The sequence below is a fragment of the Podarcis tiliguerta genome (assembly GCF_965153285.1).
Source record: "Podarcis tiliguerta genome assembly, chromosome: 2".
Classification (NCBI taxonomy): Eukaryota; Metazoa; Chordata; class Lepidosauria; order Squamata; family Lacertidae; genus Podarcis; species Podarcis tiliguerta.
This window is the reverse complement of record NC_139535.1, coordinates 77,340,088-77,484,266: the sequence shown is the minus strand read 5'-3', so window position 1 is coordinate 77,484,266 and position 144,179 is coordinate 77,340,088. Positions and strand designations below refer to the sequence as shown.

General features: G+C 42.1%; 1 long non-coding RNA gene across 2 annotated transcripts; it reads right to left on the bottom strand.

The window, feature by feature from the left end:
* Positions 1–33,993: 33,993 nt before the first annotated feature.
* On the bottom strand, positions 33,994–65,837 carry LOC310673098. Of its 2 annotated transcripts, none has more exons than XR_014508847.1 (4): positions 65,605–65,837; positions 60,437–60,520; positions 51,846–52,201; positions 33,994–34,376 (listed from the first exon to the last, which is right to left on the bottom strand). It is a non-coding gene; the product is annotated as an uncharacterized lncRNA (long non-coding RNA). The 2 variants fall into 2 exon arrangements; XR_014508848.1 differs by lacking the exon at positions 33,994–34,376 and adding an exon at positions 43,786–47,267.
* Between the last annotated feature and the right edge of the window lie 78,342 nt (positions 65,838–144,179).

Sequence of the window (144,179 nt, the reverse complement as noted above, 5' to 3'; positions counted from 1 at the left end):
TGTTCTGGAAAGGGGAATTTCAAAAATTACCTGTCCTCATTTGGAAGACCCCAATTTTTGTAACTTGAGTTCAACTCTCTCTTTGAAATTTCAGCATAGGCTGTAATAGGTCAGTTTGAGCCCCCTCAGCTTTCAGTTTCCATCCTTTCCTAGAATTCTCCAGACCTGCCACACGTCAGGTGGGAGGGAAGAGAGAAAATGGCTGCGAAGAGGCAAGCAAAAAGCAGTGCTCTTTCTAAATTTCCATTGGTTCTTGATTCTCTGCAATGAAGGTTTCTGGAAAATGTCAGAGCCTCCAGTGACAAGTCTGGAAACTCTCTGTTTCATTTACTGAGAGGATTAAAAAAAAATAATCCATAAAGTTCCAGTCAGTAATGGAAGCTCCAAGTCTACTCAAAAGTGTTTCTTGCAAAGAGTCACTTAAACAGAGCCCTTGACTTTCACAAGCCTCCTTAGCTACCATGCCGTGTACACTCACCATGGAAAGTTTGGAAATGTGTTCAAAAAGAGAATGAAAATTGGTAGATGAGAGTTCTGGCTCTTGAATGAGCCAGTTTAGAAGTGGAAACCTTTCAATAACATAGCCAAATGCTCAGATACACTTTTAGAGCAATGAAGAACTGTTAGGTAAAGCCCAAACTTTTCCTCCCACAAAGGCTTGGAAAGACCTCTCCAAGTCTGAGGTGAGATGAATAGGCTTCACCAATCCTTAGCAATAATCAAGACCCCAATGCGATCATGTGAGTTGGTCGTGATGGTCCATTCATATGACTAGAGGACCATAGAGGGAAGCAGTGCTTTTTTTCTAGAAAAATAGGTGCTGGTACTCACCATGAAGCTGTTACAGTGCCACACTTTTGAGTACCCCCTGGGAAAAAAGCACTGGAGAGAAGAGTTTGTTTATTTAAAGAAACCTAAGCATATATATAATTTAATATATGTTCTTACATTTTGCCAGTCTATGCTCTTTATGATAAATGTATTAAATGTTTTATTTCTCTTTCTGCACATTTTAAAAAAAAAACCTATTCAAGGATTTTTGTGTGCAGGCAGTGGGTACTGTATGTATATGCTCTGATTGTGCATTGATGGTACTCCGGAGCCAGAGGCAGTAATGCTTCTGAATACCAGTTGCTGGAAAACATAGGAGGGGATAGTACTGTTAAGCATAGATCCTAAATGTGGGTTTCCAACAGACATCAGATTGGCCACTGGGAAAACAGGATGCTGGACTAGATAGGCCATTGACTTGATCCAGCAGGCTGTTCTTATGTTCTTGTGTGTGTGTTGTTTCTTTTGTCTGTGCATGCATGGGAGGCTGTGAGGGTGACAATGCCCTTTTCCCACCATTCCTACCACAGCCTGCTGTGACTCCCAGATAGTTTACTGGATGGCGATGTGGCCCTTGGGCAAAATAAATAAATAAATAAATAAAGGTAGTCACTGCTGGTTCAGACTCCCACAGACATTTTCCTTTGCTGTTGGATGATTTCTAGAGGACTTTTAAAAAAAGGAGGGGGCACAAACCTTGCATTTTATCTCGCCTCTAAGTAAGTGGAAAACCCTCCAGGCTGCAATAAAAATGAATTGTTGTCTTCCAAGTGTTAAAAGTTGGTTGGAGATAGAGAGAGAGAGCAAATTGAAACAAGGGTGTTTCTTTTTTATTATAAAGAGTTGTAATGCTGTTTGCCATGATTTGTATATATAAGAATAACGAGGATAGTATGCAATAAAATTGTTAATACTAAAACTTTATGGACCTTTTTTTAAAAAAAAAGGGGGGGGGAGAAATAGAAGGATAAATAAGTAACTGATATTAATGGTCACTGATCTGCAAATGAATCAAGGTGTGATGCAAATTTTGCAGGGATGTTAGCCTACAGGATCTCCCCCTTTGTTGTTTGTGTGTGTGTGTGTGTGTGTGTGTGTGTGTGTGATGTAATAGCATTACTTTTGAAAAAGAACACCTGAAAGGGGCACAGACACCTGATCATGTTCCATAGAATGTATGAAATCATTGTATGTCGAAATGTTTTATTGAGGTGAAAACAAGGTGAAAAGGTGGTGAAGAAATTTTGAACCTTTCTCAAGTGAGGAACAGGGGGCATGGAATCCTGTTGATTCTCCTTGACCTTCCACATCTTTTGACATCGCTGGTCATTGTATCCTCCTAGGCTGTCTGAGTGAGTTGGAGGCATGCCCATAGCTGTCAACCTTCCCTTTTTTTGACGGGAAATTCCCTTATTTCAGTGCCGTTTCCCACTGCTTCCCGCTACTATCCCGGATTTTTAGATATCCCGTAGACCGTCCCTGGGACAAGTGAGGCTGCTGATCACTTATTTTCAAATCTGAAAGTTGACAGCTATGGGCATGGCTTTGAAGATGGTTTCAGAGAACATGTGTTTGTGGACTTTTGCTCAGCCCCATGGGAGTTTTCTTGCAGGATCCTGCTCAATCTTTTCACATATGTTATTTGACATCTATATGAAGCCACTGAGATCAGTCATCAGTAGGATTTGGAGGTGTCACCAGGATGTTGATGCGACACAGCTCTGTCTCTTTGTTCCGTTGGTTTCAAGAGAGGGGCATTCTGAGCCAGTGTCTGGAGGCAGAAATGGGTTGGATGTGGGCAAACAAATTTAATCTGAATCAAGACAAGATGGAAATGCTATGTGTGGATGGTTCCAGGAGCTGACAAAATGATTGGTTCTTGATTGAGATGCACTTATCGTGAAGGAGCAGGTGCATAGTTTAGGGCTGCTCTGTGGATCATCTTTGTCACTAAAGGCCATGTGACCTTTGTGGCTATGAACAGCTATGTCTGACTTCAGCTGGCGCACCAATGAGAGCCATTTCTGGATAGGGTTAGGCTGGTTGTGGGTGTTCATGCTCTGGTAACTTCCAAGACAGATTTCTGTAATGCACTGGGGGGGGGGGGCTTTCCTTGAAGATGGTTCTGCAATTTCAATTAGTGTGAAATGCTGCAGCAAGGATGCAGGTAGGGACAGCAAGTCATAAGCATATCAACCTTATTTCAAAACAGCTGTACTAGTTGCCAGCTGGTTTCTGAGCCCAATTACTTTGACACTGAAATCCCTAAATAGCTTAGAACCCAAATGTATTCAAGAATTCCATACCAATAAGACCAGCAGATAAGGCTGTCCTGGTGGCCTCTCCACAGTAAGAGTTATACAGTGTTGGGACCCAGGAAAAGGCCTTTTCAGTGGTGACTCCTCAGATAAACTCCCTCGCTATGAAAGTACATCTGGTCCCAAATTTCTATACTTTCAAGCAGTTAGTTAAGATGCAACTTCTTTGGTGAGTGTTTGGAGGTGGAGGGACCAGATTGTTACTACTATTAATAATTGTTTTTCACTGATTTGTCACTCTGTTTTTAAAGAATTGTATTATTTTTATGATTTTATGAATTTTCATCTATTTGCTTTGTTGTAAACTGCCCTAGGGCCTGTAAAAAGGGGCTATATAAATCATATGAATAAATATCATTAAGATTAACAAGGTTAACCTAATTATTTTTTCAGTTGAAATTTACCATTACAATCAAGAATTCTTAGAAAATTACAATCAAGCTTTCTTAGTTCATTGTTATCCCATGAAGGGGGGTAGGGCAGGATTTCAACTGCTTAGGGGCCTCCACAGCACTGCACACCTAGCCCAGATGGGCTAAAGAGAGCATCATTGCAGCCCAGTCCTATCCTGTGAATTCAGTTGTGGTTAGTCCGAAGGACGTATGCATTGAGATCAAGTCTGTACTGTACCACACAGTCCAATTAAGCCTGCTAACATCAGTGGGAATATATCAACTTAAATCTCAGTATTTAGGCATAAGTGGGTTTCAGATGTTGCTATAATTTCTCTAGCTTTCATGTAAAAATATAATTTCAGATCACTGCAAGATCTACTGATGTGGACTATGCAGCCGGGGGCAGGGGGACTAGAGGCATAAGCACTCTGGAACATACTCCATAAGCTAGGGTTTTTTATATATTGTTGCTGAATTTCTTTATAGATAAGCTGAACATTTGGATTTCAGCTGTGCATGTTTCTTAAAGAAAAGAAGTCTCTGTTTCATGATAATTAGGTAGTGGTGATTTGCTTACAGAACAGGCATCTATTTTTATTTTTCATCTCCTGCTAAATTTGCATTAAAAAAGAAAAAGATCAGATATGACAATAGCAGCTAAGGACATACACCCTGGTAGTTCAGCTATTTTGAGTAGTCAAAGCAGCAAAAGAAGAAGAAAAGAATGTTCTTTAAAGCCTTTAGAATATGCTTGTCTGTGGGGGTAGAAACCAATACATTTTACATACCATTTTGAAAAATTATATACTGTATATAGAAAACTCCTCTCTTTATGTTTCCAGAAGGGATTTTATTCTCTTTAGTGGCAACAGGGGGATGGTTCCTCTTAGCTTTGAGATGTGACTAAGGACTTGCCAAGAATGCAAAATCAAGGCACAACTGCAGTTGTTAGATAGAACTGTCCTCTCCATCCACTGAGGCTGAGAGCAGTACTCTGTCTCCCATGGAATTTTGCACATAGTTATGGAACTTGATAGGGACATGGGTGGCACTGTGGGTTAAACCACAGAGCCTAGGACTTGCCAATCGGTAGGTCGGTGGTTCGAATCCCCGTGACGGGGTGAGCTCCCGTTGCTCAGTCCCAGCTCCTGCCCACCTAGCAGTTCGAAAGCATGTCAAAGTGCAAGTAGATAAATAGGTACTCCTCTGGTGGCAAGGTAAACAGCATTTCCATGCACTGCTCTGTTCGCCAGAAGCGGCATAGTCATGCTGGCCACATGACCCGGAAGCTGTATGCCAACTCCCTTGGCTAATAAAGCGAGGTGAGCACCGCAACCCCAGAGTGGGTCACGACTGGACCTAATGGTCAGGGGTCCCTTTACCTATGGAACTTGATAGAAGGTTGCTTTTGATATTACTGTTATATCAGAGGGCTTTTTGGGGGGGGGGAGGGGGCAGATTAGGTGGTATGCAGAGACCCTTCTAATCCCTGGATCCAGCAAGTGTTAAAATATAAGCAAGGATTCAAATTCCTGGTAAGGTAATTTACTATTAAGGGAACAAAAGAAGTGGCTGAGCACCAGATGGCAAATGTGTGTATCTCCTCCATCACTTGGCTGGTAGTTAGAAAGATAAAGGGCAGAGTTGAGTGAAAAGTTGAGTGTGTGAGCTAGAGGCTAGAAGCAAACTGAAACAGAGAGAAAGATGCTTCATTTCTGTTTGAATCAAAGGATGTGGCTATGGGAGAAGGAAGGCCCTCTTGGGGTGTCAATGCTGTGAGACCCTCCATTGTAGGCTCAGGTTGTATAATAAGCCGTATATCATACAGACACCACAGTCCAATCTGTACCTCATTCCAAAGGAAACACAAACCCTGGATAATCTCGCATTGCTTGCGGTAGCATGCAACATTATGTTATTCAGATACAGAATTAATTAGTCGGATGAGCTACCCAAGCTCCATGCATGAATGTTTTCTTTGAGGAAGTGTTGTGCATAGCAGGGGTGGACAGTATGTAGACCAAAATCCACTGGTCAATCTCTTCAGGGATTTGCATTAGATTGGCAAATGTTTCCCTTACAAGAACGTGGCTTCCTCCCCCTAAATTAGGCTAAAATGAAATGTGGACTTGTGTTGAAGAGACTGATTAGGTGAATCGGAGGTGAATGACTTCCAAGTCATTGTGAACACTCAAGGAAGAGCTTCTATCACTTCATACTGCATCATAACTAGTGATTTGGGGTACTTCAGTCTCTCCATATCTCTCTTGTTTTCTCTTATCTTTTCATTCTACTTTTGCATGCTCCAATTCTGTATCATTTGCATTTTGAGTTCACCCCATTGCATGTAGGCATCCAATACAGCCTGCTGGATTCTCAGTGCCCTCCCATCTCTTTATATGGCAACAGTAATTATCCTGCCTTATGTTCCTCTCAATCTCTCTCTCTCTCTCTCTCCCTCCCTCCCTCCCTCCCTTTCTCCATAGATCTAGTCAGTCAAGCTGTGGATCCAGGGAGAGCAGTATCTGTATAGTCGTTGCATGAATATTTGTACCTATTAACCACTTTCAAATATAACTTATGGGGTTTGTGTTCTCTTCCTATTTTACCCTGCTATTAGTATGCAAGGAAGCATCCCCATGGTACACAGTGACTCTAGACCCGATATTGGGAAACGTGCCTCCATTGATGCTTTATTCATGCATGCATGAGTGTGTGTGATATGTGATTGGAGATATGTTCTAATAGGAGTGGGAGAATGGAAGCATTTTTACAGAGGCCATTCAGATGCTTGCCAGTATCAGAAGCCTATTTGCTTGATTGAACTTTAGGGAAAGATTTTTTAAAAACAATGTTTCATGTTTTTTCATATTGTTGTATACATTGTTTTATTTTGTTATTTTACTGTTTCACTCATAAACTGAGAGCTTTGTGTATATGTTCTAGTAATAAAGAAATTTAATAATAATAATAATAATAATAATAATACCTTTGTCTCTACCGAACTTGCATCCAAACACTTCAGCTTAATTGAGTTGTGGATTAGGGGGTGGGGGACTCTGCATGACCAATGATGGGTTGTTACACAAAGGAGAAGGAAAAAGATCCCCAAAGAAGAGCTTCCTCAAGCAAGAACTTCAAAGATCTTTTAATAAGACACTAACATACGACATGCCATCCCTTGTGGCTGAAGGAACCAGATTGAAAGTCCCTCTTTCCCTCAGCTGATAAGCAATGGAATTGACTTTCTAACGAACAGTGACATTTCATACAAGAGAAGGAAACATGAATTTAGCTAAGTGATTAGACAGATTTAAATGACAAAAAGCAGAAGAATAACTGTTAGATGGTTTGGATGAATGAAACTGCACATCGTATATGATGGAAATAACTGAGCTTTTTAATTATTACTTAGAATAAAGCAACATGCTACTCATATTTTGTTCTATGCTTGTTGAAATAGCTTGGATTATGCTCTTGATTATGGAGGTAGAAACACAGTGACAGAACTAAAACAAGGAAGACTCTACATTAGAAGTTCCCACTTTTCTTCCCGATTAGCAAACATTACTAGTTTGAAGAATCAGGAAGCTGTGCTGGGAGAAAGGGTGTTTATCCTTTCCTTCTGTGCTGTTTTCCCAATCTATATGCCCAACCAACCCCTCTGAAGTGCTATGTATCCTGCAGGAATAACAAACAGATAGCCTGCAGATACATTTATATTTTTCCCTATGGGCCAAATAGCAGCTTTTGAAGTAGGTGATTTAATTGGGAATATGGCACTGGGGAAAGGATTAAACCGGCATGGGACTAATCCATCTGTACTAACACCATCCTTGCAACATTTGGTGGCATATAAAGTGCCTTATTATCATTTGCAAGTGGTGATATTTTTATTTTTTTAAAAATACATTAATACGTGATGCAGTAGGTTGGTGATAATTATTCCCAAGCAATATATGCCATGGAAATACCTTATATTATTTTTTTCATTTTTTGTGCACTATTTAAAGCTGAAGACTTTCTGCACAACCACCCTCTAAGGTAGGTCATTATGCTGAGGGTTATTGACATGCCCAAGGCATCCCAATTACCCAGTACAGTGGTACCTCAGGTTAAGTACTTAATTTGTTTCATAGGTCCGTACTTAACCTGAAACTGTTCTTAACCTGAAGCACCACTTTAGCTAATGGGGCCTCCCGCTGCTGCCGCACCACCAGAGCACGATTTCTGTTCTCATCCTGAAGCAAAGTTCTTAACCTGAAGCACTATTTATGGGTTAGCGGAGTCTGTAACCTGAAGCATATGTAACCTGAAGCGTATGTAACCTGAAGCGTATGTAACCTGAGGTACCACTGTATTAATGGACGATTACCATGTGGTTAAATTAGATATCTAAGCATAGCTTTCAAAGTTTCTTATTAGGACTGTCACATTGGGAGGGGCGGGGGAGACTATTCCATATCTGAATCCAGAATTCAGATAACCCAGGGCAAAGGGCCACCAAATCAGAAAACTGGACTGGTTATTGCCTTCGAGTTACATTTTAAAAGGGAGGGGAGCAGCAAACTGAAACATGTTGTTAAGCAATGAAAGCAGTTTTTTCTTCTTCTAATTTCCCCTCTAAAATAATGATCAAACATTGCCCAGAAATATGAATGGTTGTTTTGCCAACACTGCACAGAGAAATGATTACCTTCTGTCTGTGTGAAAGATTTGACATGAGAACAAAAGAGGGTTTTATTCTGTTATGAAGCCAGGGAAATGGGATTGTTTCCCTTCCAACAGTTACTGGCTTCTTTTGTTAATGCCATTTCTAGAACTGTTCTTGTTTTCTTTAAAATAAACTGCATATAGTGAAAGCTGAGTAAATAATGGAAGACAAACATTATGTTCCTGTAATTCTACCTTTGCAGCTTTCCACCAACTATATTTTGTAATTCTCAAATGTATTTATCCTTTGGAAGTCTTGGCACAACTCTTTGCCTACTGTCTGCAAGCAAACCTGTTCCACTTCACCCAAAGTACCTAAACAGAGTTATCATATGGAAGTAGTGCAAAAGCTATAGCCCATTTAAGCCAATGTAGCAAAATGTGGCAAAATGTAGCAAAATCTAAATCAGTGATAGATTCATCTGAATGTAATACAGTTTAATCGCGCTGCAAACTATGATTGATCTAATCATAACAGTATGACCCATGAATACTCACAAATATATTTTTATTTAAATTAATATTATACATTTTGACTCATTAGTAGTTAGAGTGACACAACGGTATTTGCCTTTCCTCTTCTTCCCCAATCTGCTCTGGAAGGTCCTTCAACCTTCCAGAGCAGATTTGCGATGTGTGTTGGGAAATGGAGAGGAGGGGAAAGGAAAGTCCTCTTTGCATTAGCGAAAGCCCATTTTGCAAGAAGGGCACTTACTATTGGCTATCAACCTTTTCCGCCTGCAAGGCATAAAAGCTGTGAACAACACCAAGTTCGAATGTCCTTTTTGCCCTTCATCATGTTTTCTGATCTCTTCTCTTTTCAGCCATGCTGGTTTGGGAGCCACAGACCAAACATATGTACACACTGGAATTCTATCAAAATGAATGGCAAATATTTTGACTGCTTTTCTTTAAATGCAATAATACTGTGTTCCTAAGTCAGCAGACAGAATGGGAAGGGGAGAACAAAAGCTGATTTGAATTAAAGATTGTGCCTTGGTGTGGTAGTTAAGAGTGGTAGACTCGTAATCTGGTGAACCGGGTTCGCGTCCTCACTCCTCCACATGCAGCTGCTGGGTGACCTTGGGCTAGTCACACTTCTCTGAAATCTATAAGCCTCACTCACCTCACAGTTGTTGTGGGGGAGGAAGGGAAAGGAGGTTGTTAGCCGCTTTGAGACTCCTTAAAGGTAAAGGTAAAGGGACCCCTGACCATTAGGTCCAGTCGTGGCCAACTCTGGGGTTGCAGCGCTCATCACACTTTATTGGCCAAGGGAGCTGGCGTACAGCTTCCGGGTCATGTGGCCAGCATGACTAAGCCGCTTCTGGCGAACCAGAGCAGTGCACAGAAATGCTGTTTACCTTCCCGCCGGAGTGGTATCTATTTATCTACTTGCACTTTGATGTGCTTTCGAACTGCTAGGTTGGAAGGAGCAGGGACCGAGCAACGGGAGCTCACCCCGTCTACACACAGACACACACACACTCTGCCCCAATAACTTTATATTTCTCATCAATGAAACACAGGTTTTTTAAAAAATGTCATGGGCTAATAAAATAGGTGTGAGACCTACCATGTCCACTTCTACATGCTTTTTGGCTATGCAATCCCAGTCTTCATTTATGTCCATTTGCTGTCAAATAAGAGTGTTAAAGGGACGCGGGTGGCGCTTTTCGTAAAACCTCAGTGCCTAGGACTTGCCGATCGTATGGTCGGCGGTTTGAATTCCCGCAGCGGGGTGAGCTCCCGTCTTTCGGTCCCAGCTCCTGCCCACCTAGCAGTTTGAAAGCACCCCTAAGTTCAAGTAGATAAATAGGTACCGCTTTATAGCGGGTAGGTAAACGGTGTTTCCGTGTGCTGCGCTGGTGCTGGCTCTCCAGAGCAGCTTCGTCACGCTGGCGACGTGACCCGGAAATGTCTCCGGACAGCGCTGGCCCCCGGCCTCTTAAGTGAGATGGGCGCACAACCCTAGAGTCGGACACGACTGGCCCGTACGGGCAGGGGTACCTTTACCTTTACCTTTAAGAGTGTTAAAAGAACAGAAGGCAAGCAGCAACTTAGATAAGGTGGGGTGGGCCAATGTCTCTTTTTCATAGTATCTTCCCTACCTTCAGACTTAGCTTTGATACAGGGAAGGGAAAGTGTGTGCACTTCACTCCCCAGCCTAGAAGCCAACTTTCAGAGGCGGAAAAAGGTTTTGATGGTGGATGCAACGCATTTCCACCACTGCAACCCACCTCTCACAATGCTTCCTAACCATGAAGTCAGGTTTTCCTCCACTGGAACAGAAACCCTTGGTTGTGTAGATGAAAAGCACACTCCTGGTTCACTGTTGCTTTACACAAGGCCACATGTCAACACTATAGGCAGAAAGGCTATCTTGGAGCCATGTCCCCCCCTCCCCAACCAAGTGAGCCAAAATTTCTACATTCTCATTTAAGAATGACTCTTGAGATTGGTTGACAAATCTAACAAAGAGTTTTGAAAATATATGCACAGGGCTATGGGGGGAAGCTCCTCAAATTGGTTCCCCACCCTAAAACCAGCTCTAGGAAGCAACACTTTCAACCCTTTACCAGATAATGATCCATTTGTTACAAGGGTAATGCAGAAATACTATTCACTATCACCAATAACCAGCTCAGAACAACAAAACCTTGTCCTCAACTGTAACAGACAAAGAGGCATATTACACATGAATATGCAAGTTCTCCAAAACACCAAACAGCCACACATTTTTGTTGAGGAACCTCATCTGTAATATCTAAGCCAAAGTAGTTCACACCCAGTGCATGCTAAAAAGCAACTAGTAGTTAGACTGAGGTATTGTTATCATACCTCTTAAAAGGTTGCACATTTTTTTCTGTCAGTGGCTACATTCCTTGAGGGTAATCCATTGCAGGGTTGGCAGCAGATGACTATAGTAGGTGTAGCATAGTCAAACTTGGTCCTCCAGATGTTTTGGGACTACAACTCCCATCATCCCTCACTAACAGGACCAGTGGTCAGGGATGATGGGAGTTGTAGTACCAAAACATCTGGAGGGTCGAATTTGACTATGCCTGGTGTAGCCAGAGGAAAAAGTCTCCTGGCTTCCTCAGTCCTATCGCACTACTGGGTTTAGAGTTACTCTCAAATAAATACACCAATAACTTACTTATCTTTTCGTCCAGCTGACTAACACAGCTACTGTTGTGGAAAGCAAGTGAAACCTTGCTGACTTTAGTGGTCTCTCATACCAAAAGCAGAAGTCTTCAAATTTGTTTTCAGACTTATTTTCCCCAAGCCCTACAACCGGGGCGGAAAGGCACAACTCCCAATAATTCAGAAACTATATGGAAGGGGGGAGGAAAGATTCTTAAAAGCCAGGCAAGAAACAGGAGGGAAAGAACTCTGGTAAGATTAAAAGGGGGCATCAGCTTTAGGAGGCCAGGGGGGGGGGGATCATAAAATGAAGTTGCCCAGCTGCATTTTATATCTTACTGCAGTTTAAACATTGCCAAAAAGTATATAATTTGCAGAGAGAAATCTCCTTCCCAAAGCAAATGGCAAGTAGTAGGAATTCGCTGCACATTCCTTTAACCCCTGGTCACATTAGAGATAACAATTACTTAGTGCTAACAGTTACTTAGCACTCCTGCTCCTGGCCCAGATAAGTAATAATAACTGTCACTTGACTCATTAAGAGCAAGTGAAAGCATTTAGCATTATTACCACAGGACTTGTTAAGCACATTATGCCAGTATGAGATGTTCTGCATCAGCAGAAACAATTGATCAATCTGTAATAATTCTGCATATGTATGAATTGGATAATGATGCCTTGTAACCCCACAACATGACAGACATGCAGACTCGTGCTTTCACTGGATTAGTCCTCATTTTTCAAGAGTATTATCAAGACAAAGAATGTGTTTATCCAATCGGTTTGGGGCGATGTAAATGAATGTGCTGAACATTTCCTTAATAAATGAGCCACCATTCTGATTATTTTCAGTAACATTTGCTGTAGTTAATGGCACCATCCATCTCAGAATCCCCTCTATTTATCCTGTTTATAGGATGGTTGAAACCTTTGTGGAAGAATCATTAATATCTTTGCAAATGTCACTAACTCCAAATGCTTTGATCATGCTAAGATTTGCCCACCCCCTGTCATCACTAGTCTCTGATGAGTTCTGGCTGATTTGCTTTGTACATCAAAGGCATTAAAGGACCTCTCAGACTCTCCGTCTTTTGGGTTGCACTTTTGAAGTCTCTTGAATACACATGAGCCATATTGTTACTGCAAAATGAAAAGTAGAGGCCCAGTGTGCATATGGCGGACAATGTGACTCTGAATTTACACAGCCTTTCATCAAAGGCAAGTGCTGCATCTGCAAGGTCCCCGAAGGCCATGTGACGGGGTCCTAACCATAACAAGCCTTCCTGACTTTAAAATAAGCAACAAGTCCCTTCAAATGTGCACCAGGAGGCAAATAATGAGCTTTTGTAGTCTGGACAGCAAAACTAAGTGTACAAATAGTTGGAGTTTGCAGTACATTCCTTTAACCCTCAATCACATCAGAGATAACATTTACTTAGATTTTGCAAGAATTAGGCAGTCTACGTGGATAGTTTGCCAGAGCAATGGATTAAATTGTGGTTTGATCTCCCAATTTGCAAAGAACACTTAAACTACCATTTGAACATAATGGGAAAATGTGGTTTATACAAGCCAGGACATCAACAGCACCCGGGCTGGATGCTTTCTACAGCTAGAGTATAGCTGAACAGTTTGTGTCTGTAATATCAAGCAAACTGGCTTTTTCTTTCTGAATCATATAATTTCATTTATAATGAAGAAAGAAGTGTGGGAGAGGAGGTAGAATAAACCTATCTTCAGTCCCCACCCCTTGGGGATGTTCTTTGTTTCCTGGGAAACATACAATTAAGTTATGGACTAATGTATCTTCTGTGCTACATAAACTGCCTGAAGTCAACCATTCACACAGGTTTCAACTTCAGTAAAACGCTGTTACCTCAGATTTACTTTCACAGACATTATTGCTTGATAATCTATGTTGAATGCTACACATTTTGGTGTAGCAATGCGATTAAATATATTGGCAAGCTTTCATCATCTGGGATTGGCCCTGGAAAAGAGGGACACTTCTAGGGTCTGCACTTCTACTTCTTCCCTCAGACCTCATCTGACAACATACAACCTTTGTGAACCTTTTTGCTGAAGCAGAAGAATGTAAGGAAAGCCTGCAGGATCAGGCCAATGACCCATTTATCCCAGCATCCTGTTCTCACATTGGCCTATGGGAAGCCAGCAAGCAGGACCTGAGTGCAACAGCTTGTGATTTCCGGTAACTAATGTAGACAGTCATATTGCCTAGAAAGTAAAGACGGGACAAAGCCATTAGGGCTGGCAGCCATTGATAGCCTCATCCTCCATGATTTTGTCTAATCCTCTTTGAAAGCCATTCAAGTTGGTGGTCATTGCTACCTCTTGTGGGAGTGATTTCCATAGTTTAACTAAGCGCTGTGTGAAGATCTTCCACTAATACCCTGAGTTCTGGTATTATGAGAAGGGGGGGGGCAGGGGAGAGAAGCCTCCTCTGAGTCCACTTTCTCCACGCCACGCATAATTTTATACCTCAGCACTTCATCTCAAATTAAATGAAGCCAAAGTAAACGTAACTGCTTTTTCCTTGTGTTTTGTCCTTTTTATACACACCTCTCTGGGCCCTGTCTTTGTTCTTTCCCCTGCCCACTTTAGTACAGGAGATGTACGGTGCTATGTACAAAAACAATCCTATATGAGACATTATCCAACTTTCATTGCTCTTGGATTGAATTTGAAATGCTCTTTGGCTGTACAGTTTTGATGGAAGCTAGTGCATCAAAAAGGCGGGGGAGCAGCCTCCACCTTTTTAGTACATGATGTCTGAGAGTAAGAAAGTGAAGGCTATAGTAGATTTCAGTTTGTTACAGAAAATAGCTTGAAGCTATCTGTGTGCATAGGCACTGGCAGACACCACATCACTGGGAGATGGGTGCTCTTTTCTCAGCAATTCCGAAGTAATGCATTTAGTTCTGGAGACTTTTGGACTGGCAAGACATAGATAAATTAAAGGGAGCCCAGGGAGACCAATACTACTGATTAGGTGGCTGGAGGGATTGATTTAACTGCCTTAAAATAATTGAAGTAAACACCCAGACTGGAGGATTATTTAACATGGTACAAAGAGTGTTAATTAGGGGTAATGGGATAAAACCAAGAATAATAAATGTGAGCTATTAGGTAAAGCATCCTAGCTGCATTACATTGTAGGGTAAGCTCCCAAAGAAAGGAAAGGTCTAGTCACTAGGGCTTTTTCCTTTGAACTATGCTAAATATCAGGGTTTGTTCATTCTGCAGGGATGCTGCAGTCCTCCTGTATGCCCGGGCCAGTGCTCTATACAAACCCATAAGAGACTATAAGAAATTAAATGTGCATGAGCTTCATAAAAAGACTAGGACTACAGTCCTGCTCATGTTTTCATGGAAATAAGGTTAAATCATTTACACATTTTAAGTATGCATCAAGTGTATCTTTTTAGGAGAATTCCAAAAATGATTTTAAAGAAACGGGATATTTCTCCCCCAAAAATGTTTCCATATCACCGTCATCCATACAATGGCAGTTGCAAGACTTGAATGTGTCATATTGCTCAATTCTTCATCGTTACTAAAAAGTAAAACTGCGCAAAGAAGTCTGGGCCAAAGGCCTGTGTGAAAAAAATATTTTTCTTCTCTTCCATTTCTTCAACTAGCTTGTATCCTGCATAAGATATTAAATCCAAAGCAGACAAAGATACATTCATATTCCCAAGTCTATGCAATTTATGATTTATGCATCAGATTTATTTTTTATTTATTAGAGATCTGTGTTCACAGATGCGGAACTCTTGCTGCCACACACTTTAACTTTGAAGTCCAAAAGAACTACAGGTTTCACAGGTTGCTGAGGAAGGAGTGTTAACCCCTTCATAAAGGAGTAAATCCATCTAATGATTGATACCGGTATATCACAGTATTCTAGGCACGAAGGCATACTGGATCAAGGCATGGCTAATCTAATCCATCATCCTGTTTCTGGGAAACCCATAAGCAGAGCTTAAAGTTTAGCAGCCCTCCTGCAAGTTCACTAAAGTTTACAGAAAAGATTAGCAGAAACTGATTTTGAAAAGCACACTGTCTCTTAACCAGGAGGCGTCATCTAGCTATGGTGACTAATAGCCAATGATGAATTTGCCTAATACTTTTTAAAAGGGCAATTACCGTATATCCCTCAAGGACCTCTTGAGTGTTTCTTCCTACTGGACCAACCCTCCTTCCTGGCACCAAAAAGAGGGAGAGATCAGGTTTTAGCTCTTGTATCCAAAGGATCATTACAGTTGCCCCAGTGTTTTGAAAGAGGAAGGAGGGGTTTTATTCAAGGGATGGGAGCAGTTGAATAGTCAGGATTGGGTTTAGGGGGTAAACTGGCAGTTCTCATTTCTTTGGAGTGATACCAAAGCTCATATCCAGACCCAAGCCTGGTGAGTTTCCTGGAAACTCATCTCCTAGAACTCATTAAAAGTTCAAGAGTTTGTATTTTGCACACTATATTAGAAGCTATATGCATCATTTGGTGCTTATTTTAACATCCAGAGTCTGCATGTCATTCTGAGAAAATGACCTTATCTACTTATCTAGGGACCTAGCAGAGGAGAGGCAAGAGCCCCTGATTATCCAGTGGCTTTTTTTTTTAACACTTTGAAAATGGATTATCTCTGATTAACTCTCTGGATCAAATAAATAGATCAGAGACTGGAGTTAAGGGGTAACAAGTGATTGTGTAAACAGACTCCTAAATGAGTTTTTTTTAAAAAATGCCTACAAAGCTCTGCTCTAATTTTACAAAGATGTTCCCTGTGGTGTTCTTTCATGAGACAGTAAGTTGGATCATGTTCTCTGTGGTTTCCATCTTCCCTTCTTTTGTTGGGGCTTAATTTAATTTAAATATTTGGCTGTGTGTAAATGGAAAATTGCCATTCTGAAGTACCATCTATTACTTTTTCTGCAAATTCTGCAGGATGAATACAATCATCGTACATTGTGGAAATTTAGTCTGGCACAGATGAGTTTGGATTAGGGATGTTGCTTTTGGTTCTTTCAAGTTTTAAAAATTGTTTTCATGATTACTGCATGCATCATTAACCCCTTTATTGTTGATATCCTATGGAGACTTGATGTGTAGTCTTAATTATTTTAAAAGACACTTCTTTGTTATTTAGCTGGTGATTAAAAATACATTAAAATGGAAACAGAAGACTGTTTTTGTTCATTAGTTGATCTTAAAAAACACTAATCATCTGGTAAGGGATTAATTTTCATATAATTCTTAAAACAATAAGTACACAACTGTAAAAATTATTTGTGCTGCCTCTCTATCAGTTAATTAACTAAATCACAAGAGCCAGAGAGAGTGATTATTTTCTATTACTCAAACGGAAAAGTCAAGAGGAGAAGCCTCAGTCAGGGCTTTTAATAATAATTCAACAATTTACCAATTACAAGGGCTTGGACTAGAAATGCTGGATTCAGCGGAAGACTGTCAGTGAGCAGAACAAAATGCTGATCTTGGAAGGGCAGAGGCAGCTATGAATTCATGGTCTTTCTTTCTTTATTTCTGTCACAAATTGTCAGGGGCACAGACAGAAACAAGACAAGAGCCTTTGAGAACCTGGCCACTTTATCTCGTGTAGTTCCAGTACATTCCTGTGTATGCTTGCTCAGGAGTAAGTCTTCTTGAGTTCAAGGAGACTTACTCCCAGGCAAGTTGGTATAGGATTGCACCTTCTTTCTTCAGCCAGTAAAAGCCTAAGGGAAAGGGCAATGCTGAAGTGTACAAGAGTGGGAAAAGGCAACTTTCCCCATAGAGATCCCTAGATGCAACACTTCTCTGGAATTAGCTGCTGGAATGGAAAATAATATTGAATCAATTATGTTCCATCAAGGGAGTTTTGCAGTCGCAGTTTCCCTGTCATCATCATGACCACCGTGGCATGAATGGGGCAGGCTTCCCTAAATAACTTGTGTGTGGCCCAGAGGAGGCTCAGTCCTCCTTCTGGTCCACTCATGGGCCCCACCTCCCTGAGAGCCAGCAAGCCCCTTGATTTGCTGTCAAGCAAAGCCAACTGCAAGCCATGTGACCCTGCAGCTGCATGGCATGGCACATTCCGCCTGTCTCTTGAGTTGCAGAAGGAGAACCCCTAGCAAATTGGGGGACTCTGGTATATACAGTGGTAGTCAATAATATCTTTTCCTCCTTCCATAAAAAAATGTAAAAGACTGTAGCTACGCTGGGGAGGGGCAAGCTGTCAGGTAAGGGGGATGGTTTGGGCAAGCTATAATGGTGGGTCTGGCTAAGGAAAGGATTGGGAGGCTATAAAGCAGCCTCCCTCAAACTTGGCTTTCCAGATGTTTTTAGACTACAATTCCCATCACCCCTGACCACTGGTCCTGCTAGCTAGGGACCATGGGAGTTGTAGGCCAAAAACATCTGGAGGGCCAAGGTTAAAGAAAGGGAGGAGCATTTGGTGAGGTGTAAAGACATTGGAGAGGGAGACTGGTGAGGTGCAGAGGGAGACGGGGTTGATCAGGTGTAAAACTGCCCTGTGAACTATGGGTATAGGGTGGAATAAAATAAAATAAAATAAGGAAGATGGCAAAGGGCTAGGGTTGGTGGGGTCAGATGGGCCTGGTGAGTGAAGTTAACATGGCAGGCAGCCCCTGGTTATATTACAAAATCCTCAAGTTCAAATGTAGGATATTTGGCAAGTCAACATAATAGTGAGGAGGGATTGGTGATTGGAGTGATTGTTCTTTGGTATTATGGCAGTGGACAAAGTTGAAGTATAACTTTTGAATTAATATATTCTTAATAAAAGAATTAAAAAAATGCATCTAAACACTTTGATTTTAGCTAATAAGTGTGTTTCACCATCCTTTAGGTAAACTAAAGGTTGGACTCGATGGTAGACTAAAGGTTGGACTCGATGGCCCTTGTGGTCTCTTCCAACTCTATGATTCTATGATTCTATGTCCTATCTAGATCTGTGCATATAATTTGCTGCAAGATTTGCCTAAAACTAGATAAAGATGACATAAGTTGCACCTTCCTGTGGATAGCGTTTTGTGAGTGAGTGGGCAACCACCACTGAAAAGGCCCATTCTCAGGTTGCCAAACTCTGAATATCCTATGGAGCAGACACATGAAGAAGATCCTCAGATGATGATCGTAGGGTCCATATTGGTTCATGTGGGGAGAGGCAGTTCTTGAGGCATATAAGGCTTTATTAGATAAAACTTTAAAGTGAGCCTGGAAACACATTGGTAGCCAGAGCAGTCATGCCAGTATTGGTGTTATATATTCAAACCATCCTGTCAGTCAACAATCTGGCTGCTGAATTCTGCACCAGCTGCAGTTTCTGAACCATAGTCAGTTTCTATTCTATTCAGAGTAATTTCACATAAAAATAAGAGTCTGATCCTGTAATTTTTTTTTAAAAAAATAATTAGTGAGTAGGCAAATAAATAAATAAGACACTTACCAGATGGTAAAGCTAAGCTCCTGATGGAGATAAATGTAGGTTTGAAATGAAGATGGTCCCACCTAACGTGGGTCATTTGAGAGGTAGGCAGGATATACAATTTGTTCTGATAAATACGACTTTTCTGGAAGTACCACAGTAATCATGATGAATAACTTAGCTCTATAAATCACCCAGGGATCCATGTGACACAGGAGACAAGGCCTTTAGACTTCTTAATGATTTTATAATGGGTTGCTGGAAAGGAAAAAATCTTGCTCTTCTCTGATCTTTAAAAGTTGCTTATTATTGTTTAGGGTGAATAAGCCACCAGCCCCAACACTTCCATTCACTTGCTGCATCATTTCTTCCGTCGTTTCCATTTGTGTGAATGCCTCTGAATTGATGAACAAAGGTTTTGAGACCTGGAATTTTCAGCACCAGAAATTACGTGCATAGTTGTGGAACGGCATTGAGTGTACATCTGTATATCATCACAAAAATGTTACAGTAACCCATCTTTCATCAAGGAAGACAGGTGGTTCAGGTAAAAATGTTCAAAACTTTTGCTGATGTCTGTGAGCCCATACTGACTATTCTACCACACATGCTCTTTTTACACCTGAAGTGTGATTAAAAAAACACACATTTCTCTCTTGACAAGGTCATACATAAGAAGACCAAGCTACCTCAAGGTCAGAAAGTGTGATGACGGAAGAGCAATACGGAAACTTCATCCTAACTACTTAGGGCTTATCCACACTTCCTCTTGCCCCTCTGCTTTCGCTGGGGTAAACTGCTCTTTAGGGCTCAATTGGAGCAAACAGCAATTTGAATTCATGCCTAGAAAGTGTGGGTCAAGTGGAAAACAGCTTTCTAGGCACAGCACAAGCAGGTGGATGAGCCCTCACCTGCAAATTCAGCGCTGTACATTCTGTAGCAAAAAGCAGCTGTCTCTTCCTCCTTCAGGCTTCTTCTCCACCTCATGTCTTGCATAACATTGGCTGTAGCTCAGTGGCAGAGCATCTGCTTTGCATGCAGAAAGTCCCAGGTTCAACACCTGACATTTCCAAGTAGAACTGGAAATGTCTCCAGTCTGAAAAACCCCAGAGTGCTGCTTCCAGTCAGCGCAGACAATCGGGAGCTAAATGGACCAATGGACTTAGTATAAGGCAGCTTCCTATATTACAACAACATCAAAAATCCTCAAAGAAAGGAAATAACAAGGGTGTGTGCCTCACATACAGATTAATCTTGAACCAAAGCCAGGTGCCTTGAGGGGATTTTGAGCCTGGCAAAAGTGAAATAGGATCTGTACGAAGCGGGACAAAATGAAGTGGGGACTCCTGAAGCGTCTTGTGCTACCTCAGCACTTCTGATGTCAGGAAAACGTTGCAAACAAGCTACCAGAAGGGAAACTAAATGTCTTTCAGCTTCCCATATAAGGAATAGTGCTATAATGGGCCAATTGGGAAAGCAAATAAAAACAACAACAGCAGAGTGGACAGAGGGAGAGCTCTATTGTGACTGACAGATCAAACTTGTAATCAGTGGAATGATTACCCCAAAACCGAAGCTCCTTTAGTTCTCTCCCCTCAAAAAATCAATTTCAAAGATGCCTAGCACAAAAAAACCTGGACATACTTGTCTGCAATGGGGAATTTTTACCCAGGGGCACCTCTCTTATGTCTGCAGTTTTCAGACCAATTGTTCTCAAAACACTAGAGAAGTTTAAGTGATTCTTTTTTTTACTCACTCCAAAACTTATATATGGCTGCCCTTGAAGCTATTCTGAAATTTGCATTGTATTGCAGTATGTCAGGATTAATACCTCAGAAGGGCTGAACTTGTCTGTGTACATCAGTTTCCAGAAGAAAATAGCCACTTATGTTACTAAAATAATAGTATTAATAGCAACCATATTTTACAGGAGTGCACAGAATAGAAGATTCTGTTTGGATCCTACTTTGGCGCTTCAGAGAGTGGCCCCTTCCTTTCAGATTACTTCAGGCAGTGTTTCTCAAACATGAATCCCCACCTGTTTTGGGACTACAACTCCCATAGTCCCTGACCACTTGTCCTGCTAGCTAGGGATGATGAGAGTTGTAGTCCAGCAACAGCTGGGGACCCAAGTTTGAGAAATACAGTCTTCAGGCAGAACCTACTTTGATTCAGGCCTGAAGTGGAGTGAGACTTCAAGTCTCACCACTGACTACCATGAAGAAAAATGAACAAAAGGCTACTGTCGCAGTTTACTTTCTCTTTATAAGAAGCCCCACAACTTTCAGGAGCCTAAATTCCTTCAGAACACCAAGTGTGTCTAAGAGAAAACTTGTTGAGGCTGTTATATCAACAGGAAGCCTCAGCCTCTTCTCATCATCAGGAACTTGAGTTCTAAATACTGTTGGGCCACCTTGTTTAATTTTTTCTTATACAGATCCCAAGTGCACTTTCTGTATATTCTCCCCTTTTTACAGGGCTGTGGTATTCTGTAACAGTGTCCGCCTGACTTCTTTCCTCCAGCGTCTGGAATACTTGACTCTTTCATTAGCTTCACGTTGCTAGCCTTTGTAGGCTGTGGAGCTTCCCAATTATATGGCTGCTGCTCCCCATCTTGTTCTTCTTCGAAGTCTTTATCTATGGATAAGGGTTGGACTGCTGACCAATCCCCCTTCTGTCACCATACCAGTCAATCTCTGCCCGAACTTTGTTTATACTTGGACATGGTAAGGCCAGAGAGGGGTGACAGACTCCTTACAACTATTTTTTTTTGACAGAAATTGATAAACTTTGCAGACACAGGAACCTCTTCTGAATGGAAGAAGCCTGCCAGATAAATGTATGGGCTTCTGTGCCAAACATTTCTTCAGTTTGATATATATGAAATGGGTATGCCTAAAGCTCTTTTATTTCTTGGCAGCAGTGGGTGAAATATACAGGTGTAGTTGCCCCTTCTGAGGGAATGAATTTAAATAATTGAATTGAAAGAATTCTACCATATTTCAGAGAGCTTGGTGCAGGGGACTTAATTCAAGGGAGAGTCTTTACCTTTGAGGAGGGATTAGCTCCCCAGCCTTATTGTTTGGGCAATTTGGTTGAAAATAGTATACCTTGTAAAGGGTGCCCATGGGCAAATAGCCTGAAGAATTTTGTAAAAATAGGTGCAGAATATATTTATTAATTTACTCAGCTTATGTACTGTTCTTAACACACATCTCAAGAATGTTTTACACAGACTGCCTGCACACACTTCCAGGATATATTTAAGCTGCTGGTATCTTGAATGACTTGGGACCCATGTATCTGAAGGAATATGTCTTCCTATATCAGCTTCCCAGATTCTTAGATCTAAGGGGAAGTACATCATGCAACATTGAGATGAGGGCCTTTTCTGTGGTGGCCCCAAGCATGGAATGCCATCCCTGATGCCACGGGCATTTTGGACACCAGCTAAATGCCTACTTGTTTTGTGAGATGACAGCTGCCACAAAGAGTCATGGGTGACTGAATTTGTTAGTGATAATTACCGTATATATATATTTCTGCTTTTATTTTCCTAAATTATTTGAATGGTTTGTACTGTAGTTGTACAGTATAGTAAACCAGTATCATTTGATGAAGGGCAGGCTAAAACCTAAACTATAATAATTAAATATTATGTCAGAAGTGGTCCTCAGGTGAATAAAGTATTAAAGATATGAATAAAGTATCTACTAGTATATTATTGTATATAGCTTCCATCAGTGCTTTTTTGAGGGGGATGCATACATCTAAACCTTTTGTGAATCTTTGTACTTTTGTCCATTTACTGTATTTATTTTCCCCAATTTGAACTATAAAATGGTGATTTTCTTGAGTCAAAATGAGAGTACCCCTAAACATATATTTTTTTTAGAAAAAAAAACTGGCTTTTGCCAAAAAATAACCAGGGGAAACTTCTTTCCTACGCATCTCTCCCATTTCAGAGTTGTGTTTCCACAAGAATTTGTATGGAATTTTTTTATCACATTTGCTTTGTATGCGGTATCAGTCCCTTGACTAATGTACCATCCTCAGCTTTTATGAAGTGTAAGTGAAAAACACTAGAGTCATCTCAGTATGGTATGTATAGCTTGCTGTCAAAATAGCTTTATCTGTGCAACCTGTGATAGGGCATCTTTCCAAAGGTAGTCTAGAGTCTCTTTCACTTGCATTGTTTAACTGCATTCATTCTTCAAGTGAGTTTCTACAGGCAGCTTGTCAGCAGGTGCCAGCTTCTACTTATCATTCTGTGGGATATAAAATATATTAAGCCTATTTTAAGGAATTTGAATTCTCTCCTTCTCAGCATATGCAGCAAAATACAGTTGTGGCTTAGAATCGAAGAACTGATTCTAAAATAGATGTGTTGGTTCTCATCCTCCAGGCACATCATGTGGAAAGTCCACTTTCCCCCCATCCCTCCTGAGGACAAACAGGGCTTAGGCACAAGTAGTGCAGAGCATTCCAGAGAACAGGAAAACTGTGTACACAACTCCCAAATCCCCATTCAGTCCTGTGGTCCACTTTTCAAGTGATTCAAGCTCCGGTAGTGTGAGAGGATGAGAGATTGGATAGGGAAGCTGGAGGTGCACACAGATTTCCTTTGTTGTGTTGCCTACTATCATGGACCAAAAAGGAAAGGAAATCAGTGGTCTCTGCTGAGCCCATAGAGCACCCTTCAGGCACAGGTGCGACACCTGTGAGAGCAAAGAGATACTATGCATAATTTAGGGATATACAAGTTAAAGTAGATATAACAAACTCTGGGTGTATAAACAGAAACAGAGATAGCAATAGATGGTATATAGCACATAAACACCCATATTCCATTAAAAAAAGGCACCTGTTACCATTCTTAAATTATTAGAGAATTCCTTTCATTGTAATCCAGGAAATGTGTATATAAGTGGATATACAACAACAACAATAATTGTCATACAGCAATTCTCACCACCACAATAATCCCCTGAACTAAGCAAAGCATTTCCAATTTTACAGTGTGAACAGCAAGACCCAAAGGCTTGCTCCTAGATACACTCAATGTTTCAATTGGTGAAATATAGTCCTCTAAAGGTGGAAGGGGAATGGGGGAGAGGAGGCATATTTCACAAAAAGAAAAATGTTCCTAATGTTTTCACTATGTCTGTGTTAGTGGTTGTCAAGATGCAGTCAGTCCAATGGTTCCAGCTTCTGTAATAAAATCAGCCGCTTGAATTATGTCCTGCATCTGCACTTGGCAGTCACTGTTTTAAGTTCTTGTAAGCCCTTTTTGTGCATTGTGAGACAGCTTGGAATCCTCTGTATTTATTACATTCTTTTCTTTTGACATTCCCACCCATGACTAATCTCCTAGCCATTTTGATACATCACTCTGTTGGAATGCTCTAGAGTTTTCAAGCTGTGGGCCATCCTGAACAACACTTAACATGATGTATTTCCAGACCACATGACATCCCAGCACAGCCCACTGGGTACTCCAGTGAAGGGGACTATGATCGCTTTGCTAGAAGCAACTCATTCATCTTTTCAGCTATCAGCAGCAAGCTGAGAAAACCCCCCCCCCGCTAAAGTTAACAAAGATGTTTTGATGTGTGATATTACAAAAGATTGACTTAGAATCATAGAATCATAGAATCATAGAATCATAGAGTTGGAAGAGACCACAAGGGTCATCGAGTCCAACCCCCTGCCAAGCAGGAAACACCATCAGAGCACTCCTGACATATGGTTGTCAAGCCTCTGCTTAAAGACCTCCAAAGAAGGAGACTCCACCACACTCCTTGGCAGCAAATTCCACTGTCGAACAGCTCTTACTGTCAGGAAGTTCTTCCTAATGTTTAGGTGGAATCTTCTTTCTTGTAGTTTGTATCCATTGCTCCGTGTCCGCTTCTCTGGAGCAGCAGAAAACAACCTTTCTCCCTCCTCTATGTGACATCCTTTTATATATTTGAACATGGCTATCATATCACCCCTTAACCTCCTCTTCTCCAGGCTAAACATGCCCAGCTCCCTTAGCCGTTCCTCATAAGGCATCGTTTCCAGGCCTTTGACCATTTTGGTTGCCCTCCTCTGTACACGTTCTAGTTTGTCAGTGTCCTTCTTGAACTGTGGTGCCCAGAACTGGACACAGTACTCCAGGTGAGGTCTGACCAGAGCAGAATACAGTGGCACTATTACTTCCCTTGATCTAGATGCTATACTCCTATTGATGCAGCCCAGAATTGCATTGGCTTTTTTAGCTGCCGCGTCACACTGTTGGCTCATGTTAAGTTTGTGGTCAACCAAGACTCCTAGATCCTTTTCACATGTACTGCTCTCAAGCCAGGTGTCACCCATCTTGTATTTGTGCCTCTCATTTTTTTTGCCCAAGTGCAATACTTTACATTTCTCCCTGTTAAAATTCATCTTGTTTGTTTTGGCCCAGTTCTCTAATCTGTCAAGGTCGTTTTGAAGTGTGATCCTGTCTTCTGGGGTGTTAGCCACCCCTCCCAGTTTGGTGTCATCTGCAAATTTGATCAGGATGCCCTTGAGTCCATCATCCAAGTCGTTGATAAAGATGTTGAATAAGACCGGGCCCAAGACAGAACCCTGTGGCACCCCACTAGTCACTCTTCTCCAGGATGAAGAGGAACCATTGATGAGCACCCTTTGGGTCCGGTCAGTCAGCCAGTTACAAATCCACTGAGTGGTAGCATAGTCAAGACCGCATTTTACCAGCTTCTTTACAAGAATATCATGGGGCACCTTGTCAAATGCCTTGCTGAAATCAAGGTAGACTACATCCACTGCGTTCCCTTCATCTACCAGGCTTGTAATTCTGTCAAAAAATGAGATCAGGTTAGTCTGACATGACTTATTTTTCAGAAATCCATGCTGACTATTGGTGATCACAGCATTCCTTTCTAGGTGCTCACAGATTGTTTGCTTAATGATCTGCTCCAGAATCTTCCCTGGTAGACTTAAAAGGATACCTGGCTTCCCCCATGGTCTTGTGGGCATAATTTAATAGGCGGAATGCTTATGGGATGGAAATCATCGCTAAGAATTTCAATGAGTGACTTAGAGATGTTGGTCAATCCCAATGAAGTCTACAGCAAGAGATATTGGTTATTGTCTAACAAATATCCACCTGAGATATTTCCATTCATGGCAGGCAGAACAGAAGCAAGCATCTTGTGAAAGCTATTGTGTGTTGAGCCCCACAATGCCACCCCCCCCCAAAAAAAATCACACTTCACACATCAAATTTTGTTTAAGGTTTTTGGCATAATTTTTTGGCCACAACTTTATTCAAAATACAAAAAATGTGAGTGGTTGCTTAGGCATTGGTTATGACTATCTGTCCTTGCCCTCAGGGACAGAGCTGGCCTTCTGGACACCAATGGAAGCCAGTGTGGGAAACAAGTATTGGGTGAGAAAATGAAGCTGGGCATCAGTCCTTCACTTCTCACCCTCATGTTCCTGTGGGGCTTGCACGGCCCAAGTCCGATGCTGGGGACAAGGACGAAAAGAATGGCAAGCCCCTGGATTCCTTTAACGGAATTCCCTTTCCGCACCATTTGGAGGGCTAGGCACTTACCCCTCCAAGAACCAATTTTAACCAATGCCTAACCGCCAACTTTACAAGTTGTGACGATTTGCTACGCAGTAGGCAAAAACCAAATGGCACCAGCCAAACAGCCAGATGGCAAAATTCCTACCAGGCCCCCGCTCCAAGGTGGACGACCCCATGACAGGCATAGCAAGGTCAAGCAATCAAGAAATCCCCCATATTAAAGGGAGGGAGAGCGGGTGATCCGATGTAAAATGGCCAAGAGGACGCCCAACGTTGGGTGTCCTGTATTTAAAGACTCTGACCCCTCCTCCAAATTGGCAACAATCAAAACTCCCCAGCAACCCAAGTAACCACTTAAAGGCTTGGGTTCCTGCCAAAATCTGCCCAGTAATAGGCAGGGTGGCTTGTTCCCCCAACCGCAACACGTGCTCTCTGTTATGGAGAACACGCTTTACCTACCTGCTAGATGTGTAATGAGAGTTCAGGTGAAGATTCCTAGAAATTTCAGAGTAACCAAAGGGCTGTCTCACACACTCTTTTTTTTTCTTCAAATGTTTATCTGTGTCAGAAAAACCTGTGTGTCTGCATGGCATCCTGAATGTCCTTTGGCTATGGCTGTATGAACCTTGAAGCTTCCTTAGCTTTTATTTTTGTGTTCACCTGCTTTGGAAACCACATTAAGATTCTGGGTCAACATAAAGTTGTGCCAACTTTACCTTTGATCGGCTGGAAAACAGATAAATTCTTTTCGCACCATTCACACATTTTGAGACATTTTAGCATGAAGTCGCAAGGCTAATATTTCTTAATAAGTACCCCCATCTTGCTGATGTGAACAGACTAGTCACACCATTAATTTTACGGAGTGGGAATAATTGGAACCCGGTAATTATGCATAGAAATATACTATGGCGTAATGATACACTAATTGTCTGTGTGCATTGTATATGAAAACCAATATTAGATTAGCAGGTCTAGCATGAATATCACCACACGTGGTTTTCTGTCTATGCCTGAAAATCTAGCTGTTGCGACTCAGAAGGAAGTGTATTTTTTTATTCCAGTGTCACCAACTGTTATGAGCTTTTTAAAAGGCCTTTTTAAAGAGGCATTGGCTGGGAACGTATTGTAGGTAAAACAAAAATTCTGAATTTCATTGTGTTCAAGGATTGGTTTGGCAGGGTAGAAAGTGGAGGAAATTGGGAGCATGAGGTTTTTTTTTTAAAAAAAATTAAATAAAGGAACAGGCTCTCTAAGAGAGTCGGAACATAAACATCTAAATGCCACAGGTTTTAAACATATGATTCAGAATGCAGAGCACCTAATTATGAGCACCATCCTGCTAAAATCAGTTAGTAAAGGCTGCAGTGCTAAACACACTTACTGAAGAGTAACAGCACACTCCTAGCTATGCCTACTTAGAAGTACTGAATTCAGTGGATCTTGCTGTTAAGTAAATGGGGTTAGGATTGCATCTGAAGTCTCCTTGAACTCAGTGGGACTTCCTTCTGAGTTAACATGCTTACCATTCTGCTGCAAATCCCATTGATTTGAATGAGTTAGATAAGTATATGCTTAAATCTCTCCAGTTCAAATAGAATGGAACTTCAAAGGGACTTTTCCACTAAGTACAATTATTTGGTAAGATAGCATGAACTGAATGTGAAATATGTTCCAAAACTGCATTTCTCCGAGATGGGAATAAACTACCAAGTGTAGATGAATGTCCACTTGAAGCATTGCAACTTAGCCTGAATACAGCACTTCACTATGCACATTTCTAATTTGAGATCGTACTCAGAGGACGGTTTCTAGATCTTCCTTTTATAACTCCACGTATTGTCATAGCAATACAATCTTCAAATCGATCTCTGGGTTTTCGCAATTAGCAATGAATGATGAATAATCTATGCTAAGGTCACCGCACACTTTGCAAAAACAAAACAAAACCCAAAAACAGCAACGGGGGGGGGGGGAGATAATGACAAGCTCTGAATATTTCAGATATGGCTATCAATAACTCCCAATTTGCACCTGTAGCTTACTTTGTTTCTTAGGACTCAGCTAGACTGGTAAAGAAAAAGCAATTTATGTGTGTTGTATGTGCGATATAACATTGTACCACCAGATGGCAATGTAGAGTCAGTTTTTTCTCTACCTGTTTTCCCTGTTTAAATTTACAACGCTTTAAACTGAAACACTTCTTTGATGCATCTAGATCCAGCCTAGATCTGATTATTTGTTTCCTTCACAGCCACTGTACTGCTGTCTCCCCTTCCAAATGTTATGATATCACTAGAACTAAGCCACTAGGAGAATCAAGGCAGAGATAGGCGACAGCCTGCCTTTATACCAACATGTATGGTAATAATCTGATATCAATAACAACAGGAGAGTGATATATGTTAAGGGGAATGCAAGTAACTGCATAATAACTGACCATTGTGCACATTCACTAGGCATCATGGAGAACGTGCACATAAGGCTTACATGAAGAAGGAATTATGCACATTTACCATTCAATATACACAGTCCTCAACAGGCCTGGGGTAAATGTGCATATCTCTGCTGAATTTTGTAGAGTCTCCAGTCACTATGCAAAATTCCTAACAGGAATATGCATATAAGTGGCTGAAATTTGTACATTCTCTGTATGTGTGTTTTAACCTGGTTCTGGTTGGCGGGCCTCAGGGTTCAGGAAAGACAAGAAACAAAATAGATTGTAAAAGTTGGAAGTCTCCCTCCTCCCCCCCCCCTTGCTATGGAAAAGGCAGAAATATATCATTGCTTCTGCAACATGTAATTTTCCTTGGGCTTTTAGCATGTTCCTACTAAGTAGCTTCCTGGCCCTGGAAGCTGCTCCTTATCTTTGGCTCTGTATTTTGTTTATACGCCCCCATGTTACTGATTTCTTTATTGGGATGCCTGATTTCTTCCTTTGATGTGATGCTTTGCTTTAGCTTTGTCCTATATGGTCACACGTACTAAGCTTGCTTCCTATTTCTCTCACTCCTGATCCTGCACAGATTGCTCATGCACTTTTCCATGACACAGAATTAATTGGCGCAGCTTCCTTTCACCAGACAATACCTCCAACTGATGACAATCAGCTTTATCTCGTGTCTGTTGCCGCTTGGAATTGAACTGACAAAGATCAGCAGAATCCAAGCTTCATAAAGTTTGATGTGGGAAGCAACGAGAAAGGGCCGCAGGGAAATTGGTCTTAAAAACTCACAGCTGCTTCTGTGGAAAGAGTTGGAGATTTGTCCATGAAGAGACTCACCAGGGTATGTCCCAGTGGGACAAAATGGGAGAGTAGCATAAAGGCAGGAGTGACTAAATTTCTTAAAATGTTGTGGAGCAATTAATGTTAGCTTTGTGGCAAATGGATTTTGAATTTCAGAGTTTTGAATGTCTGACTGGGGAATTAATTGACCTGCTGGGCTTGCAGTAGGAGGCCATCTATCCTGCAGCCCCTTACAGCACGGCTTATTTCATGGCACATATTCTAATTACAATGAATCTGCAGGTTTATGCGCTATTATATTATCCGTGAAAGTAACTATATGCAACAAAGTTTTGATTTTTCACAATAGTCTATAACTGAGAATATCTATTCCATTTTCTTTCCTTCCTTCCTTCCTTCCTTCCTTCCTTCCTTCCTTCCTTCCTTCCCTCCCTCTTTCCTTCCTTCCTTCCTTCCTTCCTTCCTTTCTTTCTTTCTTTCTTTCTTTCTTTCTTTCTTTCTTTCTTTCTTATATTTTGGCCAAGATATACACTTAAGGCTTGAGCTGAAAATGTTTGTCTCCAAAGCTTCTGTTATTCAAGCCTTGGCCACATCTTTTATTTTATTGTCTTTCCAAATCTCATGCATGCAAATGTGTTACTCCCTTCAGAAGTAATTTCATTCATAGCCCCGTATACACTGCTAGCAATTTATTTGCATCCCTGGGGTCTTAGAACTAAAGAGATGTCCCGTCACTAAAGCATGGAGCTTAGCAGGTTACAAAAAATAAAATAAAAAATGTCAGCCTCTAGGACTACTATGAATTTTGCAAGTTCGGGTTTCAAACAGAATGTGTGGTTTCACAGAAACCAATTTGCCTGTGTATTTTTTTTTATTCTACTTTGCTGATTCCACGCTTGATTCATCAAACCTTTATTTCTTGGTCTATTGCTTAAAAAAAAAAAAAGTCCTGAAGCCTCTTCTGCTTCTGAAATGAAAAGAGATGCACCTGCGCCTCTGTTTTCCACTGCAGAGTACTACTTTCTGTTTGAAGATTTCCCTGTAAGATCTTGCAAAAATCCCAGCCCCTGCTAACTTGGCATTGTTCTAATTAGAAGACCAAGTGTGAGATTTTGTTGATCTCTAATAAACAGTGCATCAGAATGCAAACCACCACCAGTTTGTCTCCCACAGGCCAACTCCCATTCTTAGGTGGTAGAAGGCCTTCTTTCTCCAATTTCATGATTCTTCTCCTCAATAGCTAATCAAAGATGATATTCTTTGAAACAGACAAAAATGCAGGGAGCCATGTTGGCCCATGAGAAAAAGGGAATCTGAACATTCTGCCACTTAAGGGTGGGAGTTAGCCTGTGTGAGAACTCTAGAGCCAATAAGTAATACTGTGGTACTTTGGGTTACAGGCGCTTCAGGTTACAGAGTCCACTAACCCAGAAATAGTACCTTGAGTTACTTTGCTTCAGAATGAGAACAGAAATCATGCTCCGGCGGCGCGGTGGCAGCGGGAGGTCCCATTAGCTAAAATGGTGCTTCAGGTTGAGAACAGCTTCAGGTTAAGAACGGACCTCCAGGACGAATTAAGTTCTTAAACCGAGGTACCACTGTACTCCTCAATAGTATCTGAAGTATCTGAAGAAGTGTGCATGCACACGAAAGCTCATACCAATAACTAACTTAGTCGGTCTCTAAGGTGCTATTAGAAGGAATTTTTTTTACTTTGTTTCGACTTTTCAATAAGGCATTCATCGTTTCTTTACTGGGTTCACCATCTAAAATTTATTTGGTGCTGTGTTGATATGACTTGCACATTTTTGTTTACTTCTGGTCTCTGCCTTACAGGGAACCCAGAGGTGGGGAACCTGTAGCCCTGCTGATGTTGCTGGATTATAATTCCCATCCTCACTGCCTGGGGCTAATGGGAAATGGAGACCAACAGCATTGGCAGAGGTTCTTGATAGAGAGGCAATAGTGTTGGGGTGCAAGGGTTGCTGTGGCCCCAGGAGCAATTTTGAGAGGGGGTGAAAGCGTTCCACACCAGAAAGCGTTGTGCCAGAAGGATCTGACCCAGGGTAGCAGAGCAGGCGAGTGGGTGGCAGCTCTGCCACCCACCTTCTTTGGCCATGGCACACCTCGCACCCAGTGCCAGCAGCTTTTCTGACCCAGCAGCAAAGAGCATCCCACCTTGCCCACAGCAAGGCACATCTCCACCAGCTCAAGCTCCACTGCAGAGAGCAGAGAGCAGAGGGGAGTCAATAGCTAAGCAGCTGCACACTCTCCTAGGCCTGGCCGTAGCAGCTCCCCTGCTGGGTCAGGCCTGACCGGCGGTGGAGAGCAGGAGGAGAGTGGGCATCAGCTTCCCCATCCCTCTACTACCTTGAACTGTGGTGCATGGGAGGGCACCCTCTGGCAGCGTGGGCATACGTTCCGCCGGTGCCTGATACAAACTTTTCAAAAGGAGGTAGCCCTTTCTTCCTTATCACAGCCCACCTTGATGCAAACTGACTTATTCATATTTTTGTTCCAAGTCTAAGTGGACTAAATCTGCCTAACATTGCCTTCACTATTGCAAGCTGCAGACTCGAACTTTTCATCACATCCAACAACATTTACTCACCTACTACCCCTCCCTTCAATTCAGGCATACAGAAAAGTTAAGGTAAATTCCAAACCTTGCTTGCTTGTTTGTGTCCTTAAAATGCATATTTTTATTTTTAGTTTGGAGTTTGTCTAATGAGCCTGCAATTATTTTCAGTCTAGGAGAAAGGTTTCAAAATTCAAGACATAGTAGGCTAGGGTCACAACGAGGAAATAAGTGTGATAGCTATCACTGCATCTTTGTTGTCAGCTGAATAAGTACCTACACATATTTTTTTCTGATGAGTAAAGCTTTGCCTTCCTCCAAAACCTGCTGTTTAAAAATGATCACCTACATCACACTAAGAACAGGGCATTTCCTGATTGATGTTTAAGAGTCTCATTTGTAATGAGCTTAGGGATCCCCCCACCATGTCCTCCGCCAGTGACAAAAGAGGTATTTGAAGATGGAATGGCATTTATCAGAATACAAACTACAGAGACAGAAGGATGCCTGTCTGCAAAACCTTTCAAGAGGAGCAGGCCCAGTGCCATCACCCAGAACGCCAGGGCATAACACTAGGGTCCATAGGGGTCCACCAGGGCTGACACCAGGATTATTGTTATTGCTTTTTAATTCAATATATTAAATATCTGGCAATTAAAGGAGAAGTACTAGGCCAGGCAGATGCAACAGCTGAGATCTTTCCTTCCTCACCCCCAAAATGCTTCTGGGCTAGAGGCACTTGGAGAAAATGAGATGGTAATCACATTAGGCAGCTGACCTGGTGCTTTTCCTTTCAATGCTCCTGTGAAAGGAAATTTATGTTCATTGATGAATATTGTCCCCATGCATGCTAAGTTGCCAGAGGGGTCCAAGGGGTACTCCATCTCCAAAATCAGCAACCTGTGTCTCCCCAGCAAACTTGCCAGGGAGAGAGGACAGTTAGGAATCTGTCTAGGGTGATATGATGTTTCTCCCCTGACCTAGATGGAAAAGTACTGGGATGTCTGTTGCCTGCTCCCTGCCACAGAGTAAGCTTTCTGTAGGGGTGCTACCAGGATTGGTGCTTCCAGGAGGCCCCTTCCAGAAAGTTAACCAACCCTACAGAGTAGATACTTAAGGGGCACAGAGGGCTATTGGGGGGAGAGAAAAAACCATCACACCTCCTCTTGTTTTGCTGGTGGGAGCATCCTGTGATTCTCCAAGGCAATGCTTGGCCTCAATATGGAATCATCATGGTTCACAGATAAAGAAACTACTAGGGAGTTGGGAATGTTGCAGCCCTGCATACACAAGCTTGGCTGGTACCTGCAATGTTTTTGTGTCTGTAATGAGCCATCATTCAAATGGATCTTTGATTGTCCCTGTATTTATGTGTGTGTGATGATTTGTGATATCAGGGAGGACCAGAAATCATTTTAAATATTTTTGTTACAGTGCCATTCAAATCAACCGAGGGAGGAAAAACAAGTAACATGCTCTGCTGGCTACTCACTATCCCAATCAGAAGAGAGCACTTTAGGAAGTCCCCTTATATTTGCACCAGCTGTGTGTGCCTTAATTTAAAAGTAATTTCAAATACTTAATTCGGTCACTTCATTTTGAAAAGAGGACTTTTAATAATGAAATACACACACACCTGCTACAATGTAAATACGTCCCCTTGGTCTGAAGATTTTTTTAAATATATATTTAAATAGTCCTTTTTATTAAATCTGAAATGTCCAAATCACCAAATCATAGTCAGTTGCACGGAAAAGTAGTTTTGCAGGATTGCTTTCCTGCAATCTTATCTCACAGCTGCAGAATGTCCGTTGATAATGCTGCCTTCATGTTAGACAAGCAATCAAATAATTTGATTGTTCTGTGCTTCAGAGCTATGCTTTAAAAATTAAGACTGCTTTGTGTCTTGTGGTGTGACAAAGTCCTTCATTTTATTTGTTGGCAAGTTTTGAAAGCTCTGGCTTTCGCAATATTCCCTTCCTCCTCCCGCCCCATCTTCACACAACCAATTGATTCAATGTGTTTCCTATATTGAATTATTCACACCTTTATCCTACTGTGAACTCCTTTCAGTGTTCTTCAAGCAGGCCAGCTGATAGTATCATTTCTGTCTGGAAAGAAAGGGGAAAATATGGGTGAATTCGACCCATCTAGTAGAACAAACATGCAGAATCCTGTTATTCAGAATATGCCTTGAGTGGCTGTGTTTCCACTATGCCACATGCAAGCACATTTAGAAGAACCAGTAACCACAGAATAATTAAAGGGATTTCGCACCTCATGCTGAGATCTTTTAGAAGAGATCTTTAAGAGCTAAAGATTGAAACAGTGTCATGTTGGCTACCTCAACAGTTCTACTGTTCCTTTTAAATGGCTGCTGAGGACATTTAACTGCTCAGTGACCCTTAATAGTGTAATGGTTGTTTATACTGGTTCCCCTTAAATCAGGTTGGAGAATTGTAGGATGTCGTTCTCTAACCTCTCTGTTGGTCCTTTGGGTTCCTTCCCTCCTCATTCCTGACCCACATTCTCTCCAAATGGTTTTCTGATTAGAATGTCCTCTTGAACAGTGATAGTGTTTCTTGTTTGTCTGGATAGAGATGTGTGGGGTACAGGTAAGAGTCACATCATTACTCCAACCTCTGGCATCTGCCCACCATGGACCTGTAGTCTCCAGAAGGTTCACCATCTGGAATGCAGCCGTGGTGTAGTGGTTAAGAGCGGTAGTCTCGTAATCTGGTGAACTGGGTTCGCGTCTCCGCTCCTCCACATGCAGCTGCTGGGTGACCTTGGGCCAGTCACACTTCTCTGAAGTCTCTCAGCCTCACTCACCTCACAGAGTGTTTGTTGTGGGGGAGGAAGGGAAAGGAGAATGTTAGCCGCTTTGAGACTCCTTCGGGTAGTGATAAAGCGGGATATCAAATCCAAACTCTTCTTCTTCTTCAACATGATCCCTACCCTTGCTTTAAAGGATCACTGGTAGGTAAATAAGAATCATAGAGGTTTGTAGAGTTTGAAAGGACCCCAAGGGTCATCTACTCCAGCTCCTTGCAATGCAGGAATCTCAAATAAAGCACCCATGACAGATGGCCATCCAACCTCTGCTTAGAAACTCCAAATGAAGGAGAGCACACCACCTCCTGAGGTATTCTGGACCTAGTAACATACAGTGACATCCTTTACAATCATACCATTTTACAATATTGAGAACTCTAGAACAAAGCACCTGCTCATTTGTAACTAAAGGAAGTTGCCTTGGGTTGGCAACATTCACTACGCTGGGCCAGTAACCAGAACAAAAGTTCCATGGATGGGGCAATAATTATATTAATGTGCAGGTGAGCTCACCAAAGAAAGAAGGGGAGTTGAAATATTTAGGTAGGCTGAAGTTTTGTGAAGAGACTCAGCATGTTCATTTTTAAAAAGGAACACAGTATGATCCTAGGGATGAGTGGAAAACATGTTTGTTCCATGCTGTGTGTTCTGGCATGAAGGAAGCCTTATGGAAAAGAATACAGAAAGCAACAAGGTAGACTGTGAAACTTGCAAGTTACTTTTATGTGTGTCTTCTGATGGCAAGGTAAGAAGAGCCAGGAAACTAGTGTACACGCAATCTTGGCTTGAAAAGGGTTCACAATGTTATTTTCCAAATCTTTTAAAAAGGACACCAGAATTCATCTAAAAAACTAAGGCAGGGGCAAAAAGTCACACACACCAACTCAATTTCCATGCCTTGTACCAAAGACGTAGGATGGGGAAGCTGAGGCCTTGCAATCCTTGTTGGACTACAATTCCCATCATACCTCACCATTCCCCATCCTGGCCGGGGCTGATGGGAGTGAAAGCCACAGGTTCCCTGCCAGCCGCATAGATTGAGCATAGGTGGAAGATGGTAGTAGAAAAGTGGCTCTCAGTCAGAGCAGTAAGTTCTCCTCAGTCTCACATTTCAGTAGTCCTTGAGTTAGGGAACAGGATATTAAATTATTTCTGGTGGGAGCCAAGAACAAATGTACGTTCGAAGAAGCAAATAGTATACTATTATGTCTCATTTTTAAAAAACAATCTGCACACATTTCCAAAGAATGCTAGGAATACTTCTTTTCTTTTATTTTTGCTTTCTGTCAATATTTGTTTCTGATCTCCCAGCATTGTGTGTTGACAAATTAACTGATTGCAGCCATTGTTGTTGGTGTCAAATTAGCCGATTTGCGGATGTTATATAGTAATGCTAGTTTGCAAGCAAACAGGAGTGAGTGATTTTCACCTCACTTTCCAATTTGCACTTTCTGTGGTCGCCTTTACAAACTGCTTTCCCAGCTGTATTCATGTTTGTTTGTTTGTTTGTTTGTTTTAGAAAACAGAAATGGTATTAATTTACAAATCATGAAGGAAAGTTACCAACGACAACTATTAATTAGCAGGCACATCTGCCGTGAAGGTGTTTCCGCAAGCCTTGTCTTAAGTATTCTCCAGCCTCTTCCATTTTGGGGATCAATGCTAATTTCCAGCGCTTACTAGCAATCATAGATGACTAGCAGTTAAAAAACCATCAGCCCTGTCACGTTTTTCAGTGAACAGAATCCCTTTCCAGATGGCCCATCATTTGGATAATGGACAGCCTGAGGGGATAAAAATGTCACCTGTTGAAGTGAGTCGCTAGTATTAATATAAACCACTATTCATGAAGTGGACAGGAACCTGAAAACAGCACTATGGATTTATAGTGCAGTTATTAACCTTTATTTATTTTATTTGTTTATTTATTTATTGGCAGCACTTTGTGCTTCCCAGTTTATATAGAAGGAAATACTATGCTGTATTATTCCCATATCTTTTTGGCAACATATGCTGCTTCTCCATCGATCAGGCTAATGATAGGATATACAGTGTGTATATTATGTAAAATGTGACAGCTAAAATGTTTAGAGATGCCACTATACAAATCAGCAAATGTGTGTGTTACATATAATACGACATTCAGACTAGTTCATGAGCAGAGCTACAAAAAAACACACACAAAACAATCTGCGAACACACTCTGATGTAAAAATGCTTTATGGCCTAATCAAGGCACATAGATGTGGCAGGAATTGGATGAAACCCTTTCCAGATCTCTGGTACTACTACTAAAAATAACTCATGAAAACCACTTCTGTTATTGTATGAAACCAAACATAGGGTGATTCTACACCAGCACTTTTTCTCTGGAATTTCCACTTTCTCATTTCACAGAAATTCCAGATGGCATTGTTTTCCCATTGTTGACTTCCAGGTATACTGAGCCGGGCCATTGGTCCAACTAAATACATGTTGTCCATGCCATCTGGAAGCATCTGAAAACCAGGTTTTCAGACAGGAATGTTTTGGCAAATTTCCTTAAAAATAGCTCAAAACAACTGTCCGGATTTTCACTTTTTGAAATATCACAACCCTACTCTGAAGCACTATTAAGAAATTTCTAGGTGTTTCCTTTTTGAAGGCTCAGTTGAGCAGGTATTTATTACCATTGATACCCGTGAGACTACAATTCCAACTATGATCGGAAGGCTCAATGGCAGTTCATCTGCTTTGAATGCAGAAGGCCCCATGTCAGTCCCTGGCATATCCAGATAGGACTAGAAAAGACTCACTACCTTAGAGAGTCACTACTAGTCAATAGAGGCAGTACTGAGCTAGGTAGGGCCTGACTGATTATGATGATATTCTACCCATCTGACTAGGTTGCCCCAGTCGCTCTGGGTGGCTTCTATGCTTGTTTGATAATTATTGACTTGCTTTAGGATTTACACCATACGTTTCCTAAAGAATAGTTCAGGGCATCACACAACCATGCTATCAAAGCAAGAAACATTACAAATTCCAGCTACCAAGTAGAAGCAGCATAAAACAGAAGGATAAAATGTAATCTATCACAGTATAGATCTGTAAAAGTAGCATCAGAAAACAAAGCAATAAATGTGACCTGTACTTCAGCACAGAAGCATAAAACTATCTCAGCTAGCTATTGAAAATGTTGTTACAGGCCAAAAGGTCTTCTACAAAGAGTGATATTTGCCCTCAGCCAAAATGTCATATTGGAGGGAGTTCTAGGGAACTGGGATGACTATAGAGGAGGACCTTTTCCTGGTCACCTCTACTGCACCTAGAACACTAAAGCAATGGTTCTAAGCAGTTTCCTGGAAGTAAGTGCCACTGACCCCACCTCCAACTGAATGTTGCCATGATTGAGATGTTGGGTGGATCAGGCCAAGCCAAGAAATATTGCTGCCTGAAGTGAAGGGCAAGATGTCATTTCTCCAATTTCCTGTACAGGAGCCAGTTGGGCAGCTAATTGAATCATAGAGCATCCAGCACTGTATCTGAGGGTGCCAGGTTAGCTTAGGGGGCAAAGGAGCAGATTAAGTGTGGCACACACAGCTTTGTCATTCAACACTTCTCCACCACTTTCAGCCCCCACCATCTGCTATCTGAGGCAGCTGAATCATTGTGTCTAATAGCAGGGCTGGCCCTGACAAGATGCTTTAAAAATATAGTATTGTAATATTTGAGTCTTTATGTATGCTATCTGAAGATAAAGATTTCTTTGAAAGGCACTAGATCATATACATCAAGCACATAATACTGTTGAATTTTATGGACAGCCATATCTACAACAAAGGTGCTGAGTGCCCAAAATGATATTCAAGAGATTTACCAGAAAAGACTTTGAACTATTTATAATAGATCCATTTTAATACTATAAATAGTTCAGTGCTTCTCCCAGTTTTGAGCAGATATCCATAAAACAGCACATTTTCTCTCGTCTTTGGAGCTATATTTATTCATCTCTGTGCTCTGGGAACACCACCCTTTTCTTCTTCACTATTTTCAGCTCAGCTTAATGCTTCTGTAGTCTTTCCCATCTCATTTCTCTCTTCCTCTTGGGCTGACCCTCTTGAGAAATGCAGAACCCTTTTTATCCCTACATAATGAGTTACTTAGGTTTCTTTCCATTTCTTTCTATCCTCATGGCCACCTCCATCATCTCTTTTGTGTTTCTCATTATCCATTTGTTTTTGTGGTGAATTTTTTTAATCATTCAGTGATGATGTTGTTTTCATTACCTTGTGTGACACTCACTTTTTCTCCTCGTTTGTCAATGAATCCCCAAGCTTCTGCCCTTGCGTGTAGAAGATATATGTGCTGTATACTCTTCCTTTCAGGTAATGTGTAGAGTGGTCCTCAAAATATTTTCAGGACTGTGAGCATGCTGCCCAAGCCCATTTAGTTTTTGAATCAATCTTTGCACCCAAATTCAGAGACAAAGGAAGTTTCACTTCATCCTTCAATTGCTTGTGATAACGGTGCAAGAGGGGACACTTTGGGGTTAGCCTAATGGGGTGGGGAATACTTTAAGGACAACAAGCCAGGGAAAGTTTGTATCAGCCATGCTCTCCAAGGCCTGCTCCACATACTACAGGTTAAATTTTAGAGCCCTGCCTTTTGTATACCCTAAAACAGTATGGGAATAGAGACACAGATATCACCTCTTAGCCCATGTCCCTATGCACATAAAATAGGGATAAGGATTTGTCAGCAAATCACCTGGAGGTCTGGCCTCTTGACATGTTGGAAATACCTTAATTATTTTTATAGAGGTTGCTCCTGTTATGAATGTGATATTGTACTGGATAATCTGGAATATAGTTAATATGTTTGAAATTTAGTAAATTGTAAGAATTTTATGAAATCAGTAGATTTCGTAAAGCTACACATCTATGACTCCTCAGTAAATAGAAATCTTTCTATGCGGTGACAAATGAAATTATTCAGCATACAAGAAGATGTGTAAGAAAAGCTTCCATGGCATTCTTTTGAGTTCGCTTCAGAACAACATTCCAGGTTTACACACACCTTGTCTAAGGACCCTCATGATCTGAGTCTATATTCCTTTCCTGCAGACACTGATTTTGTACAAAGTTTTGTGCAACTGGAAACTTCAAGGGCCGGCTAACTTGTAACCATGTGTGCATGTTGTTAAGAGAGAGAGAAAGACATATGCATATACTGTATATATATTGTGATAATTAATAGCTTTATTGTGAGATACAGGCAGAACTATGTGTATTTCCTCATTCTATGCAAGGTAGAAAAACAAAACATGTTTCCTAGAACTTTCTCTTTTCATATGGACTTTTTGCTAACCCTTATTATTCCGTGGAGAGGTTTAAAAGAGTGTGTGGACAAGCTCAGATTAAATTAATAAATAAGGCTTCAAATGTTCAAGGGACAAGATTCAGTGTCCTGTGAAGAGCTTTGCTATCCCCATGACTATTAGAAGCAGAATACATTAGGCAAAATAAAAATATGCAAATGTGATTTATTTGCATAATTTATACAAGTCCCAGAATTCTACTTTCCTTAATGCAGAAATTTGTCTCTTGTGGCATTTGTTTTGTTTGGGCATGGAGTACACTGGATACTGGTGTATAAAAATGGTAAAGTTAACAGACGATAGTTGTTTGCGCTATATGGAAGTCTGTTTTACTGCCCAAAGCTTAAACTAGTGGTGTGCCTTTTTGCTTATAGCAAAGTTCTACAAATACTTTGTCAGGGGTGGGGAATTTCCAGTCTAAGGACTAATACTGGCACTCCCAAGAGGTCAAATTTGGCCCACAGAGTTATATAAACAATGACGGCACACACCTGCCAATCAGCTGATATCACTCTGATGCCAGCTGATGGGGCGGCGTTTTATTTTGCATTGATTTAGTGTGCCAGTTCCCTGCCAGGGACAGGTGCAGGCAGACAAAGCACAGTGTGGGCCTGTTTGAAAGTGCTTTTGCAGACAGCCCTGCCCTACTGTTTAAATCTGCAGTCTTTGGGGGTTCAAAGAGTACCACAAGGCTGTTTGAAAAAGGGCTTTCACACAGCTCTGCTCTTTGAACCTCTGGAACTGTTTCAATGTAATTTGCTGAAATCTGATCCAATGTAATTTCCCAGTAGCGGATTGCTCAGTCCATAGAGCACCAGACTCTTAATCTCAGGGTCATGGATCCGAGCTCTACACTGGGCAAAAAGATTCCTGTGTTGCAGGGAGTTGGACTCGATAACCATCAGGATCCTTTCCAATGCTACAATTCTATGAGAAGATTCTGGAATGCAGGGTTGTTAAGAACTCTAGAAGCGCAAGCATTTAGTCTCAAGGCAACTTTTAACATCTTGCTTTCTGTTATGAAACTGCACAAACCCATTTTCATTACCAAACAAGGTAGCTCATACATCATGAAAGATTGTGAGAGATGAAACCAGTTCATGTGACATAAATTAGGAAGAAATGTGTTGCAAATGCCAGATGCTGTAAATAGTAAAATATTCATGTGTTGCACAGGCTTGTAATCAAAGCTATCTAAATTATAGGAAATGGTGTGTGGGTAGCAATCGTCTGTTGCTATTTTTAAGCAGGCAAAATTAGGTGAAACATCTTGAAAGCAGGAGTATAAAGAGAGATTAGTCTGCAGTATTCCTACCTCCTTACAAAGACATACCTATGTTAACTGGATCCGCCAAGACTTGTCAAGAGATAGAGGCATGCATCCCTTAACCGTATGCCAACAGCTATGCTTACAAGCTTTAAATTAAAGCAGAAAAAAATCTGGAGGATGGAAATGTATTGACTTGGTATCACTGAGAAGGCAGATGACACTGGATCAATGCTAAACTCCGACTCTGACAGAGCTGTAATGGAGGGCTTTTCACAGAGCCATCACTTTGTTGCGTCCTAAGCAATGGTGTGGAACAGTTACTGGAAATGGGATGTGTATGTATGAACTCTACGATCTGTGACCTGATAAAATGAGAAAAATAGATGGACATGCCCTTGAGTAAAATAACAAATCTAACTGGACAGAGATTCATGGTGGAAACACCTCTGGAAATAATAGTTGCTATTTCTAAGTGTGTTTTAAAGAGTTGACTCAATTGTAATTCATGACAAAATTAATAGCCATTCAAGGCAATACTTTGGTTTAAGGAAAATACATGTTTGTGAGTGGTACAGTAAACTCCAATGCTGACAAACCTTACTCACCAAACAGTTTACATCCAGTAGGGAAAGCATGTTCTCCTTCATGGAGAGCATGTGTTGCGGTGGGGCTGGCAAGACACCCACTGTTGCTAGGCGGAGAGAGTTTGGCCACCATTAACATTAAGCTTCCTGTTGCTGGGGAGATTTAAATGTTGCTATTTTGTGATTGACAGCCATAGCTCTTAAATACCCTGAGCGCAGCATTGAGCTTCCTCTTTTCACTGCACGCATCGGAACACCCGCCCTCCCTCCCTGTTTTCAGGTTGTTTGCTTGACCTTGCTATGCCTGTCATGGGGTCATCTGCTTTTGGGGCAGGGGCCCGGTAGGAATTTTGTCCATTTGGCTGATTAGTGGGTGCCATTTGATTTTTGCCTACTGCGTAGCAAATCGTCACAACTTGTAAGGTTGTGGTTAGGCATTGGTTTTGGAATTGGTTGGTGGAGGGGTATGGATTGGCTGTGCCTGCCCCTCCAAAGTGCTGCTGCTGCAGGGGTTTTCCGTTAAAGGAACCTGGGGGCTCGCCATACTTTTGTCTGAACTGTGTCAAGGGGTTAGAGCCACGCAAGAGCCCCTAGGAGCATTTGGGGAGAGGTGAGGCATGATTCCCAGTCCCGCCTCTCTCCCCAAAATGTTTTCCCCTTTCTGACTTTGTGGGCGTGCAATGTCAGACTGTCCCCGTGCGGGGTCAGATAGTCGCAACCAATGCCTAAGCAACCACTCACATCGTTTATAATTTTAATAAAGTTGTGGCCAAAATTATGACAAAAATCTTAAACAAAAATTATGTGTCAATTGTCTTTTATTCGGGGTGTCTTGGGGACCTTGACACACAACTTTTAGGCAGCATGAGACAGTTGGCTCAGGTTTGCGGTGCCATGCAAGGGTAATAAATTGTTATTATTAATGTGTTTTTTACCGCCAGGGATAGGGAGAGGTGCTTGTGGGGTTTTCTGCTTTAGGTGCCAAAATATCTTCAATAGTTCAATCCCCAATGGCATGTTCAGGCAGGGCTGGGAGAGCCCCCGTTTGAAACCCTACGGAGCACTGCCGGTCAGCTAGATGAACCACTAGGTTTGACTCAGTATAACAGAGCCCATGTGGTGTGGTAGTCAGAGTGTCAACTAGACCTGAGAGAGCAGGATTCAAATCCCTACTCAGTCATGAAGCTCTCAGTGGGTGACCTTGGGCCAGTCCCTGCCTCTTGGCTTCACCTACCTCACAGGGTTGTTGGGGAATAAATGACAACCATGGATTCCACCATGGAGAAAAAGGTGGGATATAAATGTGATAGGTAGGTAGGTAGGTAGGTAAATCTCATTCGCCAGTACTGAATGGTCTGTGGTATCATTGATGCAATTGCCTCTGCATAATTGTCCCTCTGCCCCCAGACATTATGTTTCTGCAGAAAAAAACACTTGGTATTATACCAATAAAATGGAAGTGCATCTTTGAATAATAGTTCTAATTTATTAATGTAATTGTCCTTAGAAGTATCCCCCTCCAAGCAAAGCAAGAGTTCAGAATGCCATTTATTTTTTAACATACTCTGAATGCAACACAGCAAACTGCTAGCAGAATGAATGCTATAGTTGCCAATTTGAAAAAGAAAAGCCACTGAGCATGTTGCTATGATGCTTTTTATGTGCACAATATCAAATAAAGCCACAATTTTATTTAGGCACTTACAATTATGCACAATGACTATTTTTATCCAAAGTTGTTTTCATAATGAATCCCTATTCCCTTATTTTCAAATTGGCTTTAGCAGAACAGAGTGATTATAAAGCATATTAATCTTCATTTTTCACACTGAGATTCATTTCCTAAGGCTGGAAACAACAACAACTAAAACCATCAGCATCTAGGATACATGAATGTAATGTAGATTGAAAACCAAGCACAAGGAATTAGTTAGCGGCTCTAGTGCCTTGTTGATTTCTCAGTAAATAGACTTAGATTGATGAATGGGATGGGGCGAGGGAACCAAGCAGGTAAGCTAGATAGCCAGAGTGAAGATACTTTGCAAAACAATAAATGAATTCCACTCCCACCCACCCACATTTATTAGGGGAGGAAACCAACATAAACTGTCTACTGTCATTGTCATCCTAGGGTGAAAGTTCATATGGGAAACTTATGCTGGTCATAGGGAATCATTTATATTGCCATTTAGAGACAGACCAGTAGTTGAGACTAATTCCCTCTGCTGCCTACCATCCTGTCTACAAGGGGGAATTCACCTTGCAGGCACTGGAAGCAGACCCCAGCCCAGAGAGACTTACTAAGCCTTTCTTCATTTACCCACTTATTTCAAAGCTGAAGCCAACCTGGTCAATAATAGGAAAAAGGCATTCTATGTGTGTAGGCAGAGCTTCATAATGGTTCAAACATGAAACAACACTGCTGAATTTCCCCGCCACATCGCCCTTCTCCCCTCCAAGTTCTTTCCTTGGAAGACTCAAAGCAGAATCTCTAAGACTACCCTGTGAGGTAGAGCCATTTTCCCTGTAATAACAGTAAAGGTATGTCAGTAATTTTGATCCAGGAAGTATTGTGCCTAGATAACCCTAAGTCACTATGGTATGTTATCGGCTTTTAAGACTATTAAGTTTCCTATCAGGGAATTAGATGTGGAGGGATGGGACTCTCGCTCGGAAGCATCTTGTTCTCCAATTTCGGAAAGATCCCAAAGGATGTTTTTGGGTAATTGCTTATTCACTCTCAGAGCTTTTTGCTTGTTATCAAATAAATAAATGAGCAAAAGTCAGAGAAGAAATTACTGAGACATGGGGAGATGCTAGTTTCTAAGTGGTTAGCACTTAGAAAATGGGTAGTGTGGCTGGCAAGGATTTTGTTTCGTGTACAGTATATAGGAAAATGGGCATAAGTCTTTATATAAACTCAAGGCCAAGGCAGCTGTAAAGTTGGACAGTTCCTCTTTTCAAATATAGCTTAGAAAATATACTGGGTGTTTTCCCCAGTCATTAACACACTCTACACTGCACTTAATAAACAAAACCTGGAAACACAAACCGTGGGGTTGAGCAGAAGGTATGTGTAGCAATTTTACCGCTTGGGAGGAATGTGTGTGAGAGAGTCTGTTTTCTCATTTTCCAAAAAAAATTCACAGGGGTGTTATATTGCCATGGAGTTTTGACTTTATTCATAGAGCGGGGATTTCCCCGCAATACTGAACTAAAGAGGTCTTGGAGAGCATTTTTCTGAGGTAATATCAGAATGTTAGCTACTATATTGAGTAGCCACTCTTTCTGAGAAAGTCATCCGCTAAGGTTGTCCTGCCAACTTTGCAAGTGTACTACATTTGTACAGTCTCCACTGCTTTCTACAGGATGTCATGAGTGCCATGGAATTGTTATGGAGGGAGTTGGAGCAGGACTACCATGAAGAGCATCCTAGCAGGATAGGGGAGGGGATATCAAGACGCCAAATATCTGGTCCCAGCGAGAAGGCCAGTAGTCTAAGGATTGGAGAGCTAGATCCAGGGGGTGGGCCAAATTGACTGGCAGAGGAGGTAACTCCTGGTGTGAAGCTATCCCCTGTCAATGAGGAGCCTCCTCCTTCTGGGAAAGTGACTGAGAGTAAATTGGACTGAGAGTAAAATGGATACTGAGCTAGCATTGACACTGTCTGTGTCTCAGAGGACATGGAGACATCAGCACAGGTGCAGACAAAGCTTGCAGACCAAAGCCACTTGAAGGAATGCCTATTTTTGTTTGTCCAGGTTGACTGGCACTAAATTATATAATACACTATAGTTTTGTGTGAGAGACTGGGGGTTGACATCTTAGATTCACCCCTAGGTATGCACTTAAAAACAATCTCTACCCAGCCTAGTACTTCACCATTATGCAAACATAACCCTGTGTGGAGCTGAGGTTTTTTATGTAGCCACATAACAAGCTCCTTGAAATGAGGACTGCAGCAGTATATCCTATCTTGAAATTCCAAACTGTTATTGCCCACATTAAATCCAATCATGTAACAATCCTAAAACATTATTAGTGCCCAATGATGTGGAGTCAAGTGCTTATAGAAATGGCCTCTTAAGTAGAGTACAAAGAAAACAACACCCTGAGAGAGATTTCTGACAGAGGACAGCGTATTAAAATGCTATGAGATGATATCCCAGCTTAGGTTTAAAGAATTAATGAAGAACAAATGTTCCAACTGACATGTAAGCATGAAATTCTCTCTGTGGGTTGACCTTCATTCTTCTGCAGTTAGCTAATGAGGGTTTTCTTTGTTATCTATCTTGCTGGAGGACCTCTGGGCCTTGTATCATTATTGAATGAGCATAATGTCACCTCAGCTGGCAGAAATGTTTTGTCTTTTGTCAGGGAGCGAAGTTTCCTTATGCCAGCCAGTGAAAAGCATAATACAGCAACAGGCAATTGAGATCAGACATTTCAATTCAGCTAAGTTAGCCCCGTGGAGATGTTTAACCTGCTGCTGTTGTTTAGATCAGAATATTTACGCTTGCTTGTTATATGACTCTTGTAGCTACTTCTGGAGTTTGAAAAGGGCTGTTATAAATTAATGATCAGCCAAAGCAATTTATCTTGAGATCTGCTCACCACATTCCCTTTTAGCAGTTAATTATCATCAGTGGACTGAACTGTATATATTTGGAAAATGAATACTTGCAGAGCAGCTGCTTTTTATCTTATTCATAATGGCAAGTATATTGTATCTATCAGCGATACTTAGAGTTGGGAAAAACACATCTGCTCAGGGAGAAATCTAGAGACCTTGTAAAGTGCATTGTTAAACAGTTTGACATGCGAGGGCACACCCCAACATACTTTGATAGCAGACATGTAAGCTTTGCAGACATGTAAGAGATTTCTATGATTTTGTATTTCGTTTGTTTTCAAAATGGTACAGTGCTTGCCTTCAGCTGTTGTAAAATCTGTTCTGGAAAGATAAATAAAATATTGGGGAAACATATTGGCCCAAAAAACTCTGTTGAATGCTTGCATGTATTAGTACACATATTGCTGGCTTCTCAGTTCTTGATGATCCCTACAATCTCAAGCCCTTTCTCAGGAGGCTGATACAGTCATCCATACCCTCTTGTAGGGAGCAATGTGACACCAGCATGAAGATCCCTCACACATAAGGGTTTCCTCCTTCCCTGAATTGCAAGGGGCAACGTGTCACCTCTTCTTTACCATTTCCAAAGACTTCTCAAGGCTGAATCAGACATGACAGAGGTTAGGCCTCCTACGTGGCTAAAAAGCCTTTATGCTGGAATGCAAAAGACTCCCAATAAAGCAAGAGTTCTGCAGATTTCCCCAAAGCTGTAAAGGTTTCCCCCAGTTGGGATGTCTCTTTGCAGAGAGCACACCTGAAGAAATTTAACAACCAAGTTGATTCTTCCTTACTTTTCACAGTTTAGTTATAAAAAATATATTCTGTCATATGTTAATAAAACAGGATAAGACCAGAGTGGCCAAAAGTAAGTAAAGATGGCTGAAATATAATTCATTCATTCATTCCCCAATCATAGCAATAAAACAAGCAGGCAGAGCGCTTTTGTTGTTGTTTAGTCGTGTCTGACTCTTCGTGACCCCATGGACCAGAGCACGCCTGGCACTCCTGTCTTCCACTGCCTCCCGCAGTTTGGTCAGACTCATGTTTGTAGCTTCGAGAACACTGTCCAACCATCTCGTCCTCTGTCGTCCCCTTCTCCTTGTGCCCTCAATCTTTCCCAACATCAGGGTCTTTTCCAGAGCGCTTAGATTCCTGCATTGCAGGGGGTTGATCTAGAGCTTCATGGTCCCTTCTAATTCTACAATTCTATGTTTCTATCATTGTATTATTAGTCACATATTTTAAAACCCTGCTGTCTCATCCTGTGAAAAGACCTTGGGGTTACTAAGTTTCTGCATCTCACCAGGAACACAAGAATGATAGGAAGGCCTGGCATTGTGTTCCAATATGGACTTCAAGATACGTCTCTCAAAACTTATCCTTGGCAATAGAGCACAGTTCACTGTTCACAAAAATTGCTTCACTTCCGGATTTCGTCTGGATCATTTTGAGAGGCTTAAGTTCTCTGTTAATGACTAAATATGAAGTGCCAAGTGGGCCATCTGTCCCCGATCACCTGAGCTCTGCCATACCCCATCCCTTCACTTTATTTCTCTGTATTTGATTCCCATGTGTATGGTGACTGGAAACTGGTTATCTGAGCTGGCTGCATTGGAGGTGATATGAGCATTTTATCTGTGGTGTCATCTGTGGGGGCATAGTTTGGGGGGCTGCCAGGGTGATGGCTCTGAGTGCTGCTCACACTGCCCTCCCTGAGCTAGCCCTGCACCGCTTTGCGAGGGATCTGGTCAGATTACATGTACAGTGGTACCTTGGGTTACATACACTTCAGGTTACATACGCTTCAGGTTACAGACTCCGCTAACCCAGAAATAGTGCTTCAGGTTAAGAACAGAAATCGTGCTCCGGTGGCGCAGCAGCAGCAGGAGGCCCCATTAGCTAAAGTGGTACTGCAGGTTAAGAACAGTTTCAGGTTAAGTACGGACCTCCGGAACGAATTAAGTACTTAACCCGAGGTACCATTGTAAATGTAAATGAAGACAAGGAGTGTCTGCCCTTTGTGAGCAGGGCAATGTGGTATCACTTTTGTAGCAGCCTCTTGTTAATGATGTTATCTGATGAGTAAGATTCTTTACTTCTGGTTATGATGATACATCTGCTCAGTGTGCATTTATTTCATAGTCCTTTAGCTTTTTAAAAAATATAACAGAACAGCGGATGAAGCATGTGGTTTATAATGCTTCCATTAATTATATGCAGATGCAGTTCAGAAGGGTCAATGGCCTATAATTGGATTCTGTTACTTATCACTACTTAATGGCAAGAAGGCCGGTAGAGATGATGCCGGTATCTGATAAAGTAAACAATGCCTATCTTTATATATTATTATATTTAGGGTAGGGATGGACAGATTTCCATTTTTCCATTAATGTTTTGCTGTTTTCAATTTAAATTCACTTCAGTTTCAATAATGCAGATTGTTTTGAACTCTCCAGGTATAAAGTCACTAAATTATATATGGCAATTCATAGTTATATATATTTGTGCAAACCTTGTACTGTAATTAGCATAGCTCTATACGTGCATATATTTTCACCTTTATATATCCCGACCTCTTGCCAAGTTGGCTTCCACTTGGTTTATCTAACTGACTTCTCCCCTCCTACTTCCCCCTTTTTTGGCATCAACTCCCTTAAATAATTTTCTCCATTTCCCACTTGTTCTTCCTGCCAGCCTGGCTAGCCAGTGTCTCTGTTTTATCTATGGTGTTAACTTGATTGTTGCCAATCTAACTTATGCACTGAAAATATACTTTCTTTGCACAGTCACATACACACATTTATTGGGTAATATACAATTGTGGCGTCCCACTTACACAAGCAGAACTGACCATTCCACACACCTTCCATTCCTCCATGTTTTGATTTCTATAGATCACTACAGTGGTAGCTAGCCATTTGGAGCTTTGGCAAGACCGTTTGCTCCTTCTCGGGTGGGCGGCCTCCTCTGTGAACTGGCCCATCGCAGGCCAGATTGTCTTCCTGCTGCCAAATTGGCCAATGGTGGCAGGAATTAGAGGGTGTTTACCTGGGTGCAGGACCAACTGAACAATTGTGGCACATTGTCCTGTACCCAGTGGAAGGATAAATCTCAGGCCGGGGGGGGGGGGGGGCTTGTCGCACCAGTTCTTCCACCCACCCTCACTCAGATTAGGATTTAGCTCATGGTACAACCTTGCTGTGGACAATGTTACAATGTTGGTTGCCTATTTTTGAGGCTGGGCAGGAATTTTCCCCCTCTGGCAAATTGGTGCCGCCATTTGGGTTTTTGCCTACTTCAAAGCCATTGTCACAACTTTGTAAGGCGGATAAGCATTGGGTAAGCTTAGTCTTGGTTGGAGGGGAGGTTGTAGCCTCCACCTGCCCCTCCACAGTTAAGGGTATCCTGTTAAAAAGATCCAGGAGGAGTGGCTCCTGTTTGATGCCCAGATGGGGGCTAGGGCCATACCACTCCTCCAACAGGACCGCTTGGGGGGATGCCCCGATTTGACGTAGGTCATAGGGCATCCCCACCACCACCACTGGCTTCCTCCTTAGAAACATTCCCAGCGGACGGGCAGGAGTGACATAGGGCATTACCACAATGCCTATGGCCAAAGCTTCACTTCTGTAACCAATAAACTTGTGGCCTTATTTGATCCCAAACCAATATGCTGTGTGTTGTCTAGTTATTTTCATGGGGTCTTGCTACGCTTTCGGATCCGCATGAGTCAGCTGTGTTTTCCCCCACAGAAATTCTGGCCTGGTGACAACAGGTATAGGTATGTCTACATCTATATATTCTAGCCATTTGATCCCTTTCTTTGCAACATCTTAATGCTCTGTCATTTGTCTCCTGACTTAGGTGCAGAGTTCCTTTTTTTTCATGGGGGTGGAGTGTTATTCAATGAATAGTTAGCCTCCAACTTCATCTGCTTTTACCATGGGCATGCTACTAAGAGTACAGATTGATTAGTGCAGTCACACCCCATTGAGCTTTTGGGAGATTTCACATCTATTTGATACAGTTCATCTTGAAGTGCTGGTGTTCCTTATTTAAATAAACTAAAATAGAAGGTTCAAAGATTGCATGAAAGTTTCTCAAAGAGGACTCCAGATACATCCACAATATCCTGGGTATTATTAAATATGTCTGTTTATGAGGCTAACTTTAAAATAAATAAACCTGATAGACTAAATCAGTTAATGTGAGCACAAAGTTCTGTATATCAAAATTAGGCAGAACACAGAAAAATTTACATGATTTTGGAAAATTCCAGGCAACACTAAAACAGATTTTGGACAAAAACCTCTTTCAGCTCTACTTGAAAATGAAACAAGGGAAGTTTTATTCACAACTCTTAAGGTACTAAACACTTTTTCTACCACTATTTTGATGTGCAAAGTTCATGTGCATGTTGTTCCTCCCCTACATAAAGAAGTCTCAAAGTCCTTGACTTACAGTTGCTAATATCGGTACCATTGGTTGTAATCATGACTCAGTTGCAGTACAGAAAAAAGTGACATGTGGTATAAAAGCAATAATTTGATCACTGTCTACCTACAAATAGTAATGTCCGGAAATATCATGTACATTGCAGACATCTTAGTGCGTATTAATTTGCAAGCCCTACAGGGGACAGTCTCTTTATTCATACATAAGAGCAGATGCAGTAGCATATGGCTTATCTGCTCATATCTATGGTAATTCAATGTAGATCAGATTTTAATAAGGTAACATTAGTTTGTGCTTTAAAAAAATATCACAGCCTCTTTTAAAAGCGACAGAGCCTAACTTTCATTCTGGCAAAATAATGAAAGAAAAGGCCACTTCTGCATCTGTTAGCCATTGTTTCCACACAAAATTTATGATCATCTACTGTAGTGACAAGATCCTTACCTGTGTTAAATGTTTTCCACTTCTTGTCTTTATGACAGATGTCATTTTGGTACTCAGTAAATTGCCATATCTATTTTAAACTGCCAGGTTTTATCCAGTTTCTAACGAGTTGCGGGATTATTGTCTTGCTCACATGAACCACTTGGCTTCTCTGTTGGATAAAGTCAGATTTGTCATCTTTTCCCAGCACTCTTATCTGTTGTATTTGTCCAGAATTATCACAGTTGACAACTCCATACTGCACTACACAATACAGTTGATGTTGAAGCAGTATCAGCTTCATATCCTCTTCTAATTAATATCAGCATCTGCTCCTCCCATCTTGGTTCCAAATGGCTCAGATAAAATAAATCATTCTGCATGAGAAAAATAAGTATTATTTCCACATTCATTCTGAAGTTTGGGTCTCATCATGCTCCTGAATAGATCACCAGCAGCACAATTGGACCCTAGCATCCCTTCCCTCCTTGTGAGTTCCCCCTTCCTTCCTTCCTTCCTTCCTTCCTTCCTTCCTTCCTTCCTTCCTTCCCCCAAAATGTACCTGGCAGTGGAAGTGGCAGCAGGAGGGGCAAAACTCATTATGAGGATTGCTGGCACCAGGACCTTCATTATGCTTGGGAATGCTGTCAAAACAGTGTTCCAGGCACCTGGTGCCCTGGGAAATATGCTGCTTCTAGGGAAGAATGGAAAGTTGATGACTGAAACTCCTGTTCTCGGGAGAGGTGGCTGATGAGCCCATCATGAGCTGGAACTGAGCTTCAGAGTGGGTTGGACTCAGCTCATAACAGATTCAGAAATTTTGAATTGGAGGAATTGATTCCCGAACCATTTATTTACTACTAACAATTGTTGGATAAGGGTATGCACCTTGGAAGCTCAGTCAAGTGACTAAGCGCATCACAGAAAACAGCTGTTTAGCAGGGTTGTCTTTACTAGGCCAACACCAATTTACACCACTATACAGAAGTTGCACTGGACATGGATGGCGCTGTGGGTTAAACCACAGAGCCTAGGACTTGCCAATCAGATGGTCGGCGGTTCAAATCCCCGCGACGGGGTGAGCTCCCATTGCTCAGTTCCTGCTCCTGCCCACCTAGCAGTCCGAAAGCACGTCAAAGTGCAAGTAGATAAATAGGTACCGCTCTGGAGGGAAGGTAAACGGTGTTTCCGTGCACTGCTCTGGTTCGTCAGAAGCGGCTTAGTTATGCTGGCCACATGACCTGGAAGCTGTACGCCAGCTCCCTCGGCCAATAAAGTGAGATGAGCGCTGCAACCCCAGAGTCGGTCATGACTGGACCTAATGGTCAGGGGTACCTTTACCTTTACCTTTACCTTTACAGATGTTACAAGTAGTCTTCTCTCTCTGAGACAAGTCCGCCGTCAAGTCCTAAGTTCAGTTTCTTGCAAAGTCCTGCAACTCTTCACAAAGTCTTTTTTTTTTTTTTTTTTTATAAATATTTATTAAGTTTTACATAAACAATAAAGAACAACATAAACAACACATAACACAGAAAAAATACACAAACATAAAACACAAAAACAACAGTAATAAACAATAAAAATAGAGAAAATTAAAAAAAAAATACCCTTTTTATCTTCATAATGACCTTGCATTTACTTGTTTCTGCGACTTCCCCCAACCTCCCTACTCTGTATTCCAAATCAAATGTTCTGTCTGCAAATTCTTTCCCTCTATCATAATTTAAATTTCTCATCATCTTAAATCCATATCCCATAATTATATTTCCTTCAGTCTAGATTTTAGATCTTTTTCTGTTCACCTTTCTTGCTAAAAACCAGTCACCTTCAGTCCGATATCTTCAAATGTTCGTTATCTTGCAGTATTTCTGTAAATAGTCTTTAAATTTCCTCCAATCTTCCCTCACCGTCTCTTCTCCCTGGTCTCTAATCCTGCCGGTCATTTCTGCTGATTCCATGTAGTCGATGACTTTCATCTGCCATTCTTCCAGAGTGGGTAATTCTTCTGTCTTCCAATACTGTGCAATAAGTATTCTTGCTGCTGCTGTAGCATACATAAAGAAAATCCTATCTTTCTTGTGCACCTGTTGGCCAACCATGCCCAGGAGAAAGGCTTCTGGCTTCTTCGAAAATGTGTATTTAAACACTTTTTTCAGCTCATTATAAATCATCTCCCAGAATGCCTTAATCTTAGGGCACGTCCACCAAAGGTGAAAGAATGTGCCTTCAACTTCTTTACATTTCCAACACTTATTATCGGGCAAATGGTAAATTTTCGCAAGCTTGACTGGTGTCATGTACCACCTATATATCATTTTCATTACATTCTCTCTTAGGGCATTAGATGCCGTAAATTTTATACCGGTGGTCCATAACCGTTCCCAGTCAGCAAACATTATATTATGGCCCAAGTCTTGTGCCCATTTAATCATCACTGATTTCACTTCCTCATCCTGTGTATTCCATTTTAGTAGCAAGTTATACATTCTTGACAAAATCTTAGTTTTGGGTTCTAACAATTCTGTCTCCAATTTTGATTTTTCCACCTGGAAGCCAATTTTTCTATCCATTTTAAATGCTTCCATTATTTGATGATAATGGAGCCAATCTCGGACTTTACTTTTTAATTTATCAAAACTCTGTAGTTTCAATTTGTCTCCATCTTGTTCTAAAATCTCCCAATATTTTGGCCAGTTTGCCTCCATATTGAGCTTTTTTAGTGCTTTTGCTTCCATTGGGGACAACCACCTTGGGGTCTTGGTTTCAAGCAAGTCTTTATACCTCATCCAAACTTTAAACAATGCATTCCTAACAATGTGGATTTTAAACATTCTATGCACTTTAACCTTGTCATACCATAGATATGCATGCCAACCAAAAACATTGTTAAATCCTTCTAGATCCAACATGTCAGTGTTTTCAAGAAGTAGCCATTCTTTTAACCAACAAAAGGCTGCCGCCTCATAATAAAGTTTCAGGTCTGGCAGGGCAAAGCCCCCTCTTTCTTTTGCGTCGGTCAATATTTTAAATTTTATCCTTGGCTTTTTGCCCTGCCAGACAAATCTGGATATATCTCTTTGCCACCTCTTGAAACAATCAATCTTATCTATAATTTGCAGTGTCTGAAACAAAAACAACATTCTTGGCAATACATTCATCTTTATCACAGCAATACGACCCATTAAGGAGGGTTTCAAATTAGACCATATATCTAGATCTTTCTTTATCTCCGACCAACTTTTCTCATAATTGTCTTTATATAAATTTCCATTTTTCGCAGTCATAGTAATACCCAAATATTTCACTTTTTTCACTACTGCCAATCCTGTCTCATTCTGAAATCTTTCTTTCTCAATTTCTGTTAGATTCTTTGTCAAAACTTTGGTTTTTGTTTTGTTCAATTTAAACCCTGCCAGTCGACCAAACTCTTGGATCAGTTCTAAGGCTCTTTTCACACTGGATTCTGGCTCCTGTAATGTCAGAACTAGGTCATCTGCAAATGCTCTTAATTTATATTGTTTAGCTCCGACCTGAATCCCTCTGACCAATTGGTCCTTTCTAATCATATTCAGCAACACCTCCAGGACTGATATAAACAGCAAAGGAGAAATTGGGCAACCTTGTCGCGTACCTTTCTCTATTCTGAACTCCTCAGTGATTACACTGTTTACAATTAACTTAGCTTTTTGTTCAGAATAGATTGCACCTATACCATTTTCAAATTCCTGACCTACCCCCATACTTTGGAGATTTTTCTTCATAAAACTCCAAGAAATATTATCGAAGGCCTTCTCCGCATCCACAAATATTAGAACCGCCTTAGTATTTATTTTTTCTTGTAAAAATTCCAGAATGTCTATTATATTCCTTACATTATCTGATAAATGTCTTCCTGGGAGAAAGCCTGCTTGGTCCTTATGAATCTCCTCTATTAAAACCTTCTTGAATCTTCTAGCCAGAATATCTGCAAAAATTTTGTAATCCACATTAAGTAATGATATTGGGCGGTAGTCTTTGAGTTGGTGTTTCTGAGTCTCTACCTTTGGTATAAGTGTAACAAAAGCTTCTTTCCACGTATCTGGTGCCTTCTCCCCCTGAAGTATTTTGTTACAAACTTCTCTCAATGGCTGAATTAGCCAGTCTTTCAGTGCTTTATAATATCTAGCAGTCAGTCCATCGGGTCCTGGAGACTTGCCCAGTTGCATATTCTGAATGGCACTCTCGACCTCTTGGTCTGTTATGCTATAATTCAATTTCAATCTATTCTCTTGAGATATTTTCGGTAGCCCATTCGCTTTCAAGAATTTCTCTATGTCTACTTCCTTCTGGGGTTGTTGAGAATAAAGCTGTTTAAAATATTTTTGAAAAGCGGTCCTTATTTCTGTAGGGTTCTGAATAGTTTTTCCTTCCACTTCTAGATTTGTTATTGTATTCAACTTTTGTCTCTTCTTAATTTGCCAAGCCAATAATTTCCCACACTTGTTTGCAGATTCAAAAGTTCTCTGTCTCATTTGTCTGATCTTCCACTCAATCTCTTGATTTACCATTTGCATATATTCCACTTGATATAATTTAATCTCTCTTAGAGTTTCCTTTGAATTTGGCTTTAATCTCAATCTCTTTTCTCCTTCATTGATCTTTTCCAAGATCTTTTCCCTTCTTTCCTTTTGTAATCTCTTTTTAAGCGTATTTTGTTGTATCAAGAACCCTCTCATAACAGCTTTACTTGCATCCCATACGATTCTTTTCTCCACCGTCGTGTTCAAATTTATCTCGAAATAGTCTTTCAAAGTTTTCTGGGCCTTTTTGTTCACTTCCTCATCCCTGAAGAGAGAGTCGTTCATTCTCCATCTGAAAGAACCAGTTGGTAGTAAGTTCATTCCCATCTTTACTGCATTATGGTCGGAGCAAGTTTTTGGGCAGATTTCCACCTTTTTTATATTTGGTGCCAGTCCTCGGGTGATCCATATTTGGTCGATTCGTGTCCAAGTCATTTTAGCTTCAGAATAGAAGGTTCCCTCTCTTCCTAACGGGTTTTTGGTTCTCCAGATGTCAATCAAGTCCAGGTTATCAGTCAAATCAAAAAAGGTTTTCGGTAGTCTACCATCCTTGGTGACCACCTGTCGTTGCGCCTTGTCCATATTTGTTGAAACAACTCCATTCATATCTCCCATCAAAATCACACTGTATTCCAAATATTCATTCAGTGTCTCATGCAGCTTCTTAAAAAACTCGGATTTTCCCTCGTTTGGTGCATACACTCCTACTATCAGATACTTCTGTCCATGGTACTGTATTTCAATTGCCAAATATCTTCCATGTTCATCCTTAAACATAAATTTTGGTGTAAGGCTCTCTTTGGCATATATTACTACTCCTCTTTTTTTGACTTTGTCAGATGAGATAAATTCTTGACCCAATCTTTTGTTAATTAAAATTTTCCTATGGAGCCTGGTCACATGTGTTTCTTGTAAGCAGATCAAGTCCAATTGTTCTTTCTTTAAAATATGGAATATCGATTTCCTCTTTCGAACTGAGTTGAGGCCATTACAATTCCAGCTTAGAAGTTGCAGAGACATGATGAATTTATTCTGTTATATTCCTCCAGATGCTCCCTCTGTCTTGTCTTTATCTGTCAAGTCCGGCGTTGTCCTCTTCTTTCTGTTTCGTTTCGGCCTTGCTCCTGTCTTGTCTTCCTCTCCCTCCTCTGATGACTCCAAGGAATCTGCTACTTTTAATGTTCCTTTCTGTAGGTCCTCTCCATAAACTTCTAAAAAGGCGTTCTTGTCTTCCACTGATCTTACTTTTGTCTTTCTTCCCTTGATACTGAAGGAGAGTCCTTCCGGAAATTCCCACCTGAAAATGATGTTGTTTTTTCTTAATTGAATAACTAGATCTTTATAATTCGATCTAAGGTCCAGAAGATGCTTTGGAATATCCTTGAAGATCTCGACTTTGGATTGATTAATTATCAATGATTTTTGAAAATGTAGTCCCAAAATCTTGTCTCTTTCTTCTTTGGTTCTAAATGTAACCAAACAGTCTCTAATTTTGATCTTCTTGCTTGTTCTTCCCAGACGAAAAGGCACTCAGGATCTTAAATTCCTCCTTCTCAGGCTCCAAAGTCCAAAATTTCTGAAATTCTTGTGTCAGAAGGTCCCGCAGGCTTCCTTCCTCGATCTCTGGAACGTTTCTAATTCTCAGATTAGTTTGTTTATCTTTTAATTCCAGCATAGAAAATCTTGCTCTATACTCCTCCAATTGCTTGCTCATCGGTGGCAATTTCTCCTCTGTAGCAGCTGCAACCCCCCTTGCCTCCTCAGCAATTTTTCTTGTCTCAACCGACGCCTCAAATAATTCCTTAATTGAGGCTGTATTCTGTTTTATACTGGCAAAGTTCTGTTCTATCTTTTGGAAGGCCTCTGTTACCCCTTTGTTTGTTTCTTCAACTTGACTTTTTACTTCCACAACTTGTTTTTTAGTTTCTGACACTTCTTGTGTCAGTTTGTCTAGGGATCCCTGTACCCTTGCAAATCCTGCAGTAATAAGGTCTTCTGTCCCAGACATTTCTTTTACTTTGGGTATAACAGAGGCACTTCCTGTAGGTTCAGGGAAGGATCCCCTCCTTCCCGTGTGAAAAGATTTACCAGATCTTGTTGTTTTGTCTTGAAATTGCTGTAATTTTCCTTTTCCCTCTGCCATAAGCCACCAGTTTCAAGGTTACTCTGCAGCTGCAACTTATTTACCAGTTCAAGTCTTCAGCCTTGACCACAGTTCCAGTTCTTCTTCTTCAAAACTGATCCACACTGTTTCAGACAAATTCTCCTACTGTTGAACCACCCTGAATGCTGTAACCTGAGCCCCTTAACTACCCAGATTTTCATGCCAGTTCTGCCCGGCAACTCTGATCCGACAGTCACAAGATGCCTGCAGTTGCACTGTGGCAAATTAGTCATCTCTGCTGACTCATGGAGAACCAACTTTTTTTAAAAAACTTAACAATAACCAGGACACTGAATGTGTACAGAAGTATGGTATGCTACAACACACCAGTATTTGCATTCTGATACGCTCAGGTGTAAAGTCCACAAGATGTATGGAGTACAGTTCCTTCCCTTAAATTTATCAGTATAAATGTTGAAGGCTTTAAAGCAATCCACACTTACTTAGGAGTAAATCACATTGATCTTAATGGAAATTAGTCCTGTATAGGAACATAAGGGATTGCACTGTCCAGGGAGCAAGATATTGTGGAGAAATCGTACCTCCTCCAGTTGTAAGTTACCCATCCCTTCTGCTCCCAATGGTTGGCAAAGAAGAAGAATAAAACAACTGGAGGCTTATTGGCAGCAGGATCCCAGCATTCCATTACTCCACTAGTTGTATCCAATGACAGCACTAATGACATATAATCTTTGTTGCCCATTTTAGGATATGGTTGCATAATTTAAAATGTATGTGGTTAATACTTTAGGAAGTGTTTATAAAATAACTGCTGGCATTAGGGGGTCAAGCATCCAGGTTATGGTTTCCAGATCAAGTTTCTCTATGTGAAAGAACCACAAAGAACACATTCTCCTCATTGAGTGGGCAGTGGGCGCCAGACTCAAACCGATTCAATATTCTGGGGTGCAGAGGAGATGCTACTGAAAGCACAGATGTAATAGATTGGCTTTGTAGCATTCTGCTGTTATTGCTTAATAGAAGTGTTTAACTCATTGCTATGTAAAGCACTTTCCAATGTCTTGCCTGTAAAAGAGCATTATACAAAACAAATTTCTATTCTATTGGCTAATCTAGCCCATCATCTCCTGTGCTCTGTAATGATACACATGTTCTGAATAATATTTTCTTAGCAGCACAAGATTCTACCATTAGAATCTCATTGCAAGAGGAGGAAGAGCAATTTCATGGGGGGAAATGTTCAAAATACTAAATATGCATACGGGCAACCGATTACAAAGTGGTGCACCAGAAAGAGGCAGAGAACATTGATGACATTTTGCTATCTAATCCCCTAGGAAGCTAAACCAATATGCCCAAGCTGTTTCATGGTTGCTAAATGCAACAGAATATGAAATAGGCAAGGGGAGGCAAGAGTATTAGAAATCTATAATGAACCAGGTACCTCGAGTGGTCAATAAATTACACTTCCTCCCTTACCCTGAGCTTTATATCTCTGCTTCCTTAAAGAGTGGGACAGGCTAGAAAATTCATAATCTGTCCAAATTGAAGCAACTGTTTGTGTCATCAGCAGCAGAGAGATATCAGGTTGTATATCTTCACTTGACAAGAGGTGGCAATTTAATCTGACAAGTTTCCTGCCAATGAGGACAGCTTTAGGAGTTCAACTGCCGTGGTAAAGATTTGACATGTCATTGAGCGATGTTGTGCAGAAGCTTGACAATAAACTGGAACTTGCTAATGCAGTTTAGGATTGCTGTAAAAATTTATTAGAAACCAGAGACTGTAAAATTACTATACTCCTCAAGAACTGTTTTCTTTGCCTTGCTGAATATTTAACGTACAGCACATGTTTAAAACCTTGTTTTCTCGTGGACTAAAAAGTCTATTATAATGCATGCAAAATTGCAAGAAATTCAATTAAATACCTGAGAGGATAATAGTGCCTTCCCATTCCTGATTTGCGGCCACAAGAATAGGATCAAACCCCCTTGTATTAGGAGGACACAATGCTATATTGACAGGATGGGAGGAAGAGAAAAGAAAAACCATGGCAATAATAATAATAATAATAATAATAATAATACCCCGCCTATCTGGCTAGGTAGCCCCAGCCACTCGGAGTGGCTTCCAACACATATAAAAACATAATAAAGCTTCAAACATTAAAAACAGGGCTGCCTTCAGATTTTCAATACTATTGTAATGGTGGGAAGTTATGACTTGTGCAACTGTTATGTCAAAGGCAACTTTCCTGCTCCTTTTATCACCACAATGGAGGGCGGGATGCTGCTCACTAACTCAGAGACCAATCACAGAATGACACCAGATCCCTCAGAGAGCACAGTGGTTGTTGGTAGTGATTGAAGCAACAGTTCTTTCCATCACAGCCCTGAGAAAAGGGTGCTGCTGGTTTTATATGGGTTACCAGGGACTGATCTGAGAAAGCCCTGAAGATGTGGCTATGGGTGGTTTCTGACCTAAAAGCACAACAGACTTCCCCTAAACGTTTTGGGTACATTGTATATAAGTGTAGATGTGGAGAGCGTAAAGTGTCATCATTGTGGCATTTTCTCAATGCTACATGTTGATTGATCTTTCTATATTAACTTTTATTTCTACAGCTGTTGCTATGGTTTGGTTTTTGTCAGTGTGCAGGATTGTAATTCTGTAATGTTGTTGGTTCTGCTGTAGATAGGCCAAACATGATGGACCCACAGTAATTCCCTGTGTAAGGAGGGGGAAGATGCTGTCAATTATGAGGATGATATAATTAATTATTACAATTTATTACCGTCCCTTCACCCCAAGGTTCCAGGAGCTCTCAGCGGTACAGGCATTTGTGCGAATTACTGGACTTCCTCTGTCTCTGTATAAAAGTGTGATTGGTAGGTGGGACCAATGGTTGAATCAATTTCATGCTCCTGTTGAGTCTCAGATCTCAGCTCCTGATCTTGCAGTCATTACCTCTGGTCTTGTCCCTCAGCCTTGAAGTTCCTCTCCTAACCGGGTTTGGTTTTTTCTGCATCACTGGCACCTAAGGGCATCTGAACTAGTTCCTGCTTTTCTCCTATTGCTTGTACTGACTGTCTACGTACTAGAATAAAGCTGGACTTCTTTACTCCCAAGAAAGGGCCCCTATCATTGATATGGGGTGGGATCCAGTACACTGATTAAGATACTGCAAGTAGTCTATCACCAACATCCCACATTTTCCCAGCATTGTAGTGCAAATAACGTTCATCCACTTGTAAGTCAGTTTGGAAATGTTGCAATCTTTTCATTTTGAACAATTAAAGCTGCAATCCTATGCACATTTGCTTAAGGATAAGGATAAGCATATTAGGCAGTGTGGACTGTGCAAATTGGGAGTTGGGTAGGGATTGGGGGGGTCCTCAATTGGTCTTCTGGTTCACATTGTTATTATTAATTAATTTTCTATACCGTCTTTCATCCAAAGGTCACGGCGTAGTTTACAATACAAAAACACAAAAATACATACCATAATAACACAGAGAGAGAGACACTGAGTAAGAGAGAGAGTTTAAAAGGCCATCGATTTTTAAATTATGCAAAGGCTAATAAATCTACTCCATACTGTCCCTTATGTGATTGGTTTAAAGTGGATTTGGGCCTCATTGTTTGGCTGTTTCATTTTATTCCAATTGGTTTTTGGCGTGAGCAAGTAACTGGATTAAAATGAATACCAATGGCCTGCACCCTGAGGCATTCCTGGATGAAGGGCAGTTCCCTAAGCACATTCCATTCACAGCCATTTGGGAGGCTTTTTGGTTTGCTTTTCTTGGGACCCCTATACATGGACCCCTGTACAGGGCAGTAGAAAACATTGCATCTCATTACAGACATATGGTGATGGGTCTCCACTGAAGTGCTTTTCCCCAGAATGGTGGGCATGAGGTTTCCGCTTCTCCAGTTACACAGGTTTCACATGCCCACACTAAATGGTTTGGTACAGTTTGCCACAGATCCCCACATTATCTTTGAACACATGTAACATTTGAGGTCTCTTGAGTCCTCATTTTTGATGTGCAGGCAATATCACCATGCAGGCAATGTACACCAGTTCAGGACAATCAGAAGTTACATGTCATAGTACTTAGCTCTATGTATACGCCAAAGCCCTACTCTACAGAGGTCTTCATTTCTTATAAGTTTAGTAAAGTTTGGGCCAATAGAATACTATGATTCTAGCAAGCTTCCAAATCTTGCATAGAAACATAACCCCCACTGAGTTCTTTATCAGTAATTTGCCATTCTTGAGATGGCACTCTGTGTCAGTTGTGGACAAAATGAACAGCGCTGCCCTGTTCCCAGGGGCTTCTAAAAAGCAAAGAGCACTGAACAGCAGAGCATGAAATCAACATTTAAATGTTTTCAATACATATTATTCATTTCTATCCGAGAAAGAAACACCTTTTGATTTCCCCCCTCTTCAATCATTAAAGAAAGATGTGCATAAGCTGAATGACTATATTAGAAGGCAAAGGAAAGGGACTGATTTACATAGCATTTGGGAAGCTTTTGATTTGTCTGAAATTATATGATAAACAATAGACCGTGTCTCCAACACAGCAGCGCTTAGTAATGTCAGACTTGAAAGAAACAGCCATGGCACTTTCAAGAAATACAGAACTGCACGGTCTTTTGTTTGCTGTATTTTCTATTGATCCTTTGCATAATTCTCAAAAGCCAGCTCAACTTGTTTTCCCCCGCTCTAAAAATGAAAATAATTCTGAATATCAATAATGGATACACTTCACATCACTGTAGCTGATAGTTTATTGATTCCTAATGAAATTTTAATTCTTTGCAGATTGAGTAAATTATAGAGCTGTTACAAAGATTCCACTGTATTTCATCTAATTTTTCGTTAATGAGTTACAAATTATTGAGCTTGGTGCGCCATCCTCCAAACACCACACTGGAATGAACAAGTTGTATGGAAGCATAAGAGTCTGCTATTGGTACAGCCCTCTCAGAATGAGGGTGTTAGCTGCTTTGTCAGCAGAGGTTAGTTCAAATTAGAGATCCAGAAATGAGCAAACATCAAAATGAATAATTTCTTTTAGACAAATTAATATCTGTGCTTTGCCTGTTATACCACAAAGCCATGAGATCTTAGTTAGCCATGTAAATTTGAGAACTTAAGTGTAAAATTAATTCTTTATCTCTCTATTAATAGAAAAATATCTACCTAGAGATCTGTGAATGTATTATTGCCAAAATAAAAGACACTAATGACTGCATAGTTTTGTTCAGTGAAATTCTAGAGAATTGTGAAGTACAACACAGTTATTGGTAGTCTTTCCTATGCCACAATGAAGTGCCAAAGCAAATTTACAATAGTGGCTCCAAAAGCCACTGTGGAGAAAAATTGTAACTTAATCCTGTTAATGAACTCCTGCTGCCACCATGTACCTTAAAAAAAAAAAAAAAAAAGGAAATCTTGCATCTCTCCTCATCCCAAGCCAGCACTCACAGAACAGCATTAGTTTCAGTTCTGAACTTACTGTAAGTCTTTTCTCAGGTCCAGCCCTCACTCCCCATCTCATTGGCCTAATGCAAACTTTCTCAACCTGTGGGTCCCCAGATGTTGTTGGATCATAGCTCCAATCATCCCTGATCCAGTCCTGCTAGCTAGAGATGATGGGAGCTGTAGTCCAACAACATCTGGGGACCCAAGGCTGAGAAAGGCTGGTCTAATGAACATTCAGTCAGAATGAGGGCTTTCCCCCTGAAGTTAATTTTTCACATGAGCCAGTATAACTTGAGGTTTCCACAAGGAGTGCGGGGGGAGCACACCACCCACAGCAGCACGATCCTGGCAGGGTGCCATTCCGGCTGCTCCCCCGCCTGCACTGGGTGCCATGCCCCCACGGGCAGCACGCCACGCTCACAAGACGTGCGCCAGCCCCACCCCGCCTGCTCTCCACCCCCCGGTGCTGGAGCATGAAGCTCCCCCACTGGGTTTTCAGTTACTTCCTTGCTGAAGACTTGTTAAGTCTACCAGCTTTGGTAGCCTGCTGAACGTCTCCTCAGCCTTGGGGCCATTCTGCACTTACCACTTACAGTGGAATATTTGCTCCCCCACCCATTTTCTTTTTGCTATGGTTGCTATTCACCTGGAATTTCCCGTAGATAGCTGGAATACTGCAGCTGGACGCAGTGGCCAGGTGTAAATCTGTCCACAACTTTGCCAAAAGAAGTTCAACAACTTTTGTGTCTGGATTTTCACTTTTTGAAATATGGCAACCCTATTTTTGTATGTTGTCACATGACATTGGCATCATTCAGCTAGTATTCTGGAAGAATGTTTCTTTTTTCACTGGGGGCGGGTGTTGAATGCAACTTTTGTGAATTCAACTATTGCGATGGATTCTCAATATTTGATTTGTGTGGCATGTATACAAGCATGATCCCAGTTTCTATGGGGAGCGGCTTGGGGTTGGTAGGTGTGGTTTGGGAGGTGTTTGTTTCCTGCCGCTTGCCTCTGAACAGTGTGAGCTGTCGGTTTGTGAGCTCAGTTAAACGAGGAACATGGAAGATAGAGATGGTGGTAACTAATTGAAGTATTTCCCATAATAGCACTCATTAATGGAAGATAAAATTGCATCACATTAACCAGTTCGCCATAAGCTCAGGCAGACACATAGTTCCTCTTCCAATCTCCATTGCCTCCACAAAATCAGTACTGAGGAATACTAGGCATTCAATAACACTTTTTAAAAGCCATGAAAGCACTTTTATATTTGCTGTTAGCAGCCCTGAACCCGGTTTTTAAACTGGGAAGGGTGGGGTATAAATAAAATTTATTATTATTACCCCGGTGTGCATGCTCATAACTGCAATATTTACTGGCTGGAGGAACACAAGGGTTTGTTAAGTGTGTAGCTACAGCCATGGAACTATTTTCAATTCAGGTACAATCCACCATTAGTGTGGAAAGGAAAACCCCACACTCACTTTCTAATAGCAGCAACGTGTGAGCAAAGGTGCAGACAATATGCTACAAAATCAGATCAAACAGAAACTATTCCACTGCAAATGCAAGGTGTGGAAAGGCCCTTAATCTCACCAGTTTTATCTCATTTTTCTTAGCCTTCTGTCTGCCTCTCTCTGGTTGATTCCAGCGCCAACTGACCCCTGACAGGGCTTCACATGGCCTTTTATTCTCTGATGGCCTCAGCCTCTGGCCAACGACATGTGGTCATCTTGCAGGACCTCCTGCTACATAGGAGTTTTAAGAGTGACCCTCAGAACCCCAATCAGATCATTTTCTTCTAATACTCCTGATCAGTATACCCGGGACATTCCCCTTCAATAGTGTTAACCGCCAAAGATGCTGTGTTCCTTAGCAACAGTCACCAAGGCTCCTGTAAGCAGTCATGTTCATAGAGTTCAGAGGCCTAATCAGATACAGTTTTTCTTCGTGATTTATTTCAAGCTATGGTATTTAAGCATAGTACAAAACATTCATAACGCTAAACAATTACCCTTGTACATAGAATAAATGAATACTCTGCCCACCTCCTCACAGCCACCAGTGGTCCTACCTGGGCATCTCATGAAAATATTTGGTGGTTTAGAATCCAATACTGATGTTACATTTACACTATCAATTTGTTTCATTCTGTCCTTACTCTGGAGTACACAGGGTGAGATACGTACTTTGCTTCCTCACGCAGCACTTCTTGTTTCACCTCAAGCAGTGAAACAGGACGTGCTGCCCCTAGCTTCAGCTGCACATCCTTCTGCTAGGGATCTGTGCTAACTATCGGTCTGTGGATTCACTACCTCAGTTAGTGCAAAATTCACCTGTATTCTCTGAATGCCTTCCTATGGTAAATACATTTTTCTGTTAATGAACATGAAGAGGATGTTTAACATTTACAACAAAGAACATTGGCATATTTCCTCACATAAAATATACAGAGAAAGAAAAAGTTGGTGCAATGTGTTCCTGGTGATTTATTTCATCTTTGTTTCTGTCTTGCTTTGGGTATAGGTAATAATCTTCCACAGGCAACAATTGTAAGCAGCCATCCTGTTGGCTAGAAATGAAAGCTAGCAAACATAGTTATAGATAACCCCAAGGCTAAAGCCTGAGGTCTAGGGTCTCTAATTAGCAGCCCTCTTGCTGTGTAGAAGGGAGGGTAGGAAAAAAGTGATTGCTGTCCTTTGATAAACAAATAGGAATTTCTTGCATATAGTTGGCCCAGGCAACCTGAGCAACTCCCCAGTAGTAGTATTTAGGGCTGGTATCAAAACTCGGAAGGTGAACATGCAACCAGCATGTAATAAGTTGCTACCTAATTAACTTTACACATGAAATTCACCACATAGATGTGTTGCTAAGCTGTGCTAGCTGTAAATGCTAAAAATGGCCAAAGTGTTTTGCCAGGACTGATCTGATGAATTTGGGCACATGAGGCAGAAATCCAAACTGCGATTTCCACAGGTTAAAAATAATGATAAATGAAATAGCTGACTATATCCATCACTCTTTAATGAGACTTCGGATTTGCTGCCTGAGGATAATTCTGGTAGAGTGATCTGTGTTTTCAGGACTAGTGCAAAGAATGTTTAAATTTGAGACTGGAAATACTTCATTCATTCATTCATTCATTCAGGACAATATCCAACAAAGTAGTTCATTTAGTACATGCATAGGCAAACTCCGGCCCTCCAGATGTTTGGGACTACAATTCCCATCATCCCTGACCACTGGTCCTGTTAGCTAGGGATGATGGGAATTGTAGTCCCAAACATCTGGAGGGCCGGAGTTTGCCTATGCCTGATTTAGTACAAGAATCTCTGGCTGCCCCATAGAATTTCCCTTCTCTCTTCTCTTCACCCCCTCCAAACCCCCCCCCCCCCACAAATTTGTTCTCGGTTTCCCCCAACCCTCTGGAGCAGTTTGGGGGAGGTATGCAGGGTGAAGGGAAATTCCATTGCCCAGCCAGAAGTCCTTGCACTAACAAATCTGCTTGATTAGATGCCAACCTGACTACCATCCTTCTTCCAAGGAGCACAGCATGGTGTGCAAGCCTAAAACGTAGTTCAGGCTAAGAACAAGAATGACTGGTTCAAGGTCATCAGCATCACAGCTGAGTAGTATTTTGAAAATGGATCTCTCTAGTCTTAGGACTCAGCTGCATAGCCGCAAATACAATGTTTTGAATGTGTTGTAAAGTGCAATATACATTTGTGACACTAGATGGTGACTCTAAGCCAGGCATAGGCAACCTCCAGATGTTTTGGACTACAATTCCCATCATTCCTGAACACTGGTCCTGTTAGCTAGGGATCATGGGAGTTGTAGGCCAAAACATCTGGAGGGCCAAAGGTTGCCTATGCCTGCTCTAAGCTATAGCAAATTCAATGCATTTTTCAAAATGATTTTTTTTTTTTTTAAAAAAAAAGCATTTTCACAATGTTTTAACGTGTGTAGATTGCACCTTAGTCTGCAACTCTAACCATATGGATCAGCCCAATGGAGTTTCTATACCGTAGTTGGCCATTCCTGGATGTGGCCATTGTTCACATGGAAACTCCTCATGCAGTCCAGAGAATTCATGTAGTCAGTCACTCAGCATATCAGTGACATAACCACAGTGTGGTGATAAGAGTTTCTGTATATGGGATCCTAGTTGCTAATAAAGTGCAAGAACCATTCCCATGTCTTATTTGGTGTAGCTGAGAGAAGACATGTGGAGATCAGCACATGTGGAGATCAGCAAATGCTTCACATTGTGGTGAAGCATTTGCAGTGCTGAGTGAATACATCACCCAGTCGAAGCTTTCAGCTTTATCAATCCAAATTTACTACTCTATAGGAAGCTCCCCAAATTTAGATTTCTATATAAAAAACCTAACTGAGTTCCGTGGTGGTGCAAGCAGCCACTCTGCCATTGCACATTATGGGGCTAAACACTGGTAGTAATTAATGTTGTTATTTTTAACAGAGAACTGAATCAACAGCTTGATTCAGAGTGACAATTGATTGTGATATGACACAAAGTTGGTATCAGGCACTGTTATGACCCAGCCAGGAGCCCAACAGACAGGTCTTCATCACTTGGGCAAGCCTTGGACATGTCTGGTGGGAATTCTCATCATGACAAATAGTTTTTATTGAATTAGATTTCTAGTCCCATGCCTACATCTCTGCCCTATATGCTGATCCTGCATACCGTATTTTTCGTCCCATAGGACACACCTAGTTTTTTGGGAGGGAAATAAAGGGGGGGGGGAACCAGGTCGGGGAAACCAAACCAGGTCGGGGAACAGCAGTATGGCGGCGCTCCGCCTCCCCGCTGCCCCCCGAGCTTGTGGGGCTGGCCGATGTCTGCCCGAAGTGCGGGGCGCTCTGCTTCAGCACGCCCCGTGTTCCATGCAGCAGGCTGCTATCCGCAGCCTAGGGAGCCCTGCAGGAACTCCCGCAGGGCTCCCCAGGCTGTGGATGTCTGCCCGGCGCGCGGGGCGCTCTGCTTCAGGGTGCTTGTGCGCCGGGCGGCAGGCTGCTATCTGCAGCGTGGGGAGCCCCGCAGGAACTCCTGCGGGCTCCCCAGGCTTGCTGATAGCTTCCTGAAGCCTGGAGAGTGAGAGGGGTTGGTGCGCACCGACCCTTCTCGCTCTCCAAGCTTCAGCGAAAGCCTGTATTCACCCCATAGGACGCACACAGATTTCCCCTTCATTTTTGGAGGGGGAAAAGTGCGTCCTATAGGGTGAAAAATACGGTATGTTCTACTAGGTTTGAACAGAGGTAACACCTGTTTGTGATTTACAGTGGTATCTCGGGTTAAGAACTTAATTCGTTCTGGAGGTCCGTTCTTAAACTGAAACTGTTCTTAACCTGAGGTACCACTTTAGCTAATGGGGCCTCCCGCTGTCACCGTGCTGCCGCTGTGTGATTTCTGTTCTCATCCTGAAGCAAAGTTATAGTAGAAATAGTACCTGAGGTACTATTTCTGGGTTAGCAAAGGAGTCTGTAACCTGAAGCGTCTGTAACCCGAGGTACCACTGTACAAGGATTATTCCATGAAGTGTCTCAAATGTGAGCACAATTGTAACTTTCAAATAATTACATGTAGGGAGGAATTCAATGCCACACGAAGGTGATCGTTCTGTGAGGGCAAGCATTTTGGCTTGCTAGACGGAACAATCCCCTCTACTCCCCCTTCATGTCAGGGACTTCTTGTCAGCTCCCCTATAATACTTTGTGCTGTTCTAGGGGTTTTCTTGACACACACACCCCAAGTCAATTTTGTGGTACACAGAGCAAGAAGGAAGAAATCCCCTGTGTGCAAGTGGAGGTTCTTTTGTTGATGGCAGGGTGCCATCGCGGTTGCCCGCTGCCCACACTGGGCGCCACGCCCCCACAGGTGGTACCCCCACCCCCAGGACATGCACAAGCCCCGCCTCTGCCTGTTCTTCGCCCCCCCCGGTGCCAGAGCATGAAGCTCCGCCACTGCTTCTCAACATTTACTAAACATTTAAGTTGATCCCAATATACAGAAAGATGGAAAGAGTGTTAAATGAATTCATAACCAATGCAACTCAAGCACTGCTACTTTAATAAAAAAAAAAATCTGAATAAGCATAAATAGTGTACAGGACTAGCTGTAGTGAGAGATGTCTGCCTCAGGCAGCTTATTTTGCATATCATGAAAGGACAACTGGTTGTTTATTGTGTCATTTATTATTATTGTTGTGCTTTTACTTATGGTATTTTATTTATTTATTTAGCCAGCCTTAGGTTCCAGAATAACATGGCCACCCCTGAGTATTATGCAGGTTGCCTTAAGAGGCGAAACACAATTTGTTGTTCTGCCTCAGGTAGCAAAATGTCTTGAAGGCAGCCTTGTATAGGGAAGTTTTTAATGTGTGATGTCTTACTGTAGTTTTATAACTACACTAGAGTGGCTGGGGCAACCCAGTCAGAATGCCAGCATATAAAATATTATTATAATAATAATCTGAAAAATACAAAATACCCATTCATTCAGCTTGAAACTACACGGTCATGAAGAAACAGACGCAAGCCACCCAATGAAGTTGGTGGACGGGGGATGAGAAAAGAGGAGGCATGGAGTTAGGATTCATTCTGAACTTTAAAAACCTGCCCAGGAGAAATTAAGGCTTAAAAATTTATATTATTCTATTAGATAAAGTGGCTAAAATGGTGCTTGTGACAGAAACACTCCTGCATAAACCCTGTGCCAGGCAGCCAATATTCATTAGCAGCATCTGTGGAGTGCCATGTTTGAAAGGCAAACAGAAGATGGCTCTGCCAGTGCTTGCTTCTAGCTTCCTGCCGATCAAACTGTTGCACCTTTATTGTTAATCAGGAGGCTGAAACAGCAGAGCAGCTTTTCATTTCGTAATTTTTTGCTTTTAGTGGCCAAATGATTTGCTTTGGCTTTCAAACAAAATGCCCATCCATATTTTCCTGCTTAAGCTTTGGTTGCTCTTCTAGATAACATTTCATTCTTCTCTTTTTGTGCAACTACATGGCAGACAAAATGTGATGGTGTCGAGACACGAGCTGGACTGCCATCCAAAGGGCTTTCTGCTCTTTTCAGATCATTACAGAGCACCTTGGCAAACATTTTTTTTGTAAATATCTAGGTAGCAGACGTAGTCTGGCATTCATGACACCTCTGCTTTTTCATTTTGTGAATTCAGCATGTGTCTGCCCATTTGATGAGCAGAATACACTCTTGTTTGAAATTGCTGCATTGACATTGATGCCCTTCTTTTTCCCCTCTGTGGGTCAATTAATAGATTGCAATTTCTTATACAGAAGTCCATCTCCGTCAATGAAAAAGTGTGTGCATTGCAGCATCGCTGATTCAGAGGGATTTTTTTCTCCTTCCTTCCATGAATATACCTCCTCAGTGCCAATATGTGCAGCAGTTATCTTTGTAGACATGACACTTGCACTGCACTTCAAATATTGCAGTGTACATAGTTTCTCCTTTGTGGAAATTGATCTCTCTGTAGGAATTGTAATTTACAAAGCAGGCGTGTCTCATCCTATTCCTACACCCATTTATTCCTTCCAGGTTCTCCCTCAGCTTATGTACTTCAACCTTGTTATATCCTGCGACTCATTTTTGTGCTGATCCCTCACCAAAGACTTCACTGTGGGAACAGAGATCGCCTAACCTGAAGTGCATTCTAGTAGGACTTGCCTGTTTCAAATTCCCATTCCCCACGTCATTACTAGGCATGAGAGTTGCAGTTAGCGCATTAAAATCATGGCCATATTCAGTTCATGTTTAAAAGTACAGAAAGAGATTGAGAAGAGCAGCAAAAGGACTTCTGCAAGCTGAGTGAATGGGTAGCAAATGGCAAATGCAATTCAATGTAAACAAGTGCAAAGAGATGCATGTGCTTAATTTCAGGTATACATTCATGAGGTCTGAAATGGTGGTGATTTGACCAGGGAAGAGACCTTGGAGTTGTAGTGGATAGTTCAACAAGGGTGTCAGGCCAGAGTGCTGCAGCTATGAAAAAGAAATATTCCATGCTAGGGATCATTGGGAAAGGAATTGGAAACGAAACCACCAGTATCTTACTGCCATTATACAAATCTATGGTGCAACCATTGGGACGCAAGTGGCGCTGTGGTCTAAACCACTGAGCCTCTTGGACTTACCGATCAAAAGGTCAGCAGTTGGAATCCCCATGACGAAGTGATCTCCCATTGCTCTGTCCCACCTTCTGCTATCCTAGCAATTTGAAAGCACACCAGTGCAAGTAGATAAATAGGTACAGCTGGGACGGGACGGTAATTCCATGCTCTCTGGTTTCCGTCATGGTGTTCCGTTGCGCCAGAAGTGGTTTAGTAATGCTGGTCACATGACCCAGAAAGCTGTCTGTGGACAAATGCTGGCTCCCTCGGTCTGAAAGCAAGATGAGCCCCGCAACCCTACAGTCGCCTTTGACTGGACTTAACCGTCCAGGGCTCCTTTACCTTTTTACCTATGGTGTAACCACTTTTGGAATATTATGTACAGTTCCAGTCAGCTCACATCAGAAAGGATATTGTAGGGTTTGAAAAGGTTCAGAAAGGGGCAACCAGAATGATCAGGAAGAGGAGGAAGAAAAGTTGCAGCATTTGGGAATTTTTAGTTTGTAGAAGAGGAGAGTAAGAGGTTGTCCTGATAGAAGTCTATAAAATTATGCATAACATGGGGAAAGCAGGTAGGGAAAGTTTCTTTTCTCCCTCTCTCGTGATACCAGAACTCACAAACATCTAATGAAGCTGAACGTTGGAAGATTCAGGATGGATAAACGAAAGAACTTATTCATGCAAGACATAGTTAAACTCTGGAACACACTCCCATAGGAGGCAGTGATGGCCACCATGTTGGATGGCTTTAAAAGAACATTCAACAAATTCATGGAGGATAAAGTTATCAGCAGCAAGTGGCCATGATGGCTCTTCTCTGCTTCCAGGGACCTGGGAGGAAGCCCACAGGAAAAGCATGCATGCAGTAGCCTTCATGCAGCAGTACAAAAACTGGCACCAAGCTGGGAGCTTTGAGAGAGAAAGAGCTGTGAATGGCAGCAGCATTGATGCCAGCAAAAGCATCAGGTCTGGCCCATTTTGCTGCCTGGGCTGGAGCTGCAAATTGTACGTAGGAGCAAAGGCCAGCTAAGCTATTTTGGCAACTGAGGCAGAGATTCCATAAAGGCAATAGAAATAAATTATATAACCAATATTTCCTTGCCCTTTCATGATATGCCTCACTTTGCCTGGTGGTAGGATTAGGCCTGAGGACCATTCTTGAAAAAGCACACACTTTGTTCAGGGGTCTGAAAGCAATTATACCATTAGGGAAAATGGAGAACAGGATGTTTGCTGAAAGGGAGTTTCCAAGGACATAAAAGGTCTGGAAATATCAAGGACACTTTCTAAAACTAATGAAGGCTCTTGGTGTTGCCAACGTGATGAATGCTAGGTGTTGTGCTCAGGCACTATCTGGAAATGTGGATGGGCACAGGAGTATGACTCAGTATGGGTATGACTTACCCATAAGGTCCTGGTGTGGATCTCTGCCCACTCAGGCTCCAACCTGCCCTGGGCTGAGGGGCGAATGTATGAAGTGGGCTTTTACAAGGCTAGTGTGCTCAGCCACATGCTTCTTACAGATGAAGAGGTTTCCTTTTTGAAGAGTAAAGCATGAACAGTATTAGGGTATTGTATTATGACGTGGAGGACAATGGACTTTGCATAACCAAGCCATAACCCAGGGCATGCATCATCCATCCAATTCATATACAGTGGTACCTTGGTTCTCAAACTTAATCCATTCTGGAGGTCCATTCGACTCCCAAAACTGTTTGAAAACCAAGGCATGGCTTCTGATTGGCTGCAGGAGCTTCCTGCACTCAAGCAGAAGCCGCATTGGACATTCGGCTTCCAAAAAACATTCAAAAACAGAAACACTTACTTTCAGGTTTTTGGCAGTTGGAAGTCAATTTGTTCATCAAATAAGCCATTTGAGAACCAAGGTACCACTGTACAGCCTTTCTTCCTGAAGGAGCCCACAGTGACACCTAATGGGGTCTAGGGCACACACTTTTCCATTTCAGTGCAGGGTGGAGGAAATTCAGTCAATTCAGAATCATTGTCCTTGGCGCTTTCCAGCTTAGCAGACACTGATAGTCAAGATCAGGCATAGGCAAACTCTGGCCCTCCGGATGTTTGGGACTACAATTCCCATCACCCCTTACCACTGGTCCTGTTAGCTAGGGGTGATGGGAATTGTAGTCTCAAACATCTGAAGGGCCGGAGTTTGTCCATGCCTGGTCAAGATGAAAGCTAGGAGGAAAAAATGAAGGCAATTTACAACAATATTCAATATCACAATTGTATGACTCCTGGCTTAAACCATTAGGAATTCTAAGCAAATGCTCATAATCTCAATTTCATGAGTCCTTTTCTTCACATATTAGAAGACCAAACATTTCTGAACCATTCCATTTTCCAATTTGTTGCCAAATATATAAAAGCACTCTACATGTGATTTTAATTGTGTGAGACAGCCATGATATTTACCTTTTCTCAAAATTATTCCTTTAATCATATATAACTTATTTTACAAGCTGATTGGAAAAGAATGGAAACAACATTTTCCCCTGGACTGTTTTAACAGACTTGAGAGACTATTGACAACTACATGGTAATGAGATATTGGTACATGATCGAAATGAAAAGTACAATCAGTTTTAATGAAATTGAAGTTCTATTGATTTCAGGGAAAGCGTTGTTAAACATGTGTTTAGCTATCTGCAATAAGTCGAAGTTAAAAAGGGAAAACTAGCTCATTTTTGCCCTTCTTTTTAGTAAGAAATCGTCTGTGTTGGATATTCTTTTTAGACTCTGATCAATATAATTTGGTTCTGAATATTAAAGACCCTGGGTATGTAGCAGTACTTGCCTATACACACCAGCACTTGTTTTAAGTATGTTATATTGGTTTTTCCATATCTCACAAAAGGTTAAAATACAAAGAAAAGTCCCTAGCAGTTACAATGGAGGGAAATTTATATCATCTCAGTTACATCCACACTCACAGAAAGTTCATATCCTTTCCCTTATATGTGGCACACTATTTTATGAAATAGCAACAAACTTTATGGTGTTTTCCACCACTCATTTTAGTGTTGTCATAAAAGTTGGTTTCCCACTATACCTGTAAAAGTCGTAATTTGCCACAGGCTGAGTGGTGTTATTTGTACCATTATTTTAGGTTTACCATGATTTCTTATGAGCCATTGGGCAGATTTACTCCCATAAGTAATTCCCTGCGGATCAGAGGGGAACAGGCCTGACTTACGTGTGGGGAGCTTGCTAGAAGGACAAAACTTGTTTTTCCCCCACCAGATCCTATTTCAACCTAATTGCACATTTCAAGGGTAACAAAAATTTAAAAAGAATGCAGCCAGCCACACTGAAGCAACACATTCTGCCATCCTAAACAATCTCAGTAAACAGACAAAATCCTGTCTCAAAGACATGAGGCGTTACCACAATTAGCAGTCAGGCTTTCATCCTAAATGTGTCTTTGTTTCTGAAAGATCTGTAGTTATTTATTAAAAGAAATATACATGAGGGATGCTCTTTGAGGCTGCTGATAAATGCAAATCCAAACTCGTTCAGACTTCGTGTCTTTACCTTGACAATCATTTGAGAATAAATCATTTCATCTGATAAAACAACTCCCAGAAACATTAATTGAGCCTTTCTGCTAGACCTGGCAGACTCAGAATTAATTTTGAGCATTAGCACATTTAAATATCAAATATGTACATGTTTTATTTACAGATTAACTTAGAATCTATTGTCCATGTGCCATGATCGGTTGGCATCTGTCTTAGTTGAGCTTAGGAGAATGTAATCTTTGCTTGGGTGTTTATTTTACTTATAACTCATGAAGCAATTTCCTGTGGCAGAAGAAGCATGATTTGAGGGCCATCAACAATAACACTACCCAAGACTTGTTTTAAGACTCTCCATTGGACCTTGGCCATGTGAGATCTATAAAGAGCTTTAGCCTTTCGCTTTTATGAAGGTTAACATCACTTGCTCCTGATAGATTGCAACAGCATTAATGGAAATCCACTGGAGAATAAATATTCATCCTAGTTCAAAAACCTTATTAGCATATTTTGAGGTTTGAATGAAATTTGGGGAATTCAATTAAGGTTTCTATGGCAGCATCATATGATGGTTATTTATACCATGATATGACCAATGTGAGGCTGCCAGGAATGCTAAGGTGCTCTTCATTTTTGCTGACATTACCAATGAAAATGAAATAAATAGTATTAAAGTTTGGTGCTTTCCTACCTGGATTGAGCTCATTGTGTTTTAGGCAGTGTTATCTCAATTTCCTGCGCAAGTAATGGCCCATCTAAGTGGCAGGATATAGACAAGGAAACCAAACAGACAGACAACAAACAAACCAGTTCATTAATGGCATTTGTTGACTTTAGATGAGTATGTGAAAGTACTGTGGCAATGGATACCATCTGGTGACTGTACCCTCAGGGTCTTCTACCCATGTAGAGCATGACATTAGATATAATGATATTAGTTACAAATCCCACATATATAGTGAATGTTACCAGTGTGGTAGCACACCACATGATCTGACATATCCACTTAGCAAAGGGTATGGCTATTCCTTCAGGTTCCAGTGTGGCTCCTCAGCCCCGTGTCCTGGAAAAGCCATTGATTTTCCCATAACTATGAAGGCTATAAAGGCTTTCAGGTCGGTCAATCAATCATTCATTTATTATATAGTCACAGACCTGTTAATAACTTCCAGGTCAACATCTGGGCATTTGTCTGAGCAATAGCCAGTCTTCGTCTTGCTGGCAGTCAATTGTCCTGCATTCCAGCTTCTCTGCCAATTCCACAAGTCCCTCATCCCTCAACATGGTTCTGTTTGCTTTGTCCTTAGTTTACAATGCTTTGAACCTCCCAGATCAATCACTCAATCAATCTTTATTGTGGTCAAAGTTTACAACAGCAACATATGCCACATCCGCATCAAGAAGCAGACATGATTAAAAAATTCTCTATAAACTTATTTACATTAAAAATAGTATTCCGTCAGCTAACATCTGTATTCCAGAGATTAGAATCAGTACTCATTCGTCGGCCATCACCATCACCGTGGCCTGTCTTGTCCTTGTTGCCATAAAACAGAATTTCATGACAGGCCTGATGATATCCAGATTCTTATTGGCAGAAGGTATTTAACATAAGTTTCCTCTGAACGGCCAGGTCATTTCCTTAACAACAGTTGAATTGACTCTTTTCAGGTATCATGATATAACAAACAGTATAGAAGAACATGCCCAATGGACTCAATCTCATTAGAGTTGAATGGGCATAATCTTTGTTCAGCAGGGATGTCATGATATCTGCCCCTCTAATAGTGCTGTGCATTGTGTGTAGGAGGTGCTGTGGACTGGCTTTTGTGATGTCATAGCTTCCTGGTCATTGCATCATGCTGGTTGGCTCTTTTTGTGCACCTACCTGTATTGTGGGGTTGCTGTTATTGCACATTATTGTGATTAATGGGTGGTGGCAAGAATGTTAGAATGTCTGCTTGTGTTGCCACATTAGCTTTTGTTTCCCATGGCATTCTTCTCCTATTGACTTTGCTGCTTGGCGATCATTAGGGCTGTGACTGGTGTGAGCTCTGGTGTCGTGGTTGCTGGCATCCTACAACCATAGAGACTGAAGAGCTTATCTGTGCCCCTTGGCTGATACAGCAACAGTTTAAGATGCAATTTATTATATTTCTACTGAACCAGGACAGACATTTGTTTGAATTCTCTGCAGTGGCAAGTTCTGAGCTACTGTCCATCTTCGCTAATCACTTTACTCCCAATACAGCTACCTCCATCTGTAGACTTTTCGGCAGGCAGGTGCTGGCTTCCACAAACATTCATTTTCCACAGCCTAGTGCTGTTTGCCATTATAATGAGTTGGCTTCTTCTCATCCCATCTCATGCTCATAACTTATATGGCTGCCACTACCACAGATGGATTAGTGGCTGCCTGCTAAAACTGACCACACAGGTTAAAGGCCAGTTCATACAGTCTTCCTACTCTTTGTTTGGGGGGGGGGGAAACTGTGTACACTCAGCAATGTGTCATGGGCAAGGACAATTGTTTCCACTATGTGTACACAATGGGCACCTGTTAGATCTACTAGTTACCTGGTAGGTTCACTTTCACTGGGGAGGGGAAAAAGAAATGGACCCTACACTTCACTACATTTTAAATATTATAATATAATATAATATAATATAATATAATATAATATATACCCTGCCCATCTGGCTGAGTCTCCCCAGCCACTCTGGGCAGCTCCCAATCAAGTGTTAAAAACAGTACAGCGTTAAATATTAAAAACTTCCCTGAACAGGGCTGCCTTCAGATGTCTTTTAAAGATAGGATAGCTGCTTATTTCCTTCACATCTAAAGGGAGGGTGTTCCACAGGGTGGGCGCCACTACCAAGAAGGCCCTCTGTCTGGTTCCCTGTAACCTCGCAATGAGGGAACTGCCAGAAGGCCCTCGGCGCTGGATCTCAGTGTGTGCTGGTCCCGGGGGTAAGGTACCTTGGGTGTAGCAAAGTCCACACGAAGAGGGGCAAGGTCCGAGGCAGAGTGCCGGGCGGTGAACAGGAATGCTGGAACAGGAGGCTGTGCAGGGAACAGGAACACCGGATGGTCGGGAACAGGAGGCCGAGCAGGGAACAGGAGTACCGGATAGTCAGGAACAGGAGGCCGAGCAGGGATCAGGAACGCAGGAAGGTCCGAAGCCAACAACGACGTTGCTCCCGCAACCTGGGGCCGGGCTGACTGGGCTTTTATCCTCTTCTAAGGCCAGGGGCGGTCCCGGCCCCCAGGAGCCCCGCCTCCTCTGGCCTTAAGGCGAGCACTCCTCCTGGGGGCAACCAGTTCCCTTCGCCTCTCTGCTCTAAACCTCTGCAGATCAGGAGAGGCCGAAGGGTTACTGGGCCCTGGAGGAGGCTCACCTGTGGCCACTGAGTCGTCAAGCCTCTCTGGGGCCAGAAGGGCTTCACCTGGGGCCAGCTCCTGATTCACTGCCACAGGTGCAGGCTCTTCAGCATCTAGGCCTGGCCCCAGTTCAGCCGGCCCTGGAGGCGGGGACTCCTGTGCAGGCCGGGATTCCTCTGTTTCATCCTCCGAATCGGAATCCCAGGCCATCACACCATCCCCCCTCCCAGGCCCCCCCCTCAACCGAGGGTCCGGACCCGGCTTGCCGGGGTACGTCGCATGGAACTCTCGGAGGCAGGCAGGTGCGTGGACGTTGGCCGCTGGTTCCCAGGAACGGTCCTCCGGTCCGTACCCCTTCCAGTCAATGAGATACTGCAGCTTTCCCCTGCGGTATCGGGAGTCCAGGATGCGTTCCACCTCGTACTCAGGCTCTCCCCGAACCAACACTGGCTGCGGTCGGGGACGGTTCGGGTGGAACTCGTCGGGTGGGGCCACCGGACTCAAAAGGGACCTGTGGAAGACCGGGTGAACCTTCAGGGTTGCGGGTAACCGGAGACGAAATGCCACAGGAGAGACTTGGTCTACGATAGGGAACGGGCCGGTGAAGCGGGCGTCCAACTTCCGCGAAGGTCGAGAGGGGTGGAGGTGGCGAGTGGAGAGCCAAACCAGGTCACCGACGCGAAGTTCCGGCCCCACCTGGCGGTGGCGGTCGGCCTGGGCCTTGTACGCTTCCTTGGCCTGGTGCAGTTGCTCCACCAAAAGCTGTTGCTGGGACTGGAGCTCTTGAAGCCACTCCGTCACCGCCGGGACTGCGGATGTCGGCAGCACCTCTGGAAACAGCCGTGGATGATAACCATAACTGGCCTGGAACGGGGTCTGCTGGGTGGACGCATTCACCGCGTTATTGTAGGCGAACTCCGCCAATGCCAGGTGGTCGACCCAGTCATCCTGCTGGTAGCTGCAGTAACACCGGAGGTACTGCTCCAGCACCGCGTTCGCCCGTTCCGTCTGGCCATCGGTCTGTGGGTGGTAGGCTGACGAGAGGCAGACCTCCGTCCCGAGGGTCTGGTGTAGTGCTTGCCAGAACCGGGATGTGAACTGAACGCCCCGGTCGGACACCACGCGCTCAGGTAGGCCATGCAGGCGGAAGACATGCTGAAGGTACAGCTGAGCAGTTTCCTTGGCTGTGGGTACAGATGGACAGGGAGCGCAGTGCACCATCTTGGTGAAATGGTCGGAGAAAACCAGAAGGCAGGTACAGCCACGAGACGAGGGTAAGTCCACTACAAAGTCCAACGAAACCGTGTGCCAAGGGTGCGGTGGAACTGGCAATGGCTGAAGTAGGCCGGGGGGTCGCCCGGTAGGTCCCTTGGCGCGCCGGCAGACATCACAACCAGCAACGTAGCGAGCCACGTCAGCCTTCAGGCGGGGCCACCAAAACTCTCGACTGACCAGATGGGTGGTCCGATACCGTCCAAAGTGCCCCGCTGCTGGGGCATCATGGGCCATCCGGAGAACCTCCAGCCGTAGTGGCCCTGGCGGGATGTACAGACGACCGTGGTGCAGCAGCAGGCCCTGATGCAGGACCAGCCCCGGATACTGTGGGCTGGACCCTTCAGCCAGCTCCCGGAGTCGTTCCTGGGCCCAAGCGTCGACCCGCTGCTGTTCCCGCACCCGAACCTGCAGTGGCTGCGCCTCCTGGGTGGCCAGGAATGCAGCTGGAGGTAGGATCGTGGTGGGTTCTGCTTGCTGTACCGTGTCTGCGTTGTCGTCAGGTTTCCGGGACAGGGCATCCGCCTTCTGATTCTGAGAGCTAGGGATGTAGCGGATCCGGAACTGGAACCGGGAAAAGAACAACGCCCACCGGATCTGTCTTTGGTTCAGCTTGCGGGTGGTCTGGAGGTACTCCAGGTTCCGGTGGTCGGTTCTCACCTCCACCGGATGTCGTGCCCCCTCAAGATGGTGGCGCCAGACCTCAAAGGCTACCTTGATGGCCAGTAGTTCCCGCTCCCACACAGTATAGTTACGCTCCGCTGGTAGGAGCTGGCGGGAATAGAAGGCACAGGGTAAGAGTGGCGCTTCAGGACCAATCTGTTGAGACAAGACGGCACCGAGAGCCGTACTGGAAGCGTCGGTCTCCACCACAAAGGGTCGAGAGGGGTCAGGATGTTGTAAGATTGGTGCCCTCTGGAAACAGGCCTTCAACCCCTGAAACGCCTCCTCTGCCTCCTTGTCCCAGGAAAACGGCGTCTTTGGGCGCAGTAGCCGGGTCAACGGGGTGGTGCGATGAGCATAATCAGCGATGAAGGACCGGTAGTAATTGGCGAACCCCAGGAAACGCTGTAGGTCCTTGCGGTTCCGGGGTGCCGCCCATTCTTGAACCGCTGTCACCTTCCCCGGGTCCATTTGCACCCCATCTGGAGAGAGCCGGTGACCAAGGAAGTCCACAGTCCGCTGATGGAACTCGCACTTGCTGAGCTTTGCGTACAAACGGTGCTCACGCAAGCGCTGCAGCACGGTCCGGACATGTCCCTCATGGCGAGCCGGGTCACGGGAGTAAATCAGTATGTCATCCAAATACACCACCACGTACTTGTCTAACAGGTCCTGAAACACGTGGTTGATGTAGCGTTGAAACACAGCAGGCGCGTTGCACAAACCGAAAGGCATAACCAAATATTCGAACTGCCCGTACCGGGTCCCAAACGCTGTCTTCCACTCATCCCCGGCTCGGATCCGAATCAAGTTGTAGGCCCCCCGGAGGTCCAGCTTGGTGAACACCTGTGCCCCTTGCACCCGCTCCAGCAGCTCCGAGATAAGGGGCAAGGGGTACCGGTCTGGGACGGTAATTTTGTTCAGGGCCCGGTAATCATGGCAAGGGCGGAGTTCCCCACATTTCTTCTTAACAAAAAGCACCGGCGCCGCGGTGGGCGAGGTGGAAGGCCTAATGAACCCACGCTCCAGGTTCTTGCGCAAGAAGTCCTGCAAAGCCTCGCGCTCTGGCTCTGTTAGGGAATATAAGCGACTCACTGGTAAAGGCGCTCCGGGTTGGAGGTCTATGCCGCAGTCAAAAGGCCGATGCGGCGGCAGCTGGTCTGCCCCCCGTTCCTCGAACACGTCCTGGTAGTCCTGGTACACGGCTGGGAGCGTGGGTGCTGCCTCCTCTGAGGGCGCGGCCGCCAGCGTTCCGGATTGAGCATGGGAACATGGGTCTGGGAAGTGCACGGTCCGTTTGACCCAGTCAATCTGAACGTTGTGGGCTTCCAGCCAGTCCATCCCGAGCACCAGGGGGAAGCGGGGCATAGAGGCAATGTCCAAAGTTCGCAACTCCCGGTGCTGCTGGAGACACAGGACCAGAGGCTGGGTCTCCTGAGTAACGGCACCTGAACGCAGAAGTCGTCCGTCAATCGCTTCCACCTGGACCGGTACTGGCTTGTTCCGAAGTGGCACCTGATGATGGGCGGCAAAAGCAGCGTCCATATAGGAGCGGGTTGCCCCTGAATCTACCAAAGCATGGGTGAGGATCCAGGGCCCACCTGGAGGGTATAAACGTACCGAAACCATAAGATGTTGCAAGTCCATTGGTGCGGGCCCATTCTGTACGGTTTGGGACCCCCGGTAGCTAGGGCCATCAGCTACTGGGGTTGGCGGTTTCCCTGCGGCTGGCGTTTCTCAGGGCAGGACCGAGCGAAGTGTCCACTTCCGCCACAGTAAAGACAGAGATTTCCATCCCGACGCCGCGCCTTCTCTGCGGGGGAAAGGCGTGGCCGCACTGCCCCGAGCTGCATAGGCTCCTCCGTTAAATCAGTTGTGACCGTGGGGCTGCCGGAAAAAGCTGGTGCCGTGAACTGGAAGTGTCGGCGACCCCGGGCCTGACGACGATCCTCCAACCGGTCGCCTATTTGTAGACTCCGTTGAATGAGAGTGTCCAGCGTGGTGGGGCGTTCCATTGTGGCCAACTGGTCCAGTACCTCGTCCGAAAGCCCTTCGAGATACTGGTCCCGCAGTGCCGAGTCATTCCAGGTCAAGTCCTGTGCCAACAGCCGGAACTCCGTGGTATATGTGGCCACCGCGGACTTGCCCTGTTTCAAATGCCGAATCGCCCGGTTGGCTTGACTCTCTTTCTGGGGGTTGCCGAACGCGGCCTCCAAACGATTGCAAAACCCCGTATAGTCTGCCAGCAAGGGGGAGTCTTGCCTGAGTAGCGGCAACGCCCACTTGGCCGCCTGGTCCTTTAACAAGCTAATCAAAAAGTGCACCTTGGTACGGTCGTCAGGAAAGTTCCGGGCTCGCCCCTGAATATACAGTTTGGCCTGGGCCAGGAACATGGGAAAGCTGGCCGGGGCTCCATCAAATTTCTCAGGCAAAGCCACTGGGTACTTGCCCGGAGCCGGGGCGTCGGCCCCAGGAGCCGGTAGGGCTTCCAAGCGTTGCTGAAGTGCCTCAACCGCGTCACTGAGCTGCTGCACGGTGTGAGACAAGGCCTGGTTCTCCTGGGCCAAAGCCACCAGTGCAGCCGCCTGTTCAGCCATGGCCTCTGGCTCTTCCCGAACGCACCCCGACGAAGGGGGAGTGCGGGAGGGGGCGGGAGCAAACTGTGCTGGTCCCGGGGGTAAGGTACCTTGGGTGTAGCAAAGTCCACACGAAGAGGGGCAAGGTCCGAGGCAGAGTGCCGGGCGGTGAACAGGAATGCTGGAACAGGAGGCTGTGCAGGGAACAGGAACACCGGATGGTCGGGAACAGGAGGCCGAGCAGGGAACAGGAGTACCGGATAGTCAGGAACAGGAGGCCGAGCAGGGATCAGGAACGCAGGAAGGTCCGAAGCCAACAACGACGTTGCTCCCGCAACCTGGGGCCGGGCTGACTGGGCTTTTATCCTCTTCTAAGGCCAGGGGCGGTCCCGGCCCCCAGGAGCCCCGCCTCCTCTGGCCTTAAGGCGAGCACTCCTCCTGGGGGCAACCAGTTCCCTTCGCCTCTCTGCTCTAAACCTCTGCAGATCAGGAGAGGCCGAAGGGTTACTGGGCCCTGGAGGAGGCTCACCTGTGGCCACTGAGTCGTCAAGCCTCTCTGGGGCCAGAAGGGCTTCACCTGGGGCCAGCTCCTGATTCACTGCCACAGGTGCAGGCTCTTCAGCATCTAGGCCTGGCCCCAGTTCAGCCGGCCCTGGAGGCGGGGACTCCTGTGCAGGCCGGGATTCCTCTGTTTCATCCTCCGAATCGGAATCCCAGGCCATCACACAGTGTCTGGGCTGAACGATGGGGGTGGAGACGCTCCTTCAGGTATACAGGACTGAGGCCATTTAGGGCTTTAAAGGTCAGCACCAACACTTTGAATTGTGCTCGGAAACGTACTGGGAGCCAATGCAGATCTCTCAGAACCGGTGTTATGTGGTCCCAGTGGCCACTCTCAGTCATCAGTCTAGCTGCTGCATTCTGGATTAATTGCAGTTTCTGGGTCACCTTCAAAGGTAGTCCCACATAGAGTGCGTTGCAGTAGTCAAAGCAGGAGATAACTAGAGCATGGACCACTCTGGCAAGACAGTCCGCGGGCAGGTAGGGTCTTAGCCTGCGTACCAGGTAGAGCTGGTAAACAGCTGCCCTGGACACAGAATTAACCTGTGCCTCCATGGACAGCTGTGAGTCCAAAATGACCCCCAGGCTGCGCACTTGGTCCTTCAGGGGCAGAGTTGCCCCATTCATGACCAGGGAATCCCCCACACCCACCCACTCCCTGTCCCCCAAAATAGTACTTCTGTCTTGTCAGGATTCAACCTCAATCTGTTAGCCGCCATCCATCCTCCAACCGCCTTCAGGTACTCACACAGGACCTTCACCGCCTTAACTGGTTCTGATTTAAAGGAGAGGTAGAGCTGGGTGTCATCTGCATTTATTTATTTATTTACAATTTGGGAGTTGCTTTTCTCACAGACTGACCTAAAGTGACTTACATTCAAACCTATCAGAAACATACAGTAAAAATCTCAAAACACAGCTAATCAGATCAGAACTTACTGATCCCATCCCATTATGGGAGAAGTATTGGAGTGGTGGTGGAGCTGGTGACTCCCATCACTACAAGTGTAATAGTCTTGCAGCGAAGGAACAGGAGATGAATCCCCTTCAGAAACCCAAGTAGCTTATCATTTGGACCCAGGCAATGAGAGTGCTTCTCCCAAGCGTGGCAGGATAGGCTCTGAATCACAGTCTGTGGCTGCAGTTCCATTGTAGTTTCACCTGGATTACACCAGAAGAGCTAAACAGCAATGGAGTCAGCTATAGGTGACATCTCAAACTGCTTCCACAGAAGCATAATAACAGCCTTGCAGCAGCATATCCCGTATCAACTCCTCTTGTATGTTGACTAATTGAGCTGCTCTCTACAGGGATGTTTGTGTAGTATTTTAAGGTATTAGTATGAAATAGATACTGGTAGGAGATTTCCTCCAAATGCTTCTTTAATCCAAAATCCTTTGTGATTTTACACTTCTTTTCAGTGCTCGGATTATGTTGTGAAGAGAAAAACAAATAAATTTAATACTGCCCCAAAGCAAGAAAAATAGGTCAGGGGACTTTGCAAGCAACAGATTTCTATATATCTGGTCAGTGTCTCGCGGAAATCAATGTGCTCTGAAACATTCTACATCAATAAAAGTTTGCCATTGTTCTTGACCCCTTCCTTGACCTGGAAGCCTCATGCTGTCACTGTATCATACTGTTTGCACAGACTGCCTGCCCAGCCACTTGCCTTTTATGATTTACTATTGAATTCTGCCACATCAGGGAATTACCATCTTGAACCAAGCTTCTTTTCTTTCTCATCCATCTTTCTGCCTCTATTTTCCAGCTCCAATCAGCTGCACTATTCAAATATTAATTCCTATAAAGGTGTGCTTCCAGTAATTCTATCCCCCCCCACACACACCGCGCACACACACACACACACACACACACACACACAATAGGTGACTGATGCACAGGCATCACTTTGGTCATTCAGCTTTTAGGTGTTGTGTCCACTGGCAGGTACTAGGGCTGTGCAAGGCACCCCCAATTTGCTTCAGGGTCCAATTCCACAATCCTGCTTGGGCCCTGATCTAACTCGGACTGATCAGGGCTTTAAACGAAATCAGGGGGCATTGAGATTAACAGTGGGGTGGGGAGCAGGAAGAAGGAGGCATGCAGACTCTCACTGACATAATCATCCTCTCCCTGGTTCTCCTGGCCACCGACCATCCCTGCTTTTGATAGTCCCAGATTGCTTCAGATGGACCCAAACCAGGGCGATTCAGGGCTTTCTTGACCTGCTCCAGACAATTCCCAGTTTGGCCCAGTTCAGGCTCTGGGATTTGTCTGGACTGGATGCATATCCCTGGTAGGCACAAATGGCTATCATATCTGTAGAGCTTCCAGTTCACAGTCACTGAATCTTTTATTGGCTAGACTTGCTACCAACTGGTTTTCAGACTCTGTTTCCTGTGCATCGGGTGGCTTTATGGTCTGAGACTTTGTTTTCCTTTGCATACCCACATTCTGAGCAGTGCCCACAAAAGATCACCGACTCCTGACCAGGGATGAATCATTAGAGGAAGATTGAGAACTGAGCCACTTTGTGCAAACCTGTTTTCATTGAGGTCCTAAATATTTATAGCTGCACTCTGGACTTTAATATGAAAAGTTGTAAAACTGCCTAAAGGCATAAACAATGTCTGAAATGCATTCAAACACATCTGGCCATGAATTATAAGTATACTGTGACCTTTAGCAAGTAAACTGGTCACCAGGGTTAGCTGTCATCTATTGGGGTTTTTACAACCCAATAGAAACATGGGCCTTGGCTCACTTTGAATTCTGTATTCTCCAAATGCTTCCAGAAACAGCCCAAAGCAATTATAAGTTGAAAATTGAGGGGGACACAAGGTACTTCAGCTTTATTTTTATTGTGTTAATCTGTAGATATGTTTTTGGGTCATAAAGAAGGGGGGAATAGTATGTCCCCCACCACTCCAGCAAAAAAGTAATTTTAAACCTCTGTTTCTCCTCCCCCCTCCAATTCTCTAAGCCTTCCCCATGAAATGCTAATTTATCTGCAATGTTAAGTAAATTGCAGACTAGATGACATATTTTTTTTAAATGAATATATACTGGTGGATGATTGATAACCTTACTTTTGTAAGCTGAACTCCTACTACCAATTTTGGAGCAGCTAGGAAATCACCCACAGTCCTGACGATCATAAGAAGTGAAAGGGAAGAAAGCAGTAGGAAAGAGATCTTCTTCACAGTTAATTTATAATGGCCCAGAGGAATAAGATAAAAGGTTTCTTAGGAAAGATACAACTTGGACAAAGCTATACGGGACATGTTTTATGGAGCCATACACTTCCTGACACCAAAGTGAGATGGGTTTGATTTTTCTTAGCTAGATAGTCCTTTTCTGAAGGTTGTCAGGTCAGCCTCAATTCCATGGATTATCACATATATCAGGAACTTAGGAACATTGTTGAAATACTGTATGAATGTCTCCCTGGCCCATGTACCCTGCATTTTCAGTCTGCTTTCCTTAGTTGTGGCTGGTGCCCATTGAGAATGGTGGGGCAGAAGGAAGAGAGATCAACTGTAGGTGGAGCCAAAGCAGCTAACAGGCAGGCCTCCTCCCTGCTGAATTCTTCAAGGGACAGCAATGAGACTAAGGAAGATGAAACTGACAGGCAATGCTACCCCCTGGGCTATGTTGTAAGAAGGAAGGCAGATAGACTGAGTCTGGTGGGGCAGTGCCCCATTCACCCAGACGGTCCACTGAGAATGTTTACAGATGGTCACACACACTACTTCGCCATAACAATTAGCTTCACCAAATGATACCTGGATTGGGGCCAGCACTGCAGCCTCATTGCCCAGTTACCATACAGATCCCATGTGCACACATAACACATGAAGGCAGTTATACTGACAAAGATTACTCAAAGACATTACTATGACAGATGCTGCTGCCTTAGCACAAAGTCCAGTAGATGCCTCAGCCTTAGTTCCACAATCAAAGTTCAGTGCTAGGCTTCCCTATATAATTTTTTATTATTTGCCACTAAACTGGCACACCTGGAGGATCCTTAGATCATTTTAATATTACTTAGGGTCCATCCACACTTCTCTTTGTCCCATGATTACTAGTCATGTGTCTGAGAGGTTCTTTTGTCCACCACTTTCCCCAGGAAAACCCTTTTTACTGCTGAATTGAAACAAACGTAAATCCACAGAAAACACAATTGATATTTGTTCCCACATATTTCATATGTGTGAGGTTTCAAAATATTAGATGTGATACATAAAAGCCATCTGCTTTAAGAGTTAGCCTGAAATTATTTTAGCAAGAGATGGTAGTGGAATATGCAAAAAGTCTAGTAGCATATTGGGATGAATGGATTTCTCCCATTTCATTCAATTCTTGTTATACGGCATTTGATCTGCCCTCCATTTATTCTAGTTTAGTTTTTCAAAATTTCTAAAGTCACTTTCAGAAGTGGCACATGTTTGCCACAGCTTTCAGTTCATGCCTTTTCTCTTCTTTGTACAGGTTACTGGTGTGGTCCAGCATATATGCATATTGATTTCATCACAGGAAGAAAAATGAATCTTAATGTTCACATCAGTATTCCTTTTGCACTGTGGCTTAACTAATGTAAACGTACACACTAGTGCATTGATCAAATGCAGCACCAAAAAATAATTTCAATGGCAATCTGTAATCACATCAAGTTTCCATTTATTTATTTTTTGTTCCATGATTTGATCAATGCACTAGTATGCTTCAGTGCAACTGTAATTTGTAACCAAAAAGGTCATTGTTTGGGGGGGGGGGGATGAAGGGGCCCCAATTCACATACGATATCCCAGGCCCAGCAAATCCTGTTGACATCCCTACACCTGTATATTCATTATGTTTCTCCATATCCAATTGGATGTAGCTATATATATATATATATATATATATTTGCTTTCGTAGTATATACACACACACACACACACACACACACAAGAAAAAGAACATGATGTTCTTTCAAGAGTCATTTTTTCACCTGAATAGAATAGGAACTGGCGGTATCAATAAGAGTGACTGTATAGTTTGCAATCGGATCAGAGAGGGAACCTATTTCAGTTTTGCTATAATAGCATTCATATGAAGTTTTGTGCTCATGTGTTAAGAGTGAGAATACTGAGTGACTCTCATACTGTTCCTTGTGCCCACCTGACCTAAAATCTTTTGACACAACATGGGATGGTTGTGGATTTCCTCCTCTGGCAGGTTACAAGATTATGCCGTGATTGTGAATGATAGCCACCTTATGAATCAACTTAAGAGAGTGAGTTTGTGTGCAGCCAAGAGACTGAAACAGCAACACACTTCCCAGTGCTTTATAGTTAAACTTATAGCCTCTTGCTTTTCTCCTGATCTCTTCTTATGATGGGTAGATTTTCTGCACTGAAGCAAATGCTGCAAAGCCTATCAGTTGCAAATAACAGGGAAGGAAAAGGGCAAACTCGAATGCGGGTAGAGCAAGCAAAAGTGCTCTCGACATGAGACTTTTCACAAATGCTTACACAAAAGCATGTCCCAATTAATTTTGGGTTCCAATTAATGCCCTGCAGAACAATGGCTTGGCCTACTTATTGCCTTGTTGGTCCCAGAGATGAAAGGTTGCAGTAGCAATGTATTACTGCTCCTCCTTACTGTGTGTATATTTTTTTTTACAGCTTTTGTCTTAGTCAGTCAAAACAACTCTAATAAACTAAGGTTACTGAGCAATTTTGTGAAGAGCACAGATCAAGGCAGTGAGAGTCCTTGGTTTCTTGTGCCAGATGCTCCAGACAAAGCTATTGAGACGTGGCAGTTATTCAGCAGAAGAGGACTACGTTTCCCCTTATTTGGCTAACCCCAGAGATTGCTCTCCTGATTGAACACTGACTTCCTTGGACATAAAGCATTCTAGGTGAGGGCCGGGCTCTTGCTGAAACAACAGCTTTTGCTGCCCTGAGGTTTAGCAACATTTGGAGTGCCACGGGTCTTCCATTTCTTCCTAGTGCAAATAGAAGCATCAAGCAGTGGTGTGTGTGTGTGTGTGTGTGTGTGTGTGTGATGTTTTAATCAGGATGGCAGCAGGTTAATCCCTACCTTCTCCCCTGTTGCCAAGTCTCAACAATTATCAACACTCCTCCCCTGTGTCTGCTGTTTGCATTAAAAAATGTGCACAGAGAAATCACATCTTGTTTTCTACTAAGAGGAAAGGGAAACTAAGGCAAGGGTGCAGAATAAGTGCTACCTAATCTACATTGCTCTTCAAGCAGCAGTTTCCTTCTGTTTAAAATCTCTCAAAAACAACTCCAGCAAAACTATCTATAAATCTGAAATCCATTCTTCTCCATTAGTGGTCAGCAATAGAGACCAAAGTGACCCCTTCCCTATTGAAGGGTTAAAAAAACAAGGTGTAGCTGCTTAGCAATCACCTTTGAGCCCTGAATCAGCTTTTAAATGGGTTGAGTCACCATACAGGGGAAGCTTAGGGATTCAGATTTATAAAGCAATTATCCAGTGCCACTTAGAGTCTTGCCAAATGTGCTGCCTGAAAAGAAGAGAGGAAGCAAGCTTGGGCTACTGGAATTAACACCCAGTGCTTTTGACTGTAAACATCTTAGCAAGGAATTTCTCAGCGGCTTTTGGTAAATGAGATCCACACTAATAAAAACCCAGAAGGGAGACAGACTTTGAGGACATCTGTGCATTTTTGTGAGGGTAACAAATGAGTCTTTTCTCAGTAGACTCATACAGAAGTTTCCCTTGTTCAGCAGCTGTGATATATGAAAGCTTCTTCCATAGTATATTAATTTTCCTGACTAGACTAAGCTGATGAAGCTCAGATAAGTGACACAATACAATTACCTACCTTTACCAAAATGTGGAATGTTAGAGACCTACTTCTCTAACCTTACATCAGTTCATGTATTAGTTCATTTAAAAAAACAACAACTCTATATTTGTTAGGGACCCAATACCCTAAATTCTCTGAGAAGCATGCTGTTGAAAAATTTAAAGCCACAAAATTCCACAAAAACTATTAAAAAAACAGCAACACAGAAGCAGATCAGGCAAAATATAGGGTCTCTCCAGATTGGTGGGGTGGTTTGTGTGTGTTGATGTATTCTGCAACATGCCACTGATGCAATAATGGTCCATTGGTGGTGGATTTATACTGGACTGACCACATGTCATTCTGCTTTATTCATTGGGGAACCATTGCTGAACCACGTTATCACATTTCTGTGTGCACTATAGTGCAACAAAGTTGAGACCAAAAAAGCCCAGGAACATTTATAGTATAACTGGATTTCTGTAGGAAATTCACCCCAAAGCTTTTGCAGGTGGAAGCAGTATTTATAGCAGAAATAGTCATGAATGCATAGCAAAAAGGATGTATAGAGGACCCCACAAATGCAAGTTAAATCATCTGTAAACGTATCCTAGAGACTAAAAAAAAATCACATATAATAAAAGAAGAGACTTAGAGATATTATTGCAATTAAATGTTAAAGCATTAAAATGCTAAGAGGCCTTGAAGAACAGAAAACGCTGTGCCTGATGACAAAAATGCATTGACATTGGGGCTAGTTGGAGAGTCTTCCATAACCAGGGGGCTTCCATTGAGAAAGCCTTCTTCCTCATTGCCACCAATCAAATTATATATTGAGGAAGTACTCAGACTGGGGCATACAGCTTCCATTCTGTGCATGTTCTCCACCTATACTGCATGTCTTACTTTTACATCCTTTTCTGGGATCGGGAGAAATAATCTGGCTATCAGAAAAATTACAGGCTATGTAAAGGTGATGTCCTGAAATCCTTTTGTTGTCAAAGAATGTCTCTTGGGGTTCCAGTAATTTGCTGCCCTAATCTCCAGTGATGCAAACTAATAAAAGCTTAGATGAGCTTAGATGAGTGTTATTGCATTAACGTCAAGAGAGTCAAAACTAGGCAGTGTGCATATCATTATTGGGGTGAGCATTGATTGAACTTGCCATGAATATGCTGAAAACTTTGGAAACAGTTTCCTTGAAACATAAAGCTTTGATATGGAATTGACAGCAATTCTAGATATGTAAATTTGAAGAAAAGCCCTTTGAATAAAATGGGGCTCACACCCAGTTTAGGTGTAGGATCACAGCATGAAGCAGTTCTCTGGTTTTATTAATTTGTTCCTTTACCTCTCTCACATGCACACACTTCCTGGCTGCAGCTATCTCTATGCCTTTCCCACATGGCTTGTGCAAAGCCTTGTGTTCACATCATTCTTCTAATAGTATACCACACTAGGCATTGTGAACTAAACTAGGTTTTACTGCTTTTGGCTAGAGCTGATGATCCTCCGAGTCTTATGAACAGCAGTCAGACACAAGTATGCAAGGATTGGTCACTGGGCACATGCACACAAGGAAGGCTTTTGTACCCAACTGGGTGCCCCTGCATACTTCCTGTTAACATACTGCTTTGAAGGTGGCTTTGCTGTGTCTTGCCTTTGCAGCTTTCACTTCTCTGTTGTGTCAACATCAATTGCTGGTCCCTGCAGCGTTTTTTTATGTACTACTTTGGCTGGCTGTGCAACCTGTGTATCCCTGATTCTCCTTTATCTCCTATGCTTTATTTGGAAACTTCCTTAGGTGTATTTCTCTGTGTGACTCTAAATGTTTTCTGACTGTGCGTAATAATGTCTCGCCATTGGTTTGCAGTCTGTGTACAATACCCATAGCGTCTTGATTTTACTTGGCTACTTCCCATCTGAACGTCAACATTTGCAGCAGCTACTGGTTCTAATTTTTTCCTGACATGAATCTGCCATCTTAAGGTAATCATTCATCACTAAATGGAGCAGCTCATACGCTGGGCTCAATGCAAAATGCTAGGCTTCACATTCCACCTTGTACTTAAAAAGAAGAAGTAAAAATATATTGTAGAATCAGCAAGGGTTCCTTTTGCAGTGTGCACGTAATGTACAGGAACAAAAATGGTGAACTTCAGTGGCTAGACAGCAGTGCTGATGAGAGTCTGCTGTTAGGAATGAAATAGCAGTTTCCAAAATGTGCATAATTTTTACAATGGAATGGGTGCCTTGAGGCTCCCTCTCCATATCCATACATTCAGATGATTGTGGAGGGAGGGAAATTGTACCAACGTCCTTTCTTTTTTCTCTGTAGGGTTCCATGGATTGTGTGTGTGTGTGTGAATTCTTTTCTTTTTTAAAATGATTGCTTTCCCCTATGTTTTTAGCTCTTTCTATTATAGCTGTAAGCCACCTTGAGTCTGTTAGAAAAAGAGGTGGGATATAAATGCTGCTGCTGCTGCTAATGATAAAGATATATTTCTCTTGATCTCCATGCAGTCAAATGAAAGTGGAATGAATCTACTATATGCCTATAAATTTATGCATGTAGGATTGCTCCATACGTTTGGTCTCTCTACACAGGTTGGTTCTCTTCGCATCCTCCAGTACACATGGAGAGGTCAGGGATTGAGCCAGCAGCTGCAATTTGTCTCCCCACTCCCCACTACATACACATACAGGAAATGATGTGAACAGGATTTTGTCAAATTTAAGTGTTTGCATAGTTTACAAATAATAATGCCACTCTGCTGGAGGTATAATGATGGGATTAACTTCATACGTTTTATAGTTACCGTCCCAAAGATTTAAGTATTTTGACTTTCTAAGGACATTGTGACCTCGGTGAGTAATGTTCACATATAATAGGAAAGTGTAGAACATAGGCAAAAGGGCTACTTTTAACTCAAAGTTTTTGCTTACATAGGCAAGATGACTCGTATGTCAAAAATTGGCTGGACACTTGAAGGCTTTCTAAACTTGGACAACTCTTGTTTCTTGATCAGAACTACCTTGTGTAAAGCTTAGCACTATTAGCAGGCCACCTAGAGTTATACACAGATGAACTCTGAGTAACTGAGTTGCTATAATGGATATTTATTTCACTCTATCAATGAGGAGTTTAGTGAGTTACAGTGTGTGAACATGTAGCAACTTCCGCCTTGTTTTCTTTTACAGCACACATTGAAACTAAAAAAAATCCCTTTCTGTGGCTAAAATGCTTGGTGGGGAAAATCTGGTGCCAATGAGGTCACCCCCCCCCCAATAATGTTATCCTTGGGAGGGCGAGTGACTTTAGTTTTGATTAAGCTATGGAAGGAAGCCTCCTGGGAGAGGCTCTCCTCATTTTGTGTGCCTGTCAGTTGGCTGGCATCTGTCTGTCTCAAAAGACAATGGAATGTATCTCCAGGGTTGAAGTCAAACCACTAGAGAATCACAGCGCCCGCTGTGGCTGCAGAGACTGGTAACCCGTAAGTGCCACCTCTTCCATAGTTTTTTGCTGCGTTAGCAGCACTGAGGTGACCTCCGCATTCTTGGGTAGTTTGTATGGAGGTCCTGCCCAAATAGCAAGACCCCACTATTGGCCTCACTGGCGTGGTCCAAAAGAAAGCAGAGCAAAATGTTTGGCAGCAGCCTGGCTGCAGGAGTTGCCAGAAGGAGGCATACAAGATGCCATCCAACACCTGTTAGCTAATAATAGGGAAAAGGGAAAGGTAGCTGCACTACCTGACCAGGGGTGCACAGCCTCTGGCCCATGGGCTTATTTTGGCCTGGCAGGAGATCCAATTTGGTTCTCAAGATCATTATCCCTGAAACCAGGGCAACCTGTCAATCAGCTGATGGCTGGGAGTTCAATTCTGCATTGGCTGTGCCTGCCCATCCCCAGTGGTCAGCTTTGAGTATCATGATGCTAGATGATTGACAGGTCTGTCAAAACTGACCCAGAGGGTAGGAGGAAATAAAATCTGACCTACCGGACCAAAAAAAATGTTTCCCACTCCTGCACTACACAATGGTAATTTAGATTCGGAATGCTGGTTAATTTAGCTTGCTGGCAGTGGCTTTCCCTGACTCCAGTTAGAAGACTTTGGAGATACCAGGGATCACAAGGATCAAACTTCAAAGGAATTTTGTATGCAGACAGTATGAAGTGACCATGGATTGGAATTTGGGCTAAAATAAAATATATGTGTGACTGTAGATGGGCCACACATTTAAGTTTGAGATGCTGAAGTGATGCTGAGAATATTATAGAATTTCTCTGTCTCCCTCTTTCTCTCTCACTCTCTCTCTCTCTCTCTGTGTGTGTGTGTGTAAATGTGTATATATAATATCTGAAAGCTTCTAAATAACTAAAGGATAAATAATTAGTACAACAGTATTTCGTTGAAACGTTTATTATGTCATGTTGTAAAATAGATTTAACATTTGAGAAGTTTCATGTGTTATTCTTGTATTTTTTTTAAAAAATGCCACATATAATTTATGCAATTTGAAACTAATTTATTGTTTCTATTTCTGTCCACTGGGTGATACTATTGCTCAATTTATTCATTTTATCAAGGTCATTTATACAAAGATTTTAAATGTTGCGTACATAGCAAGGCTCTTAAAGAGTATAATTTGATGAACACAAATGATCTCTCAACTTCAGTCCAAACTCCAATTGGATTGAACTTTAGATTTATGAAAAGTTAAAATGTTGAGTTATATGTGTCCTTCATTGTATCTCACACAATGCAAAAGAGATCTGCTTTGCTGTGTTTCCTGGATAAGAGAGATTTTTTAAAATGACAAGCTGTGTCAAGAGCAGCAGAAATGATGAATAAGATGTTCGAATATGCATTAGAGAGAAGTACTGTACGTCCTATAAGCTACATTTCTAGCAGGAGTCTTAATTGTTAATTCATCTGCATTGTAGATCCTGGAACTGAATAAACTGGTTCTATACATGCAGTGCTACACTGTGACGGGCAAAAGAAACAAGGATGCATGCTTTCTGTTAGACGTATCACCAAAAAGGGAACCAAGGGCTCAGACACATTAGCAGAAGGAAGGGGAGTGCTGGGAAAGATGAGTGAGTACTTCTCCCTGCTATGCAGTGGTGGTTAGGGGCCGGATTTACGTTTGATGAGGCCCTAAGCTACTGAAGGTTATGGGGACCTTTATATGTCCAGCTGTCCTTTGTCAATAACAAATCGTCACTTTTTTGTGTTGAATATAAGCTATGTGGTAATTTATGGACCTAACAGGTATCTAAAGCCATTTGCACATGTTGCCATGCATTCAGCCCATGCAGAATGTAGGCACCCTAGATATAGAAATGAGCAAACCAGTGATATTTTAGGGAGCAGGCTAGCAGGCGGGGCCCATTACTTGCATCATAGGAGCCTACACAACACAAAACACTGTTGCTCTATGTAGGTTTTATTTTATTTGTTTTTTATCTTATCTTATATTTTGGAAATGTACATCCAGGTGTTTTCCTTTAATTTTTTGGAAATGTACATCCAGGTGTTTTCCTTTAATTTTTTGGAGGTCCCCCAAGAGAGTGGGGCCCTAAGCTATAGCTTGTTTAACTTATACGTAAATCCAGCACTGGTGGTGGAGACCTGCCAACAGCGGCATCATTGCTAGTGGCACAGAAGCAGGGGTTGTGCATGAGCAACAATCCAACACTTGCACTATTTGTGTGTGTGTGAGTGTGCGTGTATGTGTGCAGTCCCAGTCTCACCTGTTCAGTACCACCCTGCCCCAGTAAGTGGCATTGTTCTGATATACCGGCTGTTCCTGCTAATTTGAATGTTCTTCTTGAAGGATAAATAACATGGTGGTTGGAAGTAAAGGAGAAAAGGACAGGAGCCAAAGGCTGAAGAAGCAGTTTTTCTCATATCTAAAGCAGAATATGATTCCACCCCCTGCCTACTTTTGTTATTGTGCTTTCTTGTTTCATAGGCTGGGTACAGATAATTCCGCTTTTCTCTCTCTCTCTAACAGAAGTGCTTTCCTCCAATGTTTGTCTGATGCTGGCTGTACAGAATATAAGTGGCAGCCTGAAGGCATCGTCCAATGGTGTATAGATGTGGGAGAATATACTAAGGCAGTACTTATGGATTTGTATAGCTGTGGAAAGAAGTAATGTCATCATTACAAATTTGACGGAGGTAACATTTTGCACCATGATAGGCCATACATTAAAACTGGAGGCTAAATGCAATTTTGCAAGCCCCTCTATTCAGCAATTGACTCTCCCCAGGCCACATCTCCTCTCTCCTCTAGTGCCCGCTGGGATGTATCTCTGAACTAGAATCATGCACGATAATGTCTCTTGCTTGTCCAGATGGAGCTTGAAAAGATGGGGTTGGGTTGGGTTGGATGTGCCTAACAGTTCTGGACATTTGTATGGCTGGAATGAATCCTACTGTAAATAGGTGTGAGGGTATTATTGTTTTGTTTTGTTATTATGCATTTTGTGTTTTAATCTTGTATTTTTGTACTGTGAACCATGCCAAGATCTATAGATGAATGGTGGTATGCAGAGTTAATAAATAAATAAATGCATCTGACCCCCACCCACAAGAGACTTGTCTGTCATGGTCAGAAAATGGTTCCCCAAGCTTGCAATGGAGATAGATGTATCCCGCTTTGGATATAGATATCAGGAATAATATCCCTGCTGAAGCAGACTAACAGTTTTTAACTGTGGCCAGCGCTATGCTTTACAGAAGTCCTCTGGAGATGATCCTCAAAGAGGTCTGTGCATGTAAAAGAACTTGGGAGATTACAGAAATCGTTATTTGGCACAGTTCATATGTATCCCAAACATTTGCCGCTATAAGCTCTTGAAATCGCTATGCTTCAGTTATCTGCTTTTAAAATATTCTCAGTTGTTGCAGCTTCTTTTTAATAATAAGCCAAAATTGCACCGTTATGTTTTAGTTAAAGAATAATTATAGAGCACACTTCACCAGAACTATGAAATTGCAATGCACCACATGCTCTTCACTGTGTATCCCACCCAGCGAGAGCATAACAATTGATTTCCCTCACCACCAACCTCTTACTTTATTATACAAACAATGGAGATTTCAGTGCTTCACTGACTTCTTGAAAATAATTACATAGTCCTTGATTGTTTCAGTAGCATTGCCAGAGAAAGAAGACCAGCGATGCAGTTAGGTAAATTTAGGATCTGGACTTAATGGCTTTTTTGGCAGGGAAATGGCTGAAATCGAAGAGGATGACATGGAAGTATTTGCTATTATACTCAGTTGACTTGGAGAATGGGATGTTTTCACCTTCCTTGTAGTGTTTGCTCCACACACGGCAGCATTGTAGCCTGGTGCTTGTAGGCACTAAATAATGCCTAATGACAGAAGGAATTATGAATAGAAGTAATTTGCCTGCTTAGTATGCTGAGGTTCCAGTGTGGAAACCAAATAAAGGGATGAAGCAAACAGAATGGAGACATAAATCTAGAACATATTAGAGATAGGGAATTGCAGGACACCTAGAGGTCTGGGTAACTGTGAGGGGGAGGCTGAGTACAAAGACAACCAGCAGGCATTGGGTGACTTTGGGGGTCCATTTTTATATGGATATGGTAAAATTAGCTAGATCTCTGGTACAGGGGTTACTGGTTAGCCACCTTAAGGAGCTGCAGCTGCTTAGAGAAAGGATTCCCAGTCTTTATGAACCAACGAACTGTCATAGTGCCCCAAAAGAAAACTAGCAATGCTCAGAATTGCCCCCCAAAGACAGGCATCCCCTATGTCCCACAAATAAAAAGGTAAAGGGGCCCCTGAACATTAGGTCCAGTCGTGGCCGACTCTGGGGTTGCGGCACTCATCTCACTTTATTGGCCAAGGGAGCCGGTGTACAGCTTCCGGGTCATGTGGCCAGTATGGCTAAGCTGATTCTGGCGAACCAGAGCAGTGCACAGAAACACAATTTACCTTCCCGACAGAGCAGTACCTATTTATCTACTTGCACTTGACATGCTTTTGAACTGCCAGGTGGGCAGGAGCTGGGACCGAGCAACGGGAGCTCACCCCGTTGCGGGGATTCGAACCGCCGACCTTCTGATCAGCAAGTCCTAGGCTCTGTGGTTTAGCCCACAGTGCCACAGACAAAAAACTGGAGAAACCCCACAAAGCAGACAACCCTGTCCCAACCAACACCTCCCCCCAAAAGCAAAGAGCAAGCAAACAAACCCAAAGCTCAACAACCCTCAATTAAAAATTAAAAGTGAGTGGGGCAGTGGCCTTGATGGGCACCAAACAGGGTGGTTCTGAAGGTGTTAAGGTGCCCCATGCTAAGTCATCCCTTGGTTTGCCCACTGGTTATTTAAGGATGAATGTGGCTTCTCCTCTGAAGTGGCATCATTTGCTGCAGTCATTAATCCTTTTTACTCATCTTCCTTAAAGCTGTGGTGCTTGAATCACATCTTGTTCTACCATGTCTTCTTTCTGTACACTGCAGTAACCAGGATTTTCTACTTCACACAGTTGAAAGACTTGATTGCTAGGCATTTTGTCATGAAAGCTATTGACAGTCATTTCACATGGCTTTTCTTTGAGTTTCAGTTCTTTTGAACTCCTACCCCCTCAAAACAAAATCTATGGATTTGTGTTTATTGACCTACATGGATGCAAAGTGATTGAAAACAAGCCTTTTTCACATGATCTGTGTTTCTGGAAATTTATTCAGTGAGGACCCCCCACTGCCGCCAATTTCACTTGATGAAAGATATTTTGAATTATTCCTCTCAAATGTCATATGTTCTGCTATAAAACAAAAACAACTGCTATGCACTGAAAAATGTAAGGAATGTTGTATTTTCCAGCAAAACACATGTCTTCTTCTGTGCGTTCCTTCAGTATTAATACATAATGCAGTCTTGTTGCTTAACATAAAGATGGCATCTCTTTTCTCTGTTTCACATATAAAGTAAGTGACCTTAAGCTGGCGTATCTCATCTGTTTCTGTCTGAATACCAGATAAAGCACGATTATAGAATGGGAAGTGTCTACAGGACAATTGTTGTCAACAATTAGAATAAATCTCATTTATCTTGTTGCTACATCTGTTTTGTGTTCATCTTTATTTATACAAGTAGGAGGTAAGAACAATGAGACAAGTTCAGTTTTTCTTTTGCTGCATTTTGTATATTTTATCTGTCATGTAAAATGTGTTAGCATAAAGAATACACAGTTTACAGTGTAGTGCTGATAGATGAGGTGCTTCTTTTTCAAGAAAAGATCTGGTGACTTGTAAGTAGAATTCCCACATTGCACACCAGGTATTGGTTCTCCCTGCCTAATTGTAGAACCTTACATCTGTCCTTATTGAAATTCATTTTGTTAGTTTTGAGCGAGCTGTCCAATCTGTTAAGGTCATCTTGAATCCTGATTCTGTCTTCAGCAGCATTGGCTACCCCTCCCAGTTTGGTGTCATCTTCAAATTTGATGTGCATCCCCCCCAATGTCTTCATCCAAGTTGTTTATAAAGATGTTGAACAACAATGGGACCAGGACGGAACTCTGTGGCACCCCACATGCCATTTTTTTCTAGGATGATGAGGAACTGTGAGTGAGCACACTTTGGGTTCCATCAGTCAACCAACTACAAATCCACCTAACAGTTACCTCATCAAGTCCACATTTTACCAGCTTCTTTCTGAACTTCCACTTTATCAATCAGTTCCTCCCTGTTGGTGAGGACCCGGTCCAAGAGAGAGGACCTCTTTATTGTTTCTTCCAACTTTGGCAAATGAAATTGTCAGCAAGGCAACTGAGGGATGTTTTCAAGGTCTCCGTGAGTTGATAAGCCATCAGTGGTTGGTTTGTTAAGCTCCCTTCACCATGATATCTCAAGGAGTTTATCAGTGTATCCTGAACCACTCAAGCTGTCTCCACCCACAATGAACTTGACAGGTGTACTCCTGGCTAGTACAAGTATCTGTTTTGCATTCCAAAGGTCTCAGTTTCAATCATCAGCAACCCCAAATAGGGCTGGGAGAATCCCAGTCAGAAAATCCCATTGAGCTGCTACCAAGAGAGTTGAGGTATATTGTTTCCCCCATACCTTTACATTTCCTAATGTGGCAAGTGATGGAGGCATTGCAGCCTCTTGCCTGCTTTTTCCCTCGTCCTGTTCTTTGTCAACACCACCAGCAACTTCTGGAATTAACTGGAAGAATCCAGACAACAGACAACAAGATTGGGGAAGGAATCTGCAAGATAAGCCACGGGTTCCTTGCATCTTGTTTCATGCATTTTGCCCTCTGCTTGCTGGATTGTGTGGGTAGTTTCTAAGAAAACATTGTAAATGTGTATATACGCCTCACCTAAAATTTATAATAAAATAAGATTCTAAACAAACAAGCCCCCCCCCCCAAATCAATTACAACACGATACAAAACAATTTCAAGAAGCATCTTAAATCCAATATGTAGGCCATAACATACCAGAAATGAATTATTCTTTACAGCTCATTTGAAAGTCTGCACTGCAGGGGGTTTATGTAGAGGTTTTACGTAACTCAGTAGGAAGGACCATCACTAAGATAACCATGCCAGGGTAGCCCTACTTCTTCACTGCTTTTTGCATCCATGTCTTCTGACACTGATACGCTGCCACATTTTAAAGAATCTTGTCAGATGATGACTATAAATAAACATAAGCATTCCAGTCCCATGACAAGAATCATCAGACTTTGATCTTATTAAGAAAGTAAATAATGTACTGTGATAGGTACCCTCCCCATCTCTTTCTTGCAATCGGCAGAAAAGCAGCTTGAGAGATGTGACTTTTTTTTCCAGAAGGAAAACTGCCAAAGCAGAGACTGTTAAGTAGCCCAACTCCTCACAGTTTCTCTGTTCTCGATTTGCAGACTCCCGCAGTTATTTTTCATTTTAGAAAAAGGTCAAGAGACTGTTACATACATCTGCTGCGTAATGTCTAGTTTGGCCCTTACAGTTACACCATTTATGAAACATAAATGAATGCAGCCTGTTTCAGAGGTACTGAGAGAGAATGAGAGAGATTATGTTTTATGATTCCATTGGATTTTAATAATGACAACTACCTTTATGTATTTTATGGTTTTTGATAGTAACCTTGGGAGCAGGATACAAATAGAGTGTGTTTATGTAACTGTATATGGGATGCGGGTGGCGCTGTGGTCTAAACCACTGAGCCTCTTGGGCTTGCCGATCGGAAGGTTGACGGTTCAAATCCTTCAATGGGGTGAGCTCCCGTTGCTCAGTCCCAGCTCCTGTCAACCCAGCAGTTCGAAAGCATGTCAAAGTGCAAGTAGATAAATAGGTACCGCTCCAGCGGGAAGATAAATGGTGTTTCCGTGCACTGCTCTGGTATCTTAGTCATGTTTGCCACACGACCCGGAAAAACTGTCTGTGGACAAACGCCGGCTCCCTTGGCCAGTAAAGCGAGATCAGTGTCAACCCCAGAGTCATTCGCGACTGGACTTAACTGTCGGGGTCCTTTACCTTTATGTAACTACGGTATATACACACACATACTGTATATTAAAAATGCAATTGAAATACAGAGGTTCAGTCTTCATCAATTTGCTTCTTAATAGTTTACATGCACCACAACTTGACAATCTCTGCATAACTGATCTAATGCATAAAAATGATTGGAGATAAAGTATGCTCAATCTCTGAAAGTGTATATGCTGCATCATAAATGCTCAATACTGGATTACCCAATAGGCAGACTATGCACAAACTAAAGGAGAGGCACAAAAGGGGAGAATGACAAGATATATGATTAGCTTGAGTAGTAGCTATTATAAAAAAAATCTGAGAAATAGGAATTCGGAAGTTTGCCTTTGACTGAATATGGGGTCTGTTTGATAGTACACAGTTCTAGTGTGATCACTGCAAGGCCATGTTGAAAGTCTTGTTGAAAGTTCTTGAAAGGTCTTGTTACCAAAAGGTAGGCTTGAAATGAATGGATAGGCTCGAATGAATGGATAGTCACCAGTAATCACTATTGTACTGCATTTTAGCTGCAATATAGCTGAACTCTTAATTGTTGGGGAACAAGGAAAGCAGACTTTTTTACTTGAGCTCAACAAATGCCTAATGTGACCCATATGATTCAGATTCAGCTTGTCAAGATAGCCAGGTCTCAAGTTGTCCCCTGCTTCTGTAATACAGTTAGCATTTCCAGCACTAGTGCCTTTAGCAAAAGACAAACAGTTGCTTAACTGAGCAATGATGCCAATTTGGTACCAAATGGGACTAAAACTGGCATACTTAAGTAGTTTGCTGCTTGAAGTGTCCTTGTGTGACCCAAGGAATGTGGACACAGCAGTAGAATAACAATGATGATGATGATGATGTTCAGCAGTTCCTATAATAGGTAGTTTATAAAATGCTTTTGTTGTTGTTGAAAGAAAAGTTTGTGTATTGTGGAGAAATAGTTTTTTATAATTTAGGTTTTGCAAGTATTTCACCTGATACTTTCATTATTTTCCAAAATAGGGAAAAAAATATATTTCTGGGTGTGAAGCATTTAATTCTATTTTAAAAAAAATAAAAGTTAAAAAGTCTATTTCTTGTTTACTTTTGTAAACCTGTACAGTTTTCCTGCTACTGGAAACACTTTTCACTTCTAGCCCTTCTGCTAGCAAGCCATTGAATAAATTTACTTTAGACTATGAATCTCTGTAAACTAAACAGACTACTAGCATAGGTATTTCCTAAATTAAATCAGCTTTAAAATTAAATAAATTCGCTTCCAATATATAACAGTATGTGGATCCAGATTCAGAGCTGTTCACTTTAGCCTAAGGGGACTGCATTGCTCTCTGAGCCTAATACCTAAAAGAAACCAGAAGATAAGTTCAGTGCTTTTTCAGCAGCTGCCTCTGTAGATGTAGAAGCTGATAATGACAAGAGAATTTGATGTCTGACTTTCACATGGTGTCTGTGCTGCTTCTTGAAGCTTGGTCCCCTCCCCGCTTTGTTGTAGATCTGTCTTTTTAGCTGAAAATGGTCATGAAATAAAGGTGACTATGAAACAGGTTTATTGTTCCATTTAACTCAAACAGTTCAAAACTAATTAGAGTAGCAATTGTCATCATCCCATGGGAAGCCTTAGCTGCATTATTTTATGTTACATATAATCATCATAACATAAATTTCATTTACCTCAAATGGAATAATGTTCATTGACTTCAACGGCGCGTGCAATTGGATTTTAGATAAGAACGTTAATATAATTGGTACTGAAGAAAAGAACTTTCACAAATAGAGTCCTAAGTGCATGCAAAGCACATGTCCCAATGTGAACTTGAAATCCATTAATGTCTAACACCTCTGACCTTACTAGCTAACTTATCATCATATTTCAGGATGGCATAATAGTGTCTAGATTCAGACTTTGCTTTTAAACAATATGGAATTTCTAAGCTTTCTTTGAAGGCAGCTCTATCAAATTATTCATTCATTCATTTATTTTATTATTTACATGACATGATTGCCATCCTGAAATATTTGAAGGGCTACCAAACAGATTATGGGGCAGGATTGTTTTCTGCTACTCCAGTGTGTAGGGCCTGAAGCAATGGGCTTCGAAAAAGAATTTAGGTTAAACTTAGGAAGAACTTTCTCACAGTATCAGAGGTTTAACAGCAGGACAGACCATATTAAAAGTGATGGGCTCTTTTTTAACATTTTAAGCATAGGCTAGATGGCCACCTCTCAAGGTGCTATAATAATAGACTTCTTCCATTGGCGTTGGAGGAAGGACCATAGCTGAGTGGTACAGCATAAATCCTTGGCATTTCTAGGGCTGGGGAAGACTCACTGTCTGAAATCTTTAAGATCCATTGCCAACCATCATCATCATCATCATCATCATCTATTACTTATACCCTGCCCATCTGGCTGGGTTTCCCCGGCCACTCTGGGCAGCTTCCAACAGGAGATTAAAAATACATTAAAACATCAGTTGTTTTTTTTTAAAAAAAAACTTCCCTAAAGAGGGCTGCCTTCAGATGTCTTCTAAATATCAGATAGTTGTTTATCTCTTTGACATCTGAAGGGATGGTGTTCTACAGGGTGGGCGCCAAAACTGAGAAGACCCTCTGCCTGATTCCTTGTAACTTTACTTCTCACAGTGAGGGAACCGGCAGAAGGCCCTCAGCACTGGACCTCAGTGTCTGGGCCAAACGATCAAGGTGGAGATGCTCCTTCAGGCCTGAGGCGATTTAGGGCTTTAAAGGTCAGCACCAACATTTTGAATTGTGCTCGGAAACGTACTGGGAGCCAATGTAGGTCTTTCAAGACTGGTGTTATGTGATCTCGGTGGCCACCCCCAGTCACCAATCTAGCTGCCACATTCTGGATTAATCGTAGTTTCCGGGTAACCTTTAAAGATAGCCCCATGTAGAGTGCATTGCAGTAGTCCAAGTGGGAGATAACTAGAGTATGCACCACTCTGGCAAGACAGTCCGTGGGCAAGTAGGGTCTATCCTGCGTATCAGATGGAGCTGGTAGACAGCTGCCCTGGACACAGAATTGATCTGCGTCTCCATGGACAGCTGTGAGTCCAAAATGACTCCCAGGCTGTGCACCTGCTCCTTCAGGGGTACAGTTGCCCCATTCAAGACCAGGGAGTCCCCCACACCCACCTGTTTCCTGTCCCCCAAAACAGTACTTCTGTCTTGTGAGGGTTCAACCTATCCTAGTACTAGGCTAGGGGGCCAATGGTCTGACTCTAAGGCAGCTTCCTATGTTCCTTTTTAGAGGTTGGATTATTTTATCTTTAATCTTACTTCTGCTATGATTCTATAACCACAGCTTAGCTCATGGGTACATTTTGTAGCTAGTATTGTGAGGAGCAGACAGGGCTGGCCCAAGATATTTTGACACCTGAGCTGAACACCCACCAACCAGGGAACAAGGGACATCAACATCAGGAACAATTGGAGGAATAAAGATGTACATTGGGAACAATGGTGGGAGGAAACCAGCAGTGCTTCCCATTCACCAAGAAGCTGCTGTAGGGATGGGACAGAGGCTGCCAAGAAGGTGGCAGATCTGGCCTCCAAGGAATGCCATTGCTGCTGCAGTGAACAATGCATTCTTTGGAGGCCGGATCTGCTGCTCCTCTGGATCCTGCTGCCTAAGGCAGTCGCCTCACCTTGCCTCATGGGTTGGTCAACCCTGAGTGCAGGAGTACATGAATAGAGTCATAGAATTCTAGTCCAACCCTCTGCAACGCAGGAATCTCAACACACAGTCCCTCATCCAAGTTGAATCCATACCAGACCCTGCTTAGCTTTGCAAATGTGCTATCAGCTTTCTCACTGCACCACTAGGCAGTGGTGCATAATAGCAACATACAGTAGCTGATTAGCCAACACATTGGTTGTATCAATAGATTAACTTGTGGCAGCTTCTGAACTGTACTCCTTACAGGTCAAATGAAGTGCAACTCTATAAAATTTGCAGCAGAGCAGGATCAGCATCTTGGAAGTGAGTTTTATATTCATTAAGTGAGTTCAGTAATGCTGTCAAAACTGCTGTGTAAACAGCTACTCTGCTCTCTTTCTCACTGTATCTTTCTTTCCTATGACTCTGGCCATGAGTCTTAGTTCTTGTATCCCATCTGGCTGTTATTTGAAAGCAGATGCAAATATTAATGAGCTGCATTCAGGCAAGATGACGCTAATGATAGTTGGAAAGTCCTGCACACTTGATGGCATGGGGACATTTTAAAACTGATGTTATTCCTCTTCTGGCCATCAAGAAGACTTGCTGTTGCATAATGCAATGACCCACCTCCTGATTGGATTATTGGGAGCCTGTTGTACTAGAGTCTGCACTGGAGCCTTGACCTTGAAAGCTTTTAAATCTCTTAGCTGTGAGTTGGGCAGACCACTTTTCTGGACAAAGGTCCCCTCCCCTTGCAGGAAGAGGTTGGTAATGTAAGGATATTCTTGCAGTCATCACTGCTCAGGTGGCTTAAGTGGTTCATTCAGGTTCTTGTCTGGCACTGAAAAGGGAAGTCCTTCACCACCTGTCCCATAGGATGTGCACTGGCTGCCTGTTTGCTTTTGGCCTTGATTTAAGCTGCTGAATTTAACTCAAAAAGGTATATGTGCCCTAGGGCTGAAATAAATGGAAGATTGCCTCACCTTTTACCTGTGTCATGATTTGCAGCAGAGCACCTGCTGTTAGTTCAACTGACATTATGATGCAACAGCTCAGGGCCTTCTCTGTTGTGGTACCCTTGATGTGGAACTCTGTCCCCATAGAGACCCACCTGTCCTCTGCATCAGATGAAGATCCATTTCCAGGCATGTGGATTTTGGGCTGATGCAAGAGTGGTTACTGCTGGATTGTTTGCAATTATGATCTCATTATATTTTGATGTTTTGTTTCGTATCTGATTTATAGTGTTGGTTTTATGGTTGTTGCATTCATTTGTATATTTTACTGTTTTACTATGTTCCACCTTGGGTTTCTTTTGGCTGAAGTTGGAAATTGCAGAATGAATGAATGAATGAATGAGAGCTATATTTTACTATTACAGTTGATGCATGAAGCCTTTTTGTAGATGCTTTGGAATTGCGAAACGTCTTTTCCTGGAGACTTGCCAGATCTCATTTTAGCATCTCCGAGAAGCTCTGTTAACTTTCTTATTTGGATTATGTGAGTAGAGGTTAATTTTGCTATCTATTTGGGTTCCACTAAAATAAAAATAGTATTTTCACATAGCAAACTTAACAAAACATGCATACAGTATTTTGGAATCCGCAGCATATTCGTTCATTCTGAAACAGTGTAGTCACATTCTTTTATAGTGAGGATTCTGTGTTTTTATACTATCTTTAGCAATGAAATACCTTGGCAATAAAATACTTTGTGTTACTTCCTACAATCTTGTCAATTCCTGCTGAACATTTCTTCTCCAGTACAAAGGTGTGTATGTACCTTTGCAGCTGTCAAGAAAACAGAACATACCAGAATAGCTATTTATGCATCATTAGACCACAAAATCAATGTGAGGGTGTGTTTGAGAGTGACCCATTTCTGAATATCTTTACTTGAATTGAACAGAGTAGCAGCAGAAACAGAACTCACAAAACATCAAAAGATCATCTAGGTTTTCTATGGAAAGCTGTTGATCAGAACTGGGGGGAAGGGAGTACATCCCCCCTCCCCTGGTAGGCTTCAGACAAAACTATCAACAATATTTCATATATGATTTCCATTCTTCACCTGCCTGTCTATATTTATATCTATAAAAATAGGAGCAGGATGCCACAAGTAATCTACATCATATAAACAATTCCAGAACCTCCTCAGTGTTCAGGAAATGTGGTTTAAGAAGAATTTGGGGTTAAAACAGTTACATTGAATATTCATTCTCATATATCCTCACTGCACACACAGAACCACAATCCATTTAGTATTTCTATTATGCCTATCCAGTCTTTCGTTGCATTTGTACTGTGAACTTGTCTTCACATTCCTTTTCTGCTTTTCATGGTGAGCCACCTGGGGATCTTGCAATGCAAGAGTTAATGAAATAATAAAAGGAGGGGAATGAATCAATTTGCCACCCTTGATGTCTTTGGCTTTGTATTTTTCTTAAAGACCTTAATTTTTAGTGGCTTATGCATGCAAGAACATGTTCCCCATGACTAATGTGCTAGCGGTGGCAAGCGTATAGCTTTATTCTAAGCACTTCATTCATCTGCTTTTTAATTCAGCATTCAAAGGACTGGCATTTTTATTTTTTTATTTTTTTTGGTCATGTTGGATTGTTTGTCAGCTTGGATTACAGCCTCTCATTTATCTTCTGGTATCTGGTGCTCCCCTGTTCATTAAAAACAATGAGGTATTTTTGTGTGTGTCTGTGTGATGTAAACAGAATTGCACAGTTAGCTTATGATCCAGGAGCTGTCCAATGTTATCATAAATTCAGTATGTGGAGTTCATTGCTAAAGGGGGAATTTTTGTTTCTGCGTTTTCAGATCGTGATGTGTCCTACTCTTCAAGTTAGGACATGAAATGACTAAGGCTCGTACGTAGCTGGAGGAGAAACTAGCAAGTAAAAGACAATGTAGTAACTCTTTGTGGGTTTGATCCCCAGAGGAAAGTTGCAGCTTGAGCAAATCCAATACATTTTTGCAAATCCCTTCCTCTCAGTGGTCCCTGAATAGATACTATCTGCCTATTTCCTGACTCAGTATTGAGAGGATAGCACTGCCCTCAGGCAGCCATCCAGCTGTTGCACTATTGGCTGTGCCAAGCTCATATGCTTTTGCCTTCAACTTACCCAGGACAAGTGCTGGCTCCTGTGAAACAGCTCAGAGTGATCACTCCTGCCTCCTTGTTCCCTAGCTGCTTCTTTCTACTTCCAGCTGACCCCTCCCTTTAAATGTTTACTATCCCTTGTGCCACAAGAATATCTGGGGTCTCTTTCTGAACGAGCTCAGAAAAGATACATCAGAAGTGGTAACTCACATGTCCCTGCAGAGTCCACTGTAAAGTAAATTATATACCTCTATTCTAAGCTGACACTGGAGGCCCAGGTGACCTTAGTGCTGAGGAATGCATATGACCAGATCTGTCTGGTTTGTCAGTTCCTGGACTGGGAGAGCCTGGCCACTATTATCCATGCCTTGGGAGTCTCCTAAATGGATTACTGTGATATGTTCCACATGGAAATACCCTTGAAGATTGCTTCAGAAGCTGCAGCTAGTGTGCAATGTGGTAGCTCCACTGGGATGGAGCCTTCTCCATAGGGGCAACCCAGCTGTGGAACTCAGTTCCACTATGATTGGTTCCCTCAGTGTTTTGCTTTAGATACCAGTGTGGTGTAGTGGTTAAGAGCGGTGGACTCCTAATCTGGGGAACCGGGTTCGTGTCTCCACTCCTCCACATGCAGCTGCTGGGTGACCTTGGGCCAGTCACACTTCTTTGAAGTCTCTCAGCCCCACTCACACCACAGAGTGTTTGTTGTGGGGGAGGAAGGGAAAGGAGAATGTTAGCCGCTTTGAGACTCCTTAAAGGGAGTGAAAGCCGGGATATCAAATCCAAACTCTTCTTCTTCTTCTTCTTCTTCTTCTTCTTCTTCTTCTTCTTCTTCTTCTTCTTCAACACCGTCATTTACTCAGGCATTTGGGAACAGTTGCATATGTTTGTGTCTTTGAGATGGTTTCCTGCCATTAGTTTAAACAATTTAATGTTAAATTTCTATGGCATTTTAAGATGTCTTGAATTTTTAATCACATGGTTTTATATCATGTTGTATACCACCCTGCAATCTAGAAATCAATTGCTACTGCTTGTTCCTCTCCTGCAACTTACTGCTAATACCCAATGCACTCAGTTGAGTGGCGCTCAACCTTTCAGAACGCTAATGGGAAAATATGCTGAAATCTTCTGTTTTTAAAGATTAACTGATTTTCTCGCAAGATCATTTTGACATCTTTACTTATTAGTGCACTCTTAGATGAGAAAGAATCTAGTCAGCAATTGTTGGTTATTATTAAAGGATAAGAGTTTTATTTAGAATAGCTGTCCTACTTCTTGATGGTTTGTCTAGTAAAAGGGGATCTAACTGCCTTAGCTAATATATTTGGAAAGCTACAAGGAAGAAGTGATTTGATGACCAATATTGAGGGTGGGGTGGTCAGGAGTTGTGATTTGTGATTTCATGGGAGGGGGGTTTCCTACCCATTATCTCATAGCTAGAACACTGATAACTCTTCCAAGTCCACTAAGGCACATGTACCTTGTCCTGGTAAAATAATATTGTTTCCAGTCTAATTCTAAGCCTTCATTTACATCATTGCTTAAACTCTTAGTAATTCAAAATAATTAAAATATTTTCCAGACTTCCAAAGTATATAGTTGAAACGTGATGAGAAGGCACTGGGATCATGTCTGCTGTCCCCACTCCCAAATACTATGCATTCAGCTTAAGTCCAGAGCAGAACACTATGCATGGCAATTGCACACTTCATTTGGGACCCTCTTTTTTGCATGTTCCCAATTGTGTGTAAGAGCTACGTGTGTAGAGCACTGGTAAAAGCTTTTACTGAATAGGTGGAGGTCTGAGGAAAGGATAGCAGATACAATCCTGATGCCCTTCCATTCAGTTGTTGATTAGGAAATTCTGAACAGGGCAAGTGTTTTATCCTAAGCTCTTGTGGAGTTTCTATTTCTTTTCCTGTTTCATTAATACCTTGTAGGGAGTTGCTTTATAAAACCATATACTCACATATAGTGAGAGACTTTGACTTGCCTTTCATTTTTACAGTACAGAAATATAAATTGGGATACAATCAGCCCCATGGGATGGTTTGGCAAACAGAAGTGTACAGAGGCATCTCTGTGTGTGCAAATGGGCTCCAATGCTTTGATTGCCTATACAGTGGTACCTCAGGTTACAAACGCTTCAGGTTACAGATGCTTCAGGTTACAGACTCCGCTAACCCAGAAATAGTACATCGGTTTAAGAACTTTGCTTCAGGATGAGAACAGAAATCATGCGGCAGCAGGAGGCCCCATTAGCTAAAATGGTACCTCGGGTTAAGAACAGTTTCAGCTTAAGAACAGACCTCCGGAACGAATTAAGTTTGTAACCTGAGGTACCACTGTATGTCTTCATACGCACTCTCTTCTTTGCTCTAATATGGGGTTGAAAGTCTCAGGCTTTTCTTTGTTGTTCTCTTTGCTGCCTGTCTTCCCTGTGATTAGCCATAACTTCTCATTTCCTTCTCTCTCTCCTATCTGCTCTCACACTTCTCCCCCCTCCTTCCAGGTCTCTGCTCTTGCCTCACAACCAGTGGCAGACACCCCCTGCCTCTTGCCTTCCATTCTACATCATAATTGCAGCATCCCTGAAGCTCGGCATCCAGTGCAACCAAATCTGTTGTGCTCCCCTAAATCTGCCTGTCATGACTCAACCTGTTCAGCTGTTCTGTTTCTCTTTCTCTGTGTGTTTTGTCTGTTCCCCTGCACTCCCATTCACTCTCCTCAGGACCTTCTTCTGATGCTTAAATAGCCACCTTGCTTTCCTCTGGCTTAGCACATCTTGAGGCTTCTTCAACCCTACTGCCTCACTTCCCAACTTCTGGCCTCTTTGACTCACCTTTAGATTAGTCCACCAGCAAAAGAGAACAACTAGTGTCATTGTCCTCCAACAGGCTTTATCGTGCTCACTGCAGTGCATTTTCAGGCCCATCCTACCATTAGGTAAAAACAGGGTGATGACCACAGCTGTCAGGTGTCATCTACGGGAAAAAGAGAGCTTTGTATGCTACCTAGCCTAGTTCTGGCCACTCTGAAGTACCTGGCTGCTTCAGGTGCAGCAGAAGACACTATTGTGTCACCAGCAATGAAGTAAATTTCAACTGCCTATCCAGTTGGCTTTTGTACGTTGAATAGGGAGATCTTCCACTCGGGCAGCAAAATATCTTGGTCTACCCCATCTATTTTTCTATTATTTAAGGATCCAGAAACACCTTTGAAAGGTAGGTCAGTAAAGTCAGATATTGCAGAAACCCTGCCACCTTTATTTTAGAAAAATCACTTTCTGAACAGTCCATTCCATTTGACTGGTTATTTAGAAAGAAAGTAGCAGAAGGAGTATACACTAGACAGTGATGCATGAATTACATATTCTCAGATTAAACTTTTAGACTTCTATTTCGATCTCTGGAGATAAGTTGCCCAAGTAAAGGATTTGTGATAAAATAAGACTGGGCCAGTTTGCTGAGGAAAATGGTATCCTTACTCTCATTAACAAAACCGTCCATATAAATTTTAGAATCCATGTGTGGTCAAAAGTAGGCCTCAGGAAAAATAAAGAGTGGGTTTCAGTATTGTCTCATCCATTTTATATCATTGGTTTTACACAGATGAAAAATACCACCTACTGATAACCTCCTGCTCTTTGAATAATTTAAGCATTGCTTTGAGGGCTTTCCAACTAGTTCACCCTTTGTGACCCTTCTTATTTCACAAGTTTTGGCAGGACCACAACTCAGGATGTCATGCCCTCAGGCACTACAAGTCTTCCAGATGAAGAATGCTATAAAATATACGATAATATCATTTGAAATAAATATCAGTACATGACATTTTAATCCCTCTGGGCATTTATCTTTTCACAAGGTGTTCATCAAGCTGTGAATTGTATGTGGGGTGAATAATCAGTTAATAGATGAAAATATGTAGGCTTTGTGTTTACTGACAACAGGCCAGATTGGGGTTTCTTTTAGTGGAGTGTTTCTTCTATTACCTGTCTGTTAAAGTATTTCTATATTAAATGTTGGAAATGTATAATTTATGCTAAGAAATTTAGTTAACGAAAAGTCATGTTCTCCCTAGCTCATATAGCTGATTGGGTGAGTTTCCTCTTAACCGTCTTAATAATATAGACTTCAATCACAAGTTATTGATGTGGAATGGTAGCTATTCAAAATTCGCAGGGCCAGATTCTACTAAGCATCTCCATTCGAGGAAGCCACACATGGATTTCTGCTAGTGCAATGGGGCTTCATCCTCTCCTTATCCTGTGCAACCTCCAGATTGCCTCAAGTGGGTCAGGAGAACCCCCAGAGCAGCACATGTGTTGGAGGATGTGAATGTCCCATCAGGAAAACATAAATGCTTGCACTGATGGAGTGATCACCTTAATGCTATGTTTATTTCCTCCCACGTTCTTGGTCCTACATCAGCATGGCAATTTGTGTAAGCTCCGGTCTTGTGGAGCTATTTTGTCTGAATTGTTTTGTCCTACTTCAGCAACTGTGGTTCAGTTATTCTGAGCAATGAAAGGAAGCATGATCTGTGCAGCCCTACATGTTTTGACTTGGCCATGACTTGGCCACAGTACTCCATACTCTGGTAACTTCCAGACTGGATCATGGCAATGTAGGGCTGCCCTTGAAGACTACTCAGATACATCAACTACTCAGAAACTTCAGCCAGTCCAAAACACAACAGCCAGACTATTGCAAGGGATTCCATTTAAAGCTCACATAACTCCTGTTTTAAAACAGCTGCACTTATTTCCTGTTTATTCCCAGGCCTAATTCAAGGAGTTTTCATTGGTGTTTAAAGCCTGAAATAAATTAGGCCCCAAATAGCTGAGAGACTGCCTCCTACTCTACAGATTCTATTGAGTGTTAAGACTGGCAAAGGGAGCCATCTTGGTAATTCTGCCACCCTCTGATGTTTGGGATTGTGGTGTCCCATGAGAGGGTATTCTCTGTGACAGCTCCTAAGTTGTGGAATACTTTCCCCACAGTGGTGAGTCTGACACTTTCATGGTAATGCTCATCCTGGCCTTTGACATCTGATAAATCTATTGCTAAGCTATGCTGGGACCCACTCTATTCTTCTGATTGTAAACATTAGTTATACATGCAGGTCCAGCTATCCACTATGCAAAAATTCACTTGGGAAACTAAAATAATCTTATTATTCTATATGTGCTATATTGAAATGTTCCTTCCACCATCGATGAAACAACTGGTTTATTTCTTTCTACCTGTGACAATTGATTCTCCCTTTTAGCTGGGCCCAACAACTCCCCGTGTCATTGTTTGATTATGATGCATGCCAAAAAAACTGCAAGTTATAATGGTATTGCGTATTTCTCCCCCATCTTACAAATGAATGCTTACTCAGCTTGCTTTTTTCTTTTTTTAACCTCTTGAGAAAATGTCCAGCTTTGTCTTGATTTTCTATAAAGGCTGTAATTCGATGGGAGTGGATAATCACCAGCAGCTTCTGTGTGAAGCCAATGCAGACACCTTATTGCAACAGATGAATGAATCTTGAATGATACATTACACTTACACAAACGTACATGTAGACAATATTCAATCCAAGCCCTGCAGAAGGAAAGATTTGGCAGACTGCTGTTGGTGTACAATGGCACAATCTCTAAAATATTGGCAGAGCTGATCTGGCATATGTAGGGTGTTTCTGTTTTTGAAGGCAGAAAAACATTGGGGTGGAGGAACATTAATGACAGGAAGCTTCTGCAGCAAAAATTAAGCAGGCGAGGCTACTTGTATTTGGCCATTTTAATTTTTATTATTTGCACTGGTTTTCATAGGAGTTTCATGCATCTTAATTACATACTTCAAAGTAATTCTGTAATATCTTTCCTACTATGAAATATTATCATGAAAGCTGACTCATATATTTGCAACTGGTGGCAAGTTGCCTCACAACAGTGTATAAAAATAAATTATAAAGAATAAATTAATAGAATATTCAGCGGCAATATCTATTTTTAATGTGTTTGTTGGATGTTTCTAGAAATTTGTAATGATCCCCCCCCCACACTTATTTTAGTTTTTAATTGTATTGTTTTTATTGCTTTGCTGTTTGGCCCTCCCACCCTAGACTCCTTTGGCAGGAAGAGTGGGACAGAAATCCCTAAAGATACAAACATGATTCCTAAAGATACAAAAATAATTCCTGCTCCATGTTGCAATTCTGTTCAGACCATTCTGAACAGAGGTGATCCTGGGAGATGGGTTTGCGGTTTAAAATTCATTTTGTGAGTGGGATTGGGTGACTGGTTTCCTTCCCCTGCCTTAATTGTGCTCTGGCTGACCATTCTTGAATAGGACCTGCATTCTGTGGGGCTGCTAAGTGGTCATGGAGGCACAGCCAATGAGAGGTCACAGGGGCGTAGCCAAGTTGTTCCAGTTTTCTCCCCATCCTCCTTCCTTGCAAAGATACTGGAGGCACTCAGAGTGTTGCTGTTTTGCAAATACAGATAGCAGCTAATGAAACTGAACAAGTCTTCCCTTGGTTCAGAAGGGGTCCCTGTTGTAACAGTTGCTTCTCTGCTGGGAGAAATATGACGTGGTTCTCTTCCTATCCTCTATTTTGCAGTGGACATTTAAACATTTCTGTTTTGTTAATGCTTAGCACCAAAGTGACTTATCAGAAGGAGTTACAATTTCTAATGTGTATTCATACCACAATAACCCCCCCATCCCAAATTCCATGGAGATTGTATGCACAGGATTGCAGCCTGAATCAGCTAGTTTTATATGTGTCATATAGGACAATTAACGAAGGACCCCATACATTTTCAGACTTATGGGAAAATATTATTCCCAGCTTATTCATTTCTATTCTTATTTTCCCAGAAGATTGAATAAAATGCAGGAATTTACACGGACCAGGTCTTCATTATTGTTTTATGTCTCTCACTAGGATGCAGCTTGTTAATTTTGTCACACAACCAGAATCCAATTATGTATCCATGCACAAATATTTTATGTTGCTTCTAACACTTGTAATTTTAATTTTTTAAAGAGCTTTTATCATATGATTATGTTCAGAATATTGCTAAGCACAGAATATCCGCAGCCTGTCTTTGACTATTGATAACCAGCCCTGGTTCTCAGTGAGATGTTAAGTCCAGGCACAGATTTACCTACTTCCTAGTGGAGCCTCACAGGCTTGCATGCTCACCTGTACAAAAGAATTCCTTGCACATTGAAAATTAGCAACAAGAAGGAAATGTTATCCTAAGATCACATACTTCCAATATGACATCAGCCAGGGATGTCATTGATTTTGTTTTAGTTCCCCAGTAATCAGGATAACCTTCAAGTCAGATTGCTGCCTAATCTAGGATTGTAATGGGGAATGCATGTAAAAAAAGATAAGAATGTAGATCCATTGGTTCATATGCATGATTTACAATCACTGAGAAGTGTGTATGTTTTGTGCATTTGTAAGCTGACTTCCCAGTGGACTGAGCACAGCACGCCCACAGCACCCCCAAAACTTCACCATAATCTATGAAAGACATTACATTTGTATGTGTTTGGGCTCTGCATCCACAATCAGACACCTCACCTGTTAAGGGCACCTAATAATATATAAAGAACCCATGAGTGCACGCTTTGCATGAACGTAGGTTCTTTTACTCATTATAATGAACACTAGTAGGTTGGGATCATGGGTAAAACATTGGATTTAGATTTTCAGCTTTACACTACTAGGTTTATTAGGACAGGATTGTTAGGAATGAATGAGGGGATTCCAACCTACTTCCTGAATGTACAGTATTAGGATGTCCCCAATAATCTCACCCAGGTAGTTACTGTGTACTTGATAAAAATACAGAACTATTTCCATGCCTGAGCCTACTGAGCTTTTGATTATATAGCCTATATAACTGGTGAGCTAAGAAGTGTATTCTAGCCTCTGGGCAAAGCTGCCTAGTGCAGCCCAGCAGGAAGTAATACTAAAGAGAGTTTGTGGTAATACAGAAAGAGTGTAGTGAGGAAGGGAAAAGGAAAAGAAAAAAAAGTCTTTTCTGTGCTGATTTTCCATCCATTCATGTTTGTCTTTCACACTTGCTTCACGGCTCTGATGGACCAAGCCAGGGGGTTGAGAAACTGCATCCTCTGAATTTTTGTGAGAAATGAAAGATGTGGTGTTATGCTTTTCTGAAATATCTTTCACAACCACGGGAGCTGGATCATCCAAGGAAAACAAGGAAATGCATTGTTTCTGCTGCTGCTGCTACCATCAAACAAGCCTAAACCTCAAGTAAAATCGCAGTAGTTCTTTTCCACCCCCCAGCTCAGTTAGATTATACTTGGTGTATACGGCATAATCTGAAATAAGTGGTCAGTGTATGTTTAATGCTCTGGACTGTAAAATATTTTGCAAATAAGTAGAAAAAGGTACATTTCGTTTTATGCTTTCCTTTAAAACTTTACAAGGAGGCAGCAGCAGAGGAGCCAGGGGCTGCTGCTTCATGAAGGTGTCAGGCTGAGTGGGTGGCACAATTTAGCACTGATGGAAACTAAGGGGCCACCCAGATGTCTTCCTTATTGTGCATTCATGATGATTTGTGCTCATGATTGAATTGAGGCAGTTCTGACTTCTGGTGCTGCCACTATGGCGAACCGTGGATCCCACGATAGCGGGTGCCAGCCATGCAGTTAATTAAGGATAATCTGGGAGTAATTGTCCTTGCAAGCCCCTGAGCAGGGACTCAGAGTGCATAGCACTGCACGTATCGGATACTCTCCAATGCAGTCACCATGAGCAGAGGTACTTCGGTTTCTTTTAAGATGGATCTGAATTTGGACTTAAGAAACAGACATGCTCTGCATGAAGGAGAAAGATAGCCTGCTAAATGAATCAGCCTCTGAGTGCCAAGGTTTTGATCTGGAGAGGACTCATGTTGTAATTGGATTGCTTTGTAAGTGAAGGGGAACCTTTGTTCTCTCCCCCACCCCAATTATATTTGCTATGCTGTGATTCGGCAAGCCTTCGCTGAAGAAGAGCTAATAATTAATTAATTACTGATGGGATGAAATTACTAATGGATAACAACTATATATGGAATGCAAGAGAGATTCAACAAGAACTTTACAATTTTCTTTACAGAGTACTTGAAGAAACAGGCTATGTGAAATACTGTGATGAATTGTGACACTGCTTCCTAAAGAGGGCTCTAACTCTGATTTATGATGGTTTTGGTGAGACACCAGCTTGTTAGAGGATTGGAAAGGATCGAAAGAAGACGCATGCTGGAAGTATGCCAGGAGTCACGGCCAGACACCTGGGACAGGGGATTCTTAATTATGCACACCAGATTTTAGAAGTCACTCGTTGGAGAAGCCTGGATGGTAGTCTCTAAAGATGTTCACTTCATTTTTCCAAGAGTTCTTTTCTGTCCCACCCTTTTGTATTTGGTTCTCGTTGAGAAGCTTTCTGTTGACATTTTAAAAAATTGTTATATTGTAGCTCTGTATTTATGGCTGTCAGCCTTCTAGATGGCACTTTGTGGGCTGAAAAGGGCAGAGTATGAATACGTTCATAACTGAATAAAAGACTAGTGCAACAAATATTTTCTGAGCTATTTCTTAAAAGGTGTGTATGGTGGATAAGAAGGCATGGCTTGCCATTCTACCCTGGATTCATCACATGTAGCCTTGTTTCTGTTCTGCTGCAATTTGTTTTCCATCCAAAGCTACATTATTAGTCTCACTATCCACTGTGATGGAATTATGTAACTTATGTAATTAACTGTGTTAATTACGTTGTCATTACTGATATCCTACCCTATTCATTTCAGTGTCAATAAAACACATTTGCAGACTGAAAGCAACAGCAAACTCTAATTGCATTCACTGGAGATATCCACACTTAACTTTCCTCCTCGCTTTCCATCCTTTAAAGCTCCACGTCTGAGCAATCTTTCTCTTTCTCTTTTTCTCTTTCTTTCTTTCTCTCTTTGCTCTGGAGCTTCTTCCGTGAAAACCTGCTCTTTAAAGCTGAGTCAGAATAAATGGCAATTTTCGGGGAAACCCAAATTGCAGTTCATTGTGCTTCAACTTTGGGGCAAAAGAGAGAGAGAGAGAGAGAGAGTACTCAAGACACAGAGCTTTAAAGCACAGACCTGTGGGTGGAAAGAGCAGGACAAAAGGTCAACGTGGAGAAGCCCTGGGTTGATTTCCATTGTGGACATGGACCGAATAAGCAAGCACTGTTACGCTCTGCTCCCATTTTGTATGAATTCTCCAACCTACCTAGTGGTGGGTGGGGCAAAAATGCAAGGAGACAGGTTTGAGAGAGCTGGGTCTTCTGGGTGCCCCTTCAAGCAAAACATTTGTTAGGCACAGGAGGATGCTGGTTGCTGCTCATGTAGGTCTGGGGAATCATTATATACAGCAGCTTTCCGACCCTTTAATGAAGCAGAGGAGAAACAGATGAAAAGAAGCTTCCAACAATCAGACAAACAAGCTCTGAAAGAGCAAAACTAAGATTTTTTTCCTTACTCTTTTAATGTCCCCTTTTCTCTGTGTGCTGTGATTTTCCACAGAAGACCCCTGCTTACCAGTCTCAGTTGGTACTAAATGTCCCAGTGGGAAGAAGATTAAGTCAGTTTAGATAGCCTTGAGCTGTTACTGTTTTTGAAGTCCAGTTCTGTTCCTTATAAACAAAGCAATCAAGGCTACAAATAGAAAAGAAAGCAGAAAGAGGAGAGAGAAAAACACCCCAACCCAGCAAAGTTAGAAAAGCCTTTATTGGTGTGTTGTGGGGATGGCAGAGAGGGAGGGGGCTCTCTGCTTTCTTTTCCCTTGGAACCGCCAGCCTGCCTGCTGCTGGGCAATTACACACAGCGTGAGACTTCATTAACCATCCTGGGATGTTGGTAAACTTCAGCCAGATTTAGGCTATTCAAAGATTCTCTTTCAGTCACTTTCCCTTTAGTTACAGATTCAACGACAGCAAGCAATGTTTAAGGAACAGAACTCGGATGACTTCAGTGATGCAGCTCAAGGCTGGCCCAGGTGATTTAAGGAGTGTCTCTCTGCATATGGGCAGAGTCAAATCCAATTATCATGACTATTCAGAGCCTACCACACATACATCTGTGATTAGGAAGCAGGCACTCATGCAGAGAATGTGGTGTCCAGGCAGGCTTGGAGAACAGCATTTTTCTCTGTTGAAATTACTACTAGCTGTGAAACAAATATGAATATATCTTGACTTTCACAGTTCAGGAGATCCTGGAAACACTAGGAAGTGAAATAAATGTGATGGAATTGGAAAACAAATTAATCCTCATGCTGTGGGGGTTTCTCTTGACTAGGTGTATGTGGCCTGTCTGCCATTCATATTTTGTCTTGTGGGTAGTTTTGTTTTGTTGTTGGTTTTTAAGATGGCCCTCAGGCTAACTCAGTAGGAGGGAAGGCATCTGTTTGAGTCAGATTTTCCAGAATGTGGTTGAAATAAAGTAAAACATTTTGTATGTATCTGCAGACTCTTGGGTTGCCTTCTGAATGACAGCAAAGGCTCTGAGTGATACTGGATTTGTAAAGCATGAGAACTTTCTGAACTTGCCATGTGCACATTCTGAACCAGGAAACAGCAGACGGTGGCAGCTGCAACCTAAGTTTCCCGGCCCTTGCAATGCTTTAGATCTCACTCAAGGTATTGGAATGAGTCACAACTTTGTTTTCTGCTAGTTTAAAGAACCGATATGAACAAGTGCTCTGCTTGAGTAAAATACAGGCCGTTGGATGGCGCCAGGCAGGCCCACTGTGAGAACAGGTATGCTGTGAGAACATGGGCCTTTGTTCTGATCTAGCAGGGCTCTTCCTATGTACTTAAGTGAAAAGTGAAGATGGGGTTAAGATGGCAATTGCCATTTTCTGCTTCCTTTGTATTTTATTGCTGAATAAAATTGTGTTCTCCCACAATGCAAAATAAATACAGCTTTCACATTGCAATGGTAAGATGGGTCATGAAAGTTCCATTTATGGTATGCCATCCTTTGGGGAAAAGGGCAAGGTATAGATTTAAGAAGTAAATGGAACATTCCACAGGAATAACTGTGATGCCGTCAGATCTTTTAAATTCAGCTACTGTACCTGCAACATGTTTGCCTTTGAAAGATCAGGGGGAAGTCTGTTGGGTTTTCTTCTCAGCCTTTATGCCAAGACTCTCCTGTTGCAGTTTCACTTGTGGAATGGGCAAAAAGACTATTTGCCTGACTTCAATGTTCTGTGCAGGGGGATTCACAAGAGCCTTCTTCAGGCACAGAGTCTGCCTAGAGTGGGTAGTGAGACTGTGTCTCCAGCCTTGTCCCTTTGTCTGTACATCTCCCACCCTCAGCATCTTTGTGTTGAATGGAATATCGGTCAAGCTGCCTACACATGTCTGCATGTCTGTGAATGATCTCCACAGCACTGGGAACCTTAATCATTCCAAGTTCCCTCGGATGTGAATTGTCTGTGTACAGCTCAACTTGTGGGCATTGGAGGTGATAAAAAAAAGGTGCAGAGATTTGAGGGCAGGGTCCCTCCACACATTGGCTATAATATTCATCATTTCATTCTTTAAAACTATATCATACCTTTCTACAAAATAGTGTCCAACAAAAATTAAGATAAAATATGGTATAGAACACTCTGATAAAATATACAGCAGCGTATGCACAAGTGTTCTTGTGAACACCCCATTAAGATAAAGTGCAAGAGTCTACTGGGCAAGAAGATGCTTAAAGTAATTTATCTTTTAAAATAGAAATCCAGTAGAAGTGTAAATTATGTGTGTGAAATTAACCCCTCAAGCTTTTTCTTCCTTCTCTATAGTGGACAGATGGACTTTCTCCATATTTCTTTATCAATAATGTTCCGACTGGCAATTCAATAAATCTGCAAGAAATGTAAAGGTTGGCATGGCTTCTATCATCTCATTCTAAATATCTGCAATGTTTTAAAAGGCCAAAGCTTTGCAGATAGTGGGGAATGGCTTTGGAAACTGAAATCTCAAGTTGGTGATAACAGTGAAAAAGAACATTATTTGGGAGTTCAGGCATGCTGGGCAAGGATGGTGGTGAAAGAGTAAGCCTCAAAGATTTCTTTTTTTTACCCTTTGTAGTTTTCCTTTGTAGTTTAAAATATGGAAGGAACCAAATTGTGGTAGAGGAAATGATCCTTGCTAGGAATGCAGTGGAAACAAGGACAGCACAGAGCTTTAAAATGCCACTGGAAAGGTTACAGATACTGTACTGACAAAATCCCAAATGACAAGTAAATAGTCCACAAAGCAACAGATTAATAAAGAAACACATCCTACTTCAGTTTGTTGGGATTTCTCTACAGCAGATTAATTCACTCTTGCTGTGCATTGCCTTGTTTGGGTACTTTCAGACAGCTCAGAACAGAGATTCTCCCAATATCTGTTTCTTGAATTATATATTAGCATAGTGCTTGCAGAAGAAACGGAAATGCCTAATGGGATTATATGTCCCAAAGAAGCACTCCTCTAAATCCCATGTCTCAGAAATGCAGAGATGGGTAAATCGGTTAGATGTCTGGCTTCACTTCATTTAAAAACGTGAAGCCTATTTATAAATCCAAATACCTGACTACTACCTATATACACCCTTCCTAACACATATCTATGACCACATGGGTTGTTACAATTTTGGTTTCCAGTGCTCTATTGCAATTTTAATTGTCCTGGTTTACATATTGCATTTGGAGGGGGGTATTACCATATTGTTGCAAACTACCCTGTCCTGGTGTTGGATTAAAAGGGTAATTGTGTTTTATTATCTGTTTTTGATTATGTGTGCTGTAATGTCCTTGCTAACTTGCTTGTTATTTTTCTCCAGGGAAGCTACAGTTTGCTCTTTGTTTGCACATCTAGGGGCAGATGTCCGGTTCTTAGGGGAATGTAGTATTATGAGTTTGGGGTGTTAAACTATATTCCAGACCTTTCTAATCCCTGGATCCAGCAAGTGTTAAAAGCAAATCAAGACTTCTAATTCCTGGAATAGCCAAACTACCTTCCTAGTGAACTGAAGGGGGGTTAAGGTAAGGTTACCAGATGACCCCGTTTCCCGGGGACAGTCAGGGGTGAAGGAAGGTGTTGTGACCCCCGGGACGCATGTAGGGCGATGTAGGGCGCATGTGCGGTATTGATACGTACAGCGCATGCACTGTACGTAGCAATGCCGCACATGCACTGTATAGCGGTTTGGCGCCAGTGCCGCTCCAGCGCCATACGGACGATGCCGGGATCCCTCCATCGCTTCTGTAGCCACGAACGGAGGATCCTCCATTCACGGCTGCAACCGTGAGCAGAGGATCCTGGAACTGTTAGTACGGCGCTGGAGTGGCGCCAGCGGCATTCCGCTATACAGCGCATGTGCGGCATTGCTACATACAGCACATGCGCTGTACTTAGCGGATTGCTGCCGGCACCGGGATCCTCTGCTTATGGCTACAGCTACGAACAGAGGATCCTCCAAAGGCGGCTGCGGCAGCGTGATGGCTGCTCACACCACCACAAGCCCCCACAGGGTGACTTCTTGTCATCCCCACAAACATGGAACCTGGAGTGTACCACCCCTGCCCCCCCCCCCGTTGCGACGCCACTGGGGACAGTCCCCGGATTTACAAATCAGTCCCCTGATAAAATCCTATCATTCCTACTGAAGTTGAAAAGTGTCCCCAGATTCATTGAAAAAAATCTGGTAACCTTAGGTTAAGGGGCTTGGTGCAAGGCAGCAAATGGGTGAAACCCCTTCCTCAACAGACAAAACCAGATGAAGTTGAGAGTTGCAGAGGTGTGACCTAGAAGGAAAGTAGCAAGCTGGGAAGAGTTAGGGCGAGTCAGAGCAATATTTATTTCTCTTTGAATTCAGGGCTGTGCCTATGGGAAAAATAAGACCATATATCATAAAGACACCACAGTTGCCACTGTGCCTCATTCCAAAAGGAAACATGAACCTTGGGTAAGCACCTGGAACCCCTGGAATCTCATGCTGCTCAGAAATTTATGCTATATGGTTTATTTACACTTACATGCAACCTGAGACTATGATGGAGGGGTTCACAACATTAACGCCCCCCCCCCCAAGGTCTTGTTTCTCCCATAGCCACAGCCCTGGATTCAAACATAAATCAAACATTACTCTGGCTCTCTCTAACTCTTCCCAGCTTGCTGCATTGTTTCTGGGTCACATCACTGCAACTCTCAACTCTATCTGAGCCCCACCCATTTGCAGTCTTGCACCAAGCCCCTTCATCCCCCATCAGTTCACTAGGAAGGTAGTATGGCTATTCCAGGAGTTAGAAGACTTGATTAGCTTTTAACACATATTGGATCCAGTAATTAGAGGGGCTCGCATACAGTTTAACACCCCAAACTCATAGCACTATCTTTTTTGCCAGATGTTGTGGTTCACTAGCAAATTCGGGCATCTTTCCACTGAATATTCAATGCAGTAACTGCAATAAGAGCAAATGAGGCTAAAAATTAGAGCATAACATGACATCCTCTGCAAAAATACACCATCATCAAATAAATGAAGGTATAGACTTCCTGGTCCTACAAGTGATTGATGTTCGTTGCACTATTTGTGTGTTTGTGTGTGATATTTCATGTTATGGATGGATATTGTTATGAAATTACTCAAACCCCAATTTACCTTAACATTATTTTTTCTGTAATTATATACAATCATAATTATCACAACCATTTTATTCTTTACAGAATTCTCTTGACCCTACAAATACCCTATCAAAGGCCTTGGGGTTATATTTGAATGGGTTGGGAGGTGTTCGCTAACCTGATGTGATAGTCGAGCACAAAGTATTTTGTACTGATCAGTTTATCATTTTAACCTTAAAAAGAAACTCAAAATCATTGTTGTGCATTTCCATATTTATCCAAGAAAAGGCTTGTTTTCATAACAAAATAAGCAGCATCTTCCATGTGAAATCCAGGCCACTGTCAAACTTTGGGCTTCTACATCTCTAGGTGACTTTCTTCCAGGATTTGGAGGGCAGAAGTGATTTCCCTTAGATAGCAGCCAGAATAAGACAGAAGCACTGAAGCTTAGAAAAATAAGATAAAATTTATTGCAAAGTGGGGAATTTAAGTCATGTGACAAATATGCATACATAATCTGTAGCCATCAATTTATTAAAACCCTCATCCAATACATTCTCATCCCTAAACATAAATCATAAACCTTACAAGGACACATTTTGTTTAGACATTTTACTCCTCTAAACAAAATTTCAACTGATCTCATATTATAAATCCATGTGATATCAGAAGAAAGTTACTTAAGTTTGTTTTCCTGGATCAGTTTTAATTTGAGAAATATTAAGGCATATTTTTTTACCTCAACATTTTTCATTAGTTGGAACAAAGAAGCACAAAAAATGGAAAATATAAAAAATGTATTGATATTTTATGCCCTGGGTGCTTTTTATTTCACAGAAAGAAAACTGGAAACTGCCAATGGGTGAAATTTAGGGAATGGTTTACTACTGTGCAGGTGATACTATCCTAAAAGGACTATGTTGTAGGCCAGCTTATGTAAAAAAATATACCATGAATTCTACAGGGGTTAATTTCTTCCTTTTCAAACAAAATATTGGTTGGTTGGTTGATTATTTAAAATAGTTACTGTAATATTTTCAATATCATTTATTTAAACCTCTGCAATTATTTATCATGTGAGAGTTTACCAAAAATATATATGAAAAAGCTGTTGTAGAGAGCTTTTTAAATTAGATTTATTAACATATTCTGGAATGATAATTCAAGTTTTCTTTCATTTGGGGTATGACAGTCCAATGCTCTGCTTCCTTATTTAGAGGTTTGCACCACTGTGTTGAGGAAAGTGCGCATAGCATTGCAGTCTAGGAATCCCACTGTGTCCTTGGTATTGAATATTGGGCAACAAGTTAATAGGACAGGCAGAAAGACTGTGGCTGTAAAGCTTGTAGAGCATGAAAGTGTACTCCAGAGGTCAAAAGCTGAGTCCCCTGGTGTATTGGCCTTTGACCACGGCTGCATAAAGGTGGACATCAGTTGGCATTGGAATCATCCGGCTGCAAAACAAGTTTCTGGGGACTGCAGAAAAGTGATGATTGTGGCTTTCTCTTTAAACTGCTATGCCTCTTCAGTATTACCCTCTTTGGGTTATCCTTGTTTATGAAATGCCTCTCTGTGCCCTCAGCCAAAGATTAAAAGCATTACCCATCCCTCTTTTCTCAACTATTTTATATAAATAAATGTTTACATCCCTTTTTGTCTTCATATCAAAGTTGTAACAGTTTCTTTTCACTAGAAATAAAACTTTGGAAATAGGGCTTCAATTGTCATTTCCCCCCTTTCCAGTTATCATAGGGTTGTTGTTTTTTGAAAGACAAAGTTTGGTGGCCTGTTCTGAACTTGATCTATTGAACTATGGAGTTATACTGCACTTTCCTGGCTTCTTGTGCTACTTTGTGACACTATCATAATGAAATAAAAATGAAGCTTTCAATCAATCTCATCCTACTTCTGGGAGAATGAATGAGCAGGAAGAAAAATGAAAACTCTGACCTTGGCTGCATTAAGTTATGTTTGGTGTGGAAGATACTCTCTGACCTCATAGTGAAAACATATATATATATATATATATATATATATGCATTCGCTCTAAATAAAAATGCTTATAGAAGGAAATGTAAAGGCACCCACAGGAGGTGGAGAGGGACACTCAAAAGTCAGCTTACAAATCTGGTCTGTCCAATTGTGAAATGCTGCTTTAGTTCTTCTGATTCAGATGAACAATTTTTTAGCAGACGTGAATTTCTTCTGTTCATGTGGAGAAACTTAAACATCATTCACCTTGAAAGGCTGACTTACAGAAGGGGGTCAAGTTAATGAGCTTTCTTTGTCTCGTCCTTGAGTGACCTATTTCAGAACCTGGGTCTTTTAAATGCTCTGCATTGCCTGGGATTCTACAAGCCCAGCCACTGCAGTTTCAGGCTAGTAAGTAATACAGGTAAGCCAAATGTTGAGGGCAGGGGAAATAAACACCAACGGCAGTAGCTGACTTAACACCTCAGCGTTGGGATGCCCTCTGCACTGCGGTATGCTGAAATACTGCCCTATCTCCTTTCCTTTATCACACTATTGATCTTTACAGTTTTCTACAGTAAATTTTACCATTAAAACAACAGGCTTCTCTCCTGACTGTTAATTCCTCACCTTTGAAAAGAGTAATATTTAACTGATTCATTAATCCTCTCAGATGTTGGTTTATGTATGTATTTGTTCAAGATTCATTCTAATTGGGGGCGATGATGTATGAGCGGAACACGTTCTGAACTGGTAGCATGCGTTTTGCTTTTTTAAAACCTAGCAGAAGAAATGTTAGTATACAACAAGCCCCAAAGCACGAAAATGAAGGGAGGTCAGGGGAACTCCCAGAACGGTGTGGGGAGAGAAGAGAAGAGATTGCCTGATGGAACAAACAGAAGTGCTTGTGCTGTTGAAGTAACCTCTTTAGCACTATGTTGAATTCCACCCTTAAAGTTTAAAATGGCAGCAAGGCCAAAGAAGTCTCCCTGCTCTAGTATACTGCTGAGGTGTTTCCAGTGTGCAAAGATGGCTTGGAGTGCGAAGGGCCAAAATCTATTCCTTTATAGGATTCTGGGCCTTATACGTAGATGTGGGTGTGAAAGGGAGATGTGTGGTGATTGAGAGGGGTGGGGAGAAGTAGAATTTGGTGGGGATTCCAATACAGTGGTATCTCGGGTTACATACGCTTCAGGTTACATACACTTCAGGTTACAGACTCCGCTAACCCAGAAATAGTACCTCGGGTTAAGAACTTTGCTTCAGGATGAGAACAGAAATCGTGCTCCGGCGGTGCGGCAGCAGCAGGAGGCCCCATTAGCTAAAGTGGTGCTTCAGGTTAAGCACAGTGTCAGGTTAAGTACGGACCTCCGGAACAAATTAAGTACTTAACCCGAGGTACCACTGTATTCTAAAAGTGGAAAAAGTTCACAAGGTTAAAAACGGCCTTCAATATGGTCTTTAAGATTCTGCTTGTTCCAATGTGTCCTGTACCCTAACTTCTGTACTGCCTGTGTACAGTAGAGGGGTGTGGAATCAGGGTCTGTATGCCCACGAAACAAAGTGAGGTTTGTTGGCTCAGGTAGCAGATCTGGCCTTGAGGAGTGCACCACTAACCACTATGCCCCTGCCTTCTCCTCCTCCATGGGTGTATCCCACCATGGCTACAGGTACCCCACCACTACCATTGCAGGTGTAGTCATGATGGAGGACACACCTGCAGCAGAAGCAGGGGGGTTGCCTGAAGCAGCGAAACATCCTAGGCTGGCCGTGAGGGGAAATAAGCCTGTTAAGGGTGGATTGAAATAAAAGGATTCCACCTAGCTATTTTTTTTGTTTTTCCAATCCTTATGTTTTCTTGCCTCATTGCAGCCTTATAGTCAGGCACTTTGAGTTTTCAATTCATGTTGCTGAAGAGAGGAAATGGAGAAAGAGAGAATGTGATTTCCCCCAGCATGCCACCCTGGTCTGGCTAATGTAGTTTAGCATACGAACCACAGAAATAAGCTTCCAGGTGCCACCATGTTACAGTATTAGGAAATTTATTTATTTTTTAAAACTGGAGAAGTGGCAGAAGATCCACTAAAGACCTGGATTTCCATTGTGCCACTCCCTAATAACACCCCCGGCTGGTGGGTTGAATTTCCAAGTAGATTTAAGCAGTGAGTAACTACGATTTCTAAGAGAGAATATAGCAAGCCGCAGCACCTAGTATGCTGGGTTCTGGCACTTTATCTTCTCTGCCACCAGCCTTTTGGTTCCATTTTAAGGGATTCACATTTAGTGCAAGCAGAGCTGTGTTGCCTGAAGATGCTATCTAGGCTAGATAGCCTTGCCAGCTAACCCCCCCCCCCAAAAAAAAAAAAAACAACCCCAATTCCTGACTACCAGGGCCTACAAAGCCTTGCCCACAGTGCTTGGTCTTCAGTCCAAGCAACTTGTACTTGATAGGAGAACACTGCTTGCTGGCTTTGAGCACACACCTGCTTCTGACTTTCTGGGTCTCTAGATTTTTTTATCTGTGCCTGGTTGGAGCGACACAATCACCTCTGGCCCCTCAGATCCCTGTTTGCATTTATGGAACGAAACTTCTGCCTACTTTAGACCATGCACCTGTTTCTGCTCCACCTGGACTGGCACCCAGATCCCCTGGGTGTTAGAACCCAACACCCTTGAATTTGAGGCCTGACAAAGGCAGTGTTACAGGACAGGATGCAAACCTCAGGAAACTGAACGCTCACCAAGAAAGTTTCAAATTGCCCAGCCATTTCTGAACCGACTCCAGTGGAGTTTGCTCGTTTCTAGTCTTATCCTATTAGTTCTCTGACTAAATTAGCTCATTTAATTTTCTGACTCTTTCTAAATGTGTCTTATATTTAAGGTGGGAAGCTGTCACCAGCTCTCTGTCCTCATTGTTATTCATTGGTCCACGGAAGCTAAGATGGGCATCTTGGTTTATTTAATCAGTAGCTCTGTACGAGGGAAGCTAGGAATCATCTCTGTATCAGAACTGATATGTAGCAATGCCCATCAGAAGAGATTAGCAGCCCTGTGTCAAGGTAGAAGCAGTCGGGGTAGAATGGAACTTGAAACTAGGTCAAACAATTGGGTTCTCATTCAATAAAAGTGCCTTGTTTGTGTGTTGTAATGAAAGATCTTTGCTGCAATGGATGTCGGGATCCAAATACCCTCTGGATTTTCTGATGGCTAAAGAGATAAGATTGAAAGAGATTTAATTTAGAGCTATTGAAAAACTTTAAAGAGATTAGAGGAATTCATAAACGTACTCTTTCTGTTATCAGGGTGCCTTTTGTTATTTATCAAAACCAGTTATTACCCCCCCCCTCCTTTAAAAAATAAAAAAGACACACAAGGACTTCTGGCTGGCTGCCATCACTTGCTAGCGTTCTATAGCTCAGGTGTGTAGGCAGCAAATGAAAAAAGAAATTTCGTTTTCCTTCTTGTATACTCTGAACTGAATTTAGGAAGATAGTAAGGCAATTGCTTCCCATTTGAGTGACTTATCAAAGCCAAGGACAGCAGATCTGGCAAACAGAATATTTTCTCACTCTCATTTCAAATGAAGAGGGCTCCTACCAAGGTCAGGTTTCTCCAGTAGATCCAAGCTTTTGTTTAAATAGCTCTCCCAAACAGTCCCTGAAGCTGAAAGTCAATGCCTGTCTTGCTTTATTAGGGCACAGAAGGGTTTGCTGATTGGAAACTCTTGCCTTGGCTATTAGTTTTAAACATTCTACACAACCAATAGAAGGCTGATTCTTTTCTCTTTATCTCGGTCTCTCACACAAATACATTGACCTACCTAACTGTCTTTTGGTATCAAAGTATTAGAATGCAAGGGCAAAAGAACCATCTTTGCTGCATTGTGCCTTTCATGCATAAGGCTGAAAGCCTATTCAGATGCCATGGGTTAAGTCTCATTAAATTTAGAATGGGTTAATTCTGACTGAGTAAACATACCGTAAATGGGCTTGATAAAAACTATTTTATGCCTGTTCACTCAGAAACTGCTGTGTTAGCAGCACTGAAGTGATCTTCCAAGAGTGCAAGCCTGGGCAATGTATATGGAGGTCCTGGACTGCCCAGACAACAAGACCCCGCTCTCATCACTGATGTGATGAGGAGCACTTCATTATCTCTTGAGACAGACAGGTGCCAACAATACTTAGAAATAAGCATACTGTATGCAATGGGGCTTACTTCTAGGTAAGTGTGTTTTTTCCACCCATGTCAGGACAACGTGATTTTCTTAAGATAAGAACAAATATATGTGAGCAGGATTGTTAATCTCATGCAGCTGCAGAATGAAAAGCTCTATGTGGAACACTGATTTATCTGCTAAGGGACAAAGCAATGTTTAGGGTCTCTTGGGCCTCAAATATTGAAGTTGTGGGTTAGGATCCATGGGAAAGACAGCTTTTCTGCATGGGCTTACATCATGGACACTAATTTGGTTGTGGGAGGGAAAGAAATATACCAGTAATATGATTTAACAAGAATGAAAATTAAAGTTTCACCTTTTTTTTTTTTTTACCTTTTTAATTGATCGTACCATTTTATATTTTAAAGCTGTATAAAATCATAGAATTGCAGAGTTGGAAGGGACCCAAGGGTTCATATAGTTCAACCCCCTGGTTTCACAGCTGGAATCACAGTTAAGGAATCCCTGAGAAACCCACCCACTCTGTTTACAAACCTCCTACGAAGCAGAGTCCACCACTTCTGAGGTAGTCCATTCCACTGTTGAACAGTTCTTACAGTCAGAAATTAGGGGAATAGGTGCTTCCCAGTTTAACTATATCCCGCACAGGGCTGCTGGGAAGAGGGATTGATTGCTAAACCACTCAGAATTGTAGTTCTGGGAGGGGAACAGGGGTCTCCTAACAACTAATGCCCTTAAAGCAGAGTTTTCAGGATTGTTTGGAATAAGCAATGTCTGCTTAAAGTGGAACAATAGTGCTTTAAATGTATGGTGTGGATGTAGCTTTAATTGGCTGGCTTGAAAAAAGAATACTTCTTTCATGGCCACTTTCTTGGTTTAAGGAAACTTGTGACTGAAACTTCAGGTGTTCCAAGAAGCACTGAAAGCCCAATACATAGCCATTTGTATGTAGCATGAATATCAAAGATTTTTGTGCCATCCAAAGGGGCGCACATAGGGAAGGGAAGGAAGAAAGCTTCCATTTAAATCAGGTGCTTCTGCATGAATATATACGGCAGTTAACATTACTTGCTTGAGAAATATTTACAAACGCCTATCCATGTACACATAGGAAATTCAGATACCAATTTCTTGATTCACCGTGTGATCAGTCAGCTTCTGAAAATTGTTATAAAGTAACTTGGTTTCCTAAGCAAAACAGACTTGATGTTTAATTCCAAATTTCAGCTGTGATTTTCAAAGGGATATATACAGCTCTAAATTAGTACAAAAGGGGATTTGGTGGGTAGGAGTTGCCTACTGGTTCTATTATGGACTTTGCATCAGCCAGGATTTGCTGTTTTGAGCCGCTGCTTTCTCTGCTGTTTCTGACATTAAGACTGCTTTTCACTGATTGAAGAAACTTTAGCTAATAAGCCCTGTCTGCGAGCATCTAATAAGTTCTATCTGCAGTGTGTAGCAAGCATAATTAATTGAAATCTGGCTGCAAGTCAAGAACTTTGTCATTTGCTTTGACAGAATTTTGTATTGGAAATTGACATTTTAAATCCAATTTTAGTTCTTCACGCTGCATTTTGCTTCCCTGTACCTGAAGTTATTACATGTGTATTTTGGTATTTCAGTTTCTGAATGCTTCGTATGTTTCTCAGTGCTGAAGGCATTCAGCGATGAAGCAGATAATTGACCACAATGATTAGCCACAAGCATTTTGATTTTTAATTGTATGTTAACCATTGCTTTGCTTTTCTATAACTCCTGATACTATTCATGGAAGCTGGTTAGGATGGAAAGACAAACTGCACCTGTCCTCTGCCACTTTCCCCCTGCAAATTTTACTAGTTTGGCAGAAACCCAGATCCACGGCCCTACCAAGTGTTCAGTGTAACCACCAATCTCCATGCAGTGCTTGCATATTCCTAAACCTAGAAACTCTGGATGGTATTAAACTACTTAGACTCTTTGGAATTAATGAACAGAAGTAAATTAGTTCCATTAATTTCAATGAGTCTATGCTGAGTACAAAAGAGGACTTATGGTGGTTCCTGAGGTATGACATAGCAGAAGAGAATTTTGTTTGATATCAATTTTTAAGAGAACTAAACTAATTTGCATTTCCTGGACTAATACAAGGATCAGATTATATTTTGGATTTTGCTCTTCTCTGAACTGTGTGATGCATGTTTTGGTTCAAAAAAGGACCAAGATGCATTAAAAGTATTATTTTAGGATCAAATGTATTCAGAAATGCAAACATTGAGATAAAATAATATTTGAATAGATCCTTGAACACTTTAAAGCACAGATATTTTATGGTGTGCAAAACTGACACAGACCCCCCCCCCCAAAAAAAAGTACTATCAGGCTACAAAATATGAAGCAAATTTGACAGTTCTCATGAGAACTCTCTTAGGGGGTCCCCTCCAAAAAAAGTAATGAGTTTCACATATTCTCCACAGTGAACGTTTATGAAATTGTGTGTGTGTGTGTGTTTCATTGGACCTTTTTCTGGATGTTGTCTGTTGCCTCTTGTTGGAGAAAGTGCCTTTTCTGGAGTGATACCTCAACAATGGAACTAGACTTGTGCTCCAGGTGTTTTTGTCCTTTTCTCCCATGCCTTTTGAGTGGTGTGAGATCACTTTAAGTGCCTTTGGGTACATCTTTGGTGCCCTGTAGGCCTCTTGATCTAGCCCTCAGTCATAGCTCATCTACAAGTCATTCCCCTCACCAATCCTGCTTCCCTGCTTTCCTCTGGTACTTTTGTCTGACTGGAATGTATTCTTGAACTGTGATAATGCTTCTTGCTTCCTGGATGGAGGTTGTTTATGTGAGTCTACAGAAACCTCTGACTATTTCACAGCTGAAAGATAGCCCAGTGTACCAAGTAAACATCGCATCTGTTGCTCAGGCCACACCAACCATTGACTTGTGATCCCAGAAAGTGGCCCATAAGGGGGAATGCAGGCCTCAATCTGAAACAGGTTCCCCATCCCTGTCTTAACTGGACTTTTCTCTGCTAGTTTTGTTTTTTATCTAGAGTTAGTATTAGTGCTGGATTACCAAACAGGAAGAGTAGGCATCGGCCTATGAGCCCCATGACTTTTAGGGGCCCGGAGACAACACATCAAAACAATACTGATTTGATCATGAAATAAAATCTTAGTCAAGCTTTCTTAGTTCAATGAGAGCAGGTGCAAGGGGGGGGGGTGTCCCAAGATTTTGACTGCCTATGGGCCTCTACAGGGTTTAATTTGGCACTGGTTAGTATAGTGTTTAGGGACGCGGGTGGCGCTGTGGGTTAAAGCCTCAGTGCCTAGGGCTTGCCGATCGAAAGGTCAGCGGTTCGAATCCCCGCGGTGGGGTGCGCTCCCGCTGTTCGGTCCCAGCGCCTGCCAACCTAGCAGTTTGAAAGCACCCCCGGGTGCAAGTAGATAAATAGGGACCGCTTACTAGCGGGAAGGTAAACGGCGTTTCCGTGTGCGGCTCTGGCTCGCCAGAGCAGCAATGTCACGCTGGCCACGTGACCCGGAAGTGTCTCCGGACAGCGCTGGCCCCCGGCCTCTTAAGTGAGATGGGCGCACAACCCTAGAGTCTGTCAAGACTGGCCCGTACGGGCAGGGGTACCTTTACCTTTACCTTAGTATAGTGTTTGCTAACACATCAACTTCTTTAATTTAGTTAGCCACCTGCAGGCAGGTATAAATACAATAAACATATCTAAGAAAGCCCAGACCACTTTGTGCTTGATAGTATTCAAACTGAAAGTAAGGTCATAATTTAACTTGCATTATTAGTAGCTCCTTTATGTATCTTCCAAATGAGCCTACTAAATAAGCAAAATGGGGGGGGGGGAGCTGAAGAGTAGAATAAAACAACCGGGATTGATTAAATGTGTCACATTTACTGAGGTTTGTATCAGGTATTGGGTCAATTCTCTAATATGGAAAAACACACACATAAAACTTCATCTGTTGTGGCAGCCTGCCTGACAACATTGCCAATCAATGGGCCCATTGAGATTTCCCCCCAAGTGCATACTTGACACACAACTGTAACCAACCTGGTTCCTTATCAAGATGTCCTGTAAGATATTTGATGTGATTTTCCCAACTGCAGTTCCTGGAGTTAGAAGGTATCTCTATCATATTTCTGCCTTTACCTCCCCCAGCAAAACAGATCAAGAGAAAGCAGCACAGATAGAATACTTATATCTGTTTGGCTTGCAGGTTGATCTTATTTAAACATCCCATTTGTTATTTCTTACATTGGTGTTACTTTTTACTTATATTGTGACAACTGTGTGGAAGAGATATAGAGGCTTCCTTTTATTAAATTTTTTTCTTCATGCCGTGTTTCTGTGATTGAAACATTTCATTTTGGAAGGGATCCTTAAAGCTGTTTATAAGAAATGGATGCTTTCTCAACTCCACAACCAAGATTCCTGACTTTACTTAATTTGCTCGGAAATGCAATCTTCTTTTATTTCATTTTTATTTCAATAACATTACCCATAGGAAAGCTGTAGCAAGTTGACAAACCACCTTTCTCTGAAACTGGTCTGCCTTCAGGGAACTATTACCTACAATCGCATGGCACATTATACACTATATAATAACTATAACATGGAGGGTGGAAGAGAAATGCAATAAAATGGCTCCAACACAGCTGGAATCTCACTAGTGGTCTCATTAAATTTGGAGCATCAGTCACTCTACATTTGAGTGCAGAGTTTACAGCTTTGAAGGCCATATAGTTGGTTCACTTTCTACATTGAGCTCATGTAGGTGACAAAAGAACTCAACCTTAAGGGGCAAAAGACAGATTCACATCTTTAATGCCCACCTATCATTGGGGGTGAGATGTGTTCTAAGTGTCTATGGTAACATTTCTGTCTGAGTCATGCTTCTTAGAAACTATTCCTTTTCCCCCCTTGTGTATCTGAATTAGGCTTGGAAAGAAATAGTGTCAAGTTTTCAGAACTTACAGTGTGAAATTTTAGTATGCTGCTGTCAGATTCTGTCATATGGCAGACTTGGGGATGAGCAAAGAATAAGGTTACTATAACTTCCATCATAGAGCTTCAATATGCTGATGACAACATAGTGCGTGCACACTCAGAGGATGACCTCCAAACCATCCTAAATATCTTTGCAGAAGCTTATGGAAAGCTTGGCCTATTGCTCAATATCCAAGAAACCAAAGTGCTGCACCAACAAGCACAAATCAACCACTCTGCTGTGCCACAAGTCCAGCTTAATGATGTAACATTGGGGAGGAATGGAGAAGGGTGGCAGTGCCAATCCCAGCAAAAGACACCATTCCTAACCTCTGCACTTTTCCAGCAATATTTGAAATGGGGTTATGCGCTCGGACTTCTTTCAGACATTGAAACCATCTGTGAAGCTGGGCAACAGAGCCTGCTCTATGCCACTCTCTGTCTATATGCATTTATTCTCTGCACCTTAAAAACAGCTGCTGCTATGCTTTAGTTGGTTTCACACTTCACAGAAGAAATAGGCAAAAGAGAGAATGAAATGGGGGAAAGGTATGATATATTTTTCAAACATCCACATTTGAAATGCCTTCATGACAGTAGCCTGAATATAATATAGCAAGCAGTTTGTTGGAGAGGTGAAATTGATCTCTTAAAAAAAAAAAAGCTGTTCCTGTACGATTTCTTAACTCTTGTGGTTTTCCTTTGCTGTATTGATTGCTGCTTATGCTTATCTCAGAGTCTGCACAGTGCCTATCCCAAGCAGTTATCTGTTCAACCCTCAAGTCCACCATGTGCTTCCCTGAATTGACCTCAGTTAACTCCTTTTACTTTGTCGAGCATCAAACGTTAGCAGTCAATTCCCGGCCCCCTCTTCTGCTGACCTCCTGTGGGATTATGATTATATGACTTTTATGTCAGAGCTTTGTTATTTACAGAAAGCCTTACTGACACACACTCTCCGTCCAGGCACAAGAAGCTCTGTAGATAGATATGGCAGGATTTCTTTCATGTTACGAATCGTGATAAATAATTTTTAGACTGCTCTGGGGCTGTCAGCAGGCAGGATGATGAGCAGGAAGGAGAGGGAAGTGTTAATCTGGAAGAAGGAGAAGCAGCAAAAGTCCTGGGAGAACAGCAGGGACCTACCTGACAGGTTTCATCTCTCCAGAAGAAGGCAGATGTCAGGTTTCCCATGGGAAGCTGCTGTACATGTGAGGGCTAGTTCGCCAGAGCATTGATGGATGTTTGTGCTAGGTCAAATGCTGTAGGTCCTATCTCACAATAATGAGATAAAAATAAGAATCAAAGCACTAATTTTAAAGGAAGTGTGCATCAATTCTCAATGCCAGAGCATAAGTATTATGGACCACACCATTTTGGAGGAATTGTGATATATAATAGTTCGTTTGCTTAATGAAGACAATACTTTCCAGTCATTCCAATGAGTCTATGGATATCCTGAATCAGTGCCTGTCATCTTCTGATCACATCAGTCTGAAGGCCTTTGGGGGCAATGTGCATACAGAAGATTCTATCCATTTTATAAAAGATCTGAGGCTTATCATATTATGCTGGAGTTTGAAATGAATCTGTTTGGGAAGTTGGGCCTTTCTAGTCTATCACTTGTGATGTAATCTGGGTATGATCTCAAAACCTCCAAGTAGACTGTGCAACACCTCTGTGAACCCCTCCATAATTATATAGACCTGTTACCACATGGGACCATTTTTTTCGGTAATGGCTATGCCACTACACTGGGACGCAGGTGGCGCTGTGGTCTAAACTGCAGAGCCTAGGGCTTGCTGATCAGAAGGTCCTTGATTCAAATCCTCATGATGGGGTGAGCTCCCCCTGCTCGGTTCCTGCTCCTGCCCACCTAGCAGTTCAAAAGCACGTCAAGTGCAAGTAGATAAATAGGTACTGCTCCAGCGGGAAGGTAAATGGCGTTTCCGTGCGCTGCTCTGGTTCGGCAAAAGCGGCTTAGTCATGCTGGCCACATGACCTGGAAGCTGTCTGCAGACAAATGCCAGCCTCCTCCACCAGTAAAGCGAGATGAACGCTGCAACCCCAGAGTCGTCCGCGACTGGACCTAACGGTCAGGGGTCCCTTTACCTTTATGCCACTACAGCTACTTAAGAATTGGTTCATATGTTGAATTAATATTGTCTTGTAAAGAAGTATTAATGTCAATGATTAATTTTGTAGTCAGTGAAAGAGAAATATTTTTTAAATCTCCCTATTTTACTTCACCATAAATATTGGAATACATTTGCAGAGTAGCACTGAGTTTATGCCAAGGGATATCCAGAGAAATACAGGACTAACATGGTTAAGAAATATAGAAATGACCTTTTAGCAAATGAGCACTTGGCACTGAAAAATGATGTCACCAAAGTGTGCTCTATATTGCCAGTGTTTGCTGAGATATATATATATATATATATATATATATATATATATATAATAGCAAAGTGTAAAATCAATAAAGGAAGTTGATTGTTTTGTAATATCCCTCCATTTCCTCAGCAAGGCATAATAACTTGTCCTGACTTCTACAGTACACAGTGCATTCCTGCTGTTATGAAAAAAGATGTGCAGCACTTTAACTGTATAATTGAAAAAGAATGGTCACTAGTTTTTACAAGGTCATTAGTTTTTACAAGGTGTGTATACTCTTGTGATGAAAAGGAAAGCCAGTCACGTTCAAGAACATTTAGACAATAACACTTTAAATCTTAAAAGCCACTATATTGTTTCAATTTTCTTAATGTTGCAGAATTAATCAAATAGAAAGCATATTATCAGGCAGTGGTGAGATTATGCATCGAGTAGCCACTTGATTATCTCCTATTTATGACTTAGATTCTATTTAAGATTTAAAATGATTACTCATTGTGTGAGAGACACAGAACCCTACTGAATGAAGGTAAATCTCATCCCAAAAGCTTCATACAGTAATGAACAGTAGTCGTAAAAAAGCCAGATGCATTGAAACAAAAGAACAGTGAAAACAGGATCTGATCTATCCTCATAAAACTGACAAACAACTAAATGTCTGCCTTTAATATTTTTTGTTTTAAAAACCCTCCATAGAGTGTTAGCATGCTGGCCTGAAGAAAATACACCACTTCACTTTTCCCAGCCAGTGCAGTCACAGGAATTGCTGCCCCTAAATATTAAGCGTCCAGTCCACCTAAATATTAAGGGTCCATTCATATGATCAGATTGGAGGAAATATAATGTATTACATGTTGGAACCAGCTTGAAAGAAGTGTTAGCTGATAGAAGTTGATCTTGATTGGACCTTTTTAATAAGGTATAACACTTATACAGAGGTGCTAATAAATGTTCTGCTTTCAAGAATTTTAGAAATGGCAGTGTAATATGTAGGTTCTATACTAATTAGTTTTCCACTGCACCAACACCATTTTGTCAAGGGAAACACATTTTAATTATCGTCAGGATAAGAATTATTATTCCTTGATGCAATCCTGTGTTCTTCTCCTATTTTCCTTCATCTTTCAATACAAAGCAATTACAGTGGTACCTCGGGTTAAGTACTTAATTCGTTCCGGAGATCCGTTCTTAACCTGAAATTGTTCTTAACCTGAAGCACTGCTTTAGCTAATGGGGCCTCCTGCTGCCGCCGTGCCGCCAGAGCACGATTTCTGTTCTTATCCTGAAGCAAAGTTCTTAACCTGAAGCACTATTTCTGGGTTAGCGGAGTCTGTAACCTGAAGTGTATGTAACCTGAAGCATATGTAACCCGAGGTACCACTGTATGTTAGGAATGAAAGCTATGGCAGTGTGGTTGCAGGCAATCTTGTTTCATTGTGTGCACCAAAGTAATGTTGAGCAATGAACTGCAAGCATGTTGGAAAGCAAAGTTATCACTCAGTATGGGCAGGTAGTATCCAGCCACAATTGTACCATTAAGAATATGTGGACTCTATAATAAACAATCAATTAGTTCATGTTTCAGGAGAGGTCAATAACCAATTGCTTCTTTCTCTTTCCTTCTTTCCCCCTTTCTTCCTTTTTGCAACAATGGCAGATGGTGTCAATTGTACTTAACTTGATTTATCACAGTTATCAACAAATTAGGAGAGATGACAGCTTGGTGCCATCTCTGGTTATTAATGTTCATATGAGATGGCCTCATCATTCCTAGCTTTCGCTTTTCTAATGTTTCAGAAAATATCTGCTGAAAATCTATCAAGGTTTAGCAACTGCTGTTTGTTGCTTGCATGGAATTGCCATTATTAACTCTAATCACCTCTAACAGTTGGATGCCATGCTTAAACTTCTGGGATAAAATGCCTTGGAGTTACAGAAAAAAACTGACACTTGCATTCTTTTACTCATTTTTAACACAAGTCTTGCCTAACATCTTGTGGCTATACAATATATGAGTATCTCACAGCTAACCAACTCTTTGAATATTTTTTCTTTGGAAAAATGATTACTGACTGTTGCTTTTTGCCACCATAATTTTAGACTGCTACTGTTCCCTACACATTTGTGACTTGATTCCCATGATGCCAGGAAAGCTCAGAACTGGGAAGGAGTAAAGTTGGTCCACTCAGAACCTGAATGCTAATTACAGTGGGAGTCTAAATCTTTCTGAAATCTGAACTCAACTCATTGCTAACTCAGCCTGGGTACCAACAGTGCCAATTACCTCCACCCTCTTCTCGTTGCTATGGCAGTGACAGTGAGAATGTAATACTGGAATATACAATTCTGAAGGATTTTAGTGTCCATTTGACTATACTTTAAGAATTCTATGGGTTTATAAGAGCTGCAGAAGCAGCCTTTATTACGTTCACTAGGTCGGCAATAACCCAGTTGGAGTTTTAATCACCCACCTAGTAGCATCCTTATTTTCATGGTTCTGCAGATCCTGTGTAAATTTCGCTTGACAGAAGCATTCTGTTGTAGCCAAAAGATTTGGATGTGCTAGGATATTTCCGTTCCACCTTAAAAGGGAGCAGGATGTTTGTGTCACAGCCTGCGCATTTCCTGTTTCACAGGATGTTTATGTTGTGTCTTTGCTTTCGTTTCTCTCTCTCTGCCGGAACTCTGAAGCAGGCAGTCATGTTTTTCTTTGTTCTGATCAACGCAGAAATAAACTTGTAAATAATGCTCTCCTGAGTGCATCTTTCGCTGTGTGCTTTATCTGCTGATAGAGCATGCACAGCTCTGGAATGTGGCAAGCTATTTCTGGAGCTCTTGTCGCTAATTGCTGATACTGCATGTCTACGGGAGATCGATGGACGTCCGGAGACGACGTTGAGTCATGATGGACTCTGTCTCCCTGGCAGTATCCCAACAGGATGTGATGTGTTTGTAGAGTACATGTGTGGTGCCCAACACAGTTTCTCCAGCTTGCTGATGTGCCCATGGATCCCAATAGGTTGGCAACTCCTGCTTTAGAATGCTTTTGTTTTCCTAAGAAAGACGCCGTGCAAATCCATTTTTCATTTAAAAAATTCTTAAGGCTGTTACAATAGCCAGATAAATTACTTTGCACTGCATTCACAAACTTTACACTCTAGTTACATCTGAAACTCATTTTTAATTTGCATGTCAACTAGAAATCACTTTGATGGTTTGAAGACTAACACACTGACAATAAGAAGCTGTGAAGCATGGCAGATAAAACATTTATTGCTTTACAAATGTTTGTTTTATTCACCTTGCAGAGAGGGTGCATATGAACTATGAAAGAGTACTTTTACTTTAGTAGTTGTAGTGGTATTAATAGTAATAGTAATAGTAATAGTGGGAAAGTACTTTTACTTGCTGAACAATACTAATAATATTGAAGTAAATCTGTGGATGTCTATCTGCTATCAAAATGGATACCATTGGTGGAATAGGGAATCATCTGGAGCAAATTTGTGGGCGGCAGCGGGGGCTGTGGGGGGTGTTGAGACTGCAGGAAGGAAAAGAGAGAAGGGAAGTATGTTGCCCATATATATTATTTTGTAAGTGTAATCTGTCCAGGACCTATATTGGTCACTGCTATTTGTTCAGGGGTTTTTTTTTGGGGGGGGGGCGGGTGTACAAAACTGAGGGCATATCCACACAGGTATTTCTTGTTGGATCAGTGCTGTTCATACAATTTTTTTATTTTTTATTTATTTTTGCTGTTCAGGCATGCAAGTTATTTGCAGTGTTTAAATGACATTGTTGCCATCAAAGTGCCAGCTCATTTTTTTTTGCAATTTAATTCAGATTTGCCATATATATATTGGCAACACACTGTTGCCAATGCCACTTTTGCAGTATTAATCTCCCACCCAGAAGCACACCTTAGTTTCATGGTTCTTTGGATCCAGACCATAACTACTGTGCACAGTCTATTTGTTCTGCAATTAAAGGATTACAGCTTTACAGCTATTCTCATTTGAGTGTAAAGAGCATGCAGCTTAATTGTGTAAATAAAAAAAGGGAAGTCAAATAAATAAATAAGTGCTGTGGGGATTTTGTTACAGGACAGTAAGCAGCAAATAAGGTGGGAGTTTCAGTAGATAAGGGGTTTTCTTTTCAAGGTGGTCTATATTTCTCCCTAAATCCTCTGTTCGAAACACAATCATGTTGACAGCAAAGCTAGGATTAAGGCATTGGAGAAAATAAAAGTTTGGCAATCATTTGCTGTCTTCTAGGCTTGACCTTACTCACACTGCTGATAGCACAGTTGAACTGCTGACTCCTCTTACTGAGGCTCCCAGCTGAGGTGGCTTAAACAGTTGACAGGGCAAATGATTGAGGCCAAAATGTCAGGAAAATGAGCCAGGGTAGGACTTGCATAGTTTGTGAGGAGTTCTGCGGTGTTTCCCTGAATGAGGCAAAGAATGGAACACAGGCTGTCAACATAGTCACTTGATTGACCTTTCTAGGCCTGCAGCGTCCTGAAGGCTTCAGTCGTGCTATATTTGTGTGACTGTGTTTTCCTCAACTTGTTTTTTCTCTCTGAAATGTTTCCCTCTCCTGTATAATTGATATAAGAACCCACTATTTTTCCTTACTCGGTATGCTGTACGGTTCAACGGTGAGGCCTTCAGGTTCAAAGTCTGATAATGTACATTTATGTCTCTTTAGCATCTCGCTTCTGGAAAGCTATTAAAGCAGCCATCCAACTATTAAACAGGGAAAACGGGATTATACAAACAACCTTTTACAACATTTTGTCATGGATATTTAGCTGCCAAATGAAAATTAAGTGTTAAAACATCTTTTCCCTGGCCACATACTGCCTTGTTCTTTTACAATAATACCAATTCCTCTATATCTACTATTATTTATTTGTGACTTTTATATACTTTCCTGTCAAGGTAGTCTTTTGAGAAATTTGCACAGCAGCATAAAAATGCAAATCTCATCACCTGTAGTTTGTGCAAAGGATGTCATATAAATTACAGTGGTACCCCGCAAGACGAATGCCTCGCAAGACGGAAAACCCACTAGACGAAAGGGTTTTCCGTTTTTCGATGCACTTCGCAGGACGAATTTCCCTATGGGCTTGCTTCGCAAGACGAAAATGTATTGCGAGTCTTGAGGTTTTTTTTTGCTCCCCACCCCCTTTTTCTAATCCGCTAAACCGCTAATAGCCTTTTAGCAGCTAATCCGCTAATCCCTTAAGCCTTTAATAGCCGCTAATAGCCGCTAAACCGCTAATAGCGCTAATCCGCTAAGCCGCTAATAGGGTTGCTTCGCAAGACGAAAAAACCGCTAGACGAAGAGACTCGCAGAATGAATTAATTTCGTCTTGCGAGGCACCACTGTATTTAAAATAAGTTGATAAATAGTGGGCCTCTGGATATTATATAATCTCTTAGGAATGCTGGTTATCACGCCGGTGATTTTCTTTTTGGGGGGGGCCACAGGGGTACGCATATCCCTAAACATTTTGTGAATCTTTGTACTTTTGTCCATTTACTGTATTTATTTTTCCCGATTTGAACTATAAAATGTTGGTTTTCTTGAATCAAAATTAGAGTACCCCTAGACATATTTTTAGAAGAAGAAAAAGCACTGTATCTCTCCCT